The 144179-nt window shown below is 37.4% G+C and overlaps 5 protein-coding genes and 1 long non-coding RNA gene across 9 annotated transcripts; 1 reads left to right on the top strand and 5 right to left on the bottom strand.

The window, feature by feature from the left end:
• Positions 1 to 11776: 11776 nt before the first annotated feature.
• On the top strand, positions 11777 to 12388 carry LOC121986996. The gene has a single exon (XM_042540916.1). It carries the CDS (start codon positions 11777 to 11779, stop codon positions 12386 to 12388), a length of 612 nt encoding a protein of 203 aa, XP_042396850.1.
• A 22352-nt stretch (positions 12389 to 34740) lies between these two features.
• Positions 34741 to 38083, bottom strand: LOC121985673 (succinate dehydrogenase subunit 3-2, mitochondrial-like). The gene is made up of 3 exons (XM_042539272.1): positions 37999 to 38083; positions 37574 to 37634; positions 34741 to 35405 (listed from the first exon to the last, which is right to left on the bottom strand). Exons 2-3 carry the CDS (start codon positions 37626 to 37628, stop codon positions 35059 to 35061), a joined length of 402 nt encoding a protein of 133 aa, XP_042395206.1. The 5' UTR covers positions 37629 to 37634; positions 37999 to 38083; the 3' UTR covers positions 34741 to 35058.
• Positions 38084 to 39942: 1859 nt separating this feature from the next.
• LOC121985672 lies at positions 39943 to 45166 on the bottom strand. 2 transcript variants are annotated; one of them, XR_006113239.1, is made up of 2 exons: positions 43666 to 45166; positions 39943 to 40018 (listed from the first exon to the last, which is right to left on the bottom strand). XR_006113239.1 is itself a non-coding variant. In XM_042539270.1 (1 exon), exon 1 carries the CDS (start codon positions 45099 to 45101, stop codon positions 43731 to 43733), a length of 1371 nt encoding a protein of 456 aa, XP_042395204.1. In that variant the 5' UTR covers positions 45102 to 45166; the 3' UTR covers positions 43476 to 43730. The 2 variants fall into 2 exon arrangements, 1 of the variants encoding a protein (XP_042395204.1); XM_042539270.1 differs by lacking the exon at positions 39943 to 40018 and having other exon boundaries at positions 43476 to 45166.
• A 510-nt stretch (positions 45167 to 45676) lies between these two features.
• On the bottom strand, positions 45677 to 55582 carry LOC121985671 (COP1-interacting protein 7-like). 2 transcript variants are annotated; one of them, XM_042539269.1, is made up of 14 exons: positions 55312 to 55581; positions 54956 to 55191; positions 53633 to 53812; positions 53346 to 53466; positions 53238 to 53277; positions 52207 to 52259; positions 51717 to 51775; positions 50999 to 51151; positions 50699 to 50919; positions 48995 to 50559; positions 47473 to 48366; positions 46712 to 47063; positions 46144 to 46206; positions 45677 to 46013 (listed from the first exon to the last, which is right to left on the bottom strand). In XM_042539269.1, exons 2-14 carry the CDS (start codon positions 55012 to 55014, stop codon positions 45943 to 45945), a joined length of 3831 nt encoding a protein of 1276 aa, XP_042395203.1. In that variant the 5' UTR covers positions 55015 to 55191; positions 55312 to 55581; the 3' UTR covers positions 45677 to 45942. The 2 variants fall into 2 exon arrangements, 1 of the variants encoding a protein (XP_042395203.1); XR_006113238.1 differs by lacking the exon at positions 46712 to 47063 and having other exon boundaries at positions 55312 to 55582.
• Positions 55583 to 56564: 982 nt separating this feature from the next.
• On the bottom strand, positions 56565 to 92740 carry LOC121985668 (serine/threonine protein phosphatase 2A regulatory subunit B''beta-like). 2 transcript variants are annotated; one of them, XM_042539267.1, is made up of 14 exons: positions 92624 to 92740; positions 92048 to 92547; positions 89620 to 89868; positions 89411 to 89516; positions 89223 to 89322; positions 82931 to 83036; positions 82722 to 82812; positions 66272 to 66413; positions 63895 to 64042; positions 63685 to 63794; positions 58340 to 58496; positions 58140 to 58265; positions 57893 to 58045; positions 56565 to 57095 (listed from the first exon to the last, which is right to left on the bottom strand). In XM_042539267.1, the coding sequence occupies exons 2-13, from the start codon at positions 92195 to 92197 to the stop codon at positions 57905 to 57907; spliced, it is 1626 nt and encodes a 541-aa protein (XP_042395201.1). In that variant the 5' UTR covers positions 92198 to 92547; positions 92624 to 92740; the 3' UTR covers positions 56565 to 57095; positions 57893 to 57904. The 2 variants fall into 2 exon arrangements, with proteins under 2 accessions (XP_042395201.1, XP_042395202.1); XM_042539268.1 differs by having other exon boundaries at positions 56565 to 57092; positions 92048 to 92723.
• Positions 87407 to 89199, bottom strand: LOC121985670. The gene is made up of 2 exons (XR_006113237.1): positions 89081 to 89199; positions 87407 to 88996 (listed from the first exon to the last, which is right to left on the bottom strand). It is a non-coding gene; the product is annotated as an uncharacterized LOC121985670 (long non-coding RNA).
• Positions 92741 to 144179: the final 51439 nt, after the last annotated feature.

Below are 144179 nucleotides of genomic sequence, written 5' to 3'. Positions count from 1 at the left end.
TGGCAGCCGACGGCTTAGGCTGGCCACTGCTTGCAGCGTTAGGTGGCCTCTGTTTGTAAATCGACAGGTCACTGTTTGGGGTCGGCTGGCCGTTGTCGACTTTGGTTGGTCGTGGGGTGTCAGTGCCCCCGCGGCACAGCTGGCCGGGGGTCAGTGCCTTACCGTGGGGGCCAAGACTATATTTGATAATTTGTGGATTTTTTTTATTTTATTATAAACTTGATATTACTATTTGTGCAGGTTTGGATTTGACGTGGCTGGGAGAGACGTTCGGTTTTATTTACCTTTGTTAGGTATATTTATTTACACATGTTATTTTAACAATGATTGCATATTTTTATTTTCCTATATTATATTTTATTTGCAGTTGTATGTGTACTAAGTAATATTGACCATTAGTATTTCACATTCTAGGAGTTTTTATTATTATAATTTATTTGAAACAGTCAAAATGCAGAATGAAAGAAGTTGGATGTATAATAAAAATTTACCTAACCGTGGGGATTTAACTGATGAGTTTATCACTGGGCTAAGATAGTTTTTAAATTTTGCATCAAGTAATGTTGAGTTTATGGATGGTAATCAGATACGGTATCCATGCAAAAAGTGGCATAATGGTAAATTTTTACCATTTAATAAAGTTTCAGAGCATCTTTGTAGATTTGGTTTTACTCCGAATTACTATAATTGGACATGTCATGGTGAACCATTCATATCTGATGAGGTTTATTATGGACACAACATACAAGTCTCTAGGGATCAAAGTTATTATAATCAATTAAATTCATATCAGATAATGATATTTGATGCAGCGGGTCCGAATTTAATTCCTGAACCACATGATGCTAGTTCTAGCTGCCCTCCGATAGTTGAGCAAATGTTTACTACATATGCATCACCATTAGAAGAGGTGCAAGTACCAAGTGTCGATGAAATTGTGAATAATGAAGTATATCTTAAATTTCAGGAAGTGTTGAGTGTTGCAGATGAACCATTATGGGCTAGTTGTGCATACTAAATTATAACCGCAAGACTATTGAATATCAAGGGAGAGTGTAATGTGTCGGAAGATAGTTTTAATAAGTTTGTTCAAGCTTTTGAAGAGACATTGCCTCATGATAATATACTGCCTAATGATTTTTACAGTATGAAAAAACTTACCAAAGAATTAGGTCTTCCGGTGGAAAGAATTGATGTTTGCAGTGATGGTTGTATGCTATATTGGGGGAGATGATGCAGATGCAAATATTTATAGATTCTATAATCAAGATAGGTACAAGAGCACTAGAAGGAGTCAACAACGACGTAAATCATACAGCCAGTTGTTTTATTTGCCTTTAACTCCTAGGTTACAAAGACTTTATGCATCAAAGACCACTGTTAAACACATAACTTGGCATGCAGATCATCGAACAGAGGAGGGGTTAATGTGTCATCCATCAGATGCAGAGACATGGACAAATTTTGATAGAACATATCCTGAATTTGTGAAGGAGACTCGAAACATTAGGTTAGGTCTTTGTGCTGACGGATTTACTCCATTTGGTAAATCAAGAAGATAATATTTTTGTTGGCCAGTTATATTAACTACATATAATCTTCCGCATGGGATGTGCATGAAAACACCGTATATGTTTTTAACATGAGTTGTGCCTGACCCACAAAATCCAAAAAAGTTAATAGATGTTTATATGCAACCACTGATTGCAGAGCTAAAACAACTATGGGATGAAGGGTTTCCTACATATGACGTTCATACTAATCAGATGTTTGTAATGAAGGCTGCTCTTCTTTGGACCATTAATGAGTTTCTGGCTCATGGTATGCTATCTAGTTGGAGTACTACAGGATCTTAGGTTGTCCAATTTGTATGGAGAGATCAAAGTCGATCAGATAAAAATATGAGAATAGATAGTTATTTTGATTGTCATAGATAATTTTTACCATTAAATCATAATTTAAGAAGGAATAAAGATGAGTTCACTAAGAATAGAATTGAAAGAACACCTCCTCCATTAAGATTGACAGGTCAAGATATTTGGTATAGAGTATTTCACTTTCCATCTGTTATTGAAGAACCACATGGTACAACATATGAATATGGAAGCACACATAAATGGACTAAACAGAGTACATTTTGGGATTTATCGTATTGGTATAGTTATTTAATTCATCATAATCTAGATGTAATGCATATTGAGAAAAATATTTTTGATAATCTCATAAATACAGTGATGGATATCGGCGGAAAAACAAAAGATAATTTGAATGCAAGAAAAGATACGCGACTAATTTATAAACAACCCACTCTTGATGTGGATGAAAGTAGTAGGGGGACCAAAGGCGAAGGCAGTGTATACATTAAATAATGAACAGAGATGTGTTGTTTGTGAATGGTTGAAATCATTGAGATTTCCTGATGTGTATGTCTCTAATCTTGGGAGATGTGTCGATATGAAGGAATCCAAATTGATTGGTTTGAAAAGTCACGACTGTCATATATTAATGGAAAGACTTATTCCAATTGCTTTTAAGAAACTCTTACCAAATTTTGTACGGGGTACAAATATGGAGTTAAGCATTTTCCTTCATGATATTTGCTCAACAATTTTAAGATATTCACAAATGGAGAAGTTAAAGAGAGGCATTCCAATTATTTTGTGTAATTTAGAAAGAATCTTTTCACTTTCATTTTTTGATTCAATGGAACATATTTTGGTTCACTTGCCATACGAGGCCAAAGTTGGAGGACCATTCCATTTTCAATTGATGCATCCATTTGAAAGGTATATTTTTTTTATCTTATATACTTCGTTATTAATGCATTGTAAATTTATATCTTTTTTTATATATATTAATATAATACAAATTGTTATATTACAATCAGATTTTTATATCATTTAAAGAAAAAAGTAAAAAATAAGGCACATGTTGAAGCCTCTATTGTTAATGCATACATTGTGGAGGAAGTAACAACTTTTGCATCGTATTATTTTGATCCTCACATTCAGACCAAAAGATGGAGACCGGGAAGAAATGATGAAGGTCCTATTGATCCCAATATGAACATATTCTCAATTTTTAATTATCTTGGTCGACCAAGTGGACAATGTAAGCAAAGATATTTAACTGATTAAGAATGACGAGCAGCCCAGACATATGCTTTACTTAATTGTCCAGAAGTATCGCCATATTTTGAGTTAGTATATATCTCCTATTTTTTCTTATGTCGTAAATTTTGGTGTTATAATTCAATTTTTTATCATAGGATTTTCCAAAACTTGTATTCTGATATGCCAACACTAGAGTTTGATCGTTTCTGCGATCAAGAATTTGCACCTTGTTTCAAATCATATGTAAGTAATTTTTACCTTGTATTCTGATTTACCGTATTGGTATAGTATATTTTAACTTTTAAATGAATAACATATTCATTTGAGTTTAGGTGTATGATAATCAAGATCACCTCGAACATCAAATGTTATTTCATCTGTCTTGGGGTCCTAAAGTAATGGTACGCACTTGGCCAACATATTTCATAAATGGATATAATTTTCATACTCAAGAATATGGAAAAGGGAAGCTACAATGAATAGTGAGGTATGTGTTCAGTCATCCAATGATGGAGGTGTAAGTAGTGATTTTTATGGTTTACTAGATGAAATTATAGAGATAAAATACCCTGGTCCAGAAATGCGAGTTATCTTATTTATGTGTCGCTGGTTTGACCCTATCAGAGAAATGAAGGTGCATCCACGTTATAATTTGGTTGAAATAAATCATAAAAGATTATATAAGAGATACGAATTTTTTGTTTTAGCACAACAAGCGATTCAAGTTTTCTATGCTTCATATCCTAATTTGAAACGTGACAAAATTGATTGGTGGGCTGTTTGTAAAACGAGAGAACGAAAAAAATAGAGGAACATTGGGAAGACATTGCATATCAACAAGAGGAGGTTGCAAATACATTTCAGACTGAGGAATATATTATTCCAACATTATGAGATCTCAGCGGAGTAGTGATAAATGTGGATGCTAATGAATTTCATGAGGATGATGATGATGAGGAGGAGGAGGACGAGGCGGAGGACGAGGATGAGGAGGACGAGAACTTTGATTTTTAACATGTACGATAAGTTTTTTTTATTTAATTTTAATCTGTTAATTTATAAAATTTGTAGGTCAATTAATTGACTATATACTATTTCATTGTTAAATTTATATATGTTATATATGTATGCTATTTTTTTTCTATAGGTCATTAGAGGTGAGACATTATCGTTGCATATTCTCGCTCTCTGAGATTTTTATTATGGATATTGTAAGTTTTTTCATATTTCTTCATCAAGCATCAATTTTTTATTTATTTTATTATAATTTTGATTTTTGGTTGGCATTTTCAATGGGCACGCCATAGACGACAGCGTTCAAGCATTGGCCAGACTGATTCACCATCTAGCAGGATGGTACCTACGCCCTCCCCTCAGTCAGGACGTTCACATGGCTAGTCGTCGGCAGGACCTTCACGTGGACAGTCACTAGCAGGACCTTCACGTGGACCGTCGCCGGCAGGACCTTCACGTGGCCAGTCGCCGGCATTACCTTCACATGACCAATCGCCGGCAGGATTTTCCCATTCACCTTCCCCACTTGAGTCACTGATACCTGCCAGATACTCATCCATTGATATTACTGACGCTCGACTGCATATAGTCTCTCTTGGAGACTCGTAAGTATTAAAATTATTACATTTTAACCTATCTTAATTATTTAACGTTGTTTATTTGTATTTTTATGATAGATTTGAAAATTCAGTTACTATTGTTCGCGAGATTAATCAAATTGTGAATAATTTTTGGAGAGGAGACTCAATGTCATACTCAAGCAATCCAACACCCACAAAAGAACTCTGGTGGTATGAGTTCTATAACTAATTTATTTTATATATAAAACAATTAAGTTAATGTATAATCTATTTTTTTCGTTTCAGCGGTTATTTACTTGGGACCCTTATTATGAGATGAAAATTAAAAGAATTTTCAAAAAGAAATGTGATGATCACATGCGGCATGTATTAAACCATGCAAAAAGTTGTGGAAAAAAGTCCGCCTTTATCACGTCGGATAATTGGGTTAAGATCTATAATTTTTGGCAAACTGATGAGTGCAAACAAAGGAGTTTACAGAATAAAATAAATCAAACTTATAATTCTGGAGACTCACGTGCAATATATGCAGGAGGATCTATAAATATCGAGGAGCATTCACGTAGATTGGTAAATTTTCAACTTTACAATTAGATTTTTAATATATTTCATGTTATTATATTATTTCTAACCATATTATTTTTAGTCTAAGGATTTGGAAAAAGAGGCCGATTTTATAGACACTTTCGTCCGCACTTTAAAAAAAAAGAACGACAGGACTTGGAGCGGAGATAGAGCTAGAATAATTAAGATTTGATTTAATCTTTAATCTTAATTTTTAACTTAGATTTTATTACTTATCTATTTGCTCTAATTAAGGTTAATTTTTCATAGGAGAGATATGATAAACTATCGTTATCACAGAGAAGTTCAGGTGATGGCAATAATATTGAGGGATCTGAGCCATCTGTTACTAATAATTTAGATTTATGGTTGGAGGTCAATGGGGGAGTCAAAGGGGGAAGGATAATAAGAATGGGTTCTATGAGCAGAATCCATAATGTTCCTCGAAGAGCTTTATCTTCTTCTACCCCACCTGCAGTTACGGCATAGATTCGTAGCTTAACTGAAGAGGTTGACAATTTGAAAGACATAATATCTCAAAGGGATCAGCAAATTTTAAAAATTCAACAACAAAATTCACAAAGAGATCTGGATATGATTGAAATGTGCAAACAACAAGCCTTTCTTTTGCAACAATTTCAACAATTTAGATCATGTCCAAGTTATATTCCTCTTGGTATTGGTGATGATGTCAACGATGATGATGATGCCGTCGATGATGTTGATGATGATGCATCAGTGTTTGTAATTAGAATTTTTGAATTCTTTTATTTTATTGATTTTGTAAATTTTTTATTTTTGAATTTTGATTAGTATTATTATTTTGTTTCAACCAGAGTTGGTAAGTGAAGATGATGGTGGTATTGACGTAAAAATACGTAAGTCTTTACCTATTTATTTTTGCGTTGGTTTATAAGATTTTCTTTTTGTTTGTTTACTTTTTGATGTAGGTAGAAGAAGGAATTGGATTGAGAAGGATCTCCATGAGATTATCTTCTAGTCTATATTTTTCATGTTTTTGTATGAGATTGGAATTGGATACTATGACATGTTTGTTGTAACTTTGTTGTAGTGTTTGGTTTAGGGTGTTAGTTGTAGTTGTATATTGTTGTAATTTGTATGGTTGGATGATGATGTTTGTTGTATTGTTAGTTTTAAGTTCTTAGTTTAAGTTGTATATGGAACATGTTTTGATGATGTATATGTTTGCGTTTATATTATTGATGCTTGTATTCATTTTGTTGTACACTACTATGTTAGTTGATATATGGTTTATATTTGTGTTATTGTGTTTAGTTGTGTATTCAATATATATTGAATTTGTTTGGAAAAAAAATTGTAATAGGAAAAAATATTAAAATTGAACGGGTCTGAATTTTTTTTTTGTTTACTTTTGGGACGAATTTTGTAACGAAATTATATTCGTTGGAAATATCATATTTTATCGAAATACTGCAACGAATTTATATTTTTGCTAGAAATTTCCAACGAAAATATAAATTCATTGGAAATTTCCAACGAATTATTTTTTCGTTGGAAATTTCCAACAAAAAGAAGAATTCGTTGGAAATTTCCAACGAAAATATAAATTCGTTAGAAATTTTCAACAAATTATTTTTTCGTTGAAAATTTCCAACAAATTTTGATCTTCATTGGAAATTTCCAACGAATTCTTCTTTTTGTTGGAAATTTCCAACAAAAAATAATTCGTTGGAAATTCCCAACGGATATGTATTTTCGTTGCGTAAATTGTATTTTGTAACTTTTGCAACAAATAATCATTTGTCGCAAATTTATTTGCAACAGATTTTTCTGCCGACATTTCCAACGAATATTTATTTTCGTTGCAAAATTTCCAACGAATATTGTTTTCGTTGCAAAATTTCCAACGAATTTTCAATTTTTCATAGCAAAATTTTGGGACGGCGTATTTGCAACGAATTTTTTTTGTCGCAAATCCAATTTCCAACAATTTCTTTTTTAAATTTGTTGCAGAACAAGAGATTACCTCAAATTTCAGCAAGATGTGGGGGCCTTGCCTTGACAACGTAGCGTTGGAGGAGGCACATGGACGACGAGCGAGAGTAGTATTCAGAATGGCGGGGTATGTCAACCTCCTGTTGTTCGAGAATAACCTCTTCCGATTCAACGTACACCGGAATCTTGCCTTAGCACGGTGTGTCCAGAATTCTCAATTTCCAACGAATATTGTTTTCGTTGCAAAATTTTCAACGAATTTTCAATTTTTCATAGCAAAATTTTGGGACGGCGTATTTGCAACAAATTTTTTTCGTCGCAAATCCAATTTCCAACGATTTTTTTTTTTTAAATTTGTTGCAAAATTCGTCCCTAAGTGACAATATTTTTGTAGTGCCTGCCTCGACAACGTAGCGTTGGAGGAGGCACACAGACGACGAGCGAGAGTAGTCTTCAGAATGGCGGGGTACGTCGACCTCCTGTTGTTCGAGGATAACCTCTTCCGATTCAACGTACACCGGAATCTTGCCTTAGCACGGCATGTCCAAAACTAAATTGATCGTCGGTGTCCACAAGAGCGTCCCCGAGAATTGACTTCCACTATTAGACAACAAGACTTTGTTTCTCTCTGTTTTTTTCCTTTTTCTTTTTTCTTTTTTCTTTTTTCTTTTTTTGAATGAGTGGAAAGAAATTGGATATAAGTGAATTTTTTTGGATCTTTACTAAATTTTTTTGGATAAATGAAAATCTTGTATTTTGGATCTCTAGTGTTTGACCATCTTCACTCGGCATGGCTGATCTCCCCGGAGTTGAGAAGCGGCCTGATGCGCCTACGGCCCAGGCATACCCGACTCGCCCTGGTGGATGTGGAGGTTGTAGGAACTAGGATGGTAGCATGTTTTATGTGTTGGATTAATTGCTGGCCGAGGTGTTCGCTTCGATCAACATTGATATTCCACGTTACTCCTTAACTATAGATTTTGTTCGAATGAATAATGTTATTGTATGTGTATTTCTTTTGATATTCTGCAGTACTTCTTAGCTCTAGATTGTGTTCGAAGAAATGATCTTGTTGTCTATGTTATCTTTTGTTGGTTGTTTAATCGATCTCTAGACTGTGATGCCATCGAACTGTTTCCCACATGTTGGTATCTGATTTTTTTTTAATATACAATTTACCGTCTGAGAATTCTATCTAGTTAGGGAAGAACTGGCAGTTTCTTATTCTTCACTAACCATGCAAAGTATTGCAACAGGCATGAAGTGGTGATCTTCTCCATACTAATGAAGCTGTTTCATTTATTTTTTAGAATAACATATTGCATGCAGTGAGGTAGATTGTAGAGTTATTTTACTCTTAATTGTTATCAGGACATGATGATTCCTACTGCAATGCTATTTTCAATCAAACATAATTCCTGCTGTGATACTATCTGACAATTGCATCATTCCACTATTATGTTCAACACATTCTCTTAACGTTCAGTCTTTTGATCAATATTGACTGTTCCTTGTCTTACGGTGACCCCCTATTGCTATAGTTGTATTCATATGTTGCTACAGTGTATCATTGTATAAAGCCATGATTAGAACTTGACAACTTTTTTTCCCTGTTTGTTATGTCTTTAATTCATTCACGCTCTCCCATTCAAGATGGCTCAAAAAATGTAAAATTGTACTTGCAATCTCTTGATCTAAGGTATTATAGCTCATGCGGCATTATTCTTGTATAGTAGATATTGTGCTTGTAGAAATCAGGGCGGAGCCAGGTGTTACGTAACCCGTGTAGCCCGGGGCATTTTTCCATTAATTACTATGTAACATTTAATTTTCTCTATTAATTGAACTCTGGGTTCCATTTTTAAAATTTAGCAGCCCGGGTGGCATCCAAATCCAATGGAAAAATAAAAAAAAATTAGAAAAATAGAAAATCCCTAATTCCTCTTTTTCACATCCACACGGTTCCTCTTCCTCGCCAATTTTTCATCCGCCGATTTCTTCTTTCTCTTCTCAGTCGATTTCTTCTGTGACTCAACTGCTCCATTCCTCAGTCCTCTCTCAATTGATTGCATGTCTGGGTTGCACCATCCTCAAAGAAGTCATCTCCCTCTTCGTCGAGAACAGAGCTCTCTCTTCTCCGCCAGACACCAACAACTTCACCGCTTTAGCCACCACTAACCCCAGAAGTGAGAAGGCCTACCTACTCCAAACTCAAGTCATCTCCAACTGGATAGAAATTTTCTTGAAGAAAAAAAAAAAATCAAATTTTGCTATTATTTTAGGGCTTTTCTATAATGTTATTTTGTATTTACTACATCTATTCTTTCTTATTTTAGTTTGGAATTTCTTTTATTTTCCTATTATTTTAGGGCTTTTCTATAATGTTGTTTTGTATTTACTGCATCTATGCTTTCTTATTTTAGTTTGGAATTTCTTTTATTTTCCTCCATGAACAAATAAAACTTAATCATCCAGGTATCTCTTTAAATTTGTTAAACATGTACCTTGCAGTTGAGAAGAACGAGCAACTCTTTGTGATTTATGAAGCTATTCTGAGAGTTCAAACTTGATAAGGGAGAAGCCACCAATTACTTCTTGATCATATTATTCCTGTGTTTGCACCAAATCGCCACACCCTCATCCTTCATTTCGATTTTTATTTTTTTATGCTAAGAGGAGGTATTTTCTATCTAATTGTTTTTTATTAATATTGTTCTTATGTAGAATTTAAACTAGCAAATTTATTAATTATTTTTTATTTTAAAATTTTCTAATTTAAATTGTTTTTATGTGGAATATTGAATAACACAATCATAAATATATGTAGTCCTTTTTTAATTCAATAAATAATGTTAGATTTTTAGCTACTATTATTACTATTTAATCTATGTAGGCGAATGTGAGATTTATATTAGAAATTGTATTAGAAATCGTTCTTTAAGATTTATAAGATTCTAAATTGATCATGTGAAAATTTATTTGTGTTAGGTTATTTTAATGTCAAATCAAGAGAGAAAAAGGGGAAATAATATTCTATCATTCTTTAAGTCAAGAATTGATAATCCTTCATCATTCGAGAGGATGGAGACTAATACATCTATTTTTATGAAGAGTTCGAACCTCCTTCTAAATCTCAAAGAGTTGAGTTTGATGAAACTTCACTTAAACGAGATCCTGGATTATGTATTCCAATGTGGCGACATCCTATTAATTATCGTGATGAAATTAGGTGAGCTTATATTAAAATGGACTCATATCAACCTAAATTGCAAGAGTACCCGCGGTCTAAATCAAGAAATCAACTTCGTCGATTTCAATATACATGGTTTAAAAAATTTCCATGGTTAGAGTACTCTTCTTCAAAGGATGCAATATTTTGTTTTCCATGTTATCTTTTTGAATTAAGTGAAGCACAACAATCTGCATTTACAGTTGAAGGGTTTAAAAGTTGGAAACGCGTTAATGATGGAGTCAAATGTGCCTTTTTGTCTCATATGGGAAGTTCTAACTCAGTGCATAATAAATCTGTAAAATCTGCCGTTGATTTGATGAATGTAACTCGACATATAGATAAAGTTATGAATCAAGAATTTTCTGAACATATTCAAAAGAATCGATTAAGGCTTGCAGCAACAATTGAGAGTGTCCGTTGGCTTAGTTTGCAAGCATGTGGATTGAGAGGTCATGATGAATCTTCAAATTCCCAGAATCATGGTAATTTCATTGAGATGCTAAAACTTTTGGGGAAATGGAATGCTAGTATAGGTGATGTTATCTTAGAGAAAGCTCCAAGAAATGCAAAGTATACATCACCAGAAGTTCAAAAGGAAATTTTGCATATTATTGGTAACAAAGTTACAAATAAAATCCGTGATGAAATTGGAGATTCTAAGTTTTTTATTTTGGTGGATGAAGAAAAGGATGTATCTAACAAAGAACAAATGGCTATAATTTTGAGATTTGTTGATGTCCATGGTTTTTTGCGGGAGCGTTTTTTCCAAATTGTGCATGTTCATGACACCACATCTGCAACACTTAAAAAGAAATATGTGATGCCTCACTAGATATAATCTAGAAATACATAATATACAAGGTTAAGGGTATGACGGTGCTAGCAACATGAGTGGTGCTTTTAATGGATTGCAAGCTTTATTTTTTAAAGATTGCCCCTATGCATATTATGTGCATTGCTTTGTCCACCGACTCCAGCTAACGTTAGTTGTAGCTATTGAAAATGAGATCTCTATATGGTTTTTCTTTTCGAATATGATGACTATTGTTAATCTTGTTACATCTTCTTCCAAATGCAATGTCGAGTTACAATCTGCTCAAGTTAATGAAATTGCATATTCTATTGTTGCTGGTGAACGCGAGACTAGGTGAGGAGCTAATTAGATTGGTACTTTGCATCGAGCAAGAGCTACTCATTGGAGCTCCCATTTTGAGTTTATTTGTGACTTAATAGATAAGTATAATACAACTATTAATGTGCTTGAAAACATTATCATTGATGGTTCCTCTACTTCGATGCGTGGGGAAGCTGGTGATTTCTTAATGATGATGAAGTCTTTTGATTTCATTTTTATTTTGCATTTTATGCATAAAATTATGGCGATCACAGATTTACTTTGTCGTGCCTTGCAACAAAAATCTCCTGATATCATAAATGCAATGGATTTGGTCTCTACAACTAAAGCACTTCTTCTGACATTGAGAAATGATGGTTTTGATATTCTTCTTTCATATGTCAAATCATTTTGCACTAGATTGGATGTTGATATACCAGAGATGAGTACTCATTATAAGCATTCTAGTCGTTCATGCCAGCAAAATGATACCATCACAGTTGAGCATCACTTTCATTATGATATATTTAATGCTGCAATAGATTTTCAGTTAGAAGAGTTAAACTCTAGATTCAGTGATGAGATAGTAGAACTTCTTATACTTAGCTCTGCTTTGAATCCAAAAGATAATTTTAAGTGCTTCAACATTGATAAGATTTGTATGCTTGCTGAGAAGTATTATCCTGAGGACTTCACTCAACAAGAAATGCATAATTTGAGGTGTCAACTACAACATTATGAGTTCGATGTAGTTTGTCATGAAATTTTCAGAAAAATATCCACTATCTCATAATTGTGCCGAGGGTTATTTGAAACAAAAAGAAAAAATAGAAATACTATAATTCGATTGATAAGTTGGTTCGTTTAGCTTTAACTTTGCCCGTTTCTACGGCAACTACAGAGCGTGCATTTTCGGCTATGAAGATGTTAAAACAATTCTTCGTAATAGAATGGGAGAGAATTTTCTGACAGATTCTATGATTATTTATATTGAAAGAGAGTTTGCTTCAAGTATCGATTCAGATTCTATAATTGATGAATATTATACTTTGAACAATCGTAAATCACAACTTCAATAGCATGTGTATGGATCATCTTTCTATCTTTGGAGTTTGATATTGAAGGTATGCATATTGCACACTAGAACACAAAACTTAGTTTGGTATTGAAGGTATGCATTTACTAGGTGAAATTGAAAGTTTGAGATAAAATTGTCTGCTTTTGCATCATTCACTGTTGAACTTTAACCAAGGTTTCTGCATATTGAAATTTTGCAGGCTTTGGATCGACCATTTTGCCGTTTTATATGTCATAACCTGTTCAGCTTTTAGTCTTCTTTACTTCGCAAGAATCTTTTGTGAGTGTTGTTTTCTCAGATTAAGTTATTGTAACCTAGTTATTGACTTACTTTTTGTTGTCTTTTTTAGGAGTATAAAAGTATTTTAAAAAGGAAGTTAGATTATAACACTGGATCACCTCTAAAGCCTAGTCTTTTACCATCCTTGTCCATGGGATTCCAAAGTCAATAGGGGAACTTTGGGTGATACTATTATAAACTTCTTCCTACACTATCGTGGATCAAACTACTTAGGACATCAAATAATTTGTCAAAGTCAAAAACTATAGAATTTTTCTTTAAGTATATTTAGGGCATCAAATATTTTTTCCACATATTTTAAATGTTTAGTTGAGATGTTATACTTGGTTACATTTACATTGGCATGTGTCATATCATATTTGAAAGTTATTTGAACATATATTAATCTTTTGTTAGATTTTGATTTTCTATTAGTTTCAAATATGATTTTCTTTTGCAGAACTAGAGAAGATGTATTTGCAGAACTTGATTTTGGCCATTTAACTTAGACTTATGATATTTTGGATTAATAAGGTGAGGTTAGTTTTCCATTTCATGTTATTGAGCTTAATACATCAAGGTATTCTTGATATTTTGGATTTGCCAATGAATTGACCTGCACTCTCGTGTTTTGCAGGATTCGACCTACAAAAACTATGAGGTCATTTTTGTTGATGTAGCTCACAATACTATTATCTGCAATGACCTAAGGATTAATTTTCGTATTTCTGTTAAATTTGCTTTTATGGTTACCTTTTGTCTAGAATTTGATGTGATTTCAACTCTAGAATTTTTACCTGTTCAATGTGTTTGTCTAGTCCCATAAGTTATGTGATTCTACTCAACTTTAGACCTTTATAAATGTTTTGATAATTTACATTCTGATATATTTTTAGTACTTATCATTTTCTTATCTGTGTGGTTGATAAATGATTTTTTGTATGAATTTGAGTTGAAATAAAAGATACATGTTATAAATATTCCATGTGTCTTGTAAAAGATATTTTCTAGAATATTTTTGTATGATAATATTATAGGTTTCTCTCAATATGCATTTTTTAAAATATTAAGAAAATTAGTGATGGAAATTTAATTTCGTCATTATATTTAGCGATAGCTATTAAATTTCATAGCTAAATTAGTGACGGAATTAAATTTCTGTCACAAAATACATTACGCTTTGGAATATGAATTGGTACATTATAAACTTGATGTGATGAAGAATTTGAAGATTTCTACACTTGTTGAGTTATGCTAGTAATTGACTAAGAGTGGATGGTCAAAGGTTTATGTTATATTGACTAGGTTGATTCATCTTATTTTAATGTTGCCTATTTCTATTGCCACTACTGAGCAAGTCTTTTCAGCAATGAAACATGTGAAGACGATGATTCGCAATAAAATAGAGGATGACTTTCTTGAAGATTGCTTGACATTCTATATTGAACGAGATTTAACTAAGGTAGACGATCCGATTCCACATTCCGCCCATTAAGTAAATTCTGTAAGAGAATTGAATCTTGATTGTTTGAAAAATACACTCTGCCTTTTGCCATCGCATCAAGCCTACCCGGGCGTTATAAATAAGATATATAGTTCATTAAGATAGCACGTAGAAAACAAGATCATCCCAGCGGTAGTTGCATGGGTGATCCAATATGGAAGAAACGTTCGCAATACCTTATGATACCCTTAGTGACCAACATCAACATGAAGCCACCAGAACCAAAAATTTGAAACTGAATCTGAAGAATTTCAGTATACAAACTCTAATAACTTAATGTGAAGGTTGATCCTGTCCGAAAATCGATGAGATGAAAATATGGGGATGTGGTGCTCCTGCTGACTACTTGTGGACTCCGCTCCACCCTGCAAAATAGATGATGTCAGTGCCGAGCCAGGAAGTGGTCCTCGGCGTTGGCCCTCCGATGCTCAAGTCAGACACCGACAATGATGTAGAAGGCGGAGTAACAAGAATGAACAGTGGCACAAATAATGTATATTGTGTATCTCTGCCAATGCTTGGACCCCCCCTTTCTATAGAGCTCATGTAGAGCGCGTGCACACTCCCCAAGGTGGGCACACTTTCCAAAGTTTCTCCTGAAAAGACTTGTCAATAAAGTATCTGTGACACAATACCTTAACAAGTCAAGCATATCTCTGATGTGACAGTGGAAGTTTTCGTCGTACGATCTTCTGGTTGACCATGCCTGATGTCAACAACACTAACTCCCAAAAGGATGTCGAGGGCTAACACAGCGAGGTAGTTGCTAGGACGAGCAGGATAGCCGCTTGGCTAGAGTTTCTATTGCGCAAAGAAGGGGCAACAACACCTCTCAACCTCTAACGTGGAAGAAGAGGAAGAGAGAAAAGAGATCGCGTGGAGCAACAAGACAAAGACACACAAAAAGGAGAGCAAGCACAAGGAAGGAGAAGAAGAAGAGTTACTGTGGTTCTGCGACGTGCCTACTCCACAAAAAGGTCGAATCTTTATTAGAATTCTCTCTACACAAGAGAATTGCATTACATAATTCTTATGATTGTTGTTGTACAATAAGTTTACAATGATCCCTATAAATAATGCTAAACCCAGACTTGGTAAAATTGTAACAGAATTTTGTTATGAAAAATCACAATAAAATTATATTATATAAAATCTTAACAAAATTTTATTACAAAAAATTTTAACAGATTGTTCTTCCATAACATCTTTCATATTAAGCTTCATCCAAATATAAGCCACCCACCCGTCAACAACCTCCTATTGGTTGCTACTCGGAAAATCTAATGGTTCCACTGTACAAAAATTTTGTACAAAGGTCTGAACCTTTTCCTAGCTACCATGTGTTCTTTTAAATTAAACTTGGATCACCTGCGGAACTTAACACGTTTGATCCAAAGTTTAATCTATTTGTTCTTTTAGATTTTGACTTGGATCTCTTGCGGAACTTAACACTTTCGATCCAAATCAACTAAGTTATTAATTCTATTAAATATTAATTTCCAAAATTAGCTTCCAGTACTGACGTGGCAAGGCACATGACCTTCTTGGATACGGGAGCAACCACCACCAACTAGACAAAGCCTTTTAAGGAAAACTAATATTTAATTTCCTTAAATAACTTTAGGTCAACCGAAAAGAACAATCAAATCACAAGGAAAAGAAAAAACAAAGAACACAATATCGAAAACAAATTCGAAATACTAGAATCGTACGCCTCTTATATTTGGTATTATTTCCAAAAATAACTAGTATGATGCGGAAAGGAAAAATACTAGTTATACCTTTTAGAAAGACCTCTTGATCTTCTACCGTATTCCTCTTCTAACCTTGGACGTTGTGTGGGCAACGATCTTCCAAGATGAGGACCACCTAGCACCTTCTTCTTCTTCCTTCAAGTTTCGGCCAAGCACCAAAATCCAAGGATGAAGAACTTTTTCCACCAACTAAGCTCCAAGGGATACAAGCTTTCTCTCCTTCTTCTTCTTCTTCTCCAAGTAGTATCCGGCCACCACAATAGCTCCAAGCAAGGAAGAGTTTCGGCCACCACAAAGAGGAAGAGAGGGAGAGAGGATGGCCGGCCACAACACCAAGGAAAAACAGGGAGAGAATAATAGAGGTTGTGTCTCACGAAGGCACCCCAACCCCCTCTTTTATATTCCTTAGCTTTGGTAAATAAGGAAATTTAATTACAATAAAATTTCCTTAACTTTCCTTGACAACAATTAATTAAGAAAAATTAAATAAAATTTCCTAATCAATTACATCATGGTCGGCCACCTCAATAGGAGTAAACAAGGCAATTTCAATCAACAATTAAAATTCCTTATTTGTCTTCGGAAATTTAAAAAAATAAAATTTCCCTTTAAAATCCCTTCATGGTTGATAAAAAGAAATTTCTATAATTTTAATTTTTCTACATGTGAATAATTTATAAAGAAGAAAAATAAAATATCTTTCCAATCTACAAAAGAGATATTTTAATTTTTAATCTCTCCAATAAATTATATTTTTCACATAAGAAAATTTTAAAATTAAAATTCTTTTAAATTTAATGGGGGTCGGCCACCTAAGCTTGGGTTCAAGCTAGGGCCGACCACCCATGAATCAAGGCTTGGCCGACCCTAGCTTGATCCATAAACTAGCTTGGCCGACCCCCTTATCATGGGTATGAAGGTGAGTATAGGTGGGTATAGTACTCTATAAATAAGAGGCTACAATAGAGACCGAGAGGAGGAATTACTTTTGGTCTCCCGATAAAATTAAGCATCCCGTGTTCGCTCCGAACACACAACTTAATTTTATCAATAATAATTCTTTCCACTAGAGAACTATTATTGAACTACCGCACCAATCCCAAATTACATTTTTGGGCTCCTTCTTATTATGAGTGTGTTAGTCTCCCTGTGTTTAAGATGTCAAATGTCCACTAATTAAGTGAGTTACTGACAACTCATTTAATTAATATCTTAATCCAAGAATAGTACCACTCAACCTTATCGTCATGTCGGACTAAGTCCACCTGCAGGGTTTAACATGACAATCCTTATGAGCTCTTCTTGGGGACATTATCAACCTAAATTACTAGGACACAGTTTCCTTCTATAATCAACAACACACACTATAAGTGATATCATTTCCCAACTTATCGGGCTTATTTATTTATCGAACTAAATCTCACCCATTGATAAATTAAAGAAATAAATATCAAATATATGTGCTTGTTATTATATTAGGATTAAGAGCACACACTTCCATAATAACTGAGGTCTTTGTTCCTTTATAAAGTCAGTATAAAAGAAACGACCTCTAATGGTCCTACTCAATACACTCTAAATGTACTAGTGTAATTATATAGTTAAGATAAACTAATTCCTAATTACACTACAACCTTCCAATGGTTTGTTCCTTTCCATTTTGGTCGTGAGCTACTGTTTATAATTTATAAGGTACTGATAACATCATCTTCTGTATGTGACACCACTGTTAGGACCAAAAGTAGCTAGAGGGGGGGTGAATAGCTCGTCGCGTGCCCGTTGTTCGGCGTTGCTTGTTTCTTCGAAGATGTGCAGCGGAAAATACAGAAACAACTCACACAACGCTAACACGATTGGTTTACTTGGTATCCACCTCACAAGAGGTGACTAGTCCAAGGATCCACACCTACGCACACATCCTCCACTAAATAAAACTCTCCTTTATGGTTACTACCAAGGGCGGAGAAGCCCTACAACACTCTCAATACAAGAAGAAGAAAGGAAAATACAAGTTAAGCAAAAGCTTACAAGATGTGCAATAAAAACCCTAACCCTAACTTCTTCCTCTTGCAATAGATCCGCCTCTTGACTTGAAAAGCCTCCAAGAATCTTCAAGAACTGGCGATCTGGAGCTTGGAGAGAGCTATGGATGTGCTGGAGAGTATCTGGAGTGAATCGGTGAAGAGATACCGAAGGAATCGTGCGCCTGCGGCCTTTATCGACGCGAACGGTCGGATCCCGATCGATTCGAATGTTCCCAATCGATCGGGGAGGCTTTGAATCGATCCACGGATCGATCCAGAGCGCCTCTGTGCTCTGGAAAAACGTCTGGATCGATCCAGCGCTTATCGCGCAAAGCAGCCGCGTCCCAATCGATCCACTGATCGATTGGGACATCTGGATCGATCCACGGATCGATCCAGAGGCTCTCTGTTCGCTTAGGAAAGGCCTGGATCGATCCACTGATCGATCCATCTCCTGGATCGATCCAGCACTTGGTTTTTGCCCAAAACCAAGTCCCAAGCCTCTCAAACCAACATCTGGTCAACCTTGACCTGTTGGTACATCATGCCTAGCATCTGGTCACTCCTTTGACTTACTAGGACTTCCCACCAAGTGTCTGGTCAATCCCTTTGACCCACTTGGACTTTTCTATTCATGCCAAGTATCTGGTCACTCCCTTGACCTACTTGGACTTTTCTATTAGATGTCTGGTCAATCCCTTTGACCTATCTGTATTTCCTCGTGCCAAGTATCCAGTCAATCCTTTGACCTACTTGGACTTCCATCAGATGTCTGGTCAATCCCTTTGACCTATCTGTATTTTCTCGTGCCAAGTATCCAGTCAATCCTTTGACCTACTTGGACTTCCCAACACCAGATGTCCGATCATCCTTGATCCATCTGGATTTTCCCTTGCCTGGCTTCACTCACCAGGACTTTCACCTAGCTTCACTCACTAGGGTTTTCCATCTGCCTAGCTTCACTCACTAGGACTTTCCTTCTGCCTGGCTTCACTCACCAGGACTTTCACCTAGCTTCACTCACTAGGGTTTTCCATCTGCCTAGCTTCACTCACTAGGACTTTCCTTCTGCCTGGCTTCACTCACCAGGACTTCCATTCTACCTAACATCCCAGTTAGGACTTCCCAGTCAAGCATCCGGTCAACCTTGACCTACTTGACTCATCTTCAATCAATTTCTTATTGTCAAACATCTAAACTCAAACCAAGACTCAGCTTGGTCAACCAGGTCAACCTTGACCTGAGGGATGTTGCACCAACAACCACATACTATGTTATCTACAATATAAATTAATTGAACAACTACAACAAATGTAGACATTTTGACCAAATGTGATTCTTTATTCAAAATAAATGTTAACAAAAGCTTAGGCTTTCAGTATACACTCTAACACCTCCACCTTAGCGAATATTCACGCCTTCGAAGAATACGAGTATCTGGACAAAACTCTACCTGGATCTCTAGGTCTGGACTTCCTTCCTCTAGCATCTAGAGATATGGATCAAGTTCAACCAATGCTTAAATTTCTCTGTGGTCACTGGCTTTGTCAGCATATCTGCAGCATTGTCTGCAGTGTGAACCTTCTCAAGTTGAATTTCTCCGGAAGCAATCAACTCTCTGATCTTGTGAAACCTCACATCAATATGCTTGGTTCTCACATGATACATATAATTTTTTGTCAAATAGATAGCACTCTAATTATTGCATAACAACTTGACTTCACCTTGTTTAATATCTAGTTCTCTGACCAACCCTGTAAGTCATAAAGCTTCCTTCGCTGCTTCAGCTGCTATCATGTACTCGGACTCCGTAGTAGACAATGCAATAATAGATTGTATCATAGATTTCCAACAAATAGCTCCTTCTACCACATTGAACACGTATCATATAGTAGACCACATGTTATCTAAATCTCCTATATAGTCTGCATCTACGTACCCAGCAACTGAAGGATCTTCCGATTGTCTATTAAACATGACATAATAATCAGTTGTATTTCTCAAGTATCTAAAAATTCATTTCACTGCATCTCAATGTGGTCGACCAGGATTTAAGAGAAACTTGCTTACCATACTAACTGCTTACGCCAAATCTGGTCTCGTGCAAACCATGTCGTACATCAGACAACCAACTGTACTGACATAAGGAACCTTTGACATCTCTTGGATCTCGTCATCCGTCTTTGGATATTGTGTACTGGATAACTTGAAGTGATGCGTCAGGGATGTGCTCACCGACTTTGCATTCTTCATGTTGAACCTATCTAGCACCTTCTCCACATAGTTACGTTGAGATAACCATAATCTCCCTGCAGCTCTATCCTTGTGAATCTCCATCCCAAGAATCTTCTTGGCTTCTCCCAAATCTTTCATGTCAAATTCTTTACTCAGTAGCCTCTTCAATTTGTCAACCTCTTTCATCATCTTTGCAACAATGAGCATGTCATCTACGTATAGTAGTAAGAAAACCAGTGATTCATCTTCAAGACTCTTCACATATATGCAGCAGTCATACTCATATCTCCTATATCCGTTTTGAATCATGTATGAATCAAAACGTTTGTACCATTGTCTAGGAGATTATTTCAATCAATAGAGCAATTTCTTCAACTTACAAACCAACCACTCTTGTCCGGGCAGACTAAATCCCTCGGGTTGTGACATAAAAATCTGCTTCTCCAAATTTCCATGAAGAAATGTCGTCATCACATCCATTTGTTCCAACTGCAAATCGTGATGTGCCACCAAAGCCGACACCACTCTAATTGATGTATTTCTTACAACCGGAGAGAAAATTTCTTCATAGCAATCCCCTTTCTCTGTGAATACCCCTTTGCTACCAACCGAGCCTTGAACTTCACTTCTTCTCCCTCTAACATTGCTTCTTTCTTCTTGAATATCCACTTGCATCCTATAGCTTTCTCTCCTTAAGGAAGCTCCACTAGATCCCACGTTTGGTTCTTATGCAATGACTCCATCTCCTCTGCCATAGCACCTTCCCACCTGTCCTTCTCAGAGTTGTGTATCGCCTCCTGAAAAGATATAGGGTCTCCGCTACTTGTGATAAGCTCATAGGATACCAAGTCTTTAAATCCGTATCTAGTGGTGATTTTACGACTCGTCTTGTTCTACCACTAGCTATAGTATGATGCTCCATGTGCTCTGAGCTAGAATCATCGAAATTATGAGTCTCTAGCTCCACCTGCACAATATCTTTCGCTATGTTGCTCTGTGGTGTTTCCTTTTCTTCTTCCTGAGTACACTGTAACATAGCTTTCTCGTCAAACACCACATCTCTGCTGATCACCACCTTGTTTGCCTTAGGATCCCAAAGCTTGAAGCATTTAACTCCTTTCTAATACCCTAGAAAAATGCACTGCTTTGACTTCATATCCAACTTTGATCTTTCCTCACTAGATATGTGCATATAAGTTGGACATCCAAAAACTCTAAGATGAGAGTAATCTACTTAATTTCATGTCCATACTTCTTCTGATACTTAGCTTTCTAGTGCTGCCCTTGGTAATCAATTAATGAGATAACATGTTATGTTAACTGCTTCCGCACAGAAATTCTTTGCAAGCCTTGCATTCAGCCTATGACATCTTGCCTTCTCAATGATTGTCATGTTCAACCTTTCCGCTACCCCGTTCTGCTGAGGTGTCTTGCGAACCGAGAAATACCTCATTATCCCATGTTGCTCAGAAAATTCCTGAAACTTTGAATCTGTATACTCAGTCCCATTGTCAGACCTAAGGCATTTGATCTTTCTTCTGATCTGGTTCTCCACTTCAGTTTTTACAATTTAAACTTTGTAAAAGTTTCCGACTTGTGACGCATAAAGTATACCCAGACCTTTCGTGAGAAATCATCAGTAAAACTCACAAAATACAAGTGTCTTCCACGTGATGCTACACTGGTCTCCAGAGATCTGTATGTACGTAGTCTAGAATCCCCTCTGTTTTGTTTGCCGTCGTCTTGAATTGCACTTTGCTCTATTTTCCAAGAACACAAAATTTACATAATTCAAGGTTGCATGTCTTGACACCCTTCAACAAATCTCTCTTATGAAATTCTAGCATCCCACGTTCACCTATATGCCCTAGCCGCATATGCCACAAGACAGTACTGTCTGATTCAGACACCACCGAGGTGGCTCCACCTACAATTGTAATCCCTATCAACTTGTTGATATTTCCTGCTACCTTTTGTCCTTTCATTACCGTCAGAGCTCCCTTGCTGACTTTCATCACCCCACTCACTGATTTATAATTGCAACCAATATCATCCAGTGTACCTAGTGAGATCAAGTTCTTCCTTAGCTCTGGTATATATATGGCATCACATAGGATTCTAATCACACCATCAAACATCTTGATTTTGACGTTCCTTATGCCGATAACTTTGCATGACGCATCATTTCCCATCAACACTGAACCAGAATCCACTGCCCTATAGGTGTCAAACCAATCCTTGTTTGAAGTCATGTGATATGAACATGATGAGTTTAAAATCCATGTATCCGTCAGCTGCTCTAAACTTGACATAACTGATAGCATATCTCCATCACCGCTCTCTGAGTTTTTCTCTTCAACTATGTTTGCAGACTTTACCAAACTACCTTTGTTCTCTGTAACATGTTTCTTTATCTCTGGACAATCTCTCTTAATATAATCTTTGCCTCTACATTTGTAGCACATGATCACCTTCTTCCTTCTTTATTTAGACTGAATCTTGTTATTGTTAACCGATCCATGTCGAGATTTGCTCCTACCACTCTCTTGGTTACTATTTACCATAAGTCCTTCTCCCTGAGAAACTTCATCGCTTGTTTTCTTACTTTGGTGAAAACCCAGCAACGCACCTGTGATCTCCTCCAATTTGAGAGTTTCCTTATGCCACATCAAAGTAGTAACCAAATTCTCGTACATAGAAGATGAAGGTAGAGAATTCAACAACATCAGCACCTTGTCTTCGATCTTCGATCTTCACATCAACCCGCTTTAGATTACTTACAATCTGATTGAATACGTTGATGTGCTGGCTCAGATCAGTTCCTTCTGTCATCTTTAGCCTGAATAATTTCTACTTGAGATATAGCTTGTTTGTCAAGACTTTGACATGTACCGGCTTTTTAGCTTTTGCCAAACTGCCGCCAGTGACTCCTCGTCCATGACATAGTACATCACGTCATTCGTAAGACAAAGCTTAATTGTTGCTACTGCCTTCACCTGAAGTTCTTCCCAATCTGATCTCTCCATGCTTTCTGATTTTCTTTCTCCTAGTGCCATCACCATGCCTTGTTGCACCAACAAGTCCTTGACCCTTCTATACCATAATTCAAAGTTTTCGATTCCATCAAACTTCACCATATCAAACTTCGCAGAAGTCATCCCCGACATGTTGAAGAAAAAAATTGCCAAAAACCTGTAGGTCTGATACCAATTGTTGCGCAAAGAAGGGGGCAACAACACCTCTCAACCTCTAACGCGGAAGAAGAGGAAGCAAGGTTCTAAAATTCGCTAGGCGCTAGTCGGGTGGCAAACCAGCGCCTAGGCGAGGACTAGGCGCCGCTAGGCGGATTCCTCGGTATCCCTTGTTTCATGTGGACTGTGGACAATGTCATATGCAAATCTAAATGTTGTCTTAAACAATTTCATAACAATGGAGATCTAACTATGTATGCTGAAATAAATGCATACTTTCCAATACCAAAAAATGAAAAACTATAACAGAAAACTAAGGGTGCGTTTGGTACGCGCGTTTTCCATTTACATTTTCTGGAAAACATGCATTTTCTAGAAAACAGAAAATGACTTTTTGTCATTTTCTATTTTTCTAGAAAATGCTAGCTATTTTTTTAGAAAACAAGCACGAAAAACGCAAACCAAACACCATTTTTCAGAAAACATGCGTTTTCCAGAAAATGAAAATGGAAAACACGCATACCAAATGCACCCTAATAGTTTTGTGCAAAGGAAATATACTAGACTCAGTAAATATGAGTAAAAGAAACAGTTGAACAGCAGAACATGCAGTAAGTTATCATAATCATGTAGTAAACAATAGGACATTAGAAAATAGTAGCAATAGTTCAATTCAATATTACAATACATTGTGAACCAGTAACCACTAAGCAAAATATAATTGTTCAATAACATAAATCATGTCTTAACAAAATGAGTTCAAAATTACACAACTAATAATATCTCATAGACTCATATTTATTCTGCTTCTTCTCCATAATTTTCAATAATTTGTTCTTCATCGAACACAAACTCAATATTATTATTATGATCCTCGTCTTCTTCTTCGGATTCAAAATCATCTTCATGAAATTCTCTCACTCTAGAGCTTCTTCGGGGTTGCAGATTTTCATCTGCTCCACTTGCTTCATCAACCATTTGCCAAGTGAGCCCAGAACCTAGTTCAACTTCATCATCTTCCCCCACCATCCACAATCCAACCTTGTGCATTTGAAGCATCTTTTGTAAGAAGGACATCGACATTCCTTTCTTTTTCTCTTTTTTGTTTGTTCAATAATCTAGCATTAAATTGGACAAATACTAGATTGTTCAACCTGTTGCCATCAAACCTATTTCTTTTCTTTGTATGAATAAAAAAAACAGAGAAAGTAATATTATAGTTAGTACTTGAATATAGAGTATAGACGTTAAAAATTATAGCTAATTTAATTAAAGACTGAAAGTTTAAAACTTATTCTTTCAAATGTACTCCAATTTCTTTCACACCCAGATGAACTTGTAGTTAATGAAAGTATCCTCAATGCCATCCTTAGCAAGTTAGGTGTGTGAGAACCGTATGTACTCCACCATACACATGGATCAAATGTATAATCATTTTTTTCACATGCTTTTGCTGCCAATGTTTTTCCAAATAACCCTGTCCTATCTCTATATTTTGGAAATTCTTTGTTAATAATTGTATCTTGTAGATCTAACTCATTGGCATGCAAAGTTTCCATGCATTCAAAAATCCCCATCGCGACATCCTCATAAAGAGCAATAAAACTATCTTAATAGTAAAAATAAGGATTCAACAAAAAAGCAGTGGTATGCAATGATGTATCAAGTCTATCCTTAATTTTTTACTCAATAACGGCTATGATAGGTTGATAATTTTATTCAACGTTGTTCAGAGCCACCTTGATATCTTCTTTAGCTTGAAGAAGCTCCCCATATAGAAATCCCATCGATGACTTTCTATCTCCATCTACCAATCGAAGAACTTTTACCAAAGGAGCAAATATTTTCAAACAAAGTGTCACACCATTCCAAAAACTCATGCTCATCACTGTAGAGTAAGCCAATTTTTCTTTGTTTGTTTTTGACCATTTACATTTCTCCCATATATCACTTGTAAACATGGCCCTTAAACTAACTTTTTTTTCAATCAAACTTTGCAATGTGAGAAAATTTGATGCAAATCTGGTAACTCCTGGTCGGACTATGTCTTTCTTCTTCGTGAAACTTCTCATCAATGACAAAGTCTTATGGTGAGCATAAATGAAAATGGTAAAAGACTTGGATTGCTCAATAACCTTTTTATATCGTGGAAGTTTGTCAATACTTTCAAGCATGAGATTAACCGTGTGAGTTGCACATGAACCCCAAAAAAATCCCAGGTCATTTTTCTCTCATCAATTTAGCTACAGACATATTGTTGATGGCATTGTCTGTTACAATCTAAACAATATTCTGAGCTCCTCTTTGTTCAACACACTTGTCAACATACTCAAAAATAAGTTCAATTGTATGCGCCTCATCTAAAGACTCCTTAGACTCTAAAAATGTAGTACCCTCCTTGCAATTAACATACAAATTTAAGATGCTTCTTCTTTTTCTATCACTCCATGCATCTGTCATGATCGAGTATCCATTCTTTGCCCATTCTTCTTCATGTTTCTTCAGCAATTATTTTATTCTTTCAACTTCGGCTTTCAATATTGGCTCCCTAAGTTGATATTGAGTTGGAGGCTTGAATCCTGGTCCAAATTGACCCACTGCCTTCATTAGTTGATTGAAGCTATCATTATCAACAGCATTGAATGAGATTCCATTTTCATAAACTCATCTCCCAACATATTGTTGAACTTGTTGACTTCTCTCTTTGAAAAGAGTCTCATTTATATTTTTTTGGCTAAGCACTTTACTTCCACTAGAGCCTGCATTTTCTGGAGCAATTGCCGATGCATATCTATCCATGGGGCTAAGTGGAAGAGGTTTTTTAATTCCATCATCCCTTCAATTTCAAGACCTTCTTCTTCGTCTAGAGAAATAGTCACCTCTGCTCTACAACTTTGTTCTTCCATTATTTTGTTCTTCTTTCTGTTCCTCCCTTCTAAAATAGTCTGTTTACACTTATTTTTGTCTTCTTGAGATGCTTTTCGACAACCAGATATATTTTCAGGTATATTTCCAATGTGCTCCTTTATCCTATACACTCCCCCTGACATTGTTTTTCCACATAACTTACATTTAATTTTGTCGAGGTTCTTAGGATCAATCAATATCCCAAACTTTCATCCGATGTCATTTGACTTTCTTCTAAGAATCTCATATTCGGGTTGAGTGACAGATGCTATCGAAGATTGATTGCTTGACATTGATAACAGATAATCTGAAAAAAATTATATATAACAAGACATAACATAATAATAAAATTTAATTATACCATACAATACAAAATAATGAAATATAACATTAAGTCATTAACAAGTCTAAGAATATTTTTTTTATATATCTTAATCTAATTAATAAAATGTATTAGATATTTGTTTAAATAAATTAAATTTTAAATATATTTTTTATATTTTTAAATCTATTTTATATATAAATTAATAATATTTATTGGAAATTTTAAATTTTAAATGTAATTTTTATATTTTTAAAACTGATTTATATAAATTAATAATATTTATTAGAATTTTTATAATTTTAATATAATTTTAATATTTATAAATCTGATTAATATACATTAATAATATATAAAATGTATAAACATGATTTATATAAATTAATAATATGTATTATATTTTTTAAATTTTAAATATTTTTTTTAAATCTGATAATTGATAATATTTATTATAATTTTTAAAATCTGTTATATAAATTAATATTTAATGTTATTCATTTAAAAAAATTAAATATATTATTTATATATTTAAATCTGATTATATAAATTAATAATGTTTATTAATTATTAGAATTTTATATATAATTTTATATATTTAAATTTGTTTTATATAAATTAATAATATTTATTATAAAAAAAAGTAAAATTTAAATATATTTAATTGGGATCGTAATTTCATTAGGCTTTATGAACCCAACCCTATTATTGAAATTATCTCTGTTAGGAATTTTTTTAATTTATTAAATCTAAAAAAAAAATTAAAAAAAAAGTTGTCTCTGTCGCGCGACGGCGCAGACGCCACTGGCGCCTCGCGGGAGGCTTTTGGCACCGTTGGAAGCTTCGTCGGACGAGTCCAGTGCATCCGGCGAAGTTTGGCGTTGCTTCCAACGGCACCGTAGCGTCGTGGAAATCTTTTGGCGCAGCCAGAAGCATCGTGACGCTACCGACATTGCTCGAAGCAACGACGAACGCGTATGGCGTGTCCGGCGATGCTTCAGGCGACATCTGACGGCCTGCGATGCGTCCGACGTTGCCGAAGAGTTGCCGTGACGACGAATCGAGAAACAAAAAAACATAAATTAACAGAAACAAAAAAAAGTTACCGAAAGCACGTCGTAATCAGAGAATAAGACGAAGAGTCGGCGATGAAACGAAGCACCTCGGCTGCTCGGCAAATACCTAAAAACGGTTTTAATATGCCTAAAATACCTAGCCCGCTGAGCCTGCCTAGGCGGCCCAGCCGCCTAGGTCTTCCGCCTCGCTGGTTTCTGGCACGGCCTGCCGCTGCACAACGCCTAGGCGGCCGCCTAGGGCGAGATTTCGAACATTGAGAGGAAGAGAGAAAAGAGATTATGCGGAACAACAAGATAAAAGACGTAAAAAGGAGAGCAAACACGAGGAAAAAGAAGAACTTAAATTCAAATAAAAATTATTTTAACTTAAAAATTATTTAGTTTAACTTAAAAACTATTCAACTTAAATTAAACTTAAAATCTAAAATCATTAGACTTAAAACTTAAAATCAAATTAACATAACTTTAAAAGTAACTTAAATTCAAATAAATTTTTTTTTAAAAAAACGCTTTCAGAAGGCGCCTCCAGAGGGCGCCTTCGACATCAATGGTAGGCGCCCTCAAGAGCGGCGGGAAAAAGCCTGCCTAAGCGGAGGAAGGTGCCTTCAGCCTCCGGAAGGCACCTTCCATACCCATAGAAGGCGTCCTCCATCCAGTTTGAAGGAGCATTCAAGCTGAAATTTTCCAGCAAACAGAGAGATCTCTGTTTGCATTTCTCCACGACTCCAGCCACACTAAGGCGCCTTCCAACCTGGGTTTCTCATCTTCATCCTCGTTAAAACCTCAAGATGCCTCCTAGGTATACCCCACTTCATTATATTGCTTTAAGGTTTAGATTATATGCATTTTTCTTGTATTTTTGTACTTATCTGCTTGTAAAAAAAATTAGGAAACGATGACATGTTGACCCTAGACCTAGCAATACCCCATCTATTAATGCTAGATTCCCTACTGAGCAGCTTAGATTGTCCTTTTTACAGCATACATATGTTCCATTGAAATCTAGATACTTGAGTAGGACTTTTCTTCGCCCAGTATTACACCCCTATCATCTAGGTTATTTAGCACTACCAGTTAGAAAAAATGATTTACTGTAGTCATGCAGTAAATCTCGAATTATGTGCTCAGTTCTATAATAACTTAGGAAAGATAGATGACCTGACCTACTCCACCAGAGTTGGTGGAAAGGATTTTAACTCCCCTTTATTATATGATAGTTTAGGATTTAAGAGATCAGCATGCCCATTTTTTTATTACCCTAGTATGGATTTACCATTTGACGAGCCCTACTCTCATATTACATTTGATGATATCTATATGTATTTATTTGAGAGGAGAGATCACCTGTAATGGCTGACTTCAAGTCACTCTCTCTTAGGGTCCAGGACTATATCCTATATCGAGTCCTGACTACCTGCATTTTGCCTATCACATCTCGCGACGCGACGATGATGCGACCCTCCCACTCTTTCTTTTTGTATGCTCTTTGTAAGCGTCTAGACATCGACATTTCATTGCATATGTTTTATAATGTCATACATGCATCCAGTCTAGTCACTAGGCAACAGGTTCATATGCCCTATTATCACATCCTGACATACATATTTTTCACCATAGGAGTAGATATGACCCAGGGTACGTCTAGCTCCCTTAGTGCATATGACGAGTTTGGTCAGCGGCAGCTATCTCAAGTGCATATAGACATCACTGCTCAGGGGGTCCTATCTTGGAGAGGTGGGCCGCAACCAGCTGCTCTAGTCGAGGGAGATGAGTTTTATGTCCCAGCCGTGCGAGAAGAGTGGCTAGAGTTCACGACTGAGGAGATTTTGAGCATCCTCCTTCTCCGGCACAGCCCTCGACTTCACTGTCCGTCGAGGATCGACTCGCTCGTTTCGAGGAGTCTTCCGTGCAGATATGATAGTCAATCTCGGATGGTTCCAGCGCACTCCAAGGAGAGATGACCTCCAGATTCACTTCTCTCCGAGATGACATGACCATCGGACTTACTGAGATTCTACAGACTCTGCGCACACCCGAGTGACCCCTACCTCCACCTCCAGCTAACGATGATCAAACTTGATCAGACTATATAAACTTGATCAGACTGCATATATTACTATGCATTGTATATATTGACTTGCTATTTATAAACAGTTTTTTTTTTTTGTGTATGTGATAGGAATGTGCTTTAATCGACTAGGATCTTTACTTTTAAAATTGTTTTCAAAATTTTCTTTAAAAATTCTAGGATAAAACTCTTTATTTACATTTCTTAAAATATCTTATTTTTAGAATTTTCAAAATCAATTTTAGCCTTAGTCTAGATCAACCCCTTAGAAAAGCATGCTCTTATAGGTCTAGAACTTGAGCATCTCACTAACACACTAGGACTATCTTGTTTGTGTATTACTAAACTTAGAAAGGGGTGAGATGCATAGGCAGATTGCCTGAACTTAAAGATACTTATATCAGTGCATCAACATAAGTCTAGGCGTTAAATATCATACTAATAGTAATCAGGTTAAGTTATTCAGCTTAGTCAAACACTGACTGAATAAACTAAACTTAACCTGACTAACTAAGTGAAAGCTGCCGTCTTCTGATAGTTAGTAAGTGACTAATGGTTAGACAGTTAAAGATGTTTTCTAACTGTTTTATTTTAAATTAATATCAGGTTCAGGGGGAGAATTATTATTGAACATATTTTGCAAAAAAAAATTTAACTACTTGGCTTTTCAAAATTTCAAAAGTTATCTTAAAATTAAAATGATATGTTTTAAAGATAGCTAGCTTTAAAAATCAATTTTTTAAGATTTAAAAATCTTACTTAAAATTTTACCATTCAATTTTTGAAAACTTTCCTTATATCTTTTCAAAAAATTCATTTTCGAAAAGTTTCCAAATGCATTGAAAAGTTATACTTCAAAATATCCCTTGTTTATTATTGAAAATGTTGTTTTCTGATATCTACCTTTATCAGAAATCTGAAAACCTTAAATCTTTGAAAATATATTTTTGAAAACAACTCTTTTTCAAAACTCAATAATTGAAAATATTTCTCAAAATATTTTGGCAGTTTTTTTTCAAAATTCAATTTTCAAGTGTTTTCCAAATTGTTGTTTCTTTAATCTTCTAACTCTTTCTAGCATTTTCAATTTTTTTTTTCAAACTCTAATGGAAGGATAGTAAATTCTAAAAATTAGTAGACTTTGAAAATTATTTTAAAAAAACTTTTTTAACTTCTTTATTGAAAATCTTTATTTGCATAACTTATTTTTGTAAGTTTTCCCTTAGTAAACCTGATAATTTTCTGCTATCAAAATCTTTCTTCCTTTACTTGGCTAATTTTCCCAAACTTGCCTATGCTTATTATTATTTGATGAATGCCAAAAGAGGAGGGTTAGGTGGATTAAGTTAGCAAAAAAAAAAAATCAAATGAAACTTCAAAATCAGACTAACTTAAAGCTATGTCATATGTTTATTTATTTTTTATGTTTTCATTAACTTAACCCAAGTTGTCATTACATCAAAAAGGAGGAGATTGTTGGTGCGGTTAGCACTAACAGTCTAACTCATGTTTTGATGAATGACACAGGAGGTTAAGTTAGTTTTGTTGTGATCTAACATTTTGACTAAATGTGCAGGAGAAATCCAGCTAGGCCGACGGGCCGACCGGATAGTTGGTGTGAAGCCCAGATAGGTCGACGGGATGACCAGATATCTAGCACGAAGCCCAGTTAGGTCGATGAGCTGACGGGATGGCTGGCACAAAACCCGGCTAGGTTGACAGACCGACCGGATAGTTAGCTGGCACGAAGTTCAGACTGGTCAACGGGCTGACCGGATGTCTGGCAAATGACAAGTAAAGGTAAGTCACTGGAGGAGAGTGACTGTGAGGACGCGTCCCAGTTAAGGGACAGTAGGCGTCGGTCCAGTTTAGGTTTATTTGGGATCTCTAAACTGAGACCTTGATTAATTCCTGGTCCTTGGAAGATAGCAACTAATTACTCTATTATACTTGTGCTAACACTTGTCTTGCAGGGTATTCGAACTAACATATTTGTTGCAGGACAAGAAAACAAGCAAAGAAGCAAAGCTGCCTTCGAGTGAATAGTACCGAGGCGCCATGGTCATGGAAGGCGCCTTCCATGGATAAAATTTGACCGGTTCGCAGATAAGGAGTAGTGAAGTCGGGATATATTCTATCACATTGGAGGCGCCTTCCAAGCCCTTTATAAGGCAGTTTCAAGGAGGTTTTACAACATCAACTACATACGAGCTACTGCACATATATTTGAGCCTCCGACTACTCCCGGTTCCTGCTGCAACTCTACTGTGAAGCTGCTAAACTCGATGACTGCTTCGAGGAGTTTCGATCACGCCCCGGCAGACAGACATCAAGACGAAGTACCTAATTTTAATACCTTAAGTGTTGGTAATATTTGTTTTCTGTACTTAATTTCTGAAAAAAGGGGCAAGTGCAGTTTGTTGCACTTAACATAATTCTTTTGTTCTCGATTCTCTCTTCCGGAGGTACCGGAAGAGGTTTTTAGTGAATTGTCCATCGATAGATCTGTGGTACCTTGGCCTTGGAGTAGGAGTCGTCGAAGGCTCCGAACCAAGTAAAAAATCGCTTGCGTTCTTCTCGTATTTTCTTATCTTCGAATTTCCTTCTTTTCGCTGCGTACTCGTGAGTTTTTTAAAACCAAAAATAAAGGAAGTGTTTTTGAAAACCATGTGATTCACCCCCCCCCCCTCACGTGCGTCACGATCCAACAGTTAGACCACCTCCGGGCGCCTAGATCACCCCCAGGTGTCTGGGTTGTTGACATGGTGGCTCCTCGGCGAAACTCCATCTTTGAAAATTTATCCTTCTCCGAGCGTTCGAATAGATCCGAGAGCTTGGAATGTGACGTGTGGCAGCCAATCCATGTGCGCCACCTCAGCCTGCATAGGTGCCTGGATTCGCCCCAGTCCATGCGCTTAGACCATGTCCAGGCGCTTAGATGTCCGGGTGTCTAGACCCAGGCCGGGCACCTGGATGCTCATTTTCCAGCCAACTTGCAATTTCAATCACCTACATCACAAAGTTAGAGACAGACAATAATATCTAAAGAAAAGTAATATTTGACAGTCTCCGGACTGTCCGGTCTTGACTTTAAGTTTCGCTAAAACTCTAAGTCAGGCCAACACCTGTTGTTTCCTCAACTGGGAACGCGTTCTCACCGGATCTGTCCTCCAGTTACTTACTTCCACTTACCAATCGCAGACTTCCTTGATGCCAGGTTTCTTGACCCACTAGGATTGTTGGGACCTTGACGCCTGCTAGAGAGGGGTGAATAACGTCTCACCCAAATCGTCGCTTCCTACGCTTGTTAGTGCACAGCGGAAATACAAAACAAATCTAACAAATAGAAAAGCTAAACCTAGAGGAAATAACCAAGACAATCAAATCTCTAACACGTTTATGTAACGTGGTTCAGAGATCCACTCACTCCTATTCCACTTCTGTCCGTAAGGTGGACGATCCCGATCCGTCGGTGGATGACTCCCCAGAAAATCTCCAGCTAGCTCAAGCTCTTTGTCGGTGGAGAAACCTTGCCACAAACACTTGAATACAAACACACCGATCACACGAGGGCTTGGGTGACTCTAATAGACTTTAACCAAATTTATTTCGTCAACCATGCCCAAACACCCCGAGTTCTATTAAATAGAGCTCGGGAGGAAAACACCAAGATGTTTTCCCGCCACTAGTCGACTGGTACAACTATCAGTCGACTGGTTCTAAGTGAAATTCGATCGTTACACACCAACAATCGACTACCAGTCGACTGGTACAGTACACAGTCGACTGTTACAGTAACTGCTATAGTGCCCGTTTGACTGTTACAGTATCCGTTTGATTGTTACAGTATCCGTTTGACTGTTATGGTGCCAGTTGATTGTTACAGTGTCAAATGACTATTTTCATAGCCATCAGACACCGAAACACTGTACCTACCCTAGTCAACGGGTCAAAACCTAACCCTAAAATTTAAGAAACATTTAAAATTCAGTCACAGAAACACTCTGTACCTGCCCAGTTGACTTTGAATTCTTATTTGCCTGTGAGAAAATAAAGATTGATTTTAAAGACTGAGGAAATAGAGATGTTTTCCATGAGTCTCCCATTTAATGAATATTCATTTCTTTTTCAAAACCCATTATAATAGTTACCTAGAGACTGTTATAAATATCTTCTACAGTCGATCATCCATAATATCGAAAAATAATATTAAATTTCGTTAATAAAATTCAAATCATAAATTATAGCTAACACGGATGAGACCCTGGTCTAGTCTTCGATATGATGTATCAAATTCAAGTATTTGAATATTCATAAATTCTGTCTTAATTGATATATAATTTTTACTCTTTTTATTAATTTTTTTTCTTAACAAAATTACAGCACGAGGGCAATTTTCTTCGATATATGTGTGTGCACTTCGAATTTTGACAATTTTTGTTTTTGTGTTTCAGGAAACTCTATGGTGAAGAAGATTACTCTTAGCAACTGCATGTGGCAAGTGACAATGATAACAACAGGATAATAGGGAACAAAAAATCTCTATATATGATTCTCGCTTGATCATTCAGAAGCTCAAGTGTACATCAATATAGCAGGGGAAAAAAATAACAGCTGAACAACAATTACAAACATGAACATTGTTTCAGAGTTACTGCTGGAGACTAACTCTAAACTTCAGGATCAATGTATATTTGTTTCCTAGCTTCATTGGATAAAAGCGCATCTCATGAACAAGTAAATTAAAGAGAAGTGCAATCAACTGTTTACAGTTTTAAGCATAAGAATTAGTCTGAAAACCTCCAGCCTTTTCTATAAGCAGAGGTTAAGTCAAGTGGAATATCATCAGAACAACAGTCAATGGACACTGCAACGTCTGGAAGATCAAAAAAAATTCATAGACTCGAATAATGAATGATAGATGCATTTGGAACTTACTCCTCGGCTGGTCCTTTATTTGGGGAATTATTCATTTCTAAGGTGGTAACTGAGCTTGCACCAACAACAAAAGTTATGACAACTTCTGCTTTATACGTCGAGCAGAAGACTGAACTTCCATGCTATCGGGATCAACAAAATAGCAGATGTCAGAGAAGCTCCAAATATCCTGTGGGATATTGAAAATGTGGCACGCAACTGTGGCTTCTTGACTGGGAGATGAGGGGACAAGGGGCGGTTCGAGACAACCCCTCTCGTTGCTTCAGATAAGGAGTGGGTCACATGTATAGATCGGCGTCCATAGGCAGAGATAGTTGGCCGAGGCTCCACCATAAAACTAGAGCCATGGAGGAATTTTGATAAACTTTGGCAGCTATTAGGTAGCTTCTGGTGAAGATTCTCCATCTTTGGGTATCCTGAAGTACCACTGAGACAACCTGCATATTTTTGAAAACCTTGTCAGAGACCATGACAATGATAAGGTATGCATCCTAGGAGATATTGACACACAAAGCCAACGCCATCAAAGTTCCCTGATGCAAATCATGTAAATTGTCGGTATAAAGGAGTAAGAGTTCTAATACATATTAAAAGAGGACAAAGTAGAGAGAAATTAATAGGCCGTTAAAATGTGAAACAACCATTGAGATATAATTGTTTGATAAGAAGATAGAATATAACACAACACGCAAAGTAAATGTACTTAAAATAATTACATCCATAAGGAATAGGCTTGCATCAATTAATAGGTATAATTGTACACGAGGAGCAAAAAAGTTCTCTCCATTTCATGTAACTAAACATCCTGAAATTCCAAAGTCATTTCCTAAAATTCTAGAAGAAATTTTTGAGATCAAAAGATGTTATGATCTATCACAAACCCAAGGAAGAAATTGATGAAGAGAAACTAGTTCCATAATATACCATAAATCTAGAAAAATGGAAATTTCAAATAGCATTTTAACCCATCTCTGATTTTTCATTATGAAGAAAATAAAAATACAAGTTAAAAAGATTTAAAAATCAAAACAATTATGCCAATATAAAATGGGTTTTTAACATAAACACTCTATTCTCATTTACCACTGTAGCAAATAAAAAGAAAATTAATAGGAAGGAATTGCAAAGTTAAAATACCTTGTCCATCAACATACATTAACTTCTAAGGAGAGGAGGTTGAACTATGATGACTTTTACTGCTATTTATTTCCACTATTTTGACAGCAGAAGGTGCAGAGTTGGCTTCTGCTTCTGCAGTGTCCAAAAAGGAAGTCGGGCTCATCTTCCCAAAAGTGGGCGAAAAGACAAACATACCTATTTATTTTAAAAGATCTTTATCTAATAATACTCCTGGGTTGGAGTATTTTGATCTAATCAACCTGCATCTACTCTGCCCTCTCTGCATGGGTGTAAATAAATGGTAGGATATCAAATCCTCTCCTTCCCCCTACAATTGGGTATACAGGAACGTTTCAAAAAACCAATCCTTCTTTTCAGTGTTCAATCATCAATTAGTGCATTGACTCTTACTTTTTTCCTTAAAAAACTATTAAAACTGACAAAAGCATGTAGTGGGTGTTCAATTATTGAACATAATAGATATTTTAAGTTATATGATTAATAATTGCAGTCCGTTTCTTAAAAAGCTCATACAAGAAATCTCTCCTGAGCTTATCCTTTGCAAGAAAATAAAAAGAGAATAATAATAATTTTTCAGAAACCCATCAAAGTGATAAAAAGAACAAGAATACATTCTAAAAGTTTGCTCAAATAATGATCAAATCTAGCCATGGGGCATCGATTAATAGAACAGTAAATCTTGTTGGCCAATCTGGCCAGCTAGAAATCTCTATCTTCCCAATTATAATACATGCATGTACATGCATATAATTAATATATACATATGATATTACTAAAATGTCCATGTATATGCATGCATGTATATATTCTGGTTGGCCAGATTCTGGCCATTTAGCAATGCCCTTAATAGAAATGCTATATTCCCAATACAAGTAATTATTTTCTTTCTAACTAAACAGATAAGCAATTTAATGCAGTTTGATAGTCACAAACTTAGTACTTAGTAGATACTAGATGTCGTATAGTTAGAAGTTTTCCTTGTAATTAAAAGTTTAAAATTTTATTCTATTTTCAAACCTTTTTTTCCATTCTTGCCATAATTGCACAATCCAAGGATTCATATAGCATCTCATTTAAAATGATGGAAACCAAAATTATTATGAATATGATTGTTTGAATAAACGCCATCCACCTTTATTTGGAAATTTATAAAATGCATAAGGTGTGTTATGCAGCATGAAAAAATTGGAATTGAATGTTAACCATCGGTTATCACTTCCTGTTTGGCTAAGAGTAAGCTAATCATCTAAATATATAGACTCCGATTTTTATTTTCTTTTAGAATACAATATTTATATTACACTGAGAAGAAAATCTGAAAGATACTTCTCATATGCACCCAATTAATGGACTTAATCGGCAAAGGAACAATCAAGAGTTCAAAAGAAAAAGAATGATTAATCCAACATGGCAAAACCATAAGCCACCTATGCCTACAAGTTCGTCTAGCTTATAAAAAGCATACCCCGAAGAGCAAAAGAAGAATCTGCATGAACTGCAAAACGAGCATTCTTCTCCATTTTTCCCTGTCAAAGCAATATATAAGTTAATATCAAATTTCATGACCTTCACTGATAAAGTGTATGTGAGGACACAAACACGAGGAAGTAACTACTTGGTAAAATCGGCCGATCCTGATCCGGATCGGCCAAATGGGATCAGGATCGTAGATCTCGGATGAACCATGAACCATCATATGCCCATGAACTCTATCCTCAAAACGAAAAAAAAAAAAGAGGAATCATTCGATTCGAGATCGGAGTTATTAGGTTGACCTATCTATGGATCGGCGAAGTTTTCGCCCTATTCAAAATGGAAAACCTCCAGACTTGACATGAGAACAAAGATCGAACAAAAACGGAGATTGTGCGAAGCAGAAGAGGAACTTACCCCGCGAGAATCTTTTTCTCTTCCCAGCGGAGTCGCGTGAGGCTGAGGGCGTGAGGCGGAGACGGCTCAATTTATGCCTCAACTCGTTTATTTTTAATTAATTTATAATTGACTTATAATTTTTTAAATCTAAAATATCTTTTTTTTTCTAATCTATTATAAATGTAGCGCATCCGCTAAATTTCTAATTTTTTTTACTATTTAAAGGTTGACGTGGCTATTAATAGTACATTTAAAAAATTATTAACTGGTTTTATAAATCTAAATCTAAATTTTCTTAAAAGTACAATGTCAAAGTCCAACGAAAAAATAACTTCAATTATACTTTAAAATTTATATCAGTGAGAAATAGAGACGTAAGGTGGATTGAAATTATTTTTAATATTGAAAAACATTCTATAATTTCATTTCATTAAAAAAAAACGTAAAAAGGAAGCATCAATTCTGTCGTAATTTCAAATATAACAGGCACCAATTAAATGGGTGTAAAAAGAAAAACTTAAAAAATGAGTGAAAACATATTAACGATTGTTGTTGTGCTGGGCGATGCCCATGGACGCCTCAGGAGGAGCCTCCGCGCGCAGGGCGTCTCAAGATTCCTGAGACACGACTATTATAATAATAATAATAATAATAATAATAATAATAATAATAAGTCCTTTAATATATTTTTAAATTTTTTTATTTGAATTTAGGATTAAGAGTGATCGATTTTAAAAAAAATAATTTATTTTTTAAAAATAAAATATTATTTTTATATAAAATTTAATTTTCTTACTAATATTTAGATAATATTTTTTAACATTATTAAATTATTTAATCTTTTTGAGACACTGAACGTAAATAGAATTCTATTAATTTTAATTTTTTTTTTCTTGATGAAACATTTTATTTACGTTATTGGATAAAAAAAAATCTCTAATTCATATTATTATTGAGAAAGAAAAAGAAAAAATGAGAAAGGAATATTATCGACGAGAGAGGAGAAGAACATTCTCTAAGAGTATGATCGGCAAGAGAGCATAAATTTACAGAATTATTGATGAGAAAAGAAAAAATATCGACAAGAGAATAAACATACAAAATTAATGGTCAGAAAAAAAAATAAGCACAAAGTACTAGTGAAAGAATAATTAGGATTTTTTAGAGATATTGAAAAGGAAAGAGTTTCTTAATTTTATAAGATATATAATTAAATAGAATAAAATCTTGACTAAGTGAAATTATGAAGAAATAAGATTAAATAAATAAAATCTTAGCTAATTGTAATGACGAGAAAATAAGGATACGATATAAATAGAAATAATGAATTAATTGATAATATGTAATTAATGAGTTAGCATGATATTTATTAATGTGTATGTTATCATTAATTAATATTAACGACCCAATTTATTTTTTTTAATGTCTATTTAATTATTTAATCAATGGGTTCCAGTAATATTGGGGCCCTAGGTATAGGCCTTAATGGTCAATGTCTTGAGTCGGGCTTGCCTCCAGGTATGAGAGGTGCCTACATGCGTCTCCCACGTGCGTCGTCCCACATATCATAACAATATATATATATATATGACAAATTGAACCACCACACAAGATGATATAAACTAGTCAGGTAACACAAGACTTGCTTAAATAACCTGCTAAAACATATAGAATCAAAGAACAAAAAAATTACAATAGATAGAAAAGCTCAAAGTGTGAGAAAATTTTTTGGCATGATGTTCAGTATGAAAAAAACAATGGATTTCTCTTTTTTATGTATCTGGTATATTTAGGATGCCTCCAACAATATATCCTTCGAAAAAAGATATATATGTTCCTCTAGTGAATTGACATGAACTCACAGGATGGCCAAACTGTTTACCCAGAAAAAAGTGGACTCTGTGTACAAACAAGTGAACAACTCTCCAACTAGTCTAGCTAAACTATTTCATTGATGAAATCCCCACACTAGTGCAGCAAGTGCAAACAACAAACCATGTGTAAGTTTAGTGCCATTGCTCTGGATCATAAGCAGCAGCTGCAATGTTACAAGATCTCCCCATTTCAACCATGGCAAAGTAAATAAGAAATTAGCTAATTCCTAATAGTTGACAATTTGGATGAACGGGAAGAATAGTTCATGTCATGTCAGGAATAACTTGAGATTAAATAATAATAAATAAATAAATAATAAATCTAATTATCCTTATTAATTATCTAGGTGTTCATTTGGTTCGATTCATATTATTTGGATTATTTAGTTCTAGATTATTTAGATTTTATAATTTTCTAAATCTAACCAAGAATCAAATCGAATTAACTATAAATTAGACTGAATTATCCAAAACTAATTCAGATTATTCGGATCGGATATCATTTAACCTAATTTTCTTTTCATTTCAAATTTTTAATCTAATAAATAAACTCTAAATAATTTAGATTTATAAATAAATAAGCTGTCAATTTCATAAAATAATTTCATTCAATATAAAAAAAAATTATACATTCCAAAGATTATACTTAAAAAAAATTATAAAATATATATTAATTTCTTATTCGGATTTCGGACCGGTTATTAGGATGGGAAGTTAAATCCAAGACCAAATCATTAACCCAATTAACATTTTAGGTCAGTTCATTCAATTGACCCGAATTTCATTTAATCAAACCAAATAATTCGAATGTTATTTGGATCGGACAGATTAATAGATTGACCCAAATAATGAACACCCCTAACTATCTTTGGAGGTGTCCGATCCGGTTCTACAGAATTTTTCCACCGATTATCAGGATCAATTGGGAAACGCGTACGGCGACCAACTCAAGAGTCCAACATCCTTTGATTGCACCCCTTATTTGAAAAAAAAAATTCTACAAATATGTTATAGCGGGAATCAAATCATAAATATCTAAGTAATAATCTAAATGTCCTATCATGACACCATACTTCAGGGACAATTATTCAAAGCAACAAGCATTGGCATAAGACCTTCAAGTAAATTAATTAATTAATTAATCATATCAGACGTCGGCAGCCGATGTCCAAGACAAGAGCATTATAAAAAAAGAAAAAAAAAATCTGAAGCTGGAGGGAAAATAATTACGCTAGATTAGGATTGCACTTAGACCAAGTTATCAAGAGACCCACAGCTATTCTATTCAAAAACTGCTAAAAATCTAAAAACAATATGATTGTAGAAAATCACAGTTATCAGTTATAAACCTTGAAACAACAGATATCCATGTTCCCTCATTTAGAATTAACACTCAAACACGATGTTCTGGGAAGACATCAAGCAATTACACTAATCTTTAAGAGAGAGATGCTGCAATGATATGATTCCAGTTTGCCTCCGTCGAAGCCTATAGTAATGTAGTACGAAATATATAGTGAAGATTGATAGTTCATTGAGCTATAATAGTGGACATGACCAAGTAAACGAATGCACTCAGAATCACAAATTAGAAAGAGAAAAAAAATATATCAAAAGTGTAGATATGATGACAGGATATCCCATCTAACCCAACCATTTATCAAATACGCTAATTTCAGAATCGTGAATTTTGGAATGCTTAATTAATTCTCTAATATAAAAAAATATTTCAAAAGAAAAGGATCGCTAGTATAATATTATTTTACATGATTTTCGTTCAGATGGAGAAATTATTAGGGTCAATTCCCTAAGGTAGTCCCATCAACCTTTATATATATAGCATTATTGTCAGTTAACATTTACCTCTCTAAGTTTAATTTACAAGTAAAATTTATTTATAAGTAGATCGTCACGAGTTCTTTATTGACAAAAAGATGCAACAAAATCGCATGGAATGTCAGGCCATATAACTAAAGACCTGAGATTCACAGGTTTATTGGAATATCAAAATCTGTATATGTTACAGATATACAAAGAATAAGGTCCATTCTATCCATAAATTACAATAAACAAAGGAGTACTATTTACTTCACTTCGAAACCAAGTTGACATCAAAACTCAGGATAGCAATAAGTTCATGGAGTTTTATTCACTAGTGTTCCCTTTTCTCTAAAAATATTACTTTTTTCTGATTCATTAACTATTCAGTTATTGATTTATCCTACTTAATCAACCAAGGTACATACTTCAAATAATTTCAATCAGCATCTTGTGTAAGATATTAAACTTGTTCATTTGAATGCTAAAATTCATCTATCATTTGCAAGTTTCAAAAAATGAACGAATAGAATGTAATTGTCAGATGCTGAAATCTGGCAGGCACATCAACCAAAAGTTGCTGCTCACATTTCAGGTTAATAACAAATAGTGATCGATCATGCCTCTTAATGATCAAAGTGACAAGTTATGTTCTTTTAATTATTACTGTATAGTTCTTTCAAGTTCTCTGTTGTTTTCTTTGCTCCTATCAAGTTGTAAACAGTCCATTCTTAACGTAAAGGTGATAGTAAAAGGTTTGCTTCACATTTTAGTTAATTTCAGTCTTACATTTGCACTCAAGAAGTACCTAGACTGCAAAGAGAAAAAATGCTTTGTCAGCCAGAGCCTTGTCGCTTTGATATTCACAAAAAAAAACTTATCATCCATCAGTCAAAATGAACATGCTAGCCAATCTAACAAGAGTAGGAAGTCATGCTAACAAATGGATTTCTTATTGCAATTTAATATTTATCAGACTTCAGAACAATCATCTGTATTGTATTTATGCAATCAACCCTAGCGGTTGGTGTTGCTTTCCTAGGAGGAATGGTTCACATAACCCTTTGAGTATCTACTGTAATCTTTCTACAAGTAAAATGAAAAGTTCGCAAATAATGAACAATAGATCTATTCTTTCCACAACATTTTGTACTTCTTTGCTCTGAAGGATTTCCAGGGAGAGGGATGAACACAAGGAGAAAGCATGAATTTTTAAAATTTTCATTGACGACAGAATACGGTTTTGCAGTAAGATTTCAAAGATGACAATCTCAAAGGTTAAGAAATAAAACAAATACACATGATAGCTTAAGATCTGAGAAACTACTGTTCAGTGTAATCATAAAGAAAAAAAGAAATAAAAAACGACACCAACCCTGAAAACACCATTGAATTATCCTTGATGTACAATTATTTACACCAGAAGGTCCGCATAGATGTTCTCAAAAGTATGATAAAGAGGCGTAATTCAGTTGAGACACAACAACATATTACTTGCTAATCTTTCCTCATAGCAAAAGATTACTTTAGAAGCTGACAATTGAACAAACAAACACTTCTATCAGGAAAAATATCCAATGATCCAAATATTTCCCATTGCCTGGTACCAAATTGAGAACCACATGTATGTTTCAGGAAAGACAATCAGCACAACATGAAAAAAAGAAAGGCTTCAAAATCTTTATGTAAAGTTAAGAACGCCATTATATTTGGAAGAACCCTTGCTAAATTAGCAAAGTTGGGAACATTTAAATGCTGTGATTTTAAGTTGGCAATGGCACACCCAAACCAGTAGATCAAAAGTTAACAGCTACACTGTACTAATATCTACATATATACACAGGATAATATGCGAACAATCATTTCACCCAAAACTGTACATTTGAATATGCCCCTTGTTGACAAACTCAGGTAGCATAGCATTGCATAAAAGGAGAGGATCCTGAAAATGAAAGTGATTACAACAAATTGGTTGAAGAGAAAACAGTAATACCTCAATTTGCATCACAGCACAGAAAGCTACTGAACAAAATCATTCAGTTAGCTCATCAGCTCCAATCACCTGAGGCCATTTAGAAAATCCTCCAAATCTCTTGCCCCAAATGGCCGACCTATCAATTCTCCATCTTTGCACCTTGCTGAAAAATAGAAGACCATCCAAACTACCATGAAGTAAATTTCCGCTATTGAGAGAAAAGCAGTTACAAAAAGCTTCCAGCCAAACACTGTCGCCATCCATCTCCCCATACAAGCACAAACTAGAGTTTCCAATAATTTGATCCAAATGGCCTGTCTTGGCATCAGTGATGTCAAAAAGAAACCCTCTTTCAATACATCCTTCCCTCGCCGCCGAAAATCATGGTCCATGATAACCACCGAAGGGACGACAGCAAACACAAGGGACACTGCTGTGTCAACCAAAGCCCAGACGAAGAAGAAACCAGACAGCGCCTCATCGTAAGGACCGGGCCATGGATTCACTGGAGAGAGTGAAAAAGGCATGAGCTTGACCTTGACAAATAGCTTGAAGAGTACATTCTGGTCTCGCACATCTGCAAAGAACCAAATGCACAGGAACTGGATCAGAGCATCCCTCGCAGCCCACCTCAAGAACACGAATCCCGTGAGCCGTCGCATCCCTAACTGCGCTCCCGAGCAGATGGTATTGATGACGGAGACCGGCTTGCCTAGCTGGGAGGTCACGATGGTGAAGAAAACGATGCCTAGAGCGGACGTGTAAGTGAGGAGAAATCCAATGATGGCGAGAGCGTGGGTGGCGGAAAGGAGAGTCAGCAGGTAAACGATCGCCGTGGCATCTCGAGGATCAAGATCGAACCCGCGGCCAAGGATCCGGAGATCGGGGAACCGATCTCGATCTACATCAAGGCCAACGAGATCATCCATGTCGGGGAAGGAAAATACGAAGGGGGACGAGGGAACAAACTCGGGGACCCTAAATTTGAGGGAGGGATTGGTCGAACTCCGCTGCCCGACGGTGCCATCGCCGAGGAGAAATAGGGCAGGGAACGAAGCGTTGAGGCCGAGGGACCCGAGGCGAGAGGAGGAGGAAGGGTCTGAGAAGGGACCGTCATCATCGAGGGTCCCGAGGCGGGTGAGGTGGAGGAAAGGGGGTCGGCGGCGGGCAGTGTGGGGAGGTGGAGAAGAGGGAGGAGGCGGAGCTGGATGGGTTGAGGAAGCGGAGGAAGAGGGAGAGAAGGAGAGGCGGTGTAGGAGGGAGCGTATGGCGGGGTCGCGGTCCGGGAGAGAAGAGAGCCGGAGGGTGCCGGCGAGCAGAGCAGAACGGAAGAAGAGGAGGAGGAAGGAGGCGAGGAGGAGGGAAGGCGAAAAGAGAAGGGAGGCGAACGAGCGACGGAGGAGGGAGGCGGTGGTGCCGTGGCGGAGATGCAGCGCTGCGGGGGGTTGCGACATCGGCGTGACGGTCAGCAGACGCGATCGACGGCTTCTTCGTTGATTTTCTTTATCTATTTCTTGATTATTCCAAGGTGCACCCTTTTAACAATTTCAATAAAAGGGTGCTTTTTTGCTACAATTAATTTCCCTCCCAGCATGAAATAAATACCAATTAATTTTATAACTAATTTTTCAGTAAATATGTTTAAAAATAATTTTATCTCATTATGCTGGGTGAAATAAGATGTCTCCTGAATTATTATTTAAATTATCACTCAGACATAATTATTTTTTGAGTAATCGATGAAAAACTTCCGTAACATCAATCATCCCAGGGCTAACTGGGATTTTTTTTTTTTTAAATAATGGATGATTTTTTCTACTTTTCTAAAATATTTGTCCAACTCAGTCAAATTGTTTCATGCAATAACTTGCTAATTGAATTTATTTACTTATATTTTCAAAGCATTTTAAAAGTAAGAATTAGTTAGAAATAAAATTGGAATGCACTGTTGTGTGTCTTCTTAACTAAGAAACACTCATATGATAGACCAACTTCAAACCCTAACACAAACAAAAACCCATCGAAACCATCTGCGAAAAGATTAAGGTTCTTGTACCAACACAAAGGGTTGGATGTTTCAAGATAGAGTTGATATTACCATTTGATGATCACCAACATCACAAATAGTTCCTTTGCAGTTTACAACCGAACCGGCAGATAAAGATGAGTATATGAACAAAGATTGACGAAACAGACTTTATACAATTAGGAAACAAAAATATTATACCAAGAACAGATGATATTCTCACTTGTCATCTATAATATCTTCACTTCGTAAAATTTAGAGCTGTCGGCTTATGGCTCTGCTGGTTTCTTGTCGCTGCTCTTGCTTCGGAAGGGCGAAAGTAAGGAAAATGACCGAGAAGCTGCAAAAAGTGAATCGACTTTTAGAGAAAGGCAGGCCAAATTGAAATAAAATAGAAATGATACAAAAAGGCCATTAGAGTTCAGATGATGAGTATCAATACAACTTGAAAGTTCCGAAACACATCCAACCTTTACTTGGTGTGCTTCCAGTATGGTTACCATCTTGAGAAATGAGGTTCTTCAATAAATTACCTGAAAAAGAAAATGATTGATGTCTCTTGTTTTACTAAAAAGGAAGTACAAAAGAGGAAGGAATTAGTTCCATTCGTTTCCTCTGTTTTACTTCTGCTTGAATTGGGATGGAATGGATGGAAATGATCACAAAGGCAAATATGTAAGTGAGAACATTTCTCTCTCTTCAATTCCATCTCAGTAAAAGTACAGTCTTTCAGACCAATTTATTTGCCTTATATTTCCTTCCCTCCGAGTAAACACAGCATGAAGTAATCAATATGGATATTTAGACAAAAATCTACAAGGAGTATATCATGAATACTTATTCCAAAAAAGTTCAATTGGCTACAGAAAAAAGAGAGGGAATGTGAAGAAAATAAGTGGGTTGAAAGACTCAATGATTTCGATAGCACAATCTAAGAAAGTTCAATAAATTATCATGCCCAACAAACTTGTAATTATTGAATTATTTGTCAAGGCAAGTATCCATACTTGCAAGCGAGGCGAAATCATGCAATCTTACCAGCATTGGGGGAACCAGTAGCAACTGTTTGTTCATCAACAGATGAAACGTCTAAGCCATCTGTGCTTTCACCCAATAAGTTGTGTCGCTTTCGACCAAATTTTAACAGCTTTATGAAACCCTTTTTTTCCTGGCTAACAGGCTCCTCGCATGTTTCAAGATGATTCCCTAATGTCAATTTTTCAAAACTAGTTACAGACTCTTGCACAGTCTTTTTTCCTCCATCATATCCTAAATGAGTGCCAACAGGATCATCCAATGATGTTCCTCTAGCATACGGGACTTGATAAGATTTTTCTGGTTCCGTCAACTTTGAAAACTTCTGAGGTTCATTTCTAGAGCGAGAAACAACCTAATGAGCAAAAGGAATGTTGATCCAATGTTAGTATGCATGGTTCATGTAAGATAAAAGAAATAACAAAATTACATAATAGTGTGTTGTCTTAATACGAGATGTAAATGGATCAATAGTCAAAAATACTTTTTAAGTCTCTCCATTCCATAGTCATCTTAGCACGAAGAATTCGTTATTAAAACCATCAACAATAATGTCACCAGACAACTTTAGAATCTGACTGAACTATAAAAGAATATTTTGCTCTCTAGTGAAACGGATGCTGTTAATGTTCAAAAGAATGATGTATTCAAGAAAAGACAATATGTATGGCTCAAGATTGAAAACATAAATAGGAGTAATTGTGCTAAATCAATTATCTTGTTACCAACTAAAAGATATGCAACCTTACAGTAATAAAACATACCTCAAAGGAACTCAGCTTCCCATCCAATTTTCCTGCACCCTCAAGTTTAGCTGAAACAAGAGAAGAAGGTGGAGGATGAATCATAGTGCGTCTTCTATCTGACTCATTCCCATGTGATCTTTCTTTTGTGTCTAACATCTTGCCACCCTGACTAGCAACCAGAGCAGTCACCACATTGTTTTCAAGCATTACCACAGTCTTCTCAATCACCAGATTTTCATCACTGTTGCTGGGTTGATTATCACTGGACAATTTCTCCTTGCTACATCCGAAAGTCTGAGGAGGTTTGCTTCCAGTCCCCTTTTGCATTGACCCTTTGCTGGTAGATTCCTTTCCAATTCTATCTGAAGTTTTTGGTGTTTGAATCTTAAGCTCTGGTAGGGTTGCTGTCTTTCTCTTGTCGAGTTGCATAATGGCAGTAATCTTTTTCTGAGATTCATCGGGTGAGCTTTGCTTACGAAATCGATTAGCTTTCACTAAGGAAGGATGCTGATTGTAACTGCTTTTTGGATCTGAGAGTCTCTTCATTCGAAGAGAGTCTGCCCTTGCTTCAGCCATTAACCCTTGTTTTCTTGACACGGGCAATGATGACGTTGATCGAGTTATACCATGCTTACTTCCATTTAATCTACTGGGTTTAGTGGCCTTCTGGGAGACAATGGCACCAGTTGAGGAGGTTCTTATAGGAAATTTATGCAAAAGTGAAGAATTAACGGGATCAGAGTCACTGAACTTTGAGCTTTTGTAAGGATTTGGCAAGGTCTTTGTTAATGAACGAGCCTTTGTCTGTTGTGCAGTCAAAGGTAACTTAGTAGTAGCAGCATTGCTTCTTGCAGCTATTCTCTTTTGTCTCTCTCTTTTTAAAGCTTCCAAACGTTTTTTCTCTTCTTCTTCCTAAAAGTAAAAAAGTTGCCCAAGTCAACTACGTAGAAAGGTAAACAAACTCTATATAAGCCAAATCATTATCCACTAGTAAGCATTTATTTCATGTAGTAATATTCAATAAGTTATAACTTAAATCTATAACATTAAACTTAGGACAATGCATAGATCTTCTAGTAATGGATTGTGGAACATAGTTTCAACTTTTAACCCCAATTTGAACTACTATAGGAAAATTGATTCATAAAGAACTTTGCTAAAGAGAATTTGGCATAAACTAAGGCTGTAAAATCTACAGCTTTTATTAACTAAAAGTTATCTCTATCTTTTCTTTTGTTTGTTGGAGACTTACATAACACACATTAATCGAAAGCTCATTATATCATAAGTTGTATTAGAACCAACTATTTGTGGTCAGCTACTTGATGTTATCCTTCTGTTATCAATCCTCTTTATATTGATGTGGATACACTCCCACACCAACAGCACTCTGAATCAAAACAACACAGTGAATGTAGTAAAAACTATAGAAAACAATTGTTTCAATCACTTAGAATCCTAGATCCATAAACATGTCAGATATTCATGCCTAAGCAATTCTAAGTACCATTTAGCTAACATAAGATGAAATGGTAACTACCCTTTCTCTTTTCACTTTCTGAAGGTCAGCTTTGTAGGAACGCAACTTTTCTGCACGTTTTTGTGCTTCAGTTAATGGATTAAGCCTCGAAGATGAAGACCTGTTCTTCGACAGTGCATCTTTTCTCATTTTTTCCACACTGTCCTTTGAGGCTTTGAAGTTATCCTTGTCCGATTTCTTTATTTTCGGATTAATTAAGGGATTCTCTGGGTTAGGCACTTGTAACTTGACTGAATTTCGAACAGGAATTCGGATATCAAAATCAGTTGCCGGATGATGCGGTACAGATACCATCTCCCTTCCACGTTCAGTAACCAAGGAGACATCTTCTGGTTCGTAACTAATTTGACTTTTGATTTTATTAGATGACTCTTGAGCTTTGCTGAAGGATAAAGAAAATTCAGAATCCATATGGATAGCAGTGATGTCTGACCCAATATCCCGTGAAACTGACCTATGAGGAAGCACGAAGGACTCATCTGGCATGTCATTTAAAGAGTTCTTCAATGTAATAGCATTATGCACATATGCATGATCAGTGTATGCACCAGAATATCTCATACTATTCAATTGTTTTTCTTTTCCATTTACCAGAAATTCATCATTGCTCATTCGCCTATATACTCCTTTCTTTTCTATTTCCTTGAAGTGGTGATCCACTGACACTCTACCATTATGTGAAACTAACGACGGATCTTCAAAAGCTACCTGTTTCATTCGTGTAGCCTTCCCATTAGCTAAATCAAATCTCATTGTGCGGTCACAAGAATCACCACACTCAGTAGGACAAGTCATATCAGCTTCATCCCTGATCTGGTTTCTCCTTGGAGGCTCTTTTCCTCCTGCAAACATGCTTTCTTCAACTCTTCTTGATTTTTCTTCAGCTCTTAGTAAGAATTTCTGAAATGCTTGCCAATTTCCAGAATCTGTCTCCTCTCCATCTGCAACTTTGTCATTGCTATAGGCATCTGAATACTGTGCAGTTTTAATTTGACCAACTTCTTTCTTGGAAGTCTCAGCAAAGTGCTTGTGCTTGCTTTCTTGCATATCAGATTGTAAATCTTCAGCTTCAGATTCAGATGTAGATTGTGATTCGCTTTCAGATTGTCCTACACCATGCTTCTTGGAGCTGATATCATTTAGGTTTGCAGTGATAACTATATTAGACTTTTTATTTCCTGACTTAACAACTCTTCTATGAGATTTATGGCCATGAGAACCATCCTTGTCAGAATCTGAAGTATTTTGATCTGTATCATTGTGTGATCTTGTGCTCCTTCCCCTAGTGTCAGTATGTTTATCATCCATGGACTGCCTTTTCGATCCCTTTCTGTGAGAATTACTCAACCTCGAATCCTCTGCTGAATGGTAGGGAGGATGGAAATATGGGATGTTCCCTGGGTAGTTTTGATAGCAAGGCATTCCCTGCACGGTATAAGATTGAAAGCCAGGATGACCTGGTGGAGGTGGCAAAGGCCATTGTGGATAAGTTGGATGCTGAAATTGGCCATGAAAATGTTCCTGGTGTCCTACAGGCACCTGTGCATCTTCAGGAAGGTGTTTATCTGAGCAAAAGAAACAAATATTTACCACGTCAAAATATATTCTCAGAAAATTTTCCACACAACAAAATATCATAACATTTTCTTTCTATGCCATATTAAATTCACAAATAATTGCAGATTGCATGTTTAGATTAAGTACCAGATTTTCCATCAATGTCGAGTACCATATCACCACCAGAAAGAGAGCGTGGATCCACATAATCTTTTTGTGTCATAGCATCTGCTGCAAACACAATGCCTGATGCATTCAAGGTAGAAAATTCTGGCTGAATGGACATTGCAGCTGCTGCTTCAACTTCAAACCATTGTCCAGTATCATGCTTCTTCTTCCATAGCTCCCTTAATCCTATGCAGGCCTCCCTATTTAAAAGATGGAAGAATTGGAATTACAAATCGGCAGTATCGCACAAAGATACTGCTCAACAGAGGCAAAACTTACTTTAAACGTGAGGCACCAAAACTCTCAGCAAATGATATCAAATCTACCAATTTATCCATGTCAAAGCCAGCTGCTTCAGTTCGTGCAAATGCCATTCCCTGTTCTTTCCGTAAAATCATTTTGCGGGTCTCAAGCACCCTCAGAAGTTGAACTCTGCAGAAAAATTAAGCAAGGTATAATGCTAAAATTCTCATACAATTTAGTGAAGATAACCAAAATACTACCAGATAAAACCCGTCTTATAGCAGTTAATAAATTCACAGAAGATATTAAACTACTGGTGGAACAGATTTATTCTTCTATTGACATTATGATCATTGTGAGCAAAGGTGAAACCCTCACCTCGGCGGCCCCTCCAAGGTGGCCCCCCATAAGGGAGGTAAATTCGCCCAGCAACAACAGCGCATGCAAAGAGGGATTGAGGCAACCAATAGGGCATTCCGCACCCATTGGAAATCGACCCCAGACCTATTGGCAACAACATCTTTGCATGCACCAACTGTCGTGGGGGCTATTGACATTATGATCATGATATTAAACTATGTGCCTTCTTTTCTTATCTGTTATATATTATTTTGTGATCCAAATCAATACATTGGATGACAAGGCAACATAGTTTACCATCATACCTTTGGCAAAGCTCCTACCACTGTTGGAGTACAAGTAAAATGTAGTCAAAAGGACAGCAAAATGTAAGCGCAATTTAAGTAGCTCATACTTGGAGTTCTCCTGTGTGATGGATCCATTTGATTCTGGTAGATTCGGCTGTGATCCAGGCTGCAAAAGAAACGCATCTGAAAGAAGAACACTAGGTATATATACACAAATATATATTTGTTGGTAGAAAAGTGGGCGGTTGCATTTAAAAAAAATGTGATCTGTCAAGTTCATACTGACACACATTTCTTGAATATTCAGATACTTTCTGAAATCTCAATTTTCTGATGCACTTTAGTAGATGAATGTTGATATACGTTCTAAGAGTTCAAAATAAGAAGAAAAAGAAAATACTAATCTCAATATGACATATCAAAATTTTATCTTTGTTGATCTTTAGTGACAATTTGGTGATGTATCATATGTTATTTTATCAATATTTATTAAATAGAGGGATTAACTTTTGTATTTGCTCTTCTAATCCATACAACTATTTCGTATGCACATGGATATCATGGAGAAAAGATGTGTGTGGTTGCATCAAACCATACCTTGTATAGAACTATTGCCTTTTCTGCATCAATACCAACTGAAGTCTTCACGCCTAGCCAAAATCAAGAAATAGTAGCATGTTAGAATATCCAAGAGTAGTGGAACCAATCTGAATCAAAATGGAAGCACGATTGGTAAATTTTATGATGAGGATCAACAAGGAAAATAAGTAATTCAAACGCCTAACTCTTATAAAAATCAAGTTTGATGGTAAAGACCAAGGCAATGTTAACACACACAATACATGTGTCAGCACACCCTTGAAAGGAGATAATCAATGTGTGATATTTACTTGGAAGTTCATCTTCCTGTCCAATGGAGAGATGAATGATTTATTCCAAGGAAATACCTAAAGAAAATACTCACTATGCCTGGAGGTGTCAGCTTCATTTCAAGCCATGAAAATATGCGTCAGGTCAGTCCCAGACAACAACAGTTCAAGCCGTGCCTATCTCAGACCCAATTACTTAGGATCCAACTCACCACAAATGCAAGGTTGGGTTGAGTCAGACAAGTTTTTTTTTTTAAATTTAATTATTCTAGTTCTACTAAAAATCCAAAAATAGAATAAATACCATTATAAATTATATTTTTACTAATTATTGAAAACATTCAATAACAAGATCTACTATTATAATTTATATAGAAAAATATGGTGGGTGGATCAAGCACAGAGATTGCGACCCAATGCCAAACATGATCCAAGGGTCAGCAGTGTCAGGCACTGCACGAACAAGCCAAACCACGCCAAAACGAATCCAACACAGTTGGCACCTCCAACTTTGTTGAAATGGACATAAATGCTACCTACACTGCACAAAATTGTACATCAGGTAACTATGCTGATTAGTAAGCCCATGATTCCATAGACCGACATCGCAATCCCTTTCGGGAAAAAAAAAAATTCTAAGAGGAAAATTTAGAGATATCTAGTCACCTAGATAAATGTATTTTTTTTAACTAAAAAGAGTCTAGTTAACAAGGAATGAATCTCTAAGGTAAATGAATTCATTAGTTCGGCCTAAGGTACCTCGAGTGGACTCTACTGGTTTAATCGGTTGATCAGCCACCTGCCAAAAAAAAAAACAGATTGCCATACAAGTTTTAATGATAACATAAAATGACCAAATCGACATACAGTTCTCAAGCCAAAATTATCATTGCCCTGGATGGCAATTGCATTCTCAATCTGCAAGATTTCAGACTCTATAGTAGTCACACGCTCCAGAACCTCAGGTTGGCTCACAAAACGAACAAATCTGTAAATATCAAAGCTCAATGTTTGACTCAGTTAACTTTCAACCACATGCTGCTGCTATATCATGGAGTATATATAGATTACACAAATAACGAAGGAAAAAATAGTTATTACTTATTACATAGGAACTTTTGTGAGGGTGCAAACCTCATAGAATTTTTCCTTACCTCTCCACAGTTAGTTTTGTGAACCATGCTGCACCAACTTGTGGGTCTGGTTCAAGGATTATGGAATAGCCCCCCTTGTCAATCTGATCCTGGGCGGTCTTCAAATGGGCAAGAAATGGACTCAACAAGCCAGATGCAAGTTTCTCTTTCTTATTATTTGATATTATTACCAAATCAAACCTGATGAAAGAAGACTATTGTTAAAGAGAGTAGAAAAACAGAGGCTAGAGATAAAATTTCAAGAGACCATTGTCAAAGGGAGCACAAAGCGAGAAGGATAGGATAAAACCCTACGTCAAAATCTCACATCACAAATTGAGGGTCCTTAAGAATGCTTAAATTCTAAGAGATCCCCACATGCGCCTTGGCATTTTACATTTTGGATTGAATTTGGCTCGCTTGTGGGATTAACATGGGGTATTAGAATAAGTGATTTACCTCTAGAGATGTTGGATCTGAAGGGCACGTTAAGAAGTGTAGGATGTGAGAATGAGAGGATAAAACTCCACCTCTAAGTTTCACATCTTCTACCAAGAGATCCTCAAATGTGTTCCTTGGCAGTTTACATCTTGGATTGAATTGCGCGTCCTCCCTCTTGACTATTAAATTGCATTGGAAGTCCATCGCATCTCAAAATAATTTGTTACTTAAGATTGGGACAGCCTTCTAATATATAGACAATCTTCCATGGCACAGAATGGATCATCCTAGCTTTAACATGTCATCCCATGTTCATCATGACTCTAAAGATACTAGCCTAACTCTAATAGCATGTTAAATTGAGGTAGAGCTCATTCCAATTATCCCAATTGACATGGTCAGCAATGTATTCTTGCTGAAGTTCACAACCACCTCACAGTGATTTATTCAAGCCTATGTATAAAAGAATTGTAGAAGTGTCTACATCAGAGGCATGCACACAAATCAAAATGAAATCACACTCGTACCAGCTAGTTGGAAAGGGAAACACCACTACCATCACCAAATCAAAAAATCACAGTTCAATTCTTATCCATTTCACATGAAAAACAGGAAAGTGTCAATCTTGATTGAGAAGAGTACTCTCAGTCTCTTTATGAAACATATCGTATTAAGTAATTCCGGCATCAAAGTAGTCTTCCACCAGGAACTAAAATGCATCCATTATCAAATCTTTAGATATCACTTTTTTGGTTCAAATCTCCACATCATAGAAACAATAATACCTTACAAGATCTCAAATTTTCACACTCTCGGGCATCTGGTCTTTCTATATAAATCCCTCGATCTATCCCTCAGTATCGAACAAGAAATAGAGGCGTTGATAAGGATTTGGCGTCATACCTGGTACGAGTAGGTGTAAGCTGGAAGACCACCGAATCTAGTCTAGTTTCCGACCTCATTTTAAAAATCAAGTGCTTTTGTCCCTCTCCTCCTCCACTCCCGTCCCCGCTCGCTGCTTTCTAGCAGAATCTATGAGATCTTACTCGCAGGAGGTTGCAACATCAAAAGGCGCCACCCTTTTTTTTATTTTTTTGCTTGTAGTGCTGATTCAGGAAAAAAGGAAAGACAAAAAATACCTACACTTCCAAAAACAGTTAAGTTTCCAGATCGATCAATGGTGCCAAGCACTACTACAAAAAAACTGAAGAAGAAAAGGCGTAGTAGCTCAAAATAGGCGCTTCAATACTGGAACTTACCGAAATACTCAGGCAAACAGCGGATCGCTCAAGCGGCTGCAAAGATCGATAGTAACTAGGGACATAAGTGGACATAAGTGAGAGAGGAGGAGGAGGAGGAGGGTCCTGAAGAGGTGGCGAAGGTTAATAGCAGTGAATGCAAGCAAGAAGCGAACAACGCATGATAAAGAGAAACTTTGCAGAGAAGCTGAGAAGAGAAAAATAAATAAATAAAGTTACGAATGAAGTGAGGGAGAAGCTTTGGATTCGTTTGAGACAACTGGGAAATCGGTGGAACGGAATAAAAACGCTGTAGAGGAATAGATTATATTTTTTATTTTAAAAAAACTAATTAAGTTGATGGGTGAATGATGAACGGTAATGGATAATTGTTTTTATTTGTTTTAATTTGCTTTAATTACTTTTTAATTATTGTGTCTTTCTTTTTCAAGATAATTTGACTTTTTGACATGTACATTAATTGAGTGTCTAGAACTTAAAAAATGATATATTGTATAATTATTCATAATTTATAATATAATTTTTAGAATTATTAGGCTCTGGTTGTCTTCCATAATATCATTTTTTTTTCTCTAGAGATTGTGATAATAAAAAAAGTATGAGTTTTATAAAAAAAACAAGTAGGCACTAACTAAAAGACAGTAAACAAATCAAGAGTGGGGCAATCGGCCAAATCTTATAAATTTTCCATATGCCAATACTGTAAATTAGAAAGTGCTAAGAATGGACGACTCAAAAATTCAACATCATTTAGAAAAAAAAATTCCTATAAATACATCATAACTACTAATTAAACCGATACCAAACATCCTTCCACTCTACAATAGCATCAGAGGCACCGTTTTTTATGACCTTAAACTTATTTTGTTCATTTAATTAATCTAATATTAAACAAACATAAATAAATTTTGACTAAACTAAACACTAAACTCGTTCGTAAGCATTGGTTCATTTACATCCCTACAAATAATTATACATATTTAAATGCAAAAAAAGTACAACAATTCGAATCAAGTAAACAAATTATCAAATTTAAAGCATTTGAATTCTTATGTGGTAGCTCAAATTCAATTTCGTAATCAATCAAACAGTCTTGAATTCGAGAACCTGATACATTTTTAATAACGTCCACTCAAATATTGATTCAGCATTTTTAAACATAATTTCTAATTTCCTTTTAAAAAAAAAACAAACCTATTCTGGCACATGGATTTATCAGTTAAGAGTTTCAGGAACTATGTTAATCGAATCAATAATGTTAAATTTCTCATGATTATAAATTAAAGGTTAATGAACATATTACAGGGAATCACCAAGATAAGTTACGACCACCAGACACAAGAAAGATTGAAAGGAGATAAATATAGCGTCCCTATACTCCAAAAAGAAACTTGTTGCGAAAAGAAAAAACAAATGAGGGGAAAAACTAGAAATTGATCATAACTGGTTCCAACTACAATGGAGAGAGCATCAATCCACTCGATATTTGATCTTGGAAAATGTTGCTTTGTTGGTGAAGACTGACAAGTAACAGAAGTCTTGCCTACCTTGCTATAGGAAGGACCGACCCACAGCACTTCAGAAGGATGATCCATGCCTTGAGAGCACAACTTTGCAAGATGATGAAACATAGAGTAGAGGGGCAAACCCCTTTTAAGACGAAATTGTTGAACAATCGCGCCTGCTAATTCACCAGAGAATATGTGATGCAAACCTTTATCTGATGCAAGTTACGTAGCTGCAACTAGGGCAGCTTCTAGTAAGCATCCAGGAAACCAAATCTTCTGTCAGGCATCATCAGAGAAGAATGTCAAAGGCAAGAAATTCAGATTACAAAATCTATCTGCTATTAATACAGTATGATGTCTGAAAGAGGACTATCCAGAAAATGAAACCTAAATAGTATAGAATCAGGTCTAGAATGAGCCAAAACTCTAAGAAGAAACTCAACCCTTCAATGAGCAAAAAGTTGTGCCCAGGTTTACAACCAATTCATAAGAAAATGAACAATGTGACCAGGCTTAATAAAGCTTGTGTACACAAGTTTTGGGTTGGCAAAATCTAAATTAGATCAGCTAGAAATCGTAGCAATCTATTAAGTGAAGCTTAGAAAGCATCAAAGGATCCCCTCGGATGGGTCTAGTGGCTAGCGCATGAGGTATTGCCACAATGAGATCTGGGATTCGAATATCGGCAAAGCCGAGGTAAATACCTCCTTTATGTGCTAGTCACTATTCCAAAGACTAGTAGCCGTACGTGATTTACCTCCTCCGTGTTGGCCCTGAACGGGTTGGCGGGGGCGTTGGGGGCGAGCGTATTCGCCTTGTTTGCCACAATTGTGTAATTTTAGATTAATTACACAACAATTTTATATGTAAGGTATTTTATCAAGTATCTGGTATCAAACCTATAAAATTCCATGCATTGTATCAAGTCCTATGAGGAAATACAAACTGTTACTCAGCTTTGGAATAAACTTGGACTACACTAGTGTTGTTTTACATTGCTCTACAATATGGATCAATAGATTTAAAGACAGCATCATAGAACAAACAAAAGGATGAAAAGAAAAGCTGCTTACTTTAGATACTCGTTAAAAAGGAGCCTCAAGTGATTCATCCCAGATGTCACCACTTCCATTGGAGACATCTTCACAGTCTTCTTCCATGGACAATCTGATATATTCTCTATGTGCAAAACGATCCCACTCTGTCAAAGTTGGATTTTCACGTTCCTGAACAATAATAACAAAAAGAGAATGTTAAATTTAGTATTACAGGAAACATTTCAAACTTGAAACTAGTGAAAATGCACAGAAATGCACTAACCTGCCGAATTAGAAATGGATCACGAGTTTCAAATGCCATAAATTTATTCAGATTGAAAAGGATATTAAAAATATTTCCCGAAAGTTTGCTGCCTTTCAAGTCTAGCAGTGTAAAGTAGCTCTCATTCTGCAAAAAATAAATTATAGCTTTTCACTGGTTGGAGGGTCAACCTAATATAAAACATTAGGAAAGCAGATTACCTCAGGTCCAATCATATCAATCATCTGGCACAGAATGTCCTCAAACAGTACAGCTTCTTGCGCCATACATTCCATTCGATGCAGCTGCTCCTCATAGAAAAATTGCATCTCAGTTGAGGTTATAATTCCATTACCATCCAAGTCTATACACTTGAACCTGCAAAACAAGCTCTCATTAAATATTTTACTGATATGGGCATTCAATTGAAACCTGGATCTACAAGAACATTTATTTTCATGATTTAATCACACATGAAGAAACATTAAAGCTGCTAAAATGCCAACAATGCTATATGATACGGCGATTAAGCGGGGGCCTCTGAGCTAGATTAAAGTCAAGAGGATCGGATGATAAGGCAATCAAAGTCAAGGAAAGGTCAACCTTTGAAGTCAACGTAGATGATGACTTCAGCCGAGAGATAGCCGATCAGGCTGTCATGCCGACCGAACTGAGGGTCTGGTTGGACGCTCATCCACGCGACGTTCATGGAGCTTTGATCCAAGTCGGCACTCTGCTGAGCCAACCTTATCCCTGATTCAGAAATAGCACAATGAGTTAGCTCGATTGAGTGGTCTAGCCAACTAGACCACACGTCCGATTGGACTAGCTAGGCACTCGGTCTGTTTAAGCTCTCTGACTCAACTGAAGATGCTAAATGAAGGTCGAGTCATCGACCAAATTCATAAAAGTCGACCGGTACCCCCCGAGAGGGATGGTCGATCAGACTATTCCAGTGACTCAGTCGGTTGGCCAAAGTAAGTTAGTGTGGGCCCCGTAGTCCATCGGCCTCATATTCCTTTTTGACATTTTGTATCATAGAGAACAGAGTGTAAAATACGGCAACAAATAATAATTAAATAATAAGGTTTAATAGACGAAAAACCTTAACGGAATTTTTAGGAATTTATAGAAATTTTCTGGGATTTAATTGGAGCTCGTATGATGTATTTTAAGGGGATAAAATTATAGGCTTTGGAAAAGGTCTGTTGAAAATTCCAATTAAATTGGGAGTTGATTAATTAAATTAACCTAAAGTTAGTTTATTAAACCCTAGGTTTAATTATATAAACCTAACTTCTCCTTTCTCCTCCTTAATTTCCCTCGCCGAACTCCTCTAAGCTCCTACCTCGCGACACCGCCGACTTTTCCCTTCTCTCTCGGTTCCGGCCGCCCCACAGCCCGCTCTCCTCTTCACGCGAGCACCCCAGCCGCTGAGCCACAGCAGACGCCGGCTTCATTCTTCCTCTCACCCGAGCACCGCAGCAGCCGACGTCCTCTCCTCCTCACGCCAACACCGGGACGTCGCGACGAGCCACAGCCGAGCCTTCTTCCCTCCTCCTTGCACGAGCACCGCACAGCCGGCGATCTCGTCTTCCCCGAGCCCTCTCCGAAGCCGTTGGATTTTCCTCTCCACACGCGAGCACCCGAGACTTCGAGCCGTGCCCTAACTGGCCAGGCAAGTATAACCTTCTAAGTAGGTATGGGTTGCAAAGGAGGGATTAGATGTAGGCGTCCCAACCAATTCCGAATGTGTCCTTGATCATCATGGAGTTTTTCCCCAGCTTTGGTTTCTCTATTTCAGATTTGGGAGACGGTGGTTGGTTCATTTTGAAGGTTATTGAGTTATGTCGTAAGGGATTTGAGTTGTTGGAGCAGATTTGGGAGTGTTGAAAGGTTTTGGTCCTTTTGTATTGCTTGACGAAATGCTCTTTTGTATGCTGAATTTAATTACTGGAGTGGAGGCTTCGGTTTGATGATTTTTAGATTTTTTTTTATGATCCTTTAACATACTTTTGTTGGCATTTCTGTTGGGGTTTGGATTGGATGTTGTTCTTGCTTTGTAATGGTTCTGGATTCCAGTGTAGAATTGAAGGAGGTGATTGAGATTTTACTTTGGGTTCTTGACTGGTGATGGTCTCGGGTTACAGGGCAGTTCTGGTGAATTGATGATTGGGCTCTTGTTCGGAGGATTGTGATGCAGTTTTGTGTTGCTGGTTTTTCTGTGTTTACAGATTTCGGACAGAATTTGTTAGGTGGGTTATGGTTTTGCTGCTGTGTAGGTTCTCTGATTATGCAGGAAATGGATTAGGAAAAAGTAATAATGAATCATTATGGTTACAAAATGAGTGGAATGTGCTATTGACTTAGGTGTAATGTAGATAGATTGTGTCTTAAATTAGGGTTTTCTTTAATCAGATTCGGTTATAGGTTAGCCACTTAATTCATGATGGGTTTAGCTAGATGTTGTTTATGAAATTAGCTAAATTGTACATCACGTGATTTGCAGGACGTTGATTCGAGACGAGCGCCACGATGTGGGTTTTAGTCTTATACGATCTACGTATAAAGGCGGGTACTTCTTGCTTTGTTTTCTTCTAGTACTTTGACCTTGGTGCATGAATTATTTTGGATAAGGACTATTTTACCTTGACTCCACTCTTATTTTTCCTGCGCTTGATACTTCCACGCAATCTTTGAGAAATTCGTACCATATCTATACAGTCTCTTGTTATTGTCCATGATCAGTAGCAGATACTAGTTACCATGTTTGTTTGCTTTGACTGTTGCTTATTTATGTACGATATTGAGCATGTTGGCTTCATGTAGCATACCTGTTTCTGCTTATATATATATATATATATGATGACTGCTGCATTGTTCGCATCATGTCATTGCATGCATGCCGCACCCTCGGCCACTCGAGAGAGTGGTAGCTGGAGTTGATGCCGTTTGTCCTGTCCTGCTGCACTCGGCCACTCGTGTGAGTGGTAGCTGGAGTACGAGCAGCAGGGACCCCGTCGCAGATGTAGCTAGTTAGCTACTATGCAACTGTCCCCTCGACCACTTGTGTGAGTGGTAGCTGGAGTGGTGTACAGTCTGTCACTGACCCGACCTCTCGACCATACAGGGGTCATGGTGCAGAGAGGTGGGCGGGAGTGACCATCCGTGCATACGCTGTTATTATATTTGTTTTGGCTGCTGTTGTCTATATATGCTGTTATTGCTTACTTACTGTCGTTGTCCACATATGCTGATATGCTTACTTGTGTTGAGATATGTTCTCGTTGTAGATGTCTAGTCATTGAAAATTGGTATAAACCTTGCTTATTACCTCTATAGTTATGAGCAGTACTGTAGCAGATTAGTATCAGTTCTGACCTACTGTACCTAGCCTAGGATATGGTTTCAGGTATGAGCATTTATTTTGGTTCTATTGTAGTATCTGCTATTCCTTTTATGAGACTGTATACTCTTGGCCTAATTTCTATTTGTACATTATGTTCATGCACTATCTTTCTTACCCGCTGAGTTCCAATACTCACCACCTCGCAAAAATGGTTTTCTTTCGCCAGGTAACCGGTAGATGAGCCATGGATGCTTGGAGAGATGTCGGCTGTCAGTCCCACGTCACACTCGAGGATAGTTTTCTTGTTTGGTTTTAATATTGTTTGGATGGTATGTTGATTTTGTGTTATTTGCTTTTCAATAAGTCGATGTAAATTTTTTTGGAGTCTAGTCTGGTGGTTGCAGACATTTTTGTTAGTGCCGTTGTTAGTTTTACGTTTGTATTATTTTGTGTCTTCCGCTGTGCATGTTTCCAGTCGTGTGGGTTGTTGTTAACCGTGTGGTTGTTTTTATTCATTTATGTCCAGCCAGGTTGGCTGTGTATATTAATTGCGTGGTCATATTATTTCTATTGTGTATATATTCCAGCCGAGTGTGGCTGATGTATATTTTGTATGTAGTAATGCTTCAGATTGTCACCCGTATAGGGGAGATGTTGCCGAAATTTCTTCTGGCAAGGACTCCTCTGGGGGCGTGACACAGAGAATATTCTGCATGTAATCTGCACATTCGAAGCTTCCACCCTGTCAATCGCAGAGATTGCAGATCCATTTTGGGAAGGTGTCAGAACCTCTTTATGGTCTGACTTTTTTGGAAAATGCTTTGAGATTCGTGCATAGACACCACATAGTACTATAAAAAGGGTATGTGATGCTACATTCTTTAGACATGCTTGTAGTTACTGTTTATTCCACTATTCATCTACTCGATCACTAACTTGAGCGTCGAAGGGTTAACGTCAAGATCCCTTCCCTGGCTAACACTCTTTGTGACACATAGGACAGCTTGGAGTCTTCACTTGGTCAACATCCACGTTGCCAGCAAGCCACCTTCATCGATTTCGAACATGATCACTATATCAATAATTCTTCTATTTCGTCACACATGCAGTAACAACAGAGGTGACATAAAGCCAACTAGAGTTTGAATCTTAGATTTCCTTTAATTTCAACTTGATTTAAAGTAAATATTTATTTGATAACAATAACTGCACAACATGAAGGCTAATTATGGGTTTTAGGCATGGGAAAAGTTACCACATCATCTTCGCCAAAATGTCATGTTAATCTCAAGGTCAGCTATGTGACCTTCCATTGATGTGTAATGTTATGTTTCTGGTAACATTCAGATATTTTGAATTTCAATTTTGTTAATTAACTAGGGTTTCTTTGCTCTCCCTGTATCTTACATCATCAGCAAGGCATGATTCGTGTTAGGCATGGACCCACACACCATGGGTTGTGTTAAGCATGGGCAATTTAGTGATGTTAAAGGGCCAGGGACTCACATGCATGGGTTGTGTTAGGCATAGCCTTGCCCCAATAAGGTTAGGTGACACTCGTGCGGCCCTCAGGCCAAGCCTAACTTGCAATATTTTCTATAAAGTTATTACTAGGTTATTAGTATCAAATATTTTTAATAATATTTAATAAAATAATCATTTTAATAATATTTATTTTAAATTTTCTGGAATCTTTACTATTTTTATTAATTTTTTAAAAAAGAATTAAATATAAAAATCAGGCTCATGCCAATAGGGCGGGCCCAACATGACCTGGGCCTTTCAGGAGGTGCTAAAGTCTTAGTATTTTTGTAATTATTATATTTTCTGTGCACCCTTTTGACTAACTATATACCCGGCATATTTTGAGAGGAACTATTATTAAGTTAGGGAGAAGATTATATTCTTTAAAGCACTCTAAAGAAACACAAATTAAGTTACCATTTCTACATCACAGCTCTCAAAAATCACCAGTTCTACATCTTCTTAAGCATGCGTGATCTATAATTTCCATTGTAATCTATTTTATATGATTCCCTGAATTGATTTTTCTATTTTGTGTAATCAGATGGACATTTTATGATATCAATGCTCCATCTTAGAAAACTATCTACTAGATGTTGAGGTCCTACTATATGAGTGTATTATTTTATTTTCTGTGCACTTAAAACTATATACCAAGCAATGCATATCACAAGAGGAACTATTGTAACTTACCAATACTCAAGGCTAGGCTCGGATGACTTATCCTCCTCTGCTAGTATAAAATTCACAAAATCTTCATAGCCCATTTTGCCATCAACTTTACTTTTGAATTTCCTGGGAATCTAGATGAGGAAACAAATTAAGAAAAACAAATACAATTTGTGATAGCTCATATATCTTAGTATCTTAGTAACCTGAATCAACAGAAAAAAAAGGGTAAACCTGCGAAAAAATCCTTTCAACAATTCTGTAGGTCAGTGCATGATTTCCATATTTGATAAGGTTTTCTTTGTCAATAAAGAAATCATGATCTGTATCAAGCTCCCAAAACTTGCAGTAAATCACATAAAAGTGCTCATATGAAAAGTACCTGCAGCCGCAGGAGCAGAACATAGAAGTCATTTTTTCTGTTCATTGTAAAATTAATTCTTATTATCAAGTCTAAAGTAGAAAACAATTAAAAAATTGTTCTTTCTATAAACTACAACAAATTGTGAGTTCACTTAGGGCTCCTGGAAAAAGAAAAGGAAGAACCCAGTGATTAAAGAGAAGGAAAACTGGAAATTTAGTTTATCTAGATGGAAGAAAAGAAAGAGAAAATCTATACAATTTTTCTCACCACTTAAGTACCAAATCAAGCAGAAAAGGAAAGAGAATATGAAGGATGCACCTGACTGCTTGGCAAATTTCTCAACAGATTGTGAATAATTTAATTTAATTTTTAATCTATTCTCCCTTTCCTTCCTTCAAAAGAAACAAGATAAAGAAAAATAATTGTTCTCCCCTCCTCTCTGCTTTCATATCCTTCCTTTTTTCATCCACCTCCAGTTCCCTTTCCCTCCAAGTAAAGGTAGCATTAAGATGATAATATCATCATAGTTAGCCAACGGTTTTGTAAAGGATTTTTGCATTCACTTGACTGCTCTAAAGGATCAGATTCATGTATTCAAGATAGCTTGCAGAAGGTATTGTTTTGGTACAAGTCTCTCATAATTTTCATAACAAGGAAATAAATTCCAGATGAATCACATTGAACAACATAGAGAAATTTGTCTCAAGCAGTATCTGAACAACTTGAACACCATTTGGTAGTAATGGAAATTATAATTGCAAACTAATAACATCAGTAAGAAAATTAGGCATTATTATCCTCAGTTTACAAATGCACAATAACAGATAGTCTATTTTGGCTAAAAATTTCAGAAATAATATTAGCTAACCAATTTATCCATCTTAACAGTAAATGAATGAAATTAATCAGTACAAAGACAGTCTGTGAGCCAGCAATCTAGAAAATGGCCTTTTCTCACTTTCCTCTTATCAAATATAGCATTAGATTTAGATTAGCTAAGGAGATAACTAAAACTATCAAGATAAATCTAGACTTGTATAATCTTCACACAACCCCTTATATGTTGGCAGAAAGATTAGGGAGTACAAGACTAACCCAAGCCCAAAATATGAATTTAATCTGAGGTTTAAATTGAAAACACAAACTATTAGAATTTAGATGCTAGAACACCTAGTCTGATGTCATTTGAACTTTGATTGATCATTCATTCCTAAATTGGTTACTAGGAAATAAAACAATCAAGACACTCATGATAGACAAGTACATCTAATACTCGGTCAATCGAATCTAACAATATAGAAAATTATCAATTCGTAATCCCCCAGTCTGATGCCATTTGACCTTTGATTGATCATTAGACCCAAACATTGAGTTGTTAGGAAAGATACCAATCAAGACATCTATAGTGAATAGACTAGAGCACATCTAAGGTGAAGTCAAAATGATCTATCAAAACCAAAAGTAAACAATTAGTTATTTGTAAGATTACTCAATAATGTGTTCACGTCCTTGTACCACAAACGAATTCTTCGTTCACATTATATGGAGTACAGACAACAGCCATACACTGTATCTGGCCCTTTCTACAATCATGTGTCAATTCCACATCTCACTGAAAGGTTGTTTCAAGATTTATCATGAACCAAGTTTCACTTTTAAGAGATCAAATCCCACAGAGATAGCAGCAAGCATGCAACAATCAACAGATTTAACTGAAGACATATAAAGCTTTTAGAATTTAGAATATTCCATTGATTATAATTGTAGATGCAGGAAACAGTTTGATATGTCTTCTATCAAAAATATAGAAACAAATTACCTTGCAAACATCCTAATTAAATAGTTATATTTATACTAGCTCTGAACAAAGATTTCCTTGAAAGAATGCTAGTTAGTAAACAAAAAAGAAAAGTTTTAGGCCTCGACATGCACCAAGAAGGGAAACATGCACTCCTTTACCAATAATCAGTTAAACACCAATAGTCAATCATGTTATTATAGGTTATTAGAGTCATTGATGTTGGGGTTCTAATTCCACATTGATATTTTAAGTTATATATACACCCCTTTAGATGAAGGGCAATAAATTATTTTCTTTCCCTCAAACTTTACAAATATTCAACTCATATCATATTTCATAGCAAGTGACAAACCCTGAGAAGAATAAACATAAGAAAACAAAATAATTAGGACAGAATTGAAACAATATCAAGATTTCAAGTAAAAAAAGGATGTACAAGAAGTCACCTCAGGACTTTATTAATATCCTCCTCTTCATCAGCATGCTGCATTGCAGCAATTAAATTTCCCCGTTTCAATTCTCTTAGGGTAAGTTGACCATTGCCAGATCTATTCATATAGTAGAAAATTCTGTATATAACAGTTTCAGCTGGAAAGAAGATTGGAGACTCAAAAGAATGAAAAAGCAGATAAAAAAAGACAGAGTAGCTTTGCTTTCTAAAAGTTATAATCAAAGAAGTTGCAGCTGTTTTCTAATGCTAAAAGCAAACATTAAGTTTTCATCATACCAATATTGAACAAACAACACAGACAAGGACAAGTATTTCGAACTATGAGACCAACAATTAACCATTAACAATTACCAGAAATTAAATAGGATGAATTTAGGCCTCCAAAGTTCAAACCAATCCTCCAACAGAATATCAATCAGAAATTACAAGATATCCATCAAAATCCATAGGTTCTCAACGTTTTTCTATACATATGTATTAAATGAAAAGCCACTTAAAAAAGCATATTATTCATTCTTTGATTGTTTAAATTAAGTATAGGTTAATTAGCATATCACAAACTATAGGTTAGTAACAATTATATCTCCAACTTTCAAATATGAAATATCATAACTTTATGCACAAATTTAGACATTTGACAATTTTATTCCAAGGTTAACAATTTGTTAAAAGAATTGATGAAGTAATGACCGCCAAGGAGGAAGTCTATATTATGTTTGAGAGGTGTAATTATCTTATGATTTGTACTATTTATTTTGATAAATATAAATTTACTATTTGAGTACACTTTACTTATGTGTTTGAATGGTCTTAAACTCATTTAATGAATGTCCGTAATACGATTCATAGTATGAGAGAACTGGATCACAACTAGTGAGAATATCTACATGTGTAATTATGAAAGTATTGAAGCATTCCCTAGTCAATAAATTGATGTATTCGGACATCATCAATTTTGTGAAACTAGCATGAATTATATTCCTTGGTCTAACCAAACGGCTGTTACTCACTAGCTAGAGACATTGGGATGTCGAGAGTTAAACGTGAATGCTAGTTATGCTAACTAGTTCATTGGAGTGTCCTGTTGTAAGCTTTCATATGGTTCTCTACATATATGGATATGTCTATGAAGTACTTATCACAACTCGAGTGCAAGTTTCCTTCGAATTGAGGTATTCAAGTTATCTTGGTCATGGAGGCTTATACTTTGACATCTCAAGCAAAGCATCTCCTTGGAAATGTGAACACAAGATGATTGAGTATAAGTTGAAGTGTTAAAGGTGTTTGGATAGCCCACATAAGATTCACCACTTCTTGTGAGGAAACGTATACCCTATGGCCACTTATCATGACTATTACTCAAAGTCTTTGCAAAGCATCACATGTTAAGAGTATGAGACTCTTAAACACATATAGGAATAATTTGAATCCACAGGACGAGGAAATATTAAGCTAGGTGTGACGTAGTCGGTCTAGTAGGGACAGACACATAGACCATATCTTAAACCAAGTGGGCATAGACGAGTGAAAGGAACAAAGAACGACTCACTAGCTGTTGAAGGGTTTAGAACTAGTTTTGGAATCAACTGTAATTTTTCAATTAATTGGGGATAATAATATACTACTAGGTGTCATTCATGATTAATCCGTAATTAAATAATTAAGTATAGACGGTCAAGATAAATCGAGAAACTATTGGGTCACATGCACTACGAGTATCTAAAAGACATAAAATAAGTTTGAGAATTCAATTTTCAGTTCAAGAGATAAGATATTTGGTTGGACCAGACAAAGGACAAATATAGAAGATATTTTGTCGGAACGGAAGCACAGATGGGTCATATCTCTGATGGAAAAGTTAGACCCTATTTGGTTTAATAATAAACCAAAGTGGTTTGGTTTAAACCAAGTTGATCTGTTTGTGAACCAAACCAAGAGGTTAATGGGTCAAATTTTAGTTAAGGAATTTGGACCAGGTTTGAACTTTTTAATCCAACTCATCAAGAGAAACTATATAATGATATAGTAGGGAGAAATTTGTAAGAGAATTTCATAATTCATTCGTTTAGATTTTTAGAAAACCTAATCTCCCTCTATCTCTCCTCTCCTCTACTCTCCTCTCCTCCGCCCACCTCAAGCCAAGAGAAAGAATTTTTTTTCCTCAAGCTTTTGCTTCTTCTTCTTTCTCTTGGATCACATCACCTCCACACTTGGCTAGTCCTAATGGGAGGCGAACCTTGATGCTTAGTTGTCTTGAAGAACTCGGCATAGATACGAATAGAGGCGAAGTTCGTGAACATTGTTAAAATTGATGCCCTTTTCTCTACGTATCATCCGTAAAGTACGCCTAGAATAATTGTTATTCTTAAATTTTTGTTTTACAATTATGTCTGCATGATTGTATCCTATATACGTGTGGTGTGTGTTGTAATAAAATAATTTTATTATCGTATTTTTGCTTCCGCGGAATGTTTTGCGAAACATGTTAAGCACACACTGCATCGGGCATATTCCAATAGTGGTATCAAAATATGATCGTGCTTCAACATGATCGTAAATTATTTTACGAGTCATACTTGGACATAGACTAATTTTTGGAATTTTTTCTATTTTATTAAAAACAAATTATCTTTTTGGCAAATTTTCTAATTTGTTAGGAAATTCCAATTTTGAAAAGATTATGAAATAATTTTGAAAATTTCATTTTGAAAATATTCTAGAAATAATTTAGAAAATTTTAATTTAAAAGATTCTGAATTCTTAAAAATTTCTATTTTTGGAAAGTTTCCTAATTTGAAATTCCAATTTAAAAAAATCTAAAATTAGGAAATTTGATTTTGAAAATATTCTATAAATTAATTTCTGAAATTTTTCTTATTTTTATTACGAATTTTTATTTTGAAAAGTTTCCTAATTTATTAAGAAATTCCAATTTTGAAATAATTTAGGAAATTTTATTTTGAAAATATTCTATAAATTAATTTCTGAATTTTTTTTCATATTTTTTTTTAGAAAGTTTCCTAATTTGTTAAGAAATTCTGTAAATTAATTTCTGAAATTTTTCCTATTTTTATTACAAATTTTCATTTTATTTTATAAAGCTTCCTAATTTATTAAGAAATTCTAATTTTGAAAAATTCTAAAATAATTTAAAAATTTTCAATTTAAAAATATACTGTAATAATTTAAAAAATTAAATTGAAAAGATTCTGAATTAATTAAGAAATTTTATTTTTGAAAAAATTTTAGAAATTCTAATTTTGAAACATTTCTAAAATAATTTAGAAAAAATCTAAATATAAAATATTCTGAATTAATTAAAAAATTCTAATCATAAATTTCCTAATTTGTTTGGCAATTTGAAATTAAGAAATTGTTTCCTAATTGATTAGATTTTCTTAACTGAGAATAATTTCCTCAATAAAATATGTAATTAAAATTTAAAAATTTACTTTTAAATTTAATTATAGGAATCTTGACTTATGGAAATCAGATGTTTAATCATCTTTGATTTACGAATAATATTATAACAACTATGACATAATTATGCTAGGTCATGTCATATATCATATATCATATATCATATAGATGCATTAATCAATTTTAATTTTATGCCATGATTAGATGTAATTATATCATGCGTGGGTGATGTCATGTCATCATATTTGTGATGCGTGTGATGTCATATAGATAGATCATATATATGATGACGTTAAGACCTAAATCCCTTACAAAATATTAAAATTTACACCTTCCGTTAATATGGTTAGAACCATACTTTGATTACTTGTTTGAGTTCGCGTACCAAAGTCAAGCTCAACCTAATATTAAACATGTTCGAACCATTGAGATACGATCTCATGATTAATGGATTGGTTTTAATTTAAAGCGTAATTTGTTGTGTCAAAGCCAAGGTTACGTGGATAAATGTGAAGTTGAATTGTATGCATTTGATGTATACTTGTTAATGAGTTAGTAACTTAATATTTATGCAAATATCAATTGGTTGATAGCATAATATGATAGTTGCATATACACAATATGTAATCGGTATATTTGATACCTACCACTGCAGCTAAGAATGACACGTTGTGCCAAAGCCAAGGTTGTTCTATCAAAAGTGGATATCAACCCACTTGGAGAAAAACCTACCATCTCCTGTTTTCATAAGTAATGGCTCTTGAATTCGAAAAATAAGCAGGAATTTTATCATATGTAAATTGTGTACATAGTAAAATTATCTCTCTCACGTATTCTCGTTTTTGTATTTCTAAATTAATCATTAATTATGACAATTTTGAATTTACGTTCGTTAATGGACTTGAATAAACTGATTGGCTGAATTTCTTAGACCGATTTTGAAACATAAGAATTGTTCTCATGGCTGAGAAACTAGTGTATGTCCTTGAAAAGACACTTCCCACAAATATAACAAGACCAGACCAGATATTGGCCTTTGAAAAGCAAATGGATGATCTGAGCTTACGAGTTGCATTATGCTGGCCTCAATGTCTCCTGAACTACAAAAACAACATGAGCATATATATGCTTATACAATGGTTTTTCACCTGCATAAGCTATTTGATGAGCAAGCTAAATCCGAGCGGTTCGAGGTCACCAAGCTACTCTTTTGCTCTAAGATGCAGGAGGGTTCATCTGCAGTACAATTTGTGCTACAGATGAATGGTTACATTGAGCATTTTGAATCACTTGGATTTGCATTGGATCTTGAATTAAGCATGGACTTAATTCTACACAATTTACCAGCTAGCTATTCACAGTTTGTGATTAACTTGCGGATAAACTGCATTGAAAATCCACAATTCCAGAGTTGATCAACAGTAGAACCGGCAACAAAAGGCTCACACCATCATTGTGGTAAGATGGGATGGCGAAGAAACCATAAGATTTATCTTGATCCTGTGAAGAAGAAGGCATCTAATGTCTCATCTGCTTTAGGTATTTTCGTTATTGATTGTCATGTTATTTCCTCCACTTAGATATTGGATATCGGGTGTGACATATATATATATGTAATAAGATACAGGGGCTAAGGAATAGCAGAAAACTCGTCAAAGGAGAAACAAATCTACAAGTTGACAATGGAGCAAAGGTTACGACTATCGCCATCGAAACATATTTGTTGAAGTTTCCTAGTAGACTTGTCTTAGAACTAGATAATAGTTATTTCATTCCTGCACTAATAAAGAACATTGTTTCTATTTTTTGTTTAAATAGAAAAGATTTCCATTTGACTTTTAGTAAAAACTTTGTTATATAACTTAGAATGATGTTTTTTATGGTACAAAAACTTTATACAATGGCATTTACACATTAGATATATCCGACGACGTATTCAATATCAAAACGAGCAACAAACGTGCTCAAAAAGATGATCAATGATTCTGTCCGAAATCGGGAAGGTGGAAAGTTGGGGATGTGGCGGTTTCGCTGACCGGCTGTAGACCTCGCTCTGCTCTACAAAACAAGTAACGTTAGTGTCGAGCCAGGAAAGGGTCCCGGCGTTGGCCCTCTGACGCTCAAGTCAATCATCGGAACAGTGGAAGAAAGCGGAGCAACAGTAACTCTAGCGCAAATAATGAATCTCGCGTACCTCTGCCGGTGATGGACCCCCTTTATATAGAGTCCTGGTGGGCAATGTGCACGCTTCTCGAGACATGGACACGTTCTCCAATATGTCCTATGAAAGGACCTGTCAGGAAAATACCTCTGACATCATACTTTAATAGCATATCCCTGACAATGCAGTAGAACCTTTCGCCGTACGATCTGCCTATCGACAATGCCTCGTGTCAGCGGCACTATCTCCCATAAAAATATTGAGAGATACTATAGTAGTCACGTTGTTTGGCCTCCCCACTCGGCCTGGACTCCTCCGCTCTGTTAGTCTCAGTTGCTCTTCCCTACAGTGGCTGTAGTAACATGCCCTCTCCCGTTCGGATAAGCTATTCGGTCTCCTCAGTGTCCCGCTGCTCCACATTGAACGTCAGATTACTTTATCATATTATCCCCGAGCTAGACGGATGGTCCGCTTGGACATATATACCGTCAGTCGAGCAATGAATGCCCCGACCGACCGTTACAATTGTCCTCCGTTCGGCCCTTTGGCATCCTGGCGTTGACCACCCTGACTTTGACCTCCACTTTGACAGTTAGCCCTGTGCCAGGTGGGCCTCTCTATATCGTCGCATCAATGAATTAACCTCCTACTCATGGCATTGTCGCCTTGGCCATATAAACAAAAAACGCATGTCCGAATTGCAAAGACTTACAATTCTGGAATAATTTGAATTAAATTCATTTGATACATGTGATTCATGTTTAAAAGACAAGATGACAAAATTACCTTTTACTGGAAAGGGTGAACTAGTCAACGAGTTATTTGGTCACATACATATCGATGTATGTGGACCAATGTCAACTCATGTACTAGGAGATTCTAGATATTTCATTACCTTTATTGATGACTATTCGCCCCCAGGGCGTAGCGCAGACAGTGGGCGCATGACATCTCTGGCGTAATAGTCAGGGGACGATTCTCAGGAACTGACGACCTAGGGTTTACCCCACCATGTGCCTATGGTCTGCGTACCTGCATGTACCTCTCTTCATATCCGTGGGGTCGGCACTAGGGGGACCGCTAAGGTAGCGGATCAACCTTTTTTTATTGATGACTATTCACGATTTAGTTATGTGTATCTTATAAAATACAAGTCTGAAACCTTTGAAAAGTTCAAAGAATTCAAAAATGAAGTAACGAAACAACTTGGTAAAAGCATTAAGATATTCAGTCTGATGAGGTGGTGAATACTTATGCTAAGAGTTTCAAGATTATCTAAGGGACAATGGAATATTGTCTCAATGGACTCCGTCTTATACGCCACAACATAATAGTGTATCTGAAAGACGAAACCGAACTTTGTTGGATATGGTTAGGTCAATAATGAATCATGCACGTCTTCCCAAATCCTTTTAGGGTTATGCGCTAGAGACAGTTGTTCACTTGCTAAACAAAGTCCCGACTAAGGCAATCGCTACTACTCCATATGAAATATGGGCTAGTAAGAAACCTCATTTATCTCATTTGAAGATATGGGGTTCCTGCTTATGTGAAGAGAAGCTAGATGCTAAGTCTGATAAGTGTCAATTTGTTAGCTACCCTAAGAAAACAAAGGATTACCAATTCTATAATCCATTGAAACAAAAAGTGTTTATTTCAAGGCATGCGACATTCCTAGAGAAAGAGTTTTTCTTACAGGAAACAAGTGGGAGTATGGTTGAACTTGATGAAGTTTAAGAGACTTCAATAGACACTGAAGAGATGTCTAATCAAGAACCACAACCGATTACTCATAATGATGAACAATCGGTTGAACCTATGGTAACACAACTTCCTCGTAAATGTCGTAGGACACGTAATATTCCTAATAGATATGTATTTCTCATAAGTGAATCGAATGGCGTATTACTCATTGAGGATGAAGAACCTACTGATTATGAAGAGGTTATTGTTAGGATCCTTCGTACGGCTAGAGAGGGGGGTGTGAATAGCCGACCCCAATCTTTCTCGTTTCTTCCTACGATTAGGTTAGTGCAGCGGAAATACAACGTAGAAAGAAAACAGGAGAAGAAAGACAAACCATATAACGAGGTTCGGAGATGAACTCCTACTCCTCGGCGTGTCCGTAAGGTGGACGAAGCCTACCAATCCGTCGGTGGATGAGTCCCCGGAAACCCGGCTAATAGATACTCCTTGTGGGTGGAGAAACCTCACCACAATCTTTGCAACAGCAATAGGAGTACAAATAGGAACAAGAAAACAAGAACAGAAGTGTAAACAACACTTGCTTGCCTTCTTGAAGCTAGAAAACCAGCAACAGGAAGAAGCTCACGCGAAGCTTTAGCACCCAACGAGCTCAACAAAGCTCAGCAGGAAGAAGAAGCAGAAGCTTCAGGCAGGAGAGAACTTCCAGAAGGAAGAAGAAGTAGCTAAAGGAGAGGCTTCACCGAAGTCCTGTAGCCCTCTTTTATACCTGCGAAGAAGAAGAGCAGAGAACTAGCCGTTGCTACGCAACGGCTAGAACCTGGACCGATCAGGCTTCAGCCTGATCGGTCTGGGGCTTGCCTGATCGGTCGTGGGGACCGATCAGGCCCTGTGCTGATCGGTCCCCAGAACGATCCCAGCTCTCCCAGCTCTCTCAGCCGCGAGCGCACTCGTCTCCTGATCGGTCGTGGAGACCGATCAGGCATACACCTGATCGGTCCCTGGACCGATCAGGAGCTTCTTTCTTCACTTCTGATCGTCACCTGATCGGTTCAGGGACCGATCAGTAACTCCACAGTATGCTACTGAGTGGAATCTGATCGGTCTGGTGAAGGGGACCGATCAGGCCCTGTGCTGATCGGTCCCCAGACCGATCCCAGCTCTCCCAGCTCTCTCAGCCGTGAGCGCACTCGTCTCCTGATCGGTCGTGGAGATCGATCAGGCATACACCTGATCGGTCCCTGGACCGATCAGGAGCTTCTTTCTTCACTTCTGATCGTCACCTGATCGGTTCAGGGACCGATCAGGAACTCCACAGTATGCTACTGAGTGGAATCTGATCGGTCACCAGACCGATCAGGAAACACTGAGTTTCACTGGATCGGTCTGCAGACCGATCCAACTCCTAGGTTTAGAGTGCCCTCTCTAACCTAGTTCGGAGAACGAGCTACCGAGCCCTCTCCGACTCCATATGCCAAGCTTCACTCACTTGGACTTCTCAACACCAGATGTCCGATCACCCTTGATCTATCTGGATTTTCCCTTGCCCGGCTTCACTCACCAGGACTTTCCACCTGGCTTCACTCACCAGGATTTCCACACTGCCTAACATCCCAGTTAGGTCTTTCCCTCGTGCCAAGCTCCCTGCTTGGACTTCTCCGTGCCAAGTCTCCATACTTGGACTTTTCTAGTGCCAAGTCTCCATACTTGGACTTTTCCCGTGCCAAGTCTCCATACTTGGACTTTTCCCGTGCCAAGTCTCCATACTTGGACTTTTCCAGTGCCAAGTCTCCATACTTGGACTTTTCCGTTGCCAAGTCTCCATACTTGGACTTTTCCAGTGCCAAGTCTCCATACTTGGACTTTTCCAGTGCCAAGTCTCCATACTTGGACTCTTTCCCGAATCAGGTCAACCAGGTCAACCTTGACCTACGGTTGACCCAATAATCTCCCAAACATCTATTCTTGTCCCATATCAAGAATAGAACTTCTCTTGCGAGTGTCAAACATCAACATGCAACTCAACTAGGTCAACCTTGACCTAAGGTTGCACCGACAATCTTCCCAAGTCAAACATCAAAATACAACTCGAGTCAAGTCACCTCGAGTCAGGTCAACCAGGTCAACCTTGACCTAGGTTGCACCAACAGTTATAATATGTTCAGAAAGGGACAAGTGACTTACAACCATGAAGTCGAAGTTTGAAGAGGAGCCTTGGCGCAACGGTAAAGTTGTTGCTTTGTGACCTAAACGGGTTCGAATCATGGAAACAGTCTCTTGCAAAAAACAGGGTAAGGCTGTGTACAATGGATCCTTCCCCGAGACCCCGAATAGCGAAAGCTTCGTGCACCGGCTGCTCTTAAAACCAAATTTAGAACTTGGTGGACCCACCTCAAGGCATTACGTCTATTGGGTGCAAGTGGATTTTTAAGAAGAAAACTAACATGGATGGTAATATAATTACCTACAAAGCAAGATTGGTGGCAAAGGGATATCGTCAAATGCAAGGAATTGACTATGCTTAAATCCATTCGAATACTCCTGGCCATATCAGCTCATTATGATTATGAGATATGGCAGATGGATATGAAAACAATTTTCCTTAATGGAAACCTACTTGAGGACGTATATATGATACAACACGAGGATTCACATCTGTTGACAAAAATAAAGTATGCAAGCATCAACGATCCATTTACGGACTGAAGCAAGCATTAGGAGTTGAAATATCTATTTTGATGAGGCAATCAAAGAGTTTGATTTCTCACAAAATCCAGACGAACCTTGTGTATATCAAAAGGTTAGTGAGAATATAATCGTATTCTTAATATTATATATTGATGATATATTACTCATAGGAAACGATGTGTCATTTTTATAGTTAGTTAAAATTCGGTTGTTCAAGAGATTCTCCATAAAAGACGTGAGAGAAATAACTTACATCCTCGAGAAGTAGATATATAAAGATAGATCGAAAAGGTTGCTTGGTCTTTCACAGTTTACGTATATAGGCGGAGTGCTAAAACGGTTTAGCATGTTTGAATCCAAGAAAAGTTTCATACCCATGAGGCATGGAATTCACTTTTCAAAATATATGTGCCCACGCTCAAAAGATGAGAGAATTTGCATGAACAAGATTCCCTATGCATCGGCGATAGAATCTATCATGTATGTTATATTATGTACAGGGCTTGATGTATCATACGCTTTAAGTGTCACAAGCAAATACCAATTCATTAGACGGCTGTCAAGACAATCCTTAAGTACTTAAAAAAAACTAAGGATATGTTCTTGGTATATAGAGATGGTGATATGGTTATACGCGGATATACAGATGCTAGCTTCCAGACCGACAAAGATGACTCCGAGTCCTAGTCTAGATACATATTCACATTGAACGAAGACGTAGTTCACTGAAAAAGTTCCAAACAAGACACCATAGCAGATTCTACCTATGAGGCGGAAAACATTGCAGCTTCGGAAGCAACAAAGGAAACGGTTTGAATCAAGAAGTTCATCATTGAACTAGGAGTGGTTCCAACCATTGTTGAAGCATTACCCGTTTACTGCAACACACTAGAGCCATTGCGCAAGCAAAGGAACTCAAGTCTCACTAATAATCCAAACATGTGGATCGCCGCTATCATCTGATCAGGGAGATCATCAGTAGGAAAGAAACACAATTCGAGAAAATTCCTACTTAAAGGAACTTGGCGGATCCTTTGACAAAGGCTTTACCATAAAGCAAGTTTGAGAGTCACATCCAAGTTTATGATTTAAGACACCTTGGCAATTGGCATTAGGCCAAGTAGGAGTATGCTATGTTTGAGAGTTGTCCTAAGACAAGCGTCTTATGATTTGTACTATTTATTTTGATAGATATAGATTCACTGTCTAAGTGCACTTTACTTATGTATTTAAATGATCTTAAACTCATTTACTAAATGTCTGCAATACGATTCATAGCTCACAACTAGTGAATCTCTATATGTGTAATTATGAAAGTATTGAAACATTCCCTAATCAATAATTTGATATATTCGGACATCATCAATTCTGTGAAACTAGCATGGATTATACTCCTTAGTTTAATCAAGCAATTGTTACCCACTAGCTGGAGACATTGGGATGTCGAGAGTTAAACGTAGATGCTAGTTATGGTAACTAGTTCATTGGAGTGACTAGCTGTAAGTCTTCATATGGTTCTCTACATATATAGATATGTCTATAAAGTACTTACTGTAGCTCGAGGCAAGTTTCCTTCGACTTGAGGAATTCAAGTCACCATGGTCATGGAGACTTATATTTTGACATCTTAAGCAAAACATCTCCTTGGAGATGTGAGCATGAAATGATTGAGTATAAGTCGAAGTACCCGAAGGTGTTTGGATTGCCCACAAAGGATTAACCGCTCCTTGCGAGAAGACATATAGCCTATGGCCACTTGTCGGAATTATTACTCAAAGACTTTGCAAAGCATCACATGTTAAGAGAATGAGACTTTTAGACACATAAGAGTAATTTGAATCAACAGGACAAGGAAGTATTACTTGAACTAAGTGTGACATAGTCAGTCTAGTGGGGATAGATACATAGATCATATCTTGAACCAAGTGGGTAAAAAACGAATAAAAGGAACAAAGAACAACTCACTAGCTGTCGAAGAAGAGTTCAGAACTAGTCCTAGAATCAACTGTAATTTTTTGATTAATTGGGATCATGATATACTACTAGGTGTCACTCATGATTAATCCATAATTAAATAGTTAATTATAGACGACCAAGATAAAGCGGGAATCTATTGGGTCATTATGACTATCTAAAAGATATAAAATAAATTTGAGAATTCGATTTTCAGATCAAGAGATAAGATATTTGGTTGGACCAGACAAAGGGCAAATATGAAAGATATTTTGTCGAAATGGAAGCGCGGATGAATCACATCTCTTATGGAAGAGTTAGACCCTATTTGGTTTAGTAATTAACCAAATTGGCTTGGTTTAAACCAAGTTGGTTTGTTTGTGAACCAAACGAAAAGGTTAATGGGTCAAATTTTGGTTAAGAAATTTGGGTCGGATTTGGACTTTTTAACCCAACTCATCAAGAAAAACTATATAATGATATAGTAGGGAGAAATTTGTAAGAGAAGTTCATTATTCATTGGTTTAGATTTTTAGAAAACCTAGTATCCCTCTCTCCTCTCCTCTCCTCTCCTCTCCTCTCTCTTCCGCCGCCCACCTCAAGCCAAGAGGAAAAAAATTTTCTTCCTCAAGCTTTTACTTTTCTCTCGGATCGCACTGCCTCCACGCTTGGCTAGTACCAATCAGAGGCGAACCTTGTTGCTCACCGGAGTTGTCTTGAAGAACTCGGCGTAGGTACGAATAGAGGCGAAGTTTGTGGACGTCGCTAAAATTGATGTCCTTTTCCCTACGCATCATTCGTAAAGTATACCTAGAATAATTATTATTCTTAAATTTTTATTTTACGATTATGTATGCATGATTGTATCCTGCATGTGTGTAGTGTGTGTTGTGATAAAATAGTTTTATTGTCATATTTTTCTTCCGCTGCATGTTTTGCGAAACGCGTTAAGCACACACCGCATCAGGCATATCCCAACAGTCTACCTGTCTACATGCTCGTTGGCAGAATATGATGCCAAGTTATATTTAAAAACTCAAGAGAAATAAGTCATACTAGCCTCTCCTACATTCAATCTTACATATAATATGACCTTGGTACTTCACTACTGTTAACAATTAAAAAGTGATACAGGCTTGAAGGATAATATCATATAAAACTACTACCTCAGCAATTAACCAATACTTCACAAATACTAAATTTAAGGATAAAATCATAATACTTGTTGAAGATCCTGTATAAATTGTTAAATTGACATCTGAGGATAAAATTTATATGTTTACCAAGTAACCATGGTTTCAAAAACTGGTTGCCTGAGAGTTTCCAATAGGGGACTGTAAGCATACAGCAAATCTGATACTGAATATGTGGTTAGCTTTAAAATGCAGGACAAGGCGACCGTACATGCAGACATCCAACCAATTGAAATTGTCATTCACTTCAATGGATATGAATTGAACCAAACAAATAAAGCTTTTGGTCGAGGTTGAGAATTATTTCGATTGGTAATAACAAGATCCCTATGGAACCAATCCAATTTGCCAAAATGAAGCTCAAACATGGGTAAATTTAAAATAGGCATTCCTAAGTATTAATAGAATACCTAAGTTTAAGGGACCGGCATGCACAATAAAGCTAGACAAAACCCTAGAAATGTCCTTATTTACTTTATCAGTGAACTTAGGCCAAAAGTCAAAAAAAAAATTGAGCTATTTTCCCCTAACTAATTAGAAGGCCTACCACAAGGCCAATGAACTCGAGCAAACCATCAAAGTCTCTACATTCCAAACGAGACCAAAATCATAGACCTAAGCACATCTCAATTATAAAAAAACTCGTTAACTCGTCATGGAACTTCATCCAACATGTAGAAGACAACTCACGAAGCCAGAGAAGCATAAAGAGACCTAACCTTAATCCTTACACAAACCAAAGTGTACAATATTTATATGCCATAGTGTCATAGTAGGATCTTGTCATAAAAATGCCCACTAGATCCTTCCCAACTCAGAAAAGTGGTGAAGAAGTTAAACAATGAAATTTTAGAAACTGAAGGATGGTGATGAAGAATTTGTAGGACGTTCAAGTAGTGTGCCTCACCCTGTCCACACATGCAACTGATGGCACATGAAAAGGCATTAGTATTTTGTATACTTGTACAAAGTGTGGAAATAAAACTATGTAACATTGTTATTCCACACTATCATGTCACTTGAAACATGATGAACTAAATAGGTAAATTGATGGTCACACTTTATTAGAGAAAGCAAGAATCCGTATGTTGTCCCTGAATTACCAACAGTAAAAAGGATAGCTCTTGGAAAATATGTATTGGCAGTCTCGTCATCAACAAAATGTCCATCAAGCATAAGTTTCCCATATCTAGACTTCACGACAAGCACAACTTGATGGTCAGAGTCAAGTAGTTCTCCAAGATTAGCTTGCACAGTGGATATATTAAGATTAGGGTAGGTGATTAGTCGAGAACTATCTTTAGAATATCAATAGTTAGTTAAGCCCCTTAGACTTTCAAACACCCCAAGCACATTCATGAAACTAATGAATCAACTCCTAAAACCCTAAAGAGCAAAACAAGCACAATCCTGACACTAATGAATCAACTCAACCGTATTGAGAAAATTTGTTGACAGTCTTTTGATGACATCTTGATCCACAACAAAGAGTATGACGCCCACCTATTTATAACAATTAAAATCATACAATTAACATGATTTTGTTTTTGAGGTCTCTTAGGTGAACAAAAAACACAATTTATATCATAATTGTATAAATAGGTTTTCTCTTTATTTCCTGCAATAAGACAAATGAAGCATCTCATGCAAGCTAAGTTATTCCTTAATGAGGTTCTTAGATTGCATAGGTTACACACATTGATGGTATCATATTATTTTAAAATTCCCTATGGAAATTGTTTAGGACCCAGCTTAAATTTTCATTTATATTTCATCAATAAACTGATATTGAATTTGCTAGTAGTTCAAGATTCTATCTTATCCATTGGTGTATCTTTCCCGTTGCTAAGTTTGCTTATAACAATTCTACAAATCACACTATGGATAGAAGTCCATTTGAGGTTGTCTATAAATCTAAAGCTTGTCATCTAATCAATCAAATTTTGTTACTAGACATTTCCTTGTCTCCCACCTTCCACCCTCCAAGTCAAGCGAAAGCCTTTATGATCCATATTTAAGAAATACCAATTCGATGTTAAGAGAAAATGTGCACTAAGTAATGAAAACATTATATTACTCATGCAGATGCATATCATAAACCTCCCATAAAAAGAATATAGTGTAGTAGATTCGTACATGTTGTATCTGCCTTAAGATGTTTTCCTAAAACCTCCTATAAAAAATTTCAATGTTCACTCCACTCCAATGATCATTTTTGCATTGTGAGAAAAATAGGACCTGATGCTAATATAATCTAATTTTCAATATAGTGAATTTAATATTATATTGAGGGGCATTTAAGTCTCTTTCTTTGTCTATTGATTTGCCCCCAAGCCGTACTCCTTCCAATTTGATGCTAACTCTTTCTCCCTCATCATAATTGACATTATGATTGAGAGGATCCTTGTTATGCAATCAGTGTTACTTTCTCATAAAAGAACTAAAAGATAACTAATCAATTGAAAAGAACTCCTAGACAGAAGTGCAGATCACAAAAGAGGAAGAACAACACATAATGCTTAACTTAATCGTTGATATCTAACAAGAAGCACCAAAACCAGATCCTATAGAAGAACCCCTTGATCGCCCGCTCTGTAACTATACAAGGCATCACAAGTCTTGACAAATCATTCTACACCCGTAATCGACTCTTGGCGAGGGAGAATGATGCAATTAGGGTTTAGCTTAGAAATTTTTATTATTTTAATTTTAAAAAAAATGTTTAAATTTATTTGAAGATATTGTTGAAGCTTTCTTTACAACCAAGTTGCACTTATAACCAGGCAATGTCGTTCGATTAGAATTTTATAAAGGAGTTAGAATTTCTTGCATCGAATCATCTTCCAATCAATATTATTTTTTCTTCAGTAAATCGAGTTGTTCTTGGTATTGCATTAAAAATCTTAGAAACTTCTAGTGCGAAGTATATCTTGTGAATATGATTTCACCCGGAAATATTTATGATCAGATGATGGACACAAATTCAATCATAGTATTATCACCGCAATCTATGACTAAGCTTATCTTGAGACAAGGTGGTAATTCTATGCATCTGACACTTGGAAAGACAACTGCTTTAGCTTTCTATCTCATGATCAGAAGTTAGAATATCAACAAGAAAAGATAAACAGATACAAATGTTCAATCAACCATTGGAACTATTAAACAATATGGCCAAGCTTGATATGTGAACTTCTACCAGAAAAGGATTTGTGCATGAAGCATATAGTTTGTGAACATAAGCACTGGGATCATTAGTCAACTAACACATCCTAAAAACAAAATATCAAAAATATAGTTCAGATCTGATTATTACAAGGGCATACCATATCTATCCTGAAACTCAGGAGTCCCCTGTAGGAATTCCAAACCTGGATGGGTTGCCAAAAGTTCTCGCAACACAGGTTTGAAATCATCCTGAAACTCGATCACTATTTTAAAATCAATATTTTGATAAACCAGTCATTTAATAATTTAGTAAATCATTCTATAAACATAGTTTACATATTTTACAGAATAAAGACAGGATAAGCACCTGAATAAGGTAACTGCGGTCTGCTTGCTTCAGAATGGTGAAGATCTGAGTAGCTACATCTTTTGTCATCAAGTTGCTACTGATCCAGTATTCAATAAATGCATCCCTGGAAAGTTAAAAACCAGGCCAGCGTGAAGCTATATATATATATATATATTCAATAAATCAAAAATATATTAGCAATGATAAAAGAGCCCTGCAGAAGTAGGCATATTAAGTATCCCCTTACATATTATAGAGAAAAATCCAGTTAATTCTACACCCGATAGAAAAAAAGTAAAACAAGCACATCCTATCTCTTGTTTTGTCAAGTCTTGTTTGCTTCCTGCCAGATATGGATTATAATCCTACACTAGTGGATAACCCACACAATATTCATGCAAAATTTTTTAGTAAATAGTATATCAATTTATTTTCTTTTTCTTACTGTGCCAATGACAGCATATTAGTGGACTAGGAATATTGACACATAACACCTTGCACTCATGTAAATTTTTTTAATTTAATAATAAAATCAGAATATACACATATTTAATTACAAAAAATAAATAAATTTATAAAACAAAATTTAACATAATTTAGGATGATCTTAATCAAAATTATATCTGAATAATTTGTTTCTAAAATAACATTTTATATGTCAAATTTTATATTGAAAAAATAAATTATATATAAATTTTATTATTAAAAAATTCTTGAAAGTAAATATATACATTAACGTTATACCGATCATAACGATTTAGTTTATAATCTTGATCAGTTCTAATCGACTAGATCCAATATGATAATAAATTAAATCTATTCCATTTTTATTCTATTCAACTTGATTTTTCTATTTGAAGTAAAAATACTATTTTATTTTTGGTTTTATAATAAAACAATAAACTCCGCCCATGACGACCGATTATGGCCGGTCCCAAACCCGGATAAAGGAGGAGGATTGCGTTAGGTTGCCAGTCAGCGTCAAACTATGACAAATATTCAATGAATCAATCCATTAAACTATTGTGCTAATGCTAGGTTGTTACTCGGAAGGAACGCGTTGTAAGGTCCGACTGTAACGTCTCGGCAAGGACCGCTACATCTCCAGAACTCGGATGTAGTAATAAATATGCAAGAGTTCGCGTTACAGGGTCCGACTGTAACATCTCAGCAAGGACCGCTACATCTCCATGAGAACTTGGGTGTAGTGTTAAATAGGCAAGAGTTCTCACACCATAGGTTGGATAAGAACAAATATGATAGGAAAACTAACAATATAAGATTTGGAACATGGAACATAGGAACTCTCACTGGTAAATCAATGGAGGTTGTAGATATGATGATTATGAGAAAAATTAGTATTTTATGTGTACAAGAGAAAATGGGCAGGCAAGGAGGCAAAGATGATAGAGAACTCGGGTTTTAAATTATGGTACACTGGAAAGAGTAAAGCAAGAAATGGAGTGGGTATTATTGTAGATAGTTTGTTAAAAGATGAAGTTGTAGGAGTAGTTAGAAAAGGAGATAGAATTATGACCCTTAAGATAATAATGGCGAAAGAAACTATGAACATAATTAGTGTATATACATCTTAAGTAAGATTAGACAAAGACATTAAATATAAATTTTGGGAAGACCTAAATGTAATAATACAAAATATTTCGACAAATGGGCCGTTTTTATAAGAGATCTAAATAAACATATAGGAGCAAGAAATACGAAATACAATACAGTACATGCGAGCCAAGATCTTGGACTAAGACACAAAGAAGACAAAACTATATTAGATTCCACGATAACATATGAACTTATAATAGCTAATACGTTTTCAAGAAGAAAGAAGAACAATTAGTTACGTTTAAAAGTAGGAACAATAAGTCACAAATTAACTTTCTTATGGTTAAGACGAGAGATAAATTTTTTTACAAAGAAAACTTAACCACTTAACATAGGTTAGTGATGTTAGATACCCACCCTAAGTATAATATCAGTAGAAGGAAAACGTGCATGGCTCCTGTGATCAAGTGGTGGAAGTTAAAGGATGGAAAGCGAAATATATTTAAGGAGAAGGTATAAGTACAATTAGGTGAAATATATGATAATCTAAATAAGATGGTTTCAAAGTTGAAAATAGTGGCCAAGAGTGTACTTGACAAGTCAAGAGGATGCACATCACTAAATAAAGAATCTTGGTGGTGAAATGAAAAAGTATAGGAGAAAGTGATAAAAAAAATGAATAGCCTATAAGTTATTGTGCATTTGCAAGAACAAATAAAACTTTAAAACATATACAATAGTAAGAGAAAAAAGGTAGTGAGTAAAGTCAATAATAAAGCTTTCAAATGCTTGTATCAACATCTTGACATAAAAGAAAGGGTAAACGATAGCTATAAAATAGCTAAAGCAAGAGAAAAGAAAGGATATTACCTAAATAAGATGCATTAAAGATGAATCAAATAGGGTATTAGTTGGAGGATGAGGAAATAAAGGGAGCGATGGAAATTATATTTTCATCATCTTTTTACTGTAGGTTTAGGTGACTAACTTAGCTTGCGAAATTTAAGTAGGTTAAAGGAGTATAAAAATTTAAATTTTTATTCCAAAAGTAGAATAGACGTTAATGGGATACAAAATGTAAAAATAGTATGTTGTAATGGATGATTTTCTAATAAAGATATGGAAGTGCTTATGGAAGCAACGTATTACGAATTATTCAACCTAATATTAAAAATGAAGAAAATGCTTGATTAGTAGATGGTAAGTACTCTAGTTCTTTGTATAAAAACTAAGGAAATGTAAAAATTATGTGAATTATAATGACATTAAGCTAATGGCGCATACTATAAAACTTTAGGAAATAATGAAATGATTAAAAAGGAGATCAAGCTGATCAAAATCAATTTGGATTAATGTCCGAAAGGTCGACGATAAAAGTTATATATCTTCTCAAAGAGTATCAAGAAAAGAAACAAGATTTACACGTGATATTTATTGACCTAGAAAATTTATGACAGTCCCGAGGGAAATTATGTGAAGAATTCTAGGAAAGAAATATAATTAAGAATATGTATGAATTATAAGAGCGAATAAACTAATTAATCAAAACATTTCCAATAAAGATAGGGTTACATCAAGGATCAATTCTAAGTCCTTATCTTTTTACATTGGCCATGAATAAACTTATTGAACATATCTAAGACGTGTTATCATAGTGCATAGTGCATAGTGCATATTTTTTGCCGATGATATTATTTTGGTCGATGTGACACGTGAAGAAGTAAATGCTAAACTAGAATCTTGATAGGAAATACTATTTAAGTTTAGTAATATTAGAAGTAATGAAACAATTGTTAAGATAGAAGAGGACGAGTTGCCCGGAACCGAGAGATTTAAATATTTAGAATCATTTTTACAAAATGATGGAGGGATTGAGAGAGATGTCTTACATAGAATACATGCAGGATGGGTGAAATGGAGAGGAGCGTCGAGTGTTTTATGTGACCGTAAAATACCTCTTAAACTTAATGGTAAGTTCTATAAAACCGCAATTAAACCTGTCATGTTATATAGAGTTGAATGTTGGGTTATGACTCAAACACACGAGCAGAAGATGAGAGTTATAGAGATGCGGATGTTAAGGTGGATGTATGGACATACGAAGATGAACAAAATAAGAAATGAGAGCATTAGACAGAAAGTCGAAGTTGCATCTATTGAGGAAAAACTTTGAGAGACACGTTTAAGATGGTATGGACATGTACTTAGACGACCAATAAATGTTCCAGTTAGGCGATGTGAAACTATGATAAATATGCATATCAAACGAGGAAGAGGAATACCAAAAAAGACTTGGTTAGCAACAATAAAACAAAATAAAATTTATTTAAATATAAATGATGATATAATAGGAGATAGAGCTCAATGGCGTAAAAGGATTCATACAGCCGACCCCACCTAGTGGGAAAAGGCTTGGTTGTTGTTGTTCTATAATAAAACAATATTCAAAATATTATTATATAATTAAAAAGGAAATCAAATATTATTGTTTTACTTCATTTATTACATAGTCAATAAAAGTGAATAGAAATTTTATTATGAGCTGACAAATCCTAATTAAATCAAATTTATATGATAAAAAATGCAATTCAAATTGATTTTTTTTATTCAGTTTGATTTTTTTATTAGAATTAAAAATTATATTTCATTTATTTTTTATTGATGATAAAAAATTAAAAATAAACTTTATTTAAAGTAAAATAAATAAAGGGAGTCTTGACAACGGTAAAGTTGTTGCTTTGTGACCAGAAGGTCACGAGTTCGAATCCTGGAAACAGCCTCTTGCAAAAAAGCAGGGTAAGGCTGCGTACAATAGATCCTTCCCCGGGACCCCGTATGGCGGGAGTTTCATGCACCGGGCTGCCCTTTTTTATTATTTAAAGTAAAATAAATCTCATTTTTTGGGGAAAAAAAACATTCACTAATATCTTGTGTTGCTCTTTTTTTTTTTTTTTTTTTTTTTTTTTTTTTGATGAGTGAAGGCCTCACAGATGAGCTCAGCCCACACACGATCATAGATGCATGAACAGCTGCCACATGTCATGCTTACAAAACTGGAGTCAACGCCCGTTGACTCAGAGTTTAACATATTGTTATAATTTGTAGTTAAAACCCAATGTGCAGCTTAAAATAACACAAATGTTGAACTACAAGATTGAAAGTTTAATCCAATTTTTTTTTACTGATGAGTGAAGGTAGACCCAACCCCGGACCGGGTCCGAACCAGACCCGGCCTGGACCCGCAACAAAGTCAACTAGTTGGTTACCCATTGACCCAGTTAAACGGACTGAAACTGGAACTGGCCTGCCTAGGGTAGGTCAGGCCGGTTCAACTTCAAAAATAACTGTGAACCAACAATGTGAACCGGCAATTCAACTGTGTTTTTTTTAACTATTAGGTTGACTAGTTGAATTTTAGGTGTGGTCGATGAGGGAGTGATGAAGATGGTGTAGCTGTCGCCTTCCTGATCACTAGATGCAGCAGCATACGAGCGACAACCATGGATCACCAACGAAGGGGCTGAGAGATCGAGGGTTTAGCGGTCTGGATCAGTGGAAAAAGCAAGAGCCGCCATGGGAAACAAAGATAAAACGGCGTCACCTTTCTAGCAGGACGACGACGTGAAGCGGCGATGGGGTTGCTACACATGCCGATGGGTGAAGTTGGCCTATGCGACTTCTAATTCCTATTGTGGCGAGTGACGAAAGTTGGCCGCTGGGTGGTAGCAGATGAGTGTGAGGGAAAGCATGCATATTAGGTCCAGGCCTGGGTCGTTGACGTCACCGCTCTCATCTTGTTTCCGAGAGTACTTCTCTGTCGCCAAGTGAGGTTGGGATCAACTCCGACAAAGCAAGGACCAACACCAGCAAACGCTCAGTCTTGGGCTTGTGCTCGACATTTTAATTACCAGCCTAACTAACCAAATTTTTTTTGAAAATATTTTTAATAAAATAAAATAATAATAATATTGAACCGTCATGAAATGTGACCGTAACCGTCTTGGACGGTTAAGATTAAGGGTCGATCTTCTTGGAATCGTTGAACAGCAGTTCGAACCATGGTCGAGTCTAAGTGCAGGTCTGACAAATGAAGCCCACACGTGCCCATAGATGCATGTGCAGGTGCCACATGCCAAGCTTAGGAAATTGGAGTCAGCATCTGTTGACTAAGAGTTTAATATATTGAATACAATTTGCAATTAAAACCTAACGTATAACTTAGAATAACACAAATTTTGAACTATAATGTTGAAAATTAATCCAAGAAAATTTCTAATGCAGCTGTTTAAAGCAAATCTGGCACAAGAAAAACCAAGTGTTAGGCATTTGTAATGTTATTATGATTCACCACCCAAGCCAGTCCATCAAGTAAAATTTGATAGTAAATATTACCAATTCACTATTTTATGGGAGATATTGTTCCGAACATATACGCCAATATGACTATTGTCGGATGTGAAGAAACCAAAGTAGAAGGATCACCACTTAGAAGGTAGACACTGACACTGTATTTCAGATGCATTTGCCCTAGCAAGTTGACTGTCAGCCATCAGTACTAAAGTTCCTAAAACAAATAATGAAAGTTGGAGAAGAAAAAAAGGCTCAGCTTACAAGCCAACAAACCTCCACAACTTTGTGCAAACGAGTAAAAGAGCACGATACAGACATGCAACTAAACAAATACAATAATTTTACAATTAAATAGTAGAAGCTCACAAAATGCAGAATAGTTTGTAGTCTTCATTTTACATACCTTGACACCATTCCGGTACATTCAGCATCGCACTTTCTAAAGAAAGAAGTGGAGAGGAATGATGGTAGCTTACAGATTTCCTTCGTCACAGTTTTGAATTCTGTAAAGGAAAAGAACGCCGTCTCAATGATTGCTTAGAAAAATTACAATGCACTATAAACCTGAGCAAATATTGGGAATACATATACCTTGTAATTGTAGCCCATCCATGTTACCAAAGAAAAGATGATCAATTCTAGATAAGCATTGTTCTTTCAATGCTTTTGGAGGCGGACGGCCATTATGGAAGTAAAACTGTCATGGTATTAATCAGTTACATAGAAAATCACTGACCATCTAGACAAAACCTTTTTAGTTGGCATATGCAAACTAAGAAAAACAGATCAACAGAGAGTACCTGAGGTATAACTTCTTTGATGGGTTCACTAATTAATTTTAGTGGAGAACCAAAAGGTGAAAGTCCAACATTTGAGTTACGCTTCAAAAAACGGGGAGATCCACATGTGCTCCTAGGTGAGAGAGGAGGCACACTGCCAGCAGGAAACATGGAAGGCGGGGAATTATTCCCAACAGAATTTGGATTACATGAACTGCCTGGAACATTGAGAGGTGAACTCCCTTTTGCATCTTCAATCAATGACTTCACCTGAAATCAAAGAAAAAAACACAAATGAGAGTATCTGTGAAACAAGATTTCCATAATTGTTACACACTTAAGGTCATATGACTATCAAATCATACAAACAATTAAAAAGATTCTACCCTACTTTGAATAGTTGTTATATCCTATAATATACAAAAGAGTAAAATATTCTTTATAATAACTGCATATGATTGATCGAGCACATTGATCATGGCTATAACAAAAAAAAAATGTAGGTTCTTATGCCTCCTTCACAAAAATATTTCAGTTCATTTGAAATTGAAATTAAACTGACTATATGATATTTCACCGCTGACTGTTTTCAGTGTAATACAAAACCATTGTCAACAACTGTCATTGATTTGAATATTGATGACAACATGCAACAGAAGAAAGGAAGAAAAAAAAACAAATCAATGATGTTGCATGAAGGAAGAAGAAAATGATGACACAAGAAAGGAGATGACTTCAACATGACAATATATTGCCAATTTGAACGTAGATTTGAGAGGCATCACCACGTGACTAAATAGGCCAGCTTGCAAATTGGGCTCCTTCTCTCTTTTTTAATTTTTATGATAAGGTTGCTCAAGTTTTGCGAGACGCCTACACACTACTAAGGTTGTCAACGAACTTCCAATGAAACAAAGCCAGCTCAAATTCCATGTGTCATAGCCCTGCCAACACCTTGCCATGAGAGATTAGAAAGAGTTCCTGAGAGTGCATGTGAGAGCAGGAGAATTCCACAAGGCAACAATGCTGCTGGATCAATGTTCCTTAGTCTATATTCCTTATACCTGGCCCATTGGTGTTGATGCTCCACCATTTTCTACAGCCATTTATAATTCAAAATTAGCACAAGCTGGGGATTTTATTCAACATATACCATAGAATTAATATAGTCCTGAACTCTAAACTTATTGTATATAAGTTTTTTACATTTAGAAATGCTTAATCAGAATTTCAAATTTTTAATTGAATTTTTAATTTCAAGTTTTTTACATTTATTTATTCAAATGAATCACAGCATCATTTGCTAGGTCAACTAGTTCAACCACTTTGAGAAATTGAATCATTCACCTGGTAGTCTCACTGCTTCGATCTCTCATTCAAACTGATTATAGGGCTTATGTGCCGAGGGGCCACATTGCATCCTCTAATGTCACGTAAAAATTATATTAGGTTAAACTAATCCCAAGCCTATTAAAGTCCAAGTCATTCACAAGTTAATATTGGTTAGATTATACCAAGGTTTGCAAAATAAACGAGCAAAACACATGAGACATGTAGTATTTAAGATATGTAAATTTTGTTTATTGATTATGTTAGTTGAATGCATTGTTATATGTAATGTGTTTTGGGTCATATATACTATTTAGAATTTAGATTCATATAGAAAATGTTTTATTTATTGCTTTCAATGATTAAAGTAATTATTAAGTGAAAAATATAATTTCTTTGTATCAATAGCTTAGGTTGATTAACTTGATATACTTCTAGTAAACATAAACTTACATATATTTCAACTCAACAATGTTATATACATAGCTTTCAATATAGTGAATTGTATTTCTAACGAAACATGAACAGTGTGCTAGATATGCACCTATATATGTTTTTTTATATACCACTTACACATTATAATTCAATTGAATATCATTTGTTTATTTTTTTCCCCACGATAATTCTGAAGCATTATTATTCTCCTGTTTGGCTAGTTGAATGGAATATAGAAGCATCAAATAAAATTACCCTTCCAAGGAAATATAAGGTTAGCATCCAAATGATCAAGTTGGACAAATCCTCATGATGCTGTGCTAATCATATGAATTCAGCCAATTGATTCAATCTGGAAGATTAAAGAAACTGACAATATTCCAGTGTGGACCTTAAATTTGTCAATGGGCTCTTAAAAAGCATTTGCCTGTGTTATAAATAGATAAAAGTTAAATGTGTATTCTAAATTTGCAAGGGATTGTAAGCATTAGCTTCAGAATCAAAACTAGTTTTCCAAGAAGAAAAATAGGCTAATTTGCTTACTGACAAGCCAAGTCATGCATATACCAACAAAAACATCGACAGTAAATAGTTGATGACTTCTACTAAAAGTTGCTGATTCAGGAAGAAAAACGAGCTCTTTGCATTAACAGTCACATAAATGCTAATGGAAAATTAAACGTACCAATTTCCCTGTTTCGTGCAATGAAAGCCACTGGGAGAACAGTTCCTCGGCTATCCTAGGTTTTTCCTTCAGAACCACTTGAGATACCTCCGGGAGCTGCAGCAGCTCCGGGTCAAGCGACGCCATATCCCTCACAATATCGATATCCATTCAAACGAACCACTCTCGCATAAAACGAGAAGACCCGGAAAGAAAATAATATGGGAAACCCTAGATCTCCGAGTTTTCCCACTAAAAAATCTATAAAAAAAACACAGAATTTTTATTATAAAATCACATAAAACGAACCCTAGTTCTCCCAACCCGATCCTCTCGCTCCCTTCCTTTCTTCATCCATATCCGAGTGCTCAAACCTGCAATCCCAAACAATAACCAGTCGAATTGATAACACGAGCCCAGATTCGGAGCTGGATAAGACAGAGATTCTCTTGACTCGTGAGATCGTCTGTCTATGCGACTCGGAGGCTTGAGGCAAGCAAATCGAACTACAACGGACTCGCCTGGGAGGTCAAACGGATCGGGATCTGAGGTGATTCGTGTGAAGGAGATTCTGATCGTTGAGCTCGATAAACTCACCGACGAAGGGGAGATAGACCTGAAGAAGCTCTTCCTTGGACCTTGAATCGCTGAGCGCCAGAGAGAGAGAAATAAGGAAGAGAAAGTGGAAGTGGCGTTGGATCGGTATCGCAGATTACTACAGGTGGAAATAAACTTACGTTTGATTGATCCAAGTCGCTAATCTCAGCCGTCTGATTTGAAATGCATCATGTGGATCGTGTGATAGGAGGCGATCCTTGTCTTCCGTTGGATAGAAGGAATTAAGGAAACAGATACAAATTGTTGTATTTTTTGTTTTTTTTTATTTTCTCCTTGTCTAAGGATAAAGTAATAAAAGATTATTTTTCTCGTATACGTTTCCGATCAAAAAATACAGAGAAAGGCAAAAATAGAATAAAATATATATATATATTCAAAAAATCAATGTACCTCAGAAGTTGAAATTTATATCTTCAAAATATAATGCACATCAATAAATTCGACAATTGAGTTTGTTGATAAAAAGATAAACAAAAATGAAAAATAAATAAATTAACCAAAATACTTTCACTATCAATCAATTATTTTCTCTATAATAGTTGTAGTTTTTTTTAATAAAAGTTAAAATTTATAATATTCAAACTTATTTGATACCATGATTGAAATAAGTCAAATTGACATTAAAATGAATTAAGATCCAAACTTAATTTATTTTTCATTTTATAAACTTAAATTTGGTTAATTTGACTTTATTTTGATTTTATTTTGATATTATTAATATCTTAATTTAAGTTTATTTTATTATTTAGAATTTTAATTTTATTTTTTTTCAATTGGTTAGTGATTTGATATTATAAGGTTTTTTACTTTAAGAGTTTTCTGTTTATTTTGTAAATTTAATAAGAATTCCGTTGGTACATATAATTCAAGCATTTTTTGTGAATATTATTTATTAATAATATTTTTGAAAATTTTATAATTTTTCCATATATATATATATATATAGGAATTTGATAGGGTGCCTAACCTAACTCGATGTGTGAGATGTCTGGAAGTAATTCGAGCGCCCAAATGTTTATAAAAGTCATGGATAGGAGTCGCAGACGAGAGTCGTACACCATATTAGCTCATATATATATATATATAAGAATGATTGTTGTATACTTTTATGTGGGTGGCATAGATGATAACTCTATTCTGTCTTTTTTTTTTCTATGAATCTTTCTTTGTTCTTTTTTTTTACGGAGGTTCTTCACTCTTCTTTTAAAGATCCCAGTTAGCTTCATTGATTATCCCTGGGGGTGACAAGTTCGACCTCATAAAGGTTTTCCACTGGTCATTAGGATAAATCGGGAAGTGCACATGGTACTAATTTTTATAAACCAGCATCAAGGTGGTATTGACACCACTAAACCAACACCAAGGTGGTGCTAACACCACTAAATTAACACCATCCAACTTGGTGTTGATTTGTAAAAATCAACACCATCTTGGTACTGGTTTATAAAAATAAACTTCAAAGTTGGAATTGGTTTTTAAAAATCAACTTCAACGTGCTAGCGCTAAGCTAGTCTTTAATGACCATCATCAATAACATTAGAGCTAGTGCTGGTCTTTAATGCTCTGTTTACCTAAAGGAGTGGACAATGGATGGATGAAACAAACCTAGGAGCATAGGAAGAGAATGAAAAGGGAAATAAATCTCTTTCTCTACGTACTTGTTTATCTTGATTGAGGAAGATGAATAGATGTAATGTAATTTTTGTAGCTAAAAAAAGATACATGCGTCATTTTTAGGTATATTGCATAATTTTGTGAGTTAAAAAGAGTACATGCATGATTTTTTTATATGGTGTAATTGTATAAATAAAAAATGGTGTACATGCATCATTTTTTTTCCATCCATTACTTTTAGTCTGATTTTGAAGTGATCAATTTTGGTTTTAAAATAATCCGTTGATGGATTGTATTTATCTTCTTTCTTAAAATTTTAATGAAGTAAATAACAAAAACTTTTTCATTACGGAAACTTTTCCTTAGTTTTACTTTCTGCTCTTCCAAGTAAACAGAGGATAAAAGACCAACACGTTGGAGCTGATCTTTAAAGACAAACTCCAATGACTAGCTCCAACATTTGATTTGGTGCTGGTCTTTAAAGACCAGGACGCCAATGTTGTTGGTGCCGGTAAAAATTAGCTTATTGGTGTTGGTATTTAAGATCAACACTAAATAATGCTGATTTGTAGAAAACAACACTTGGATAGTAAAATCGACACCACCTTGGTGTTGGTTTATAGAAACAAACATCAAGATGAATAGTATGGATTTAGTGGTGTTAACATCAAGGTGGTACTGATTTATAAAAATTAGTACTACTTGTATAATTAATGAAGAATGAATACAGTTATTGTATATAGACAAGAGATTAAAAAGAATAAAATGGTTTTCACTCAATTTTTTAACACTATGCGAAAATGAGCAATAGACTTCGGATATTGTCTGAAGTAATAAATAGATAAGTATCGAAGTAAACGCACGTGAAGTAAAAGGATCAGTTTATTACTTCGCCACAAAAGTACCGAAATCTTTCGCTGACTCAAAATTAGTTCAAAATTAGACCGATTTCAAAGTAAAAATGGCTTTATTATTTCATCGATTTTGTAACAATACTGATGTAGTTGATCATATATAACTTCACGTGTTACATTGATTGAAGAAGTAATTATTTATACAACTTCATAGATTTTATATTGTTGCGAAGTAAATATTTTATTTAAGTACATCACTATTTAAATTTATCTAAATCTTTTGTATTATATTACTCCACCATTTATTTACAATATAAAAGTAATTGTTCACATTTTAATACAACACACAAGTTTAATTGAAGAAAGTATTTCACTAAAAAAATGAATAAATATATGATAAATATCTATCAAATATATATTTACAAAAGATATATTTGGCTAACTTTATCCAAAAATATATTCTCAAATATCTAAATACAACCAAAGATTTATAGTCAAATTAGCTACATTCACTCGAATTCGCTCCACATAAGAGTAGATAAATTTATACCACTGAGCTTCCTATTGCATTCTAAAGAAAGCATTTCTTTCATCTTCTCCTACATCACAGTCAGAGACTTTACAGTCGTATCAACCTCTAGAACATGCAGCCATGTAAGAAAACTTCAACCATATCTCTTATACATGCCCTATGAAGTAAACAAATATGATCAAATATAGAGGATAAATAAAAAATTAATTCATCCAATGTAAATGTATAGTTCAAAACATTTAATCTAGAGCAATCTGTACGTGTAAAACAACATTATTATTTCGATATTTGCAGGTCATAGCACAGGCAATTATAGTTCAAAACATTTAAAAATAATTAATATACATTGAATCTAGTTCTGAAGATGAATTTTGAACCATAAGATTCACATCTTAAGGGATGATGTGAACAAGCACTCTTCTTGATAGTTTTGACTTTTTAAAAGTTCCTTAACCGAAGAACATGCACTGTAATAATGCAGTCGATATCTATGCCTAAGAGAATCTTGTTCCATCACTGAACTAAATATTTGGAAATTGATTGTCATTTGCTTGTGTTCAAGAGAAGTCAAGAGGGAGTATGGATGTAGCATGAGACGGAGGAGCAATAAAGCTGCTCATCCTCACTGATAGCTTAGAAGCTTGGGGCAGACAACCATATCCAATAGTATGCAATCATAGGATGCATGAGATTGGCAAAAAGAGAGAAGACTGGGAGATGGCCAGAAACCCCAGGCCTTGAGAGTTACATAGCAGGGTTAAAGAGTGATTGACAAGGAAATGAAGAGAATGAGATGTGGGTGGGTTGTTATGGATAGACCCCTCCAAGCCTATTAACTGGTGAGGAGACTGCAAAATAGTGTAAATATGGAATATAATGGATAGTTATAAGTGCGATTTGAAGCAATAAGTGTTAGATGCACGACCTCTTTCCCAACAGGGAAAAGAAGAGATAAAAGAAAAAGGCAACCACAAAAGAACAACCTTAATAAAAACTTTTTTAAAAATGGCAAAAGCACATTTTGTTATAATTCCCAAACTTATCATAAAGCAAACCGTAGCCAATAGCCATCGGTTAACTTTATCATACACTCAATAATGAGTCCAAGCATCCACAACATCAAATAAAAAGACAATTAACTTAGATCTAATCTCTATTGGATCTGTCAAAAGAACAAAGCAAAAGATAAGTTAGTAGGCACTATAAAGTCAAGAAATCATGCAATCCTGCACTCATTTACTTCAAGATTTTGATTCTCCTCTTATCACCATCACATATCAAGGAGTTAGCATATCAATATACAAATTGTGACATCCCATACATGTGCGCAAAAACAAGAAAAACAAAGATCAAATGGCCTATGGGCACCAACGAAGAAAAAGAAATCATGACGACCTATCAATTAAATGAATTCCTACGACAAACACTACTGATTTATTCATCAATTTTTCTCCAAACAATTATCATCAAAATTTTCTCATGAGTTACAATCCTACTAGACAATCATTTTTATCTAAGTAAATAAGTTAGAAGTCATAAAATGAAAAAACTAACAATGAACCCAACAAATTTTGGACAACATGAAAATCTATTTTTCAAGGAAAATGTCGCAGGACAAATTGTGATCACTAATTATGTTGAAATCCAGTTTTGTAAATATCATTGAGACAACAAATAGGACTAACCTGATGCTTACAATTTACAAGGTAAAATGCTTTTGTATGGATTCCCAGTCACGATTGAATTTCATCAGCTCCTTTGCTAATAATCTATGTGATATATCCATATTAGAACATAGAATACTAAAACAAATGAAATATATAGAAGTACTATGCATAAAAGAATATGATGAATCATAAAGCTCAAAGTATGGGTATCAGAAGTGATATTCCTCAAACAAAGAGGCAACGAATACCAATATTTCAAATTATATAGATTAAGTGTTTCTTTGATAATTATTCTTGGTTAAGCATTCCTTGCAGTTCATTATTCATTTCCAAAAACATACTAATATAATTAACTGACAGTTCTAAAGTTCCTAAAGTATTCAGCAGCATGATCAGGTTCTATGTTTAAACTTTTAGCATATGAATATGCATGTTGGCGTGTATTTATGTATTGGAATCTTGTAATTGGTTAATCAATAAGTGTGATAATGGCCATCGAAAAGAATGACATCTCTAAGCTATCCTCAATTTTGAAGTAGAATATTTCTTGAATCAAACCATGCAATGTAGTTTATTTTTTCATAAAATCTATGCCTTGGGGATGAGTGCTTCCATTTGATATAAAATCAATGCCAGGAAAGTAATAAAGGGAAAACACTTGAGTGGCTCACTAAACTATCAAAAGCACTAAAAATAAGATGCTAAACATAATACGATCTTTTTACAATGATACAGAAACAAAATTATGGCACTAGAACCACTGACTTAGCAAAATATCAAAACGAAAACCATTAAAAAAACCACAGATTTATGAGGATTGTTTCAGAAATAAATGCAGTAAATGATAGCTACTAGGCACGCCTCATCAAAACACTAGGAGACAGACAGATGCTAAACATGATAATATTATCCTTAACAAACACATAGAACAACAGTATGATCCTAAATATTAGTTATTCTGCTCAAGTAAAATGTCAAAAAGAGAATCATATGACAAAATATACAAGTTTATCAGGATTCCTACAAAGACAAAGTAAACTATGATAAATGCAGTAAATACCATCCTGGATTGAGTTTATGGAAACCATTTTGGACTTATTTTAGAATCTGAGCAGACTAGCTATCAGATTCTTAAAATATTATTAGGATATAATTGTTGGAAATATGAATGGAATAAAGAAGTGGAGATGAAGAGACTCTATTGTGTATGGGTTGTTAGCCTCAGGTTAAAAGTATCTTGGTTTTATTGTTAATTTAAATTATGGCACATGTATTGATGTTGTAAACATATGTATAGGGAAAAACTCTCTCATGCATGGGTGCAAATACAGGGTCCAGATTGTACTAAACCATGGTTGACTCGTGTGGAAGTACGATCTGCACATGTCAAATGTCGGACCCTTCAAGACAAAATTTGCCCAAGTGAAAAAACCAATGTTTTGCCACCGAATCTCTTTTTGCTACATACTCAAGAGGGTAACGAAAGTATTAATATGAAATTAATTGTGATTCCATAATATCTTGACATTAATGGCGATATTAAACTCATTAATGGTGACTTCATAACGACATTAATGATGATATTAAACTTATTAATAATAATTCCATAACGTCTTGACATTAATGAAGACACTAAATACATTAATGGCAACATTAAACCCAACATTAAATGATTATAATTTGGTCATTTATTGCAGGCAAGGTAAAGACTCCTATATAATGAGGCTGGATCTTGAGCAAAGAATAGAGAATAGCGGAAGATAAGTGAAGGAGAAAACGAGAGGAAGAGCAGGAAACGAACCTCTGTCCACCCGTGTTTTCCCACAAAACTCTCTCAGTTGTGCTTCCATTCGGCTAAACTACTCGTGATAGCACTCGGGTGCATTCTCAGTTCACCATGAACAACCAGGGCTTGGTTGTGTGTGTAGTTTTGTCGTTGTATCCTAGGAAACAGACGATCGAGAGAACCTCGACGCACAGTCGGAGGTTGGATGAATTTATTTTAGGGAAATTGCTTTAAACGCAGGCATCGGTATCTGAGTCAGTGAATTCTCTTCCCGATTTAGCGATCGACTCCCAATTCTACTACGCACCGCATCAGCTCCGCAACTTAGACCACCAGAAGTTTAGCAAAACTTGCCCCGTTGGTAGCCTGAGATTATCCCCTCAGGTCATCTCAACAGATAAGTTAGAATTGATTTTGTGTAATTTTAATTTTATAATTTTTTCTAATATCTCCGGTAACAAATTGTCCAACAATCTTAAAACAGATTCGTCCTTATTGAGATGACCACAGAATAAAGTGTTGAGGTGCAACAGACTCAACACATTAAGGCCCCCTCCGTCCTAATTTGAATTGTGGCAATCAACCATGGGGAAAGGTCCGAGAAGCTCACTGGATTGAACTTTAAGAGGTGGCAGCAGAAGATATTCTTCTACTTGACCATGCTTAATCTGACTCGGTTCTTAACCGAGGACCCTCCCAAGCGTGCTGAGGATGCTGATGCTTAAACCATCAGTGCAATGGAGGCATGAACTCGCTCTGAGTTCCTTTGTCAAAACTACTGTAAGTACCCCGTGGTAGTTTTGATGTGACCAACCAAGTCAAGTTAGGTCATGTTATCTTTTGATAGCTTATGTCTAAGTGTGCAAGAACTTAGGAGCATAAGAAGTCTAGCAAAAGATGCAGCTAGCGAGAAGGATGACACGAGAGAGAGAGAGTTGATGAGGTCAGTGCATTCGAGGGACGAGGCGCTGCAGAAGGGACGAGAAGAGGACATAACGGAGTGCGTGACGTTTTTAAGGGACGAGAAGACGGAGTGAAAGACTGCTCGAGAAGGCCAAAAAATAAGTTTGGGTGAGCCCAATTTCGGATGGTCGAAATCACTCAAGCGATCGAAGAAGGAACCGAACCAGTCAGTTAAAGCTGACTGATCCGGGAGCCTGGACTGTCCAAGCGCTCGGACCATCCGGGCGCTCAGACATGGTCCAAGCGCCTGGATCCCCGGGGCTACCAGGGGGTGTCTCGACTTGACGATGCTGCAGATAAAAGTCAACAAGGGTCCGGGAGCCCAGAGTTGTTCCAAGCGCCTGGACCAGAGAGTTTTATCCAGATCGAGCTGTTGCGATCCGTTGCGACGTAAATAAAATTTTATCCACACCTAGGCGTCTGGAACCCTTCCAAATACCTAGAGCAGGGCTATAAATACTGTCATAGTCTTAGTAATTCAACACAATACTTGTAAACAAATTCTCTTACTGTTCTACTACTTTGTTTATGAGCTGTCAACGTTATAAGAGGCTACTATGTCTAAAGAAGATTTTAGTGAGTTTCATTTATCTTGGATTAGCAATCCTCTGATTGCAAACCAAGTAAAAAGGATCTGCCTCTTCTTTCTTTTTTTTGTCAATTAAATTCTTATTAAACAAGTGTTTCTTATCTTAGTCTAAAAAGTCGAGAAAGGGTTGTTTTTATTTTATTGTGCAGGGTAATTTACCCCCCTCTTGCCAGCTACATGCAAGGGATCAACAAGTGGTATCAGAGCCCAACCGCTTCAGAAGGAATAACTGCCAACCAAAGCACAGAAGACGATGGTCGGATCAAGCATCTACCCGCCTAAGTTAGAGGGGGAGTTTGCAATTTGGAAAAAGAAGATGGAGGAATTCTTGAAAACTGACTTTAAATTATTAATAATAATGAAATATGGTTTTGTAGCACTGAAGGATCAGTAAGGGAAAGACAAAGAAGAACATCAATAGACGAAAAAGGAGCAAGCCGACTTTGTGGCAAACGGCAAGACAAAATTCAATCTGCTGAGGGTTTTACCACCACAAGAAATCAACCGGATCATAGCCTACGAGTCAACAAAAGAGCTCTGAGATAAATTCCTGAAACTACACGAAGGGACCTTGGAGGCAAAACTCACGATACGAGACATGCTCTGGAACGAGATCAACAATCTCCTGTTAGAAGAAGGCGAAATCGTCGCACATCTCCACTTGAGGATCAAAGAACTTATCACTAGACTCACGAATCTCAGAGAAAACGTAACCAACCGAGATTCGCTAAGGTACGCACTTAACGCTTTTCCTAGGATGCTTAAATAGTCAACCCTAGTAGATGCATATTTCATCTCTAGGGACTTAGAAGTAAGCAATTTAGAAGAATTGTTCTCTACTTTTGAAATTCATGAGTCAAGATATGCAGATCTAAAGAAGGAGTCAAAGCACAACATTGCTTTAAAGGCAAAAATAGACAAACTAGATTCCGAAACATCCCTTGACGATGACAAAATGGCGTTCCTAGTAAGTGATAACTATGATTTCGTTACATTATTTTGGTTCATATATGCATGATTTGATGTCTTGTTCATAGTTAAAACTCATATTTACATCACATTTTATACATTGCAATTATCTTGGACTTAATTACAAATTAGCTCATAATCATGGTATTTGATGCTAATATTTGATATATTCTTTGTAGGCATAAAAAAGATCATGGACACGATCAAATCAGACCAAAGTTGGGCTCAAATCTAGGGTTAAACAAGTCGATCAAGCCTTGGAGCAATTTGGACCGTTCATTCAAGATCGAAGCATATCTAAGCCATCCGTTAAAGATCCGTCCCATCCAAGTCAAGGGGAAGTATATCACAGCCGTTGATCAAGATCTGAAGTTTATGATCCATATCTGAACTCATCCAGCTGTTTGATGAGATCTGAAACATTCTGGGCCGTTGGATCAGATTGGGAGAGATTTAAAAGCTGAGAAGCTATAGTGAAATTGTGGAGCTCGACATTTTTCTTCCTCGCGACATTTCTTTACTGTTCAGCCTTTGTCCCCCCAGTTCCCTTCCACATTCCAGATCCGAGAGCCTCCCTTCTTCAACAACGGCGATCTCCTAGCTGCTGGCGTTCATCTTTCGAGATGAGAGAGTGGCAGAGGGAGGTTTCTCAGCCACGATTTTGATTTTGCTTCACCGCCGCATTCCTGATCGAGGGAGGTTCCCAATCAGCGATCTTCGCATTCAATAGAGCTTCGAGGGAGTTTTATAGGAGTTTCTAAACCTTTTCCGATCTTCATTCCGCAGCGAAGCTAGGTTGACCTGATCAATCAAACTAGTTTGGCAAATCACAGAATCATCCTCTGATATTTGGTCGATGGGATTACCAAACGGGTGTGAGCTCGAAGGGAGTTCTCCAAAAGTTGTGAGTAATGCATGGTAATAGCTGGAAGCCTAGTTGATCGTAGTTGGGTGCTCGAAGGGAGTTTTCTTGGAGCATCTCTGTTGACAGTAGGTTGAGTGAGGTTTGAGCTTGGAACTGGATGTGGAATGCTATCTATTTTTGTTTTCTTTGATTTCTTATATCTTTGCTCAGATCTGATGATCTGATAGTTTAGATTGCAGTTTACTTTCTAATTTGAAATTCCTATTTCGGTTTCCACAAGTTTGTGTTAGTTTCAATTCTTGAATTTCGAAAACACTTGTTCTTTTCAATGGATATGTTGTCACTGAGATTGAATTTAGATGGTGAAAGAATTACTTGATCTTTTTAATGCAAGTTTGAGATGTGAATGAATTACTTGATCTTTGAGTGTGATTATGAATTGAATATTATTTTGGTTCATGCAAGTTTGAGCTTAGTTTCAAGTCTTGAATGTAGAAAACTCTTGTTTTAGTCATTGTATCTATTGTTACTGTGATTGTGAATGGAAGATATAGTAATTGACTCATTTGATTCAATAATACATAAGAATCCAAATTTAATTGACACTCATTTGGTGAGAAGGAAGTGGATCATGTTTAGAAGAGAATAACCTTTCTTTGAATCTATTCTTGATTTTACTAGTGCACTATTGAGAGTTAGATGTATTCAATTGAAATGAGAATTAAATGGGAATGCCTAATATGTTAGGATATATACTAAAAGCCTAGCTTTTGGTATAAACATTTATCTAGAAATAAGAATCACATTGGTCAAATGTTTACATTTATGATAAATATAGTTGTTCAATTAATTTATATTGTAGATAACATGGTGTGTGGTGTCACACACAGAGGATCATGTTATCAGCACCTTATAAATTATAAACAGTAGCTCACGACCAAGATGGAAAGGAAGAAACCATTGGAAGGTCGTAGTGTAATTAGGTATTAGTTTATCTTAACTATATAATTACACTAGCACACTTAGAGTGTATTGAGTAGGACCATTAGAGGTCGTTTCTTTTTATACTGACTTTATAAAGGAACAAAGACCTCAGTTATTATGGAAGTATGTGCTCTTAATCCTAATATAATAGCAAGCATATATATTTGATATTTATTTCTTTAATTTATCAATGGGTGAGATTTAATTCGATAAATCAATAAGCTTGATAAGTTGGAAAATGATATCACTTATAGTGTGTGTTGTTGATTATAGAAGAAAACTGTGTCTTAGTGATCTAGGTTGATAATGTCCCCAAGAGGAGCTCATAAGGATTGTCATGTTAAACCCTGCAGGTGGACTTAGTCCAACATGACGATAAGATTGAGTGGTACTACTCTTGGACTAAGATATTAATTAAATGAGTTGTCAGTAACTCACTTAATTAGCGAACATTCGACATCTTAAACACAGGGAGACTAACACACTCATAATAAGAAGGAGCCCAAAAATGTAATTTGGGATTGGTGCGGTAGTTCAATAATAATTCTTTAGTGGTATGAATTATTATTGATGAAGTTAAGTTGTGTGTTCGGGACGAACACGGGAAGCTTAATTTCATCGGGAGATCAAAACCAATTCTTCCTCTCGGTCCCTATCGTAGCCTCTTGTATATAGAGATTTATACCCACCACATACCCACCTTCTTACCCATCCTAATGGGGCCGGCCAAGCTAGCTTGGAACCCAAGCTAGGGCCGGCCAAGACCAAGTGGATAAGCCAAGTTGGTGGTCGGCCAAAGCTTGGGTCCCAAGCTTAGGTGGCCGGCCACTAGAAAATTAAAAGGAATTTTTATTAAAATTATTTCTTATGTGGATATCATGGTTTTAAAATAGAGTTTAAAATTTAAATCTTTCCTTTTATAGCTTTCTACAAAAGATTAAGAAAAGATTTGAAATCTTTCCTTATTTGTAGATTGAAAGGAGATTTTAATTTTGAGAAAACTTTCCTTTTTAACCATGTTTATAATTTAAAAGAGAGTTTAAAAATTAAATATTCTCTTTTATAAGTTTCTACAAAAGATTAAGAAAAGATATGATATCTTTCCTTATTTGTAGATTAAAAGAGATTTTAATTTTTAGAGATAACTTTCTTTTTATCCACATGTTTAAAATAAATATTTTAATTTATAAAATTTCCTTTTTACAAACCACCATGAAGGGAAAAATTATTGGAGAAATTTTTTATAAATTTTTGGAGACAAATTAGGAAGTTTTAATTAATTAAAACTCTCCTTGTTTTGTTTTTAAAGTGGCCGACCATTGTAAATTGAGAAGAGAAAATTATTTTTTAATTAAATAAATTTTCTTTTTCATGGCGAAAGAATTAAGGAAGTTTTTATTTAAATTTTCTTATTTGCCAAGACCAAGGATTATAAAAGAGGGGGTAGAGGTGCCTTCATGGCGAATGACTCTATTATATTCTTCCTCTCTTTTCCTCCTTGGTGGCCGGCCCTAGCTTCTCCCTCTTCTCTTCTTCTTGTGGCCGGCGGCAACCCCTCTTGGAGCTCTTGATGGTGGCCTGTTCTAGCTAGGAGAAGAAGGAGAGAAAGGAGGTTTTGTTTCATGCATCCCTTGGAGCTTGGTGGTGGTGGCCGAACCTCTACTTCTCTTGGAGAATTGTGATGGCCGAAACCTAGAAGGAAGAAGAAGGTGATTGGTGGTTCTCATCTCGGAAGATCGTTGCCCACACAACGTCTGAGGTTAGAAGAGGAATACGGTAGAAGATCAAGAGGTTATTTGCTTACAAAGAAAGGTATAACTAGTAATTATTTTCCGCATCATACTAGTTTTCTTTGTATAGTTATTTTTGGAAATACCAAACACAAGAGGCATATGATTCTAGAGTTTTCAGATTTGTTTCGAATTTGTGTTTCTTTTGTTTTATTTTTCAAATTTGTGATTCGATTGTTCTTTTTGGTTAACCTAGAGTTATTTAAGGAAATAAATATTAGCTTTCCTTAAAAGGCTTTGCCTAGGCGGTGGTGGTTGCTCCCATATCCAAGAAGGCCATGTGCCTCGCCATGAAGTCTTGGAAGCTGATTTTGGAAATTAATATTTATGGAATTAATAACTTAGGTAGATTTGAATCAATAGTGTTAAGTTCCGATTGCGATTCAAATCTAAACCATTAAGAACAGATAAGTTAAATTTGGAATCAATGATGTTAAGTTCCGTCTGCGATTCCTAATTTAACTTCTAAAGAACACAATAGGTTATTTAAGGAAAGGTTCGACACTTGTACAAAAAAATTTTGTACAGTGGAACCGGTACGTTTTCCTAGGACTAACCAACAATTAGTATCAGAGCTAGGGTTTGCCTCTGTGTGTTTGGTTTTCAAATTAGGTTATGCACATGTCATACATAATTTAGGCAGGATAATAGTAGGATGTGCTAACTTTGTGGTTGCAGGCTCCAACTATTATGGCTTATAGATGTTGTGTGTGATTGGACCCTTGGACATGCCAAGGGCATTATTTTGTGTGTGCATGATTGTATGTAACTAATACAGCAGGAGCTGTATTAGCCCTAGGATTTTAGAATTTTATTTTTGATCTAGATTACATGTACATTCCCTCGTGGAATATAGGATCGATATATGTAAAATTCTATTTTTGTCGCGGACCGGATTCTTACTTTTGGAGCACCAGAGGCGCAGCGGAATAAGAAGCAAGATGGATGCGACGACTCGACCCGATGGCGGTGGCTAAAGATGGCAGCAGCTAGGGTTGGAGCACATGGAGGACAGTAACAGTAAAAGGCCACAATAGTTGGAAAATAATTTCCATATTTATTGCTTTTATTTACTGTGATGTGTGTGTATGCATGTGATGTATACTAGGATAACTTAAAATTCCTCACTTTAAATAACTAAGTGGGAGAGGGATTTATTTTAATAAATTCCACGGTCTCCATTACTGGTTTGTAAGTGATGCAAACAAACTTGCGCGTTGGCTCTGAGTGCCTTCCTCCATATCGGATGAGTTCGTTTGCGGATCACTAGTTCAAATTTCCATTTAGGATGACTATAGGAAATTAATTAAGAGTGTGTGATCTTCCCCATCGGAAGGGGCATAATATTTTTAATGGACTTAGTGTCAAGTAATGGTATACACTTAGGCACGTCTAATAGTATCCTCCCCATCGGAGTCACTGCTATTATTTGTGTGACCAATTGAAAACCAACTATTAATTTGTCAAAAAGATAAGTTGACAAGATAATAAAATTAAAACTCCCTCTTACAAATATCGAGTTTTTGTATACGTCCACACTACCGTGACATACAAAATTCACGGTGTATGAGGTAATTTTATTTGTCAGGATGACAAGGAAATAAAATTAATGGGAAAAACTCCTCTTACAAATGTTTGGTTTTGTATACGTCCACACTATCGTGGCATACAAAATTCAAGGTGTTTGAGGTAATTTTATTTGTCATAAAAATTTATTGACAAGATAATTAATGGGTAAAACCCTCCTCTTACAAATGTTCGAATTTGTATACGTCCATACTATCGTGGCATGCAAAATTCCCGGTGTTTGAGGTGTTGGTGAATTAAAATAATATTGTTTGAGAAATCAATGTTATTTTAAATTCAAAATTTTGACCAAAATATTTGATCAAAGATAGACCAACTATTAATTTTATTTGATTGGAAATTAATAGACAAAATCTCTTTTTGTATACGTTCACACTATCGTGGCATACAAAATTTACGGGGATTTTAAAGTGTTGGTCTTGACCAAATATTTTTGTGATTCTTAGGATTTTAAATGTTTGTCAATCCCCTAATTGTTATACTATAGAATAGACTTAGTAGTCCCAATTTTAATGATTGGAAAACTTGGACATTAAGGTAGACTGTCCTCTCAGAACTGAGAACAATAACGGTATATTAGTTGTTGAAACATATTTAGTGGTGTTATCTATCGGTACCTGGTGTGTAGATATAGGAACCACTGATTATGTCTGCAATTCATTCCAGGGGTTCCAAAAATCTGACAACTATATAAATCACCGTCCACATGGGCACTGTTGTAAAAGTAGTAGATGTTGTAGTGGGAGATGTTTATCCTTTGATAGGAATAAAATATGGATTATTAGAAATTATCTTTACGTACTAAGTTTAGAAGGAACCTGATTTCAGTTTCTAAACTATTAAAGAATAGATATTCTGTCTATTTTGATAACAAACTTGTTATCAAGAAAAATTGGGAAGTTATCTGTTCTGGTACGTTGGTTGACAATTTATAATCCAATAGCTCCCACGATGCAATAAATGGAAATTAATAACACATTTTCTAATTTTAAGAGAAAGTAACCTTCGGAAATGAACCAATCATATTTTTGGCATCCAAGGCTAGGTTATATTAACTTGAGTAGGATTCAAAGGATAATAACCAATGAACTCTTGGGTTCATTGGTAGTAGAAATCTTTCCAACCTGCGAGTCTTACTTGGAAGGAAAAATAACCAAGAAGCTTTTAAAGGGGTATAGAGCCAAAGATATGTTGGAATTGGTTCATTCTGATTTGTGTAGACATTTGACTATCCAGGCAAGAGGTTGTTTCGAATATTTCGTCTCTTTTATAGACGACTATTCGAGATAAGGATACATTTACTTGACTCACCACAAGTCTAAGTGCTTTGATTAGTTCAAAGAATACTAAGCTGATGTGGAGTAACGACATAGAAAAAGTATCAAGATACTATGGTGAAATCGTAGTAACAAGTACCTCTTAGGAGAGTTTAGGAGTCACTTATCAGAAGTCGGGATTAAATCCCAACTAACTGCACCTGGTACACCCCAACAGAATGGTGTAGTAGAAAGAAGATATAAGGCTCTTATAGAATAATTAGATTGATGATGAGTTATTCAGAAAATTACCAAATTCATTCTAAGGATATACACTGAAAACGGAATTGAACATAGTACCTTCTAAGTCAGAACTCTCTACTCCTATAAGATTACAGATTAGGGTGTAAGCCTAGTCTGAAGCATATTCAGATTTGGGTGGTCTAGCACATGAGAGACACTGATAAGTTGGACATGAGTTCACTTGTTTGTGAGTTATCCTAGAAAAACGAAAAGAGATTTATAGTCCTTAAAATCGGAAGGTCATTGTTGGCACCAATGCCCGATTTTAGAAAAAGACTATACTATGAATCACAAGGCCATGAGTAAAAATTATTCTTAAGGAAATTAAAGGACACGTCTAATCTAATACCAACTGTACAAGTGTTAGGATGTATACTAAAAGTCTAGCTTTTAGTATAAACATTTATCTAGAAATAAAAATCACATTGGTCAAATGCCTACATTTATGATAAATGTAGATTGTTCAATTAATTTATATTGTAGATAACATGGTGTGTGGTGTCACACACAGAAGATCATGTTATCAGTACCTTATAAATTATAAACAGTAAGCTCACGACCAAGATGGAAAGGAATAAACCATCGGAAGGTCGTAGTGTAATTATATATTAGTTTATCTTAACTATATAATTACACTAGTACACTTAGAGTGTATTGAGTAGGACCATTAGAGGTCGTTTCTTTTATACTGACTTTATAAAGGAACAAAGATCCCAGTTATTATGGAAGTATGTGCTCTTAATCCTAATATAATAACAAGCACATATATTTGATATTTATTTCTTTAATTTATCAATGGGTGAGATTTAGTTTAATAAATCAATAAGCCCGATAAGTTGGGAAATAATATCACTTATAGTGTGTGTTGTTGATTATAGAAGAAAACTGTGTCCTAGTAATCTAGGTTGAGAATGCCCCCAAGAGGAGCTCATAAGGATTGTCATGTTAAACCCTGCAGGTGGACTTAGTCCGACATGACGATGAAGTTGAGTGGTACTACTCTTGGAGCTAGATATTAATTAAGTGAGTTATCAGTAACTTACTTAATTAGTGGACATTTGTTATCTTAAACACAGGGAGACTAACACACTCATAATAAGAAGGAGCCCAAAAATGTAATTTGGGATTGGTGCGGTAGTTCAATAATAATTCTTTTGTGGAATGAATTATTATTGATGAAATTAAGTTGTGTGTTCGGGGCGAACACGGGATGCTTAATTTCATCGGGAGACCAAAACCAATTCCTCCTCTCGGTCCCTATCGTAGCCTCTTGTATATAGAGATTTATATCCACCTATACCCACCTTCTTACCCATCCTATAGGGGCCGGCCAAGCTAGCTTGGAGACCAAGCTAGGGCCGACCATGGCTTGGTTCATGAGTAAATTAATGTGGTCGGCCCTAGCTTGGACTCAAGCTTAGGTGGTCGGCCCTATTAAAATAAAAAGGAATTTTAATTTTAAAATTTTTTATTATGTGGATAACATGATTTAAAAGAGAGTTTAAAATAAATCTCTCATTTTATAAGATTCTACAAAAGATTAAGAGAAGAGCTAAATCTCTTTCCTTATTTGTAGATTAAAAGGTTGATTTTAATTTTGATAAAAACTTTCCTTTTTAATCATGTTCATGATTTAAAAGAAAGTTTAAAAATTAAAAAAATTCTCTTTTATTAGTTTCTACAAAAGATTAAGAAAAGATTTGATATCTTTCCTTATTTGTAGATTGAAAAGAGATTTTAATTTTTAGAGATAACTTTCCTTTTTGAAAATTATCCACATGTTTAAAAGAAAGATTTTAATTTATAAAATTTCCTTTTATTAACCAATCATGAAGGGATAAAAATTATTGGAAAATTTTTATAAATTTCCGGAAGCAAATAAGGAAGTTTTAATTTGTGTTTAAAATTTTATTTGCTTGGAGATTTGTATATGGCCGACCATTGTAAATTGAGAAGAGAAAAATTATTTTTAATTAAATAAATTTTCCTTTTTATGGAAAAAGAATTAAGGAATTTTTTATTTAAATTTCCTTATTTGCCAAGACCAAGGATTATAAAAAAGGGGGTAGAGGTGCCTTCATGGGAGAACGACTCTATTAATTTTCTCCCTCTTTTCTTCCTTGGTGTGGCCGGCCCTTCCCCTTCTCTTCTCTCCATCCTTGTGGCCGAACCTCTCTTCCTCCTTGGAGATCAAGTGGTGGCCGGATTTTAGCTTGGAGAAGAAGGAGATAAAGATTACATCCCTTGGAGCTTGGTTGGTGGAAAAAGATCTTCATCTTTTGGAAGCATTGTGCTTGGCCGAAACTTGAAGAAAGGAGAAGAAGGTGCTTTGGTGGTTTCTCATCTCGGAAGATCGTTGCCCACACAACGTCCGAGGTTAGAAGGGGAATACGGTAGAAGACCTAGAGGTTTTTGCTTGCAAAAGAAAAAATGTATACTAGTATTTAATTTCCGCATCATACTAGTTTTATCTTCATGTAAAAATACCAAATACAAGAGGCATGCGATTCTAGAATTTTGAATTTGTTTTCGATGTTGTGTTCTTTTGTTTTTCTTTTCCTTGTGATTTGATTGTTCTTTTCGGTTGACCTAAAGTTATTTAAGGAAATTAAATATTAGCTTTCCTTAAAAGGCTTTGTCTAGGCAGTGGTGGTTGTTCCCATATCCAAGAAGGCCATGTGCCTCGCCATGCAGCCCTGGAAGCCAATTTTGGAAATTAATATTTAATGGAATTAATAACCTAGGTGATTTGGATCGAACGTGTTAAGTTCCGCAGGAGATCCAAGTTTAAACCTAAAAGAACAAATAAATTAAACTTTGGATCAAACGTGTTAAGTTCCGCAGGAGATCCAAGTTTAATTTAAAAGAACACATGGTAGCTAGGAAAAGGTTCAAACCTTTGTACAAAATTTTTGTATAGTAGAACCATTAGGTTTTCTGAGTAGCAACCAACAATTGGTATCAGAGCTAGGGTTTTGCCTCTGTGTATTTGGTATTAGTTTAATTATGCACATGTCATACATAATTTAGGCAGGTTAATAGTAGGATGTGCTAACTTTTTGGATGCAGGATCCAACTATTATGGCTTATAGTTATTATGTGTGTGATTGGACCCTTGGACATGTCAAGATACAAATACATTTACTTGATGTGCCGCAAGACTAAGTGTTTTGATTAGTTCAAAAGTACAAGGCTGATGCGGAGAAACGTTAAAGTAAAAGTATCAAGTCACTATGGTAAGATCGTAGTGGCAAGTACCTCTTGGGACAATTTAGGAGTCACTTGTCAAAAGTAGGGATTCAATCCCAACTAACTGCACCAGGTACACCCCAACAGAATTGTGTAGTAGAAAGAAGGTATAAGACTCTTATGGAATAATTAGATAGATGATGAGTTATTCAGAAAATTACCAAATTTGTTTTAAGGATATACTCTGAAAATGAAAGTGAACATAGTACCTTCCAAGTTAGAACTCTCTACTCATATAGAATTGCTGAATAGGTGTAAACCTATTTTGAAGCATATTCGGATTCGGGTAGTCCAGCACATATGTTGAAGAGAGATAATGATAAGTTGGATAGGAGTTCACTTGTTTGTAAGTTATCCTAGATAAACAAAAGTAGGTTTATAGTCTTAAAAATCAGAAGGTCATTGTTAGCATCAATGACTGATTTTTAGAAGAGGACTATATAATGAACCACAAGCCCATAAGTAAATTTGTTCTTAATAGAGGACACGTCTAATCTAGTACCAACTGTACAAGATGAAATATCACAAGAAACTACAACACGTATCACATATGATACACAATTACAGAAAGTGTCTCGTTATAGTGGAAGGGTTGTTAGGCAACCTAAAAGATTCATGCTCTGGGAGAGTCTTTGGACTTGATCCCTGGTGACATGAACCTGATCCCCGAACATATGACGAATCACTCCAAGAAAAAGATGAAGTATCTTTGCAAAGAACAATAAATACAGAATTAGAATATATGTATTCTAATAGATTCTGGGAGCTTATAGAATCACCAAATGGTGGAAAAGCCATTAGGTAAAAATAAGTCTACAATAGAAAAAAGGGATAGATGGGAAAGTGGAAACTTTCAAAGCAAGGCTTGTTGAAAAAGGGAAACCTTTTATCGGTAGTTATGCTTAAGTCTATCCGGATTCTTTTATCTATTGTTACTTATATAGACTATGAGATTAGGCAAATGGATGTCAAGACAGCTTTCCTTTATGGAAGTGTTGAAGAATGCATCCATATAAAGCAACCAGAGAGGTTCATTGCAAAGGGCAAAGAGCATCTAGTATGAAAGCTCAATCGGTCTATGCACTGAAGTAAAACTTCAAAGTCTTGGTTCATCCGGTTTAATGAAGTAATCCAGTCTTATGGATTTAGTTACCGGATAAATCTTGTGTACACAAGAAGTGTGATGGAAACGTGGTGGTATTTCTTGTACTATACGTAGATCACATTTTTGATAGTTGGAAACAATATCAAGGTGTTATCGGAAGTAAGGGTATGGTTGTCCAAGCAATTCATTATAAAGGACTTAGGAGAATGAGCACATATTCTTGGGATCAAGGATCGTAAGAAAAGAATGATGTGCTTATCCCAAGCTTTATATAACGAGTTCGTTTTAGCATACAAAACTCCAAGAAAGGTTTTTATGACCCTTTTGGCATGGAGCAACTTTATCTAAAGAGATATCTCCGAAGATATCAAAGGAGATAAAAGGCATGTTGGTAGTTCCTTATGCTTCGGTTATAGGAAGTCTAATGTATGTTATGCACGAAATCGGATATCTGTGGGCATGGTTAGCAGATATCAAAATAACCCTGGACAGGGACATTGGACTGCTGTAAAAGCATATGTTGAAGAACTTTAGAAGGACTAAAAATAATATGCTAAGTTTACCAGTCAAATGATTTGCTCCCTATGGGTTACATGAATCCAAATTTTCAATCATATAGGGATAATAGTAAGTTGACTTCGGGGTTTTATGTTTACTTTAGGAGGTGAAGTTATAACTATGGAAGAGTGATAGGCAAAGGTATTTTTCGAACTCCACCATAGAAGCTGAGTAAGTGGCAGCCTATGAGGCAGTCATAGAAGTTGTATGGCTCAGATACTTCATGATGGACTTAGATATATTTTCTGGTTTGCCCAGAAATTATTACAATTTATTGTAATAATAATGGTGCAGTAGCAAACTCGAAGAAACCATAAGTCCATAAGGCAAGTAAACACAATAGAGCGCAAGTACCACCCAATACGAGAAATCGTATAAACGAGGAGAAGTTGTTGCCGCCTAGATTGCATCAGATGATGACCTATAGATCTTTTCACTAAGGCCCTTAAGGCAAGAGCTTTTGATGGGCATGTTGAAGGGTTGGGAATCAGATGTATGACAGCAGATATGGTAGCTCAGTCTTTTAGTATAAGTGAGAGATTGTTAGGATGTATACTAAAAGTCTAGTTTTGGTATAAACATTTATCTAGAAATAAGAATTACATTGGTCAAATGCCTACATTTATGATAAATGTAGATTGTTTAATTAATTTATATTGTAGATAACATGGTGTGTGGTGTCACACACAGAAGATCATGTTATCAGTACCTTATAAATTATAAACAGTAAGCTCACGACCAAGATGGAAAGGAACAAACCATTGGAAGGCCGTAGTGTAATTAGGTATTAGTTTATCTTAACTATATAATTACACTAGTACACTTAGAGTGTATTGAGTAGGACCATTAGAGGTCGTTTCTTTTTATACTGACTTTATAAAGGAACAAAGACCCCAGTTATTATGGAAGTGTGTGCTCTTAATCCTAATATAATAACAAGCACATATATTTGATATTTATTTCTTTAATTTATCAATGGGTGAGATTTAGTTCGATAAATCAATAAGCCCGATAAGTTGGGAAATGATATCACTTATAGTGTGTGTTGTTGATTATAGAAGAAAACTGTGTCCTAGTAATCTAGGTTGAGAATGTCCCCAAGAGGAGCTCATAAGGATTGTCATGTTAAACCCTGCAGGTGGACTTAGTCCGACATGACGATGAAGTTAAGTGGTACTACTCTTGGAGCTAGATATTAATTAAGTGAGTTGTCAGTAACTTACTTAATTAGTGGACATTTGTTATCTTAAACACAGGGAGACTAACACACTCATAATAAGAAGGAGCCCAAAAATGTAATTTGGGATTGGTGCGGAAGTTCAATAATAATTCTTTTGTGGAATGAATTATTATTGATGAAATTAAGTTGTGTGTTCGGGGCGAACACGGGATGCTTAATTTCATCGGGAGACCAAAACCAATTCCTCCTCTCGGTCCCTATCGTAGCCTCTTGTATATAGAGATTTATATCCACCTATACCCACCTTCTTACCCATCCTATAGGGGCCGGCCAAGCTAGCTTGGAGACCAAGCTAGGGCCGGCCATGGCTTGGTTCATGAGTAAATTAATGTGGTCGGCCCTAGCTTGGACTCAAGCTTAGGTGGTCGGCCCTATTAAAATAAAAAGGAATTTTAATTTTAAATTTTTTTCTTATGTGGATAACATGATTTAAAAGAGAGTTTAAAAATTTAAATCTCTCATTTTATAAGATTCTACAAAAGATTAAGAGAAGAGCTAAATCTCTTTCCTTATTTGTAGATTAAAAGGTTGATTTTACTTTTGATAAAAACTTTCCTTTTTAATCATGTTCATGATTTAAAAGAAAGTTTAAAAATAAAAAAATTCTCTTTTATTAGTTTCTACAAAAGATTAAGAAAAGATTTGATATCTTTCCTTATTTGTAAATAGAAAAGAGATTTTAATTTTTAGAGATAACTTTCCTTTTTGGAAATTATCTACATGTTTAAAAGAAAGATTTTAATTTATAAAATTTCCTTTTATTAACCAATCATGAAGGGATAAAAATTATTGGAAAAATTTTATAAATTTCCGGAAGCAAATAAGGAAGTTTTAATTTGTGTTTAAAATTTTATTTGCTTGGAGATTTGTATATGGCCGGCCATTGTAAATTGAGAAGAGAAAAATTATTTTTAATTAAATAAATTTTCCTTTTCATGGCAAAAGAATTAAGGAATTTTTTATTTAAATTTCCTTATTTGCCAAGACCAAGGATTATAAAAGAGGGGGTAGAGGTGCCTTCATGGGAGAACGACTCTATTATTTTTCTCCCTCTTTTCTTCCTTGGTGTGGCCGACCCTTCCCCTTTTCTTCTCTCCATCCTTGTGGCCGAACCTCTCTTCCTCCTTGGAGATCAAGTGGTGGCCGGATTTTAGCTTGGAGAAGAAGGAGAGAAAGCTTACATCCCTTGGAGCTTGGTTGGTGGAAAAAGATCTTCATCTTTTGGAAGCACTGTGCTTGGCCGAAACTTGAAGAAAGGAGAAGAAGGTGCTTTGGTGGTTTCTCATCTCGGAAGATCGTTGCCCACACAACGTCCGAGGTTAGAAGGAGAATACGGTAGAAGACCTAGAGGTTTTTGCTTGCAAAAGAAAAAAGGTATACTAGTATTTAATTTCCGCATCATACTAGTTTTATCTTCATGTAAAAATACCAAATACAAGAGGCATGCGATTCTAGAATTTTGAATTTGTTTTCGATGTTGTGTTCTTTTGTTTTTCTTTTCCTTGTGATTTGATTGTCCTTTTCGGTTGACCTAAAGTTATTTAAGGAAATTAAATATTAGCTTTTCTTAAAAGGCTTTGTCTAGGTGGTGGTGGTTGTTCCCATATCCAAGAATGCCATGTACCTCGCCATGCAGTCCTGGAAGCCAATTTTGGAAATTAATATTTAATAGAATTAATAACCTAGGTGATTTGGATCGAACGTGTTAAGTTCCGCAGGAGATCCAAGTCTAAACCTAAAAGAACAAATAAATTAAACTTTGGATCAAACGTGTTAAGTTCCGCAGGAGATCCAAGTTTAATTTAAAATACACATGGTAGTTAGGAAAAGGTTCAGACCTTTGTACAAAATTTTTGTACAGTGGAACCATTAGGTTTTCCGAGTAGCAACCAACAATAAGATGAAATATCACAAGAAATTGCAACACGTATCACATATGATACACAATTGCAGAAAGTGCCTCGTCATAGTGGGAGGGTTGTTGGCAACCTAAAAAATTCATGCTTTGGGAGAGTCTTTGGACTTGATCCCTGGTGACATGAACCTGATCCCCGGACATATAATGAAGCACTCCAAGAAAAAGATGAAGTATCTTTGCAAAGAACAATAAATACAGAATTAGAATATATGTATTCTAATAGATTCTGGGAGCTTATAGAATCACCAAATGGTGTAAAAGCCATTGGGTAAAAATAAGTCTACAATAGGAAAAGAGGGATAGACAGAAAGGTAGAAACTTTCAAAGCAAGGCTTGTTGAAAAAGGAAAATTTTTTACCGGTAGTCATGCTTAAGTCTATCCAGATTCTTTTATCTATGAGATTTAGCAAGTGGATATCAAGACAGCTTTCCTTAATGAAAGTCTTGAAGAAAATATCCATATAAAGCAACCAGAAGGGTTCATTGCAAAGAGTAAAGAGCATATTGTGTGTAAAGCTCAATCAGTCTATGGACTGAAGTAAAGCTTCAAGGTCTTGGTACATCCGGTTTAATAAAGTAATCCAGACTATATGGATTTATTTTATAACCGAATGATACAAGAGTGTGATGGAACGCTGGTATTTCTTGTACCATACGTAGATATTTTTTTGTAGTTGAAACAATATCAAAGTTGGAAGTAAGGGTATAGTTGTCCAAACAATTCGATATGAAGAACTTGGGAGAATGTGTATATTCTTGGGATCGGAAGAAAAGAATATATTTTACTTATGCCAAGCTTCATATATCGAAACAATCATTGCTCGTTTTAAGCATGCAAACTCTAAGAAAGGTTTCTTACCTTTCAGATAGAGTAACTTTATCTAAAGAGATGTCTCAAAGACATCAGCGATAAAGCAGCAAGTTCCTTATGCTTGTGGAAAGCCCAATGACGATACGACATCGCTTGCTCAACGCAGTTAGACAGAAGTAACCCTCGACAAGGACATTGGACTACGGTAAAGTAGTACCTTAGAGGCACTAGAGATTATACGCCAGCTCAAGGCGATAATTGCACCGCTGGTTGCTCGAATTTTGACTTCAATCGACAGACAGAAGTCAACCTCGGGTTTTTGTTTACTTTAGAGGTGAAGTCATAACTATGGAAGAGTGATAAGCATAGCCGATTCCACCATAGCCGAGTATATGACAGCCTCTAAGGCAGCCATGAAGTTGATGACTCGATACTTCAAGATAGACTTAGATATGATTTCGATTTGCCCAAAATAATTAGAGCAAACTCGAAGAAATCATAAGTCCATAAGGCAAGTAAACACAGCGCAGTACTGCCCACGAAACGATAACCAGGAGAAGTTGCCGCTAGATTGCATCGTGATAACCCAGAAGATCATTTCACCAAGGCCCCTAAGGCAAGAGCTATGGGCATGTTGAAGGGTTGGAATTCAGATGTATGACAGATATGACAACTTAGTCTTTAGTATAAGTGGGAGATTGTTAGACGTATACTAAAAGCCAATTTGGTATAAACATTTATTCAGAAATAAGAATCACATTGGTCAAATGTCTACATTTATGATAAATGTAGTTGTTCAATTAATTTATATTAGATAACATGGTGTGTGAGTCACACAGAGGATCATGTTATCAGATCTTATAAATTATAAACAATAGCTCATGACAAAGATGGAAAGGAACAAACCATCTGGAAGGTCGTAGTGTAATTAGGTTTATCTTAACTATATAATTACACTAGTACACTTAGAGTGTATCAGTAGAATTAGGTCGTTTCTTTTATATCGACTTTATAAAGGAACAAAGACCGCAGTGTGCTCTTAATCCTAATATAATAACAAACACATATATTTGATATTTATTTCTTTAATTTATCAATGGGTGAGATTTAGTTTGATAAATCAATAAGCCTGATAAGTTGGGAAATGATATCACTTATAGTGTGTGTTGTTGATTATAGAAGGAAACTGTGTCCTAGTGATCTAGGTTGATAATGCCCCCAAGAGGAGCTCATAAGGATTGTCATGTTAAACTCTGCAGGTGGACTTAGTCTAACATGACGATAAGGTTGAGTGGTACTACTCTTGGACTAAGATATTAATTAAATGAGTTGTCAGTAACTCACTTAAGTCCACATACAGGGTTTAACATGACAATCTTTATGAGCTCCTCTTGGGGGCATTATCAACCTAGATTACTATGACACAGTTTCCTTCTATAATCAACAAGTCACACTATAAGTAACATCATTTCCCAACTTATCGGGCTTATTGATTTATCGAACTAAATCTCACCCATTGATAAATTAAAGAAATAAATATCAAATATATGTGCTTGTTATTATATTAGGATTAAGAGCACACACTTCCATAATAACTGGGGTCTTTGTTCCTTTATAAAGTCAGTATAAAAAGAAACGACCTCTAATGGTCCTACTCAATACACTCTAAGTGTACTAGTGTAATTATATAGTTAAGATAAATTAATACCTAATTACACTACGACCTTCCAATGGTTTATTTCTTTCCATCTTGGTCGTGAGCTACTGTTTATAATTTATAAGGTACTGATAACATGATCCTCTGTGTGTGACTCCACACACCATGTTATCTACAATATAAATTAATTGAACAACTATATTTATCATAAATGTAAACATTTGACCAATGTGATTCTTATTTCTAGATAAATGTTTATACCAAAAGCTAGACTTTTAGTATACATCCTAACAATCTCCCACTTATACTAAAAGACTAAGCTGTCATATCTGCTGCCATACATCTGATTCTCAACCCTTTAACATGCCCATCAAAAGCTCTTGCCTTAAGGGCCTTAGTGAAGGATCATCCAGGTTATCACTTGATGCAATCTAAGCGGCAACAACTTCTCCTCGTTATACGATTTCTCGTATTGGATAGTACTTGCGCTCTATTGTGTTTACTTGCCTTATGGACTTATGGTTTCTTCGAGTTTGCTACTGCGCAAAACAGAAATCATATCTAAGTCTATCTTGAAGTATCTGAGCCATACAGCTTCTATGGCTACCTCAGAGGCTGCCATATACTCAGCTTCTATGGTGGAGTCCGAAAAAGTACCTATGCTTATCACTCTTCCATAGTTATAACTTCACCTCCTAAAGTAAACACAAAACCCCGAGGTTGACTTACTATTGTCCCTATCTGATTAGAAGTCAAAATCCATTCAACCCACAGGGAGCAAATTATCTATCTTGTAAGCTAGCATATAATCTCTAGTGCCTTTAAGGTACTTCTATATATTCTTTACCGCAGTCCAATGTCCTTGTCCAGGGTTACTTCAATATCTGCTAACTATGCATTGAGCAAAACAGATATCCGATCTCGTACATAGCATACATTAGGCTTTCCAACAGTCGAAGCATAAGGAACTTGCTTTCATGTCCTTTATCTGCTTTGATGTCTTTGGAGATATCTCTTTTAGATAAAGTTACTCTATGCTGAAAAGGTAAGAAACCTTTCTTAGAGTTTTGCATGCTTAAAATGAGCAAGGATTATTTCGATATATGAAGCTTGGGATAAGTAAAATATATTCTTTTCTTGCGATCTCTTTGATCCCAAGAATATATGCATTCTCCCAAGTTCTTCATATCGAATTGTTTGGACAACCATACCCTTACTTCTGACAACACTTTGATATTGTTTTCAACTACCAAAAAATGTTATCTACGTATAGTACAAGAAATACCACCACGTTTCCATCACATTTCTTGTATACACAAAACTCATTCGGTTATAAAACAAATCCGTAGGTCTGGATTACTTTATTAAACCGGATGTACCAAGACCTTGAAGCTTTACTTCAGTCCATAGACTGATTGAGCTTTTACACACAAGATGCTCTTTGCTCTTTGCAATGAACCCTTCTGGTTGCTTTATATGGATATTTTCTTCAAGACTTCCATTAAGGAAAGCTGTCTTAACATCCACTTGCTAAATCTCATAGATAAAAGAATCCGGATAGACTTAAGCATGACTACCGGTAAAAAAGTTTCCTTTTTCAACAAGCCTTGCTTTGAAAGTTTCTACCTTCCTGTCTATCCCTCTTTTCCTATTGTAGACTTATTTTTACCCAATGACATTTACACCATTTGGTGATTCTATAAGCTCCCAGAATCTAACAACCCTTCCACTATGACGAGACACTTTCTGTAATTGTGTATCATATGTGATACGTGTTGTAGTTTCTTGTGATATTTCATCTTGTACAGTTGGTACTAGATTAGACGTGTCCTTTAATTTCCTTAAGAACAATTTTTACTCATGGGCTTGTGGTTCATAGTATAGTCCTTTTCTAAAATCGGGCATTGGTGCCAACAATGACCTTCCGATTTTAAGGACTATAAACCTCTTTTCATTTTTCTAGGATAACTTACAAACAAATGAACTCAGGTCCAACTTATCAATGTCTCTCACGTGCTAGACCGCCCAAATCTGAATATGCTTCTGACTAGGCTTACGCCCATTCTGCAATTCTATGGGAGTAGAGAGTTCTGACTTAGAAGGTACTATGTTCACTTCCGTTTCCAGTGTATATCCTTAAAACGAATTTGGTAATTTTCTGAATAACTCATCATCAATCTAATTATTCCTTAAGAGCCTTATACCTTCTTTCTACTACACCATTCTATTGGGGTGTACCAGGTGCAGTTTATTGGGATTAAATCCCGTCTTCTGATAAGTGACTTCTAAACTCTCCTAAGAGGTACTCGTTACTACGATTTCACCGTACTTTGACGTTACTCCACATCAGCCTAGTACTCTTTGAACTAATCAAAGCACTTAGACTTGTGGCACGTTAAGTAAATGTATCCTTTTCTCGAATAGTTGTCTATAAAAGAGACTAAATATTCGAAACAACCTCTTGCCTGGATAGTTAAAGGTCTACACAAATCAGAATGAACCAATTCCAACATATCTTTGGCTCCATACCCCTTAGACTTAAAAACTTCTTGGTTATTTTCCTTCCAAGTAAGACTTGCAGGTTGGAAAGATTTCCACTACCAATGAACCCAAGAGTTCATTGGTTATTATCCTTTGAATTCTACTCAAGTTAATATAACCTAACCTTAGATGCCAAAAATATGATTGGTTCATTTTCGAAGGTTCCTTTCTCTTATTAAAGTTAGAAGATGTGTTACTAATTTCCATTTATTGCATTGTGGGAGTTATTGGATTTATAAATTGTCAACCAACGTACCAGAACAGATATCTTTTCTATTTTCTTGATAACAAGTTTGTTATCAAAATAGATAGAATATCTATTATTCGATAGTTTAGAAACCGAAATCAAATTCTTTCTAGACTTGGTACGTAAAGATAATTTCTTAAAATCCATATTTTATTCCTATCAGAGGATAAGCATCTCCCACTGCAACAGCTACCATTTTTGCAGTAGTGCCCATGTAGACAGTGACTTCCCCTTCATATAGTTATCGGGTTTCCTGGAACCTCTGCAATGAATTGCAGACATGATCAGTGGCTCCCGTATCTACACACCAGGTACCGGTATATAATACCACTAATCATGTATTAACTAATGAATGAAATACACCTATTTTGTGTTAGGACATTCGGATGCGGCTAGAGAGGGGGGGTGTGAATAGCCGACCCCAAATTCGCGTTTCTTTCTACAAATCAAGTTAGCGCAGCGGAAAAATAACAACAGAAACGTAAATGGAGAAATCAAACCTCAAGCACAGCGATGTAACGAGGTTCGGAGATGATACTCCTACTCCTCGGACGAAGCCTATCAATCCGTCGGTGGATGAAACCCCGGATAACCGGCTAATATGAACTCCTTCTGGGTGGAGAAACCTCACCACAAAGTCTTTGCAATAGCAAAACAGAGGAGTACAACAATAGAGGAAACAAACAAGAACAATAGAAATTGTAAACACACTTGCTTGCCTTCTCGTCGGAGTCCGTTGATGAAGCAGCAGCTTCACGGCTCCAGCAGCTAGAAAACCAGCACGAAGCTTACGCGAAGCTTCAGAGAACATGAAAAAGAGCTCAAGAGGAAGAAAAAGAAGTGACAGTTCTTTGCATGTCTTCATCATCTTCTACACTGGACCTTACCGGTATCTCCTGGAACTGCACCGAAAACAGCATGGCGAGAGAAGGGACTGCATAGCTTCAGGAATCAACTCCTTTGAATGTGGATTGAGATCTGCTAACCAGTCGTCCAACTTGGCTGGATCCTAAAGAGCATGTGTAACGAGGATGGGCTAACTTACTGCAGAAAGTTGTCAAAAGAGCATAGAAGGAACGATTGAAGAACAGAAACTAACCTCTGAAAGAAATAATTTCTCAAATCACCTGACCTCCACCTTGAGAGGTTCAATACCAGGAGATGGTTGAGCAACCCAATGAAGATCACCCTGCATTTGGGGTAAAGAAGAAACTCAGTCCATTGCTGTTAAGTCTGAGAACAACCTCTCCGACTTCGTCCAGAGAACGAGCTACCGAGCCCTCTCTGACCTAGTTCGGAGAACGAGCTACCGAGCCCTCTCCGACTCCATCCGGTCCAGAGAACGAGCTACCGAGCCCTCTCTGACCTAGTCCGGAGAACGAGCTACCGAGCCCTCTCCGACTCCATCCGGTCCAAAGAACGAGCTACCGAGCCCTCTCTGACCTAGTCCGGAGAACGAGCTGCCGAGCCCTCTCCGACTTCGCATGTCAAGCTTCCATACTTGGACTTTTCCCGTGCCAAGCTCCCTGCTTGGACTTTTCCGTGCCAAGTCTCCATACTTGGACTTTTCCCGTGCCAAGTCTCCATACTTGGACTTTTCCGTGCCAAGTCTCCATACTTGGACTTTTCCCGTGCCAAGTCTCCATACTTCGACTTTTCCGTGCCAAGTCTCCATACTTGGACTTTTCACCAGATGTCTGGTCAACCTTGACCTATCTGGATTTCCCTTACCTGGCTTCACTTACCAGGACTTTCCAACTGCCTGGCTTCACTCACCAGGACTTTCCCTTGCCTGGCTTCACTCACCAGGACTTTCACCTGGCTTCACTCACCAGGATTTCCCGAATCAGGTCGACTCACCTCGGGTCAACCAGGTCAACCTTGACCAAAGATTGCACCCACAATCTCCCAAGTTTGTATTCTGTCAAACATCATAATACAACTTTTCTATTCTCGTCAAACATCAAAATATAACTCGAGTCAGGTCAACTTGAGTCAGGTCAACCAAGTCAACCTTGACCTAAGGTTGCACCAACATTTTGTTCTTAGTTTTAAGAGGATAGTCTACCTAAATGTCCAAGTCCTATTTCCAATCATTACAATTGGGGCTACTAAGTCTATTCTATAGTATAACAACTAGGAGATTGACAAACATTTTAAATCCTAAGAATCACAAAAAATATTTGGTCAAGACCAACACCTTAAAATCCCCATGAATTTTGTATGCCACGATAGTGTGGACGTATACAAAATCAAAAAAGAGATTTTATCCATTAATTTTATTATGACGAATAAAATTAATAGTTGATCTATCTTTGATCAAATATTTGGTCAAAACTTTTGAATTTAAAATAACATTGATTCCTCAAACAATATTATTTAAATTCACCGACACCATGAATTTTGCATGCCATGATAGTGTGGACGTATACAAAATTGAACATTTGTAAGAGGAGGGTTTTACCTATTAATTATCTTGTCAATAAGTCTTTATGATAAATAAAATTTCCTCAAACACCGTGAATTTTGTATGCCACGATAGTGTGGACGTATACAAAACCAAACATTTGTTATAGGGGGTTTTCCCATTAATTTTATTTCCTTGTTAAACTGACAAATAAAATTACCTCATACATCATGAATTTTTGTATGCCACGATAGTATGGACGTATACAAAATCTCAACATTTGTAAGAGGGGGTTTTAATTTTATTATCTTGTCAACCTATCTTTATGATAAATTAATAGTTGGTTTTCTTCAGTCACACAAATAATAGCAGTGACTCTGATGGGGAGGATACTATTAGACGTGCCTAAGTGTATACCATTACTTGACACTAAGTCCATTAATAAGATTATGCCCCTTCCGATGGGGAAGATCACACGCTCTTAATTAATTTCCTATAGTCATCCTTGCTTGACACCATTACTTGACACTTAGGAGAATGTGCACACATTCTTGGGATCAAAGTTATAAGGGATCGCAAAAAAAGAATGTTGTGTCTATCCCAAGCTTTATATATAGATACAATTCTTGCTCATTTTAGCATGCAAAACTCCAAGAAAGGTTTCTTACCTTTTAGGCATGGAGTAGCCTTGTCTAAAGAGATGTCTCCGAAGACATCAAAGGAGATAGAGGACATGAAGGCAGTTCCTTATGCCTCGGCTGTAGGAAGCCTTCTGTATGCAATGATGTGTACGAGACCTGATATCTGTTTTACCGTGGGCATGGTTAGCAAATATCAGAGTAACCCTGGACAAGAACATTGGACTGCGGTACAACATATATTAAAGTACCTGAGAAGGACTAGAGACTATATGCTAGTTTACCAGGCAGATGATTTGCTCCCTGTGGGTTACACGGATTCGGACTTCCAATCAGATAGGGACAATAGTAAGTCTACGTCAGGCTATGTGTTTACTCTAGGAGGTGGAGCTATTGCATGGAGGAGTGTTAAGCAGAAATGCGTCTCGGACTCAACCATGGAAGTTGAGTATGTGGCAGCCAAGGAAGCAGTATGGCTAAGGAACTTTCTAATGAACTTAGATGTGATTCCTGGTTTGCCCAAGATCATCACAATTTATTGTGATAATAGCGGTCCAGTTGTAAACTTGAAGGAACCACGAGCTCATAAAGCAAGTAAACATATAGAGCGCAAGTACCACCTGATACGAGACATCGTCAAGCGAGGAGAAGTTGTCATCGCCAAGATTGCATTAGCAGATAACCTGACAGATCCTTTCACTAAGGCCCTTCCGGTGAAATCTTTTGATCGACATGTGGAGGGGATGAGAATCAGATGTATGACAATAGATATGACAGCTTAGTCTTTTAGTATAAGTGGGAGATTGTTGGAGTGCATACTAAAAGCCTAGCTTTTGTAAACATTTATTTTTTGAAATAAAAGAATCACATTGGTCAATATCTGCATTTATTTATTAAATGAAATTGTTCAATTAATTTATAAAATAGATAACATGGAGTGTGGTGTCACACTCAGGAGATCATGTTGTTGGTTCTCTATAAATTATAAACAGTTGCTCACAACTAAAATGGAAAGGAACAAACCATCAGAATAGTCATAGTGTAATTAAATATTAGTTTATCTTGACTAATAAATTACACTGATACACTTTAAGTGTATTGAGTAGGATCATTTAGGTAAGTTCTTTTTGTACTGACTTAGTAAAAGAACTAGACCTTAGTTATTATGGAAGTGTGTGCTCTTAATCCTAATATAATAACAAACACATATATTTAATATTTATTTCTTTGACTTATCAAAGGGTGAGGTTTAGCTCGATAAATCAATATGCCCGATAAGTTGGGAAATGATATTACTTATAGTGTGTGTTGTTGATTATAGAAGGAATCTGTGTCTTAGTTATCTAGGTTGAGAATGTCCCCAAGAGGAGCTCATAAGGATTGCCATGTTAAACCAAGCTTGTAGGGGCCGACCAATATTAATTCAAATAGGAGGGTTATTTTGAATTTTTAAAATCTTCTCTTTGTAGAAAACTATAAGTTTTAAAAGAGAGATTTTAATTTTTAAAACTTTCCTTATTTGAATTTGGCCACATGTTTTAATAGAGAGTTTTAAAAGTTTTAAAACTTTCATTTTTTAACCATCCTCATGGTTTAGAAAAAAAAGGGAGATAAGTTTTAAAATTAAAATTTTCTATCGTCATATTAAAAAAGGAAATTTTATAAGAGAAGTTTTAAATTTTAAAACATGGTTTTAATTTTTAAAACTTTCCTTTTTTAACTCTAGGAAAGAGAGCTTGTAAAATTTTATAAGAGTTTTTTCTCTTGTAAAATTTTATAAAAAAAATTATTATTCTTATTCCTTTCCTAAATATGGTGGCCGGCCACCTTGCTTGGTGCCCAAGCAAGGGGTCGGCCAAAACACAATCCTAAACTAAATAGGATTGATTACAACCATTGATTGGTGATTGATTCAATCAAGAGGAAAGAAAATGAAAAATAAAAAGGGAAAAGGAAAAACTCTTGGATGATTTTATTTTTTGTAAAAGGGTTTTTCCTTATTTGCCTTGGGCAAGTAATATAAAAGAAGGGGTGAGGGGGCTTCATGAGAGACAACTCTTATTCTCTTGCTTGGAGATCTCTTGGTGGCCGGCCCTCTCCCTTCTCCCTTTCCCTTTGCTCTCTTCTCCTTGGTGGTGGTGGTGGCCGGATTTTAGAAGAAGAGGAGGAGGCTTTTGGGTGGTGTTCATCTTGGAGGATCGTCGCCCACACAACGTCCAAGGCGAGGCGAGGAATACGGCAGAAGATCTCGAAGTCATTAGCTTACAAAGAGAAGGTATAACTAGTAATTTTCTTCCGCATCATACTAGTTATTTTCTTTGTAAGAATTCTAAATACAAGAGGCAATTAGATCTAGTTTTTCGAAATAGTTTTTCGAGTTTGTGTTTTCTTCTTTTTTGAATTTGTGATTCGATTGTTCTTTTTGGTTAACCTAGAGTTATTTAAGGAAATACATATTAGCTTTCCTTAAAAGGCTTTGCCTAGGAGGTGGTGGTTGCTCTCATATCCAAGAAGGTCATGTGCCTCGCCATGCAGTCCTGGAAGCCAATTTTGGAAATTAATATTTATGGAATTAATAACTTAGGTAGATTTGAATCAATAGTGTTAAGTTCCGCTTGCGATTCAAATCTAAACCATTAAGAACAGATAAGTTAAATTTGGAATTAATGATGTTATGTTCCGTCTGCGATTCCTAATTTAACTTCTAAAGAACACAATAGGTTATTTAAGGAAAGGTTCGACACTTGTACAAAAAAATTTTGTTCAGTGGAATCGGTACATTTTCCTAGGATTAACCAAGATTGTTGGAGTGTATACTAAAAGCCTAGCTTTTGTAAACATTTATTTTTGAAATAAAAGAATCACATTGGTCAATATCTGCATTTATTTGTTAAATGTAATTGTTCAATTAATTTATAAAATAGATAACATGGAGTGTGGTGTCACACTCAGGAGATCATGTTGTCGGTTCTCTATAAATTATAAATAGTTGCTCACGACTAAAATGGAAAGGAACAAACCATCAGAATAGTCATAGTGTAATTAAGTATTGGTTTATCTTGACTAATAAATTACACTGATACACTTTAAGTATATTGAGTAGGATCATTTAGGTAAGTTCTTTTTGTACTGACTTAGTAAAAGAACTAGACCTTAGTTATTATGGAAGTGTGTGCTCTTAATCCTAATATAATAACAAACACATATATTTAATATTTATTTCTTTGACTTATCAAAGGGTGAGGTTTAGCTCGATAAATCAATATGCCCGATAAGTTGGGAAATGATATTACTTATAGTGTGTGTTGTTGATTATAGAAGGAATCTGTGTCTTAGTTATCTAGGTTGAGAATGTCCCCAAGAGGAGCTCATAAGGATTGCCATGTTAAACCCTGCAGGTGGACCTAGTCCGACATGACAATGAAGTTGAGTGGTACTACTCTTGGAGCTAGATATTAATTGAGTTGTCAGTAACTTACTTAATTAGTGGACATTCGTAATCTTAAACACAGGGAGACTAACACACTCATGATAAGAAGGAGCCCATAATGTAATTTGGGATTGGTGTGGTAGTGCGATAATAACTCTCTAGTGGAATGAGTTATTATCGATGAACTTGAGTTGTGTGTTCGGGGCGAGCACGAGATACTCAAGCTCATCGGAAGGCCAAAATCAATTTCTCCTCTAGGTCCCTGTCGTAGTCTCATTATAGCCTCAAGTCCATCCAAATGTAAGGCTCTTCTTGGTGTCCAAGAAGGGGGTCGGACCATTGTTTGGTGACCAAGCAATGGCCGGCCACATCCTCTTATAGGGGCCGACCAATATTAATTCAAATAGGAGGGTTATTTTGAATTTTTAAAATCTTCTCTTTGTAGAAAACTATAAGTTTTAAAAGAGAGATTTTAATTTTTAAAACTTTCCTTATTTGAATTTGGCCACATGTTTTAATAGAGAGTTTTAAAAGTTTTAAAACTTTCATTTTTTAACCATCCTCATGGTTTAGAAAAAAAAGGGAGATAAGTTTTAAAATTAAAATTTTCTATCATCATGTTAAAAAAAAGAAATTTTATAAGAGAAGTTTTAAATTTTAAAACATGGTTTTAATTTTTAAAACTTTCCTTTTTTAACTCTAGGAAAGAGAGCTTGTAAAATTTTATAAGAGTTTTTTCTCTTGTAAAATTTTATAAAAAATTATTATTCCTTTCCTAAATATGGTGGCCGGCCACCTTGCTTGGTGCCCAATCAAGGGGCCGGCCAAAACACAATTCTAAACCAAATAGGATTGATCACAACCATTGATTGATGATTGATTCAATCAAGAGGAAAGAAAAGGAAAAATAAAAAGGGAAAAGGAAAAACTCTTGGATGATTTTATTTTTTGTAAAACGTTTTTCCTTATTTGCCATGGGCAAGTAATATAAAAGAATGGGTGAGGGGGCTTTATGGGAGAGAACTCTTATTCTCTTGCTTGGAGATCTCTTGGTGGTCGGCCCTCTCCCTTCTCTCTTTCCCTTTGCTCTCTTCTCCTTGGTGGTGGTGGTGGCCGGATTTTAGAAGAAGAGGAGGAGGCTTTTGGGTGGTGTTCATCTTGGAGGATCGTCGCCCACACGACGTCCAAGGCGAGGTGAGGAATACGGCAGAAGATCTCGAGGTCATTAGCTTACAAAGAGAAGGTATAACTAGTAATTTTCTTCCGCATCATATTAGTTATTTTCTTTGTAAGAATTCTAAATACAAGAGGTAATTAGATCTAGTTTTTCGAAATAGTTTTTCGAGTTTGTGTTTTCTTTTTTTTTTTCAAATTTGTGATTCGATTGTTCTTTTTTGTTAACTTAGAGTTATTTAAGGAAATAAATATTAGCTTTCCTTAAAAGGCTTTGCCTAGGCGTGGTTGCTCCCATATCCAAGAAGGTCATGTGCCTCGCTATGCAGTCCTGGAAGCCAATTTTGGAAATTAATATTTATGGAATTAATAACTTAGGTAGATTTGAATCAATAGTGTTAAGTTCCGCTTGCGATTCAAATCAAACCATTAAGAACAAATAAGTTAAATTTGGAATCAATGATATTAAGTTTCGTCTGCGATTCCTAATTTAACTTCTAAAGAACACAATAGGTTATTTAAGGAAAGGTTCGACACTTGTACAAAAAAATTTCTATATAGTGGAACCGGTACGTTTTCCTAGGAAAGATTAAAAGGGCAAAACCTACATATCCTATACTTGATTCAACTGCTGAATGTTATTGTTGGTACCCCAAGGTTATTTTGATGTGTTCAAATAAGTTAAGTTAGGTTCTGTTATTTTTAACCTTGTGTTTAAGTGTGTAGGAGCTTAGGAGTACAAGAAGTCGAACAAAAGACGCAACTAGCGAGAAGGACAGCACGGGAGAGAGCCGACGGGCTCGGTTCGTCTTAGAGACGAGATGCTGCGGAAGAGTACGTAGGCGGACTAGAAGGAGGTGCGCGACATTTTCGAGGGACGAGAAGCCGGAGCGGAAGGTTGCTCGAGAAGGCTGGAAGTTGGGTTCGGGTAAGCCCTATTCCAGATGGCCGAAATCACCCAAGTGAGCAGAGCCAAAGCGGAAGACTCAGACCGAGGCGAGCATAACTGGAGCAGAGTGCCCGAACCGAAAAAGTCAACCAGATTGACTTTGTGGATCCGGGTGTCTGGAACCCTTCCGGGTGCCCGGAACTCAAATATTATCATATTCGATGTGGACTTTGACCGATGCATCGGGGATAGAATTCTATCTCACTCCAGGCGCCTGGAACCCTTCCGGGCGCCCCGACCAAGGCTATAAATACAGTCTTGGTTCAGAAGCTAAACAACAATCATTTTGATAAACAACACTTGTGTGCTTCTTTTTGTTAGTTTAGCTTCTCATTTTCTGTGCTTACACTGCTGTAAAGAGGCTTCTCCGCCTAAAGGAAAAAGTGTTGGTGCAATATCCCTTAGGTCAAGGTTGACTGGGTTGACCAAGCTTGAGTCTTGGTCATAGTTTCGATGTTTGACAATACATGTAGACACATGGACAATGCAGGTGCAGTTGTTCATATGGGGAGATTCTGATCAGGGATTGATCAGTGTGAATGAAGAAGAGTCAAGTAGGTCAAAAGTGACCGTATACCTGACTAGAAAGTCCTAGTGAGTGAAGCTAGGCAGAAGGAAATCCTGGTGAGTGAAGCCAGGTGAAAGTCCTAGTGAGTGAAGCTAGGCAGAAGGAAATCCTGGTGAGTGAAGCCAGGTGAAAGTCCTAGTGAGTGAAGCTAGGCAGATGGAAAACCCTAGTGAGTGAAGCTAGGTGAAAGCCCTGGTGAGTGAAGTCAGGCAAGGAAAAATCCAGATGGATCAAGGATGATCAGACATCTGGTGTTGGGAAGTCCAAATAGGTCAAAGGATTGACTGGATACTTGGCACGAAGAGAAAAGTCCAAGTGGGTCAAAGGGATTGACCGGACACTTGGTGGGGAGTTCTGGCAGGTCAAGGGAGTGACCAGATGCTAGGTATGATGTACCAACAGGTCAAGGTTGACCGGATGTTGGTTTGAGAGGCTTGGGACTTGGTTTTGGGCAAAAACCAAGAGCTGGATCGATCAGTGGATCGATCCAGGCCTTTCCTAGCGAACAGAGAGCCTCTGAATCGATCCAGAGGTCCCAATCGATCATCCGATCGATTGGGACGCTGCTGCTTCGCGCGATAAGTGCTGGATCGATCCGTGGATCGATCCAGGCATTTTTCCAGAGCACAGAGGCGCTCTGGATCGATCCGTGAATCGTTCCAAAGCCTCCCCGATCGATTGGGAGTTTTCGAATCGATCGGGATCCGACCGTTGCGTCGTATTTGAGCTGCAGGCGGGCGTCTCCTTCAGCACTTCTTCCCGATTCATCTCAGATCTCTCGCCAGCTCCTCCACAGCGCTCTCAAAGCTCAGATCGCCAGTTCTTGAAGGATCTTGGAGGTTTTCCAAGTCAAGAGGCGGATCAAAGGCAAGGAGAAAAGTTAGGGTTAGGGTTTTCTACGCTTATTGTAAGCTTGTGCTTGTATTCTTGTATCCCTTCCCTTTCTTTTGTACTGAGAGTCTTGTAGGGCTTCTCCGCCTTCGGTAGTTACCGAAAAGGAGGTTTTTATTAGTGGAGGGTGCGTGAGTAGGTGTGGATCCTTGGACTAGTCACCTCTTGTGAGGTGGATACCAAGTAAACCAACCGTTTAGCGTTGTATGTTTTGTTTCTGTATTTTCCGCTGCACATCTTCGAAGAAACAAGCAACGTCAACCACGAAGCACGCGACGAGCTATTCACCCCCCCCCTCTAGCTACTTTTCGGTCCTAACAAGTGGTATCAGAGCGAGGTCGCTCTTCACCGGAATCATCGCCGGAAGGGTCAAGCTTAACAAGAAGAGCTAGAGGGTGAAGAAGTTGAAGCAAATTGTCAAAGTCAAAGAAATTCAAAAGCTCAACTTCTACAATGGAATTCCGAGATGGGCTCGGATTCGACACGAGGGTGACTCCACCATACACTTCCACGAGCTTCGATTCTTGGAAATCAAGAATCGAAAATTTTCTTATGATGGAGATAGAGCAATGGTTTGCTCTTATGGAAGGCTTCAAGACTCCAACAAACTCAAAGGGCAAAGTTCTCAAGAGGAGCAAGTGGAGCCAAGAGCAAGTCCAAAGGTGCGAGGCCAATGACAAAGTGACCAAGCTTTTGGTCAATTTATTGCCAAGCACCATCCTTTGCAAAATTGGAGAATTTGAAGATGCAAAGGAATTATGGAGTAAATTGGCCAAGCTTCATGAAGAGATCTCCTCCACTGTACAAGAGCAAGAAGAATTCAGAGAGGGTGACTCTTTGGAGCAAGACCAAGAGGAGGACTCCGAAGTTGAGAGATGCTCAACTTCCGAAGAAGAGGAAGTCCAAGAAGCTTCATCCTCAAAGGAGTGCAATCAAAAGAGCAAGGAAGGAGCATATTCCTTGTTTCATGTACAAGAGGATGAAGAAGAAGGTGAAGCCTCCACCTCTAGGATTGAGGGGGAGCAATCTTCATTGACACCGGAGCAAGAGCAAGAAGAATCCTCCACATCCGGGTCAAGAGAAGATGAGGATGAAGAAGCTTCCACCTTCGCAAGTCAAGCAAAATCGAATGGAGGAATATCTTCGGATCAAGAGGAAGCTTCTACCTCCGGATCAAAAGGAAAAGATGTCACCCCTACAAGCAAAGGTATAAACAATTCAATTAAAAATAAAAATCATATAATATGTTTTGAGTGTAGGGAAAGTGGGCACTACAAGAGCAAGTGTCCCAACTTGGCCAAGAAAAAGGGTCAAGTGACACAAAAGGGCAAGGAGAAGCCCAAAGAGACCACCTCCGGGACAAAGAAGAGCAAGGAGCACATTGTGTGCTTCTTGTGTCAACAAAAAGGGCATTACCGAAGTCGATGCTCCAATGGAAAGGAGATGGTCAAGGCTCAAGGAGGCACTAGTCAAGGGGGAGCCTCTAAGGTAAAGAAGAAGGTAACAGTTATTGAGCCTACCCCTTTACATTATGGTAAAAAGCATGATAGTTCTAATTGTTATCATTTTAATGCTATTTATCATGAAAATAGGAGGCATGATAAAATTAAAGAAAATCATGTAGCTTATCATGCTAAGACTACCACACCTAAGATTAGAAAGATAGATAAAAATCTAGGCAATCACACTAAGGACCGTAGTTATAAGTCTAGAAACAAAAATGCTCATGGGTGTAATGAAAAATCAAAATCTAAGGATTTAATGATAGAAAATCAAGTCTTGAGGTCAAGACTTGATAAAATGGAAAAGACCCTAAAAAGGATGAAAAATATCCTATTAGGGAAAAATGAGCATAACCTAGGTTTAGGGGTACAAAAGTCATCCAATGACCATAGAGGGTTGGGATACAAACCCAACGCTAAAAAGGATGTGCCTAGTTATCATAGGGTTCCATATAGTTATGGAACAAGTCCTAAGTCTAGTGGGCAAGGCAAAAATACTAGGAAGGTTATTCCTAAGAGTATTTTTGCAATAAATGTGACTAAGACTTCTAAGAAGTCTAAGAAAGTCACTAACAAGGTCACAAGGAAGACTATCCCTAGAGTTGACCTAGAAAAAGTGACCAAGGCTTCTAAGAAGCCCAACAAAGTCACTAGGAAGGTATCTAGGGAAGTTATCCCTAGTGAATACCTAGAGCATTCAAGGAGCACCAATAGGTGTTGGGTTCCTAGGAGCATCTTCTCTACCCCATAGATGAGTTAGAGAGTGTCAACTCCGATTAGAAGGGTAGTTAACCCAACTTTGAGGAAATTGACACTCAAGGAGCATTTTCAAGGTTTTTGTTAACCTTTGAAAATGAAATGGAATTATTATTTACTCTTTGAAAGAGTAAAATGTGTCTAATGGTGGAAAAATTGATTTTATCTTTAATGGCATAAATTGAGAAAACCTAGAGAAATACCAAGTTGGGATTTTGGTATTCTCTTAGAAATTTAAGGCAATCCGGGCCTTGATTTACGTGTTTACTCTTGAAGAAAAATGGAATATGCCAACATTTGAGGATATGCTTAATTTTTAAGTGGCATAAACAAATTGATCCGGCGGTAGACCAAGGGTAGGCTGATTAAGCGAGCCGAGCATCTGGGTATGTCCGAGCGGAGCTAGAGGTAACCCATTCAGGGGCTTGGGTTTCCGACGCCAAGGCAGGGAGATCGAAGGGCCGAGCGGGAGTACGCTCGGGCCGAGCGGAAGTCCGCTCGGCAGAAACATGGGCGAGGGTAAAAGGTGGCCGAGCGGCTCATGCACTCGGCCCAGGATCTGGGATATTAGCAGGAGCATGTCTGATGATTAGGCCGTACACAAAATCGCGAGATGGAGGATCTTACCGTCACATCATGGGAAGGTGGGCGCAGTAGCAGTATGGTCTCAGGACGTTTCCCTGACAGATCCATATTCGGGCATGGTCCTTCTGATAAACCCATACTTGAGCATGGTCAAAGGCATGTGGTTGATTTGACCGGAGCATTCAGGTCTCCTCCAGAGGTCTATATAAGGCCTCCATTTCTTCACCGGAGGTATGAAAAAATCTTAATTGGAGAACCACCTTTTTGCTATCCCTTGCCTGACTTGAGCGTCGGAGGACCGTCGCCGGGACACCCCTCCCGGCTCGGTTTTGTTGCAGGTTCACCGGAGTATTCGAGGATTCCGCAGGAAGCGCCACGTGCCCAGCGTCCCTTGACTCCTGATTCGGACAGGATCAAATTGGCGCCGTCTGTGGGAACGCTCCTGCATCCGATCGGAAACAATGGATGAGGCTGGACGACAACACGTGGTGACGCTTTCAACCGAAGAACTCGAAGCTCTGGTCGAGATAAGGGCTGCCAAACTAGTGGAGCAAAGACAAAAAGCAACAGCCGAGCGGCCGGAACAACAAGCGACATCTGCGTCTGGTGGCCGAGCGGAAGCACCTCAAGCCACCGTCGCATTCCATCGGGCCCTATTTCGCACCCCTGAAGCAGCACCAGCTCGAAGAGATAGAGGCTCCTCTTCAGACGAAATGCCAAGGCGGGATGACAGAAAAGGGAAAGCCCCCCGGACGGACTCATCTCCCGAGCGGACCAACCGCCAATTTTCGGAAGCCATTCTGCGAGATCCTCTGCCCAAGCACTACGTGCCCCCTACGATCGGCGAGTATAATGGAACAACGGACCCGGATGATCATTTGGGTAAGTTTGATAATACCGCCACGCTCCACCAATACACTGATGGAGTGAAGTGCCGAGTCTTCCTTACCACGCTCTCGGGATCGGCTCAGCGGTGGTTCCGTAGGCTGCCGGACGGATCCATCACAAGCTTCAAGGACTTCCGAACGGCCTTCCTCCACCACTTCGCCAGCAGTCGGCGTTATCAGAAAACAAGCGTTAGCTTGTTCGCCATCAAACAAGAGCCAAAGGAATCGCTTCGAACTTACATCCAGCGATTCAACCAAGTGGCGATGGATATCCCAACAGCCACATCGGAAACGATGATGAACGCCTTCACACAAGGCCTTGTTGATGGGGACTTCTTCAGGTCGCTCATCCGAAAGCCGCCCCGAGACTATGATCACATGCTACATCGGGCCAACGAATACATAAACGTGGAAGAAGCGCAAGCCGCTCGGAAAAAAGAAGCTCCAACCGAGCGTGCACTTGTTCATGCCGAGCGGAAGCAGCACTCCGCTCAGGAACCACCTAGAGGACCAAGGGCTGAAGCAATCCGATCTCCCCACACCAGATCGCACGTACAAGAAGTGGCTGCCGCTCGGCCCAAGCCAAAGAAGAGATGGACTCCTATGTTCTGCTCCTTCCACCAGTCAGATACGCACAACACGAGAGATTGCCGGAATCTTCCCTTCGTGACTAATCCCGTTCCCAGGAGGGTTGAACGCCGGTCTCCTCCCCGTGACAGGAGGCAAAGGGCTCGGGAAGCCGACCGGACCCGCAGGGAGAGGCAACATCACCAGACGCCCGATCGACACCGATCACCCAGACAAGAGAATCGTCGGGCGTCCAGGGAACGGTCCCGACCATCCACTCGGGAGGAAGAAAACAGGAGCAATACTTCCCGGGGCGAAATCAACGTTATTGCTGGTGGGCCGACCGGAGGAGACTCCAACCGAGCAAGAAAGGCGGGCGTCCGGCAGCTGCAGATCCACGCGGTCGGCTGTAGCCAAGAGCGGGCGACCGGACCAGAAATCACTTTCGGGCCCGGGGATTTAGAAGGAGTAGAAGTGCCCCATGACGACGCGTTGCTCATTAAAGCGGTAATAGCGAATTACACCATTCACCGCATATTTGTTGACACCGGGAGCTCGGTCAACATCATATTCAAGAAGGCGTTCGATCAGTTGCAAATTGATCGAGCCGAGCTGCTGCCCATGATAACCCCGCTCTACGGGTTTACGGGCAACGAAGTTCGATCCGGCTGGCCACCTCACTGGGAGAAGAACCGCTCCGGAGGACCAGGACAATAAACTTCGTGGTGGTCGACTCTCCATCATCCTACAATGTCATTCTGGGACGACCGGCGCTCGGCGAATTCCGAGCGGTTGTTTCAACCTTCCACCAGAAGATAAAGTTCCCCGTGGAAGACAAAGTAGGAGAAGTGCGTGGAGATCAGCTAGCAGCTCGGCGATGCTATATAGAGATGATCCGAGCAGAAGCTTCTTCCGCTCGGAAGGCCCCCCGAATCGAGGTACACGCCATAACAGAGAAACCTCCTGCTTTAATTTATGATGAAAAGGAGGAAGTTCAGATCCATCCGACCCGATCGGAGGCCACCACTTTCATCGCCTCGGATCTGGAGGAAAAACAGAAGGAGAGGCTGATCCAATGCCTCCAGCAAAATCATGATGTCTTTGTCTGGTCGACACATGAGTTGCCCGGAATTTCGCCAAGCCTGATGCTGCATGAATTGCATGTCCGACCGGACGCTCGGCCAGTGAAACAGAGAAAAAGGGACTTCAGCGCCGAGCAGAATACCATTATCCGGGCGGAAGTAGAAAAACTTCTAAGGGCCGGCCACATACGCGAGGTACAGTTCCCGAGCTGGCTGGCCAACGTAGTCTTGGTCTCCAAGCCGGGCGGCAAGTGGAGGGTCTGCATCGACTTTCGAGACCTGAACAAAGCATGCCCCAAGGATTTTTATCCTCTGCCCCGGATAGATCAGCTGGTGGACTCTACGGCCGGCTGCGAATTAATCTATACCAAGTGCCGCTCGCCCGGGAAGATCAAGAAAAAGTAAGCTTTGTAACGGCTGACGGCACATATTGCTACAATGTGATGCCGTTCGGATTGAAGAATGCCGGGGCCACCTATCAACGCTTGATGAACAAGGTGTTCAAGGAGCAAATCGGGCGGAATCTAGAAGTTTATGTGGACGACATCCTTATCAAATCCGTCCGAGCGGCTGATCTTTTCAAAGATATGGAAGAAACCTTCCGAACACTGCGCAAATATGGAGTCAAGCTAAATCCCCAAAAATGTCTGTTCGGAGCTAAAGGAGGGCGTTTCTTGGGGTATATAGTGACTGAGCGGGGAATCGAAGCAAATCCCAACAAGGTGAAAGCCCTGCAAGACATGCCGCCCCCGAGAAATACAAGAGAAGTGCAAAGGTTGACCGGTCGGATAATTGCTTTATCCAGATTCATCTCTAGAACCGCCGATCGGAGCCTGCCCTTCTTCAAGATCCTGCGAAAGGCTACTAAGTTCCAGTGGGATGAGGAGTGTGACCAAGCATTTGAAGAGTTGAAGACATACCTAAATTCCCTGCCTATACTTGCCAAGCCGATCGGCGGGGAATCACTGTATATGTATCTATCATCAACTGAGCATGCTGTAGGCTCAGCACTAGTGAGGGCAAGTGACGAAGAGCAGCCGGTGTATTTTCTGAGCCATATTTTGAAAGATGCTGAATCTCGCTACACCGGGCTCGAGAAGTTGGCCTTTGCTCTGGTTCTAGCCGCTCGGCGCCTTCGACCGTATTTCTTAGCCCACACAATCATTGTCCGGACGAACAGTCCACTCGGAAGAGTCCTGTTGAATCCAGAAGCGTCCGGACGGCTTATCAAGTGGACAACAGAGTTGAGCGAATTTGATATCCAGTACCAGCCCCGCCCGGCGATTAAAGCCCAATCCTTGGCTGATTTTGTGACCGAGGTACAGAGGCCAGAATTGGAAGCTCTATGGAGGATATATGTGGATGGGTCTTCCACTCGGCTCGGAAGTGGGATTGGGATATTGCTCATCTCACCGCAAGAAGAAAAGATGCACCTATCAGTCCGGCTGGACTACAAGGCCACCAACAATGAAGCAGAGTATGAGGCTATTATAGCCGGATTACAGGCAGCACGGCATGTGGGAGCAGGTCGGGTGATACTCTATTCCGATTCACAGTTGGCCGCTCAACAACTTTCTGGCACCTTTGAAATCAATAGCGTTCGGCTTAAGCTCTACGCTGAAGCCTTTGAAAAACTCAAAGCTACTTTTCGAGAAGTGCTTATTCAGAAGATTCCCCGAACGGAGAACCAGGCGGCCGATGAATTAGCCAAACTGGCGAGCTCAATAACGCCGATCGCCATTCAACAGCCAATTGAAAAAACGCTGCTGGTGGCGCACGTCGATCGGATGGAAGGGCTCTCATTTCCAGACGACTGGAGGACATCCATCATAGAGTTCCTCCGCTCGGGAAAAACACCTGCCGATCGGGATGAAGCCCAGCTTCTCAGGAGGAGGGCCGGTCGGTTTACACTCATCGGAGATCAACTGTACAAGAAAGCTTTCTCGCGCCCTTTGTTGAAATGTGTGAGCTCAGAAGACTCGGCGTACATCCTTCAGGAAGAACACCAAGGATCATGCGGCGGTCATCCGGGCGGGCGCTCGTTAGCCAAGAAGATCCTCTTGGCCGGGTACTTTTGGCCAACATTACAAGCAGACGCCGCTCGGACAGTATCTACCTGCCTTTCATGCCAGAAGTATCACAACTTCTCCCACCGACCGGCAGAGGAGATGAAGGCATCAACCATCTCATGTCCGTTCGATCAGTGGGGAATGGATATTGTAGGTCCATTTCCGATGGCGACCGGGCAGAGGAAATTTTTACTAGTGGCGGTAGATTACTTCTCCAAGTGGGTGGAGGCCGAGCCGCTCGCAAAGATTACGGAGCAAATGGTGAAAAAATTCATCTGGCAACACATCATTTGTCGGTTCGGCATCCCTCGCCGACTAGTGTCTGACAACGGGCGGCAGTTCACAGGGAAAATGTTAGAAGATTGGTGCAATAGCTACGGCATTGAGCAACATTTCACATCCGTGGCCTATCCTCAGAGCAATGGTCAAGCTGAAGTCGCCAACCGGGAAATCCTTCGTATTCTGCGCGCTCGGCTCGATCATTTGGGAGGAAGTTGGCCAGATGAAGTGCCGAGCGTCTTGTGGGCCATCCGGACGACGCCAAAAGAAGGGACGGGAGTCACACCGTTCCATCTGGTATATGGCGGTGAGGCCGTCATCCCGGTTGAAGTCGGCGTGGAATCCGCTCGGATCCAATGCTATGATGAGGGCAACGCCGAGCGGAGAAACATGGAGCTGGATTTGGTCGAAGAGGAAAGGGCAAAGGCGTCAGTTCGGCTGATGGCATATCGTCAGCGGATGAAACAAAACTACAACCGACGCGTCATTCCTAGATCATTCCAAGTCGGCGATCTTGTCTGGAAAAAGGTCAAGCCGGTCGGCGACGTCGGTAAGCTGGAAGCTCCATGGGCAGGTCCTTTCAAAATCATCGAAAAGCTCCGCTCAGGCGCGTATTATCTGGAGGATGAGGGCGGTCGACAACTAGATAGGCCGTGGAGCGCGAACCACCTCCAGCCTTACCGGGCGGGGTGAAAGGGGTACCACTGTAAACCACCACGTGTACATTTTTCGACTGATTATTGAAAATGCAGATATGAAAAGTCAGAGGAGCAAAAATAAGACCAGGTCATCAGAACTCGAAGACCCCAGGCCGCTCGGCCGGGCTGCGTATAGAATATAAGCATCGTCCGAAATCGAAGACCCCGAACCACTAGGTAGGGCTGCGTATGGGAGACGAGCTACACGCTTGAAATCTAAGACCTCAACCATTCGGTTAGGTCGAGATTATCGTAAATATCCTCGAGCCGTTCGGCCGGGGAGGGTATCACGAAGACCCCGAGCCGTTCGGACGGGCTGCATGCTATTATGGCTGGATGGGAAACCAAAACCCTGAGCTGTTCAGGACAGCCAGGCACATTTTAGCTGAGTACTACCTCCGGGAGCGAAGGCCTGAGCCGCTCGGCCAGGTACATTACAGCCGAGTACCTCAGGGAGGATTATATCCGAGCCCAGCGCTCGATGTGAAGGCCCGAGCCGTTCGGCCGGGTATATGGTATACGAACCCAGCGCTCGATGTGAAGGCCCGAGCCGTTCGGCCGGGTATATAGTCTCACTCGGGAACCGACGAGCACCGTCGTTAAAAATCAAGAGTCGGACCGGCGACTATAAACCTCCGGGCGACCGACCAAGAGTCGGGACGCAGTCGGACCGGCGACCATAAACCACCGGGCGACCGACCAAGAGTCGGGACGCAGTCGGACCGGCGACTATAAACCTCCGGGCGACCGACCAAGAGTCGGGACGCAGTCGGACCGGCGACTATAAACCACCGGATCGACCAAGAGTCGGGACGCAGTCGGACCGGCGACTATAAACCTCCGGGCGACCGACCAAGAGTCGGGACGCAGTCGGACCGGCGACTATAAACCTCCGGGCGACCGACCAAGAGTCGGGACGCAGTCGGACCGGCGACTATAAACCTCCGGGCGATCGACCAAGAGTCGGGACGCAGTCGGACCGGCGACTATAAACCTCCGGGCGACCGACCAAGAGTCGGGACGCAGTCGGACCGGCGACCATAAACCTCCGGGCGACCGACCAAGAGTCGGGACGCAGTCGGACCGGCGACTATAAACCTCCCGAGCTGAAGATCTCTGCACGGACCAACATAATATGTTCTATCTCCCCCGTTCGGGGTCGAGTTATCACCAAAATCCCCCGAGCCGATCGGCTGGGAGGTCTACATCCGAGCCCGGGGCTCGAAATCGAAGGCCCCTGAGCCAATCGGCCGGGTTTGAATTAGTCCTCAGGGTCGTCTAGCCCAGACGTTAAACCGTAGAGTCGAACCCGCGACAATAAAAACTCCAGCTGGAAGATCGTCTAGCCCAGACGTTAAACCGCCGAGCCGCGCCGACCGGCTATAAAAACCGCGCCGACGAGCACCGTCGTTAAAAATCGAGAGCCGCGCCGACCGGCCATCAGTTTGCCAACACTTGGCATTCGCTGAATGCGAGCAGTATGAATCCTCTAAGCGATTTAAACGAGTAGAGCTTAACTGATTCTACGAACAAGCATACAAAGGCAATGAAGGGTAAACAATTTTAACACAGGCAGTTGCGCCGAGCGGCAATTACAAAAATTTTACATCCGCCAAGCGGATGAAATACAAAAAGTGCTTGAATGACGCACATCACTCCGGATCCTCAAAATTAAAGAAAGCATCGGGGATATCATCAAGCATGGCCGTCAGGTCGGAGGCGGGAATATGCATGCCTTCAGGAAGGTGGCCGCTCTTCTTCAGATACGCCACGGTGACCTTGACCGCCTCGGCGAAAGTAGAAGAGACGTGGCCACCAAACTTTACGCCGAACCTCTCCGACTGAAGGTATTCTTGGCGCGCTGCAGCCAGGCGACTCGGTTCTTCCTCCTTATATTTTTCGAGGACCGCCCGGGAGCCAGTTAAAGAATCTTGGAGGGCCTTCAAGTTTGCTTCAGCCTTTGTGCGTTCGGCCGAACGGACCTCCTGTTCGGCGTTCAGCTGGGCCTCCAGATCCTTGGATTGCTGACCTAGCGCACGGACATCCACTTTCATTTTGTCCAGGTCAGCGATCGCCTGCCTCTTCCGGCTACCAGCGCGCTTCACCTCTTTGTCGCGCTTCTTCACCAAGGCCTCTAGCCTGGCCACCTCATTAGCCAGGTCGACAGACTTTTTCTGTTCGGCCTCGAGGATTTGTTTCTCCCGCTCGGCCGTGGAACCTTCTGACACTTGAAGTTTTTCCAGAAGGCCCTCTAACTCGGCTAGCCGACGGCTAGTGGCAATTTGTTCAGCCCAGCGCTGTAAGGGAAATAATAATATCAGGAATCAAACAATAGCATGACACGGGAATGAAGATGGGTTTACCTGAGTCGCCTGCTGCATATTATTATCGCCGAGCTGCTTGGGCGTCATGAGGGCCGCCTGAATCTGAGCGTCCTCAAAGAGCTTGGCGAGCGGACCCGTCAAGGTTATTTCGTGGACAGGGCTCGACGGCCGATCGGCGGATAGCAAATATTCCTCCGACGGGAATCGGAGGGTGGTCTTGATGGTCGGATGGCCGGATGCCGTTTCTGCAGCTGCAGTAGCCTGGCCCGAAGACTCCCCTATAGTGGAAGTTTCGCCGAACCGTCGCAGGCGACGACGAGTCCGGGGAGGAGAACCGGAAAGCTGTGCCGATGGCGAAGCCATAGGGGTCCCGATCTGCGATGGAGTCCGGTCAGGCGAAGTAACGCCGATCGGCGCCTGTGGTTCTTCCTCTCGGGTCGGCGGAAGGTTCGGGTCTCGTCGACGTTTTCGCCGAACCTCCAATGGGGGATCCTCGACATACGGAACGCCTAGCTCGGCGGGAGCCGAGGAAACAGGATCAACTTCCGCTTCAACCCCCGTTGAAGCGGATGGGTCAGCTTCTGTTTCAGGAGCAGACTGTGCCCCCCCCTCTCCAGTATCCGCCGGGCGGCTAGGGATGAGACCCCGCTCGGCGAGCTCCTTTTTGGTGGCCGCTTCAATCTCATTGGACTTCAGTTTCAAATGAGCAGTAGCCTTAGAGCGCCACATGACTTCAGCTGCAGGGGAAAAAATTAAAATCAGTTAGACAAAAAAGGCGAAGGGAGCGAAGAATCCTTACCCATGCGGTATGGGAGATTGGCCCGAACGGGAGACAACCCAAAAATGTACAAGACCCCTTTGAGCAGCAGCTGGTCGATTTTGTACCGCTGACCAGATAACCAGTTGGCCGCATGAAGGTAGGCCGGGTTGCTTCTGAATTTGCCGAGCTCTGGCTGGGTCGGCACAGCAGTTTGCCATTTGGTTCGGAATGCTGGCCGCTCGGGAAGTCGAATATAAAAGAAAAACTCCTTCCAATGCTTGTTGGAGGTCGGCATGTTATCAAAAAACTTAAAGCCTATTCTGCTTTGGAAGATAAAAGTGCCCGGTTCTGATTGTTTGGGGTAGAAGAAGAAATGGAATATCTTAGGGTCGAGAGGAATGCTGTGCAACTTAAAGAGGACGACCATCCCGCTCAGCAACCTAAAGGAATTCGGCACAAGCTGGCCGAGCGGGATGCGGAAATAGTTGCAAACTTCCAAAATGAAGGAATGAGTGGGAAATCTGAGGCCGCCCTGAAATTGGTCTAAAAAGAAACAAATAGAGCCGGTCGGCGGGTCATGTGGCCGATCGGTCGGGTCGGCTATGATTATTTCGTGGTCATCAGGAAACTCATATGTCCGGACGAGGCGCCGGGCGTGCTCCTCATCGAATCGGCTCTCCATAGTCAAGTACCAAGGGCCCAGAACGTTACCAGCGGGTGCGGAGGAGCTTGCCATCTCAGAAAGGCGAAAGAATGGCGAGAAATTGAAGAAAGGGGAAGGAAAGGGGCGAAAAGAGCAGGAAAAACCTAACAAGTGAAGGCAGAGGACTCACGGGGAAGGAAAGAGGTCGGAAGAATCGCCGAGGAGGGGATCGCCGCCTAAAC

Source organism: Zingiber officinale, chromosome 5B (genome assembly GCF_018446385.1).
Source record: "Zingiber officinale cultivar Zhangliang chromosome 5B, Zo_v1.1, whole genome shotgun sequence".
Lineage (NCBI taxonomy): Eukaryota > Viridiplantae > Streptophyta > Magnoliopsida > Zingiberales > Zingiberaceae > Zingiber > Zingiber officinale.
The sequence above is the reverse complement of the archived record's forward strand: the minus strand, read 5'-3'. Positions and strand labels throughout refer to the sequence as shown.

What these genes read in the sequence shown, in the direction of transcription:
- LOC121985671 (XM_042539269.1), bottom strand. Translation starts at nt 55,014, where the DNA reads ATGAGGTCGGAAACTAGACTAGATTCGGTGGTCTTCCAGCTTACACCT. An exon ending in CTTACACCTACTCGTACCAG is followed by an intron (nt 53,813 to 54,955) that starts GTATGACGCCAA and finishes TTCTTTCATCAG; the next exon opens with GTTTGATTTGGTAATAATAT. An exon ending in ACAAAACTAACTGTGGAGAG is followed by an intron (nt 53,467 to 53,632) that starts GTAAGGAAAAAT and finishes TGATATTTACAG; the next exon opens with ATTTGTTCGTTTTGTGAGCC.
- LOC121986996 (XM_042540916.1), top strand. Translation starts at nt 11,777, where the DNA reads ATGCGTGGGGAAGCTGGTGATTTCTTAATGATGATGAAGTCTTTTGAT.
- LOC121985668 (XM_042539267.1), bottom strand. Translation starts at nt 92,197, where the DNA reads ATGGATATCGATATTGTGAGGGATATGGCGTCGCTTGACCCGGAGCTG. An exon ending in GGATGGGCTACAATTACAAG is followed by an intron (nt 89,323 to 89,410) that starts GTATATGTATTC and finishes TTTCCTTTACAG; the next exon opens with AATTCAAAACTGTGACGAAG. An exon ending in ATCCATTTCTAATTCGGCAG is followed by an intron (nt 58,046 to 58,139) that starts GTTAGTGCATTT and finishes ATTATTGTTCAG; the next exon opens with GAACGTGAAAATCCAACTTT.
- LOC121985672 (XM_042539270.1), bottom strand. Translation starts at nt 45,101, where the DNA reads ATGTCGCAACCCCCCGCAGCGCTGCATCTCCGCCACGGCACCACCGCC.
- LOC121985673 (XM_042539272.1), bottom strand. Translation starts at nt 37,628, where the DNA reads ATGGAGAAGAATGCTCGTTTTGCAGTTCATGCAGATTCTTCTTTTGCT. An exon ending in TTCTTCTTTTGCTCTTCGGG is followed by an intron (nt 35,406 to 37,573) that starts GTATGCTTTTTA and finishes AAAAATATGCAG; the next exon opens with GTTGTCTCAGTGGTACTTCA.